Source organism: Chenopodium album, chromosome 22 (assembly GCF_948465745.1).
Source record: "Chenopodium album chromosome 22, dcCheAlbu1.1, whole genome shotgun sequence".
Lineage (NCBI taxonomy): Eukaryota > Viridiplantae > Streptophyta > Magnoliopsida > Caryophyllales > Amaranthaceae > Chenopodium > Chenopodium album.
Genome location: NC_137855.1, coordinates 32,435,321 through 32,557,018, shown reverse-complemented (window position 1 = coordinate 32,557,018; position 121,698 = coordinate 32,435,321). Strand labels below are relative to the sequence as shown.

At 33.3% G+C, this 121,698-nt stretch overlaps 6 protein-coding genes, 2 non-coding genes and 1 pseudogene across 8 annotated transcripts; 6 read left to right on the top strand and 3 right to left on the bottom strand.

Annotated features, from left to right (window-relative positions):
* The first annotated feature begins 5,094 nt into the window (after positions 1-5,094).
* On the top strand, positions 5,095-14,931 carry LOC145604665 (protection of telomeres protein 1b-like). Its single transcript, XM_081660575.1, has 10 exons — positions 5,095-5,228; positions 6,864-7,000; positions 7,822-8,011; positions 9,467-9,531; positions 10,335-10,423; positions 10,700-10,981; positions 11,142-11,218; positions 11,317-11,381; positions 13,318-13,470; positions 14,382-14,931. The coding sequence occupies exons 1-10, from the start codon at positions 5,105-5,107 to the stop codon at positions 14,595-14,597; spliced, it is 1,398 nt and encodes a 465-aa protein (XP_081516701.1). The 5' UTR covers positions 5,095-5,104; the 3' UTR covers positions 14,598-14,931.
* On the top strand, positions 5,343-5,441 carry LOC145606486 (small nucleolar RNA snoR113). The gene has a single exon (XR_014105351.1). It is a non-coding gene; the product is annotated as a small nucleolar RNA snoR113 (small nucleolar RNA).
* Positions 6,628-6,725, top strand: LOC145606487 (small nucleolar RNA snoR113). Its single transcript, XR_014105352.1, has one exon. It is a non-coding gene; the product is annotated as a small nucleolar RNA snoR113 (small nucleolar RNA).
* A 2,326-nt stretch (positions 14,932-17,257) lies between the features above and the next one.
* LOC145604209 (pathogen-related protein-like) lies at positions 17,258-30,120 on the bottom strand. The gene is made up of 4 exons (XM_081660147.1): positions 29,902-30,120; positions 29,109-29,241; positions 17,892-18,193; positions 17,258-17,416 (listed from the first exon to the last, which is right to left on the bottom strand). Exons 1-4 carry the CDS (start codon positions 30,058-30,060, stop codon positions 17,258-17,260), a joined length of 753 nt encoding a protein of 250 aa, XP_081516273.1. The 5' UTR covers positions 30,061-30,120.
* Positions 30,121-31,425: 1,305 nt separating this feature from the next.
* On the bottom strand, positions 31,426-54,457 carry LOC145605075 (anaphase-promoting complex subunit 6-like). The gene is made up of 16 exons (XM_081661092.1): positions 54,120-54,457; positions 52,406-52,540; positions 48,875-48,948; positions 48,080-48,119; positions 47,733-47,778; positions 45,519-45,598; positions 45,005-45,186; positions 44,794-44,919; positions 42,046-42,120; positions 40,906-41,031; positions 40,247-40,316; positions 37,945-38,027; positions 34,011-34,124; positions 32,784-32,883; positions 32,020-32,055; positions 31,426-31,753 (listed from the first exon to the last, which is right to left on the bottom strand). Exons 1-16 carry the CDS (start codon positions 54,363-54,365, stop codon positions 31,646-31,648), a joined length of 1,641 nt encoding a protein of 546 aa, XP_081517218.1. The 5' UTR covers positions 54,366-54,457; the 3' UTR covers positions 31,426-31,645.
* A 655-nt stretch (positions 54,458-55,112) lies between these two features.
* LOC145604208 (uncharacterized) lies at positions 55,113-56,544 on the top strand. Its single transcript, XM_081660146.1, has 2 exons — positions 55,113-55,637; positions 55,729-56,544. The coding sequence occupies exons 1-2, from the start codon at positions 55,113-55,115 to the stop codon at positions 56,542-56,544; spliced, it is 1,341 nt and encodes a 446-aa protein (XP_081516272.1).
* A 5,947-nt stretch (positions 56,545-62,491) lies between these two features.
* On the top strand, positions 62,492-64,048 carry LOC145604207 (putative mitochondrial protein AtMg00240 pseudogene; annotated as a pseudogene).
* A 23,684-nt stretch (positions 64,049-87,732) lies between these two features.
* Positions 87,733-88,731, bottom strand: LOC145604206 (uncharacterized). The gene is made up of 3 exons (XM_081660144.1): positions 88,339-88,731; positions 88,078-88,254; positions 87,733-87,948 (listed from the first exon to the last, which is right to left on the bottom strand). The coding sequence occupies exons 1-3, from the start codon at positions 88,729-88,731 to the stop codon at positions 87,733-87,735; spliced, it is 786 nt and encodes a 261-aa protein (XP_081516270.1).
* A 17,593-nt stretch (positions 88,732-106,324) lies between these two features.
* LOC145606037 (uncharacterized) lies at positions 106,325-107,898 on the top strand. Its single transcript, XM_081662100.1, has one exon. The coding sequence runs from the start codon at positions 106,357-106,359 to the stop codon at positions 107,743-107,745; it is 1,389 nt and encodes a 462-aa protein (XP_081518226.1). The 5' UTR covers positions 106,325-106,356; the 3' UTR covers positions 107,746-107,898.
* The last annotated feature ends 13,800 nt before the right edge of the window (positions 107,899-121,698 follow it).

The following is a 121,698-nucleotide window of genomic DNA, read 5'->3' as shown; positions in this document are numbered from 1 at the left end:
AATTTGTTGCAATTGCTTCCCATTGATACATCTTCAATCGAAAAAATTTTCAAAAAAAAAAAAAAAAACTGATCGAAATCGAAGAGTTTAATTCTTAATACGTATGAATTTAGCCTGGGATGGTGACCTGATTGTGAATGTATTTTTACTTTTAAATTTTATGTGGGTTGGGGAGCTGGGGCATGTAGCAGTTCGTTGGGTTACTTGGGGGTGAGATGCAGGAGAATATGGATGAGGGTTGTAGGTAGATTTCCCTAGTCTTGGGTGTAGGGTTCAACAATTACTCTAATGGAGTGTTGGTAGGAGTAGGATCTACCAACAAGTAAACAACAACCTCGGAATCAACACGCAATTGAACCTTCTTATGCCCACCATTCCAAGTCATAGCAAGCCTCAAAGTACAACTAGTAATTCAGCCGTGGTGCATGAGCAAGTGCCACAATTTGCATCGAACATCCCATAGATCTCACCATCAGGCTCTCGAATGACACCCCCTACACCAGCCGGTCCAGGATTACCATGAAGGGACTCAAGGAGTACATAACTATATTTAACTTTTGTTTTTTTTCACCATATTTTTGCTAAACTGAAATCTAATATATATATATATATATATATATATATATATATATAAAGGGGAGTTTTTTCCCGAGTTTTTAGAGCGCCACGTAGGATTTTTATTTTAAAAAAATTTCTAGAGCGCCACATATGATAAATATTTTTAAAACGCTACAATAGGATTATGCCATCTAAGATTAGTTAATATGCCACGTAGGATTATAAATTATAGTTATATCCAATAAATAATTCAAGTGCCACATAAGCATAATTGACCAATGAGATTTTAATGGTTACATTAATCAAATACGAAATATTATCTTATGAGATTAGAAATTTTATCTAATATCTTAAAACAAATACGAAAAAATGATATCTATATTATAATTGTAGAGTAAGTGAATTCAATCCTCAACTCTCATGCATTCAGGTTGTTTTTTTTATTTTTTTTTTATATATATTTTTAATTTTATTTTTTATTTAAATAATAACTACCCACCCCACTACTTCATTTATTTATTTTTAAACTTTAAAATACAAAAATCAATAACTACCCAGCCTACAATTTTTTTTTCTTTTTTATTTTTTCAAGGGACTACTACTAACATTTCACTTTGTGTTATTTTTTTTTTGTACATTATATAATAATGTCATGTATTAGCAGCGTTCAAAAAAAAAATGTCATGTATTAGCACAGGTATACCGTTCCTTTATCAAAAATTCACCATCGCACTCAAAATTCCCAACCCTTCAATTATATGCTTTTTTTAAGGACTACCCTTTAAACAACTTCAACTTCTCTAATCATCAAAATGAAAAATGTGCAGCACGCTTTTTGCCGTATTGACTTCACCGAATAATTACTTGCAAAAGATCAAAGTAACTCCTAATGCACTGATGGAATAACCCTTATGACACTCGAGTAATCCGTATGACACTATAACCTCTATAGCTTTGACAGAGTAAAGCTCATAATAGTTGGTCACATTGCGTGGCCACCGACAACGTGTATAAAGTTCCTTTATAAAAAAGTCACCATAACACTCAAAATCACCAACCCTTTAATTATATGCATTTTTTAAGGGACTACACTCTAAACAACTTCAACTTCTCAATCATCAAAACGAAAAAATGTGCAGCACGCTTCTTATAAGCTTCCGATCATCAGATTTCAGCTGAGCAGTCAGTAGGGAAAAACAAGTGTCAACAAATTATTTTTATTTAGTAGAGCAGAGCTAAGTAGAGTTCAACAGAGCAGACTAGAACACAAGTCCACAATAGAACACAATAGCTCAAAAGAACAACATGTAAATTACAACATTAAAATCAACTTCCCGTATTCTAAATGCATTTTTTTTCTTATATTACAATATCTTTTTTATGTAATATATATCCCGTGCATTTTGATTCCGTGCATTTTGCACGGGTACACTCTAGTTATTTTTATTTAGTAGAGCAGAGCTAAGTAGAGTTCAACAGAGCAGACTAGAACACAAGTCCACAATAGAACACAATAGCTCAAAAGAACAAGATGTAAATTACAACATTAAAATCAACTTCCCGTATTCTAAATGTATTTTTTTTTTTCTTATATTACAATATCTTTTTTATGTAATATATATCCTGTGCATTTTGATTCCGTGCATTTTGCACGGGTACACTCTAGTATTACACAAATATAGAGTAACAAATGTGATCACATAAATATGAAAAATATTTTTTAAAAAAAAATATAAATGATCCGTGCATCGCACGGAGTCATCTAGTTATTTTTATTTCTGAGGTTAATATTCGTCAAATTAAATTCAATAAATTCTCCAATCTAATATATATATATAAAGGGGAGTTTTTTCCCGAGTTTTTAGAGAGCCACGTAGGATTTAATTTTCTTAGAGCGCCACGTAGGATTATAAATTTTTGTTGTAGCCAATCAAATAATTTTCTTTAAGAATTAAATAATTCAAATGCCACATAAGAAAAATTGACAAATGAAATTTTAAAGTTTAAATTAATTATATATTATACATTATCAAAAATTAGAATTAAAAAATTATAATTAAATTACCTTATTTATGATAAACATAGTAAGTATGAACGTAAATTTGCTTGACTTAAAAAAAAAAAAAAACTACCTTATGTACGATAAACATAAGAAGTATATGATAATGATAATTTTTCTTCATTAAAATAAAATTACTTTATCATTACTACGTGGTTTTTTTATATAAAAACTAGGTTAGATCTCGTGCCATGCACGGTGATCTTTAGTTATATATATAGTCATATAGTATTGATTGAGAAGTATTAGTGTATTCCGTATAATCATAAATTAGTCGAGAAATAATAAAAGTATGAAATATGTTAATTTGGTATTTGCAATTTTAATTGTAGCTTCCAATACACAATTAAAACAAAAGTAGGCAAAAAATCTGAGCAATATTTTTTTTTATTGTAAGATTATTTTAAAATTTTGATTTTTTGGTATATAATTACCCTTTTTTTTTAGAAAGATTTGTGAATAAATCTTTTATTTTAAATATAATAATTACTACATGTTAATATGGAATATGTAAAAAAATAAAATAAATAATATGATTTTTGTAAATGATTTGTTTCCTTAATTGAAATATTATTTTTTTTGGAAAAAGAAAAAAAAAAAACTAAGGACACACCAGGAGATGACACGTGTCATTGCTGGTGTGTCTTTTAGTATATAGTACTAGGTTAGTGATTGATACATGTATATGAAAAAATATTTTAGGAAGTTAATTTTAAGTAAGGATAGCTATGATCATTGGTTGTTGATAAGATGCGTGGGATTATTTCCCAATTGAGGAGCAACGAAACTGTGAAGAAGAAAGGGGGTCTGACTTTGAGGATCTTTATATCTTTTTCTTTTTATTTTATTTTTATTTCTTTTGCCTTTTCTTTTCTTTTTTAATTTCTTTTTCCTTTTTCTGATTTTCTTTATATTTTCCTTTTTAGTAAGTTAGTTCTTTTATTCTTGTCAAAAAAAAAAGTTAGTTCTTTTATTTTCTTTTTCTTTAATTTTCTTTAATTTTTATTTTCCTAGCTTAGTCTTTTTAATACCCATTTTTTGGGTTCACCAAGTTGGATTATTATTGAAGTTTTCGTTTTTTTTAATCTAATAATTTTTCTTAATTATTATATCATCAAAATATAATAGTATAAAGGATAATAGATAATGACAATTTTTTTGTATAAACTTAAAAGATAGATTTTAATAATAAAAAATTAAAAATATTTCATAATCTTATGGTAATACCCTACTATTATAAATTGACGTATAATGCAAAATCAATCGACATCAAACAATTTCGTGTTAGTAATTTGTGTCAAATTTAAATCATACATGGTTGGGTAATTCATAATTTAACTTATATATATAATTGTTACTTACATTATATAATTGTTACTTACATCGTGTTTTTATTTGAAATACTTTATGATTATTCGCTTATGATTTTATGTGCTATTTTTTTCCTACAGATTTAATTTGATCAGAGAATTAAATTCGAGCAAAAATAATTGGAAAATCAAAGTACGAGTTTCTCGGCTGTTTCACGACAAACATTCACTGTGACGAAAATTATTGAACCAAGTGCACTTAAGGTAACTTTTGATGAAAATTATTGAAACAAGTGTTCTTAACATATGTTTTTCATTTAAAGTTTTATAAAAAAATTCTTAAAAATATAATTATTTTATTATTCTTTGGAAAGGACAACGAAGATGCAACAATGAAAGAAAATCATACAAGTCATATAGTTAAGGAAGATGGAAAACGTTCTCATGATAAAACTGATAATTATAAGGAAGATGACAATGATTTATATATATGCTAGATATTTAACTTTTAAAATAAAATACTATTGAATTTACTAACCATTTATATATGTATATATATTGCAGGCTTAATTTCCACGATCAAAACTTCTTATATAAAGATAAAATAAGTTTAATGGGGCGAAAGGATATTTAAACTTCATAAGTATCATCCATAGTTTAGTAATTAAATTCATTAGATAGTTATTAGAAATTTTAGAGCGCCACGTAGGATTTTTATTTTTTAAAACTTATTAGAGCGCCACATATATAGGATTAATATTTTAAAAAAACTACAATAGGATTATGCCACCTAAGATAAGTTAACGTGCCACATAAGATTATAAATTATAGCTATATCCAATAAATAATTCAAGTGCCACATAAGCATAATTGACCAATGAGATTTTAATAGTTACATTAATTAAATACGAAATGTTATCTTTTGAGATTAGGAATTTTATCTAATATTTTAAAACAAATACGGAGAAAATGATATATTACGTACAACTAATAAAATAACAAATGTAATCAAATAAATATGAAAAATTATTTTTTTAAAAATTAAAAAATCGACCCGTGCATCACACGGGCTTCATCTAGTAAACCCTAATCACTTCTCAGTCTTCGTACAGTTTCTTCCTTAAAAGTTAAAACCCCTACTAGTTGAGTAAAATTTCACACACCTTAAACCCTAAAAATGAGGAACAGAGATGACTACAGATTTCTCAGATTGGCTGATGCCATGACTGCTTTGAATCAGAAAGTTAACCTAATCGGCATTATTGCCGAGTATGGTACTCCTACTCGAAGCAGAGGAACAGGTATCTTCCATTCTTCAATTTCATCAAAACATGCATTTTTTTGGTAGAAAGATTAAATTTTATTGGTTGGTTTTTGCTTTAATTGCATTTTGAAATTACCCAAATGGCTATTTCTGGCTATGATGAATAAAAGGCCGGACTTACGGCTGCCCCCTGAAAAGGGTTTGGTAGTAGATTGATGATTAAGTCTGAGTATAGGTTTTCCTGAGCCAGATTTTCTGCAATTTTTGTTGTTGGGTTTTTTAAATTTTTGAATTTTTTGCTAACATTTTGATACGGTAGTTTGATATTTTATTTTGGGAGGATGATTTTATGTGAAGTTATTGTTACAAACTAATGTTGTACATTTGGACATGCACTTCATTTTGGACCTTTAAACATGCTAAAGCTTGATATAATGGTCAAATCCGACATTTGGACATGTACCCGTGTTTGATACAGGTAGCTGAATTTGAGTAACTTTGTACATTGTACAATGGGATTGTTATTGGTCATTGGCGGTGGACCGGTAGTGTTGCTAGAAGCCACATTATGCATCACTTTTGTTGTTGATGCTGCCTTGGTTAATTAATTTTTTTTTGGAGGGAGGAGGGGATGTTTATGTGAAATTATAGTATTATGATCAATCTTGTGCCTTGGGAAATGCACTTTCATGTTGGAGTCAAAAACATGTAAAGGTTTCATATAAGGCTGGGTCCAACATTTAGACGTCGTGTTTGACACTAGTAGCCAGATTTGAGTAACTTATCCCACTTTGCAATAAGATTGGGTTTAGATGTTGGTGGTGGTGTTGCTGCTATAGGGCTGTATTGTATATCATGTGCTGTTGATGCTAGGCTGATTTTGAAGGTAAAAGTTTCTTTTAGCTGTGGTTATAGTACAATATTAGTCTTCTTATGAGAATTAAATCTAGAATTAGGATGCACATCTTGGTCCTGGAAGAAGACGTTATTAAAGAACTTTGAACATATAGTTCATAGATTACAAACTATATGTTACTTGGTATCTGTTTTCCTTTGACTTAGGTTTTAGGCGAACAACGCTTTTGATGCTTGACATGCATTTAACAATGTTGGCATTACTAAATATATAAGGGTCAACTTATCGATGCTCTTATGAGATTCTTGTATAGTATTTTGAGAACTAGTGTTTTACTAAGCTATCAATGGTGTATTGGTTAAGGCTGCATACCTCTTAGCACTAGCAACAAGGGCATCCATGGTTGCACTTGATATCCTATTTCTATGTCTCTGGATGATAATGGTTAATATTTATACTCATATTAGTCATCTCCCCTGTTACCCTCTCAAGCTTATTTTTTATTTATTTATTTTTATTTACATGTGCTGTTTTCAGTGTGAATTTACTTTGCCGATTGACATGATTTGCTTGAAAAAGTTGGCAATGAGGAGTAAAAGGCCGGACTTATGGCTGCCCTCAACTATGAGCTGGTAGTAGGTTGATGATAAAATCCGAGTATAGGTTACTCTGAGCCTAGCTTTTATGAAAATATTTGCTCAATTTTTCTACATCACACTCGCATGTTTATAAGAATTTGCTACTTTCTGCGTTATTTTAGCATGTAATTATTATTTTCCAGAATGTGATTGCATATATACTCTTGTTTTTTAACAGATTGGTTTTGTTCATTGAGAATTGTGGATGAGTCACATAATGTCCGTGGACTTTTAGTTAATATCTTTGCTGAAACTCAAGAGAAGCTTCCTCAGGTTAAGGCATCGGGAGATATCATCCAACTTTCCCATGTTTTGGTACCTCAACTTGCAGACTCTTTCTCCATGGAGCTTCTATTTCTTACTCATTTCGTTTTCTGGTGACTATAGTCTCTGTTTATAAAACATCTACCCTTATTGTGATGAAGTAAATTTGGTCAGATTTACAATGTGTTCTTAGTAATTGACTTTCTCTTTTCTTTCTTTCTTTCTTTTTTTTTCCTTTCCCATTTTCATGTACATTTTTTTTTTTAACCTTGTAAAGGTGGAAAGATCTCCTCCTTGTTTACTTCAATTTGACTGGACATAAGAAATACTTTTGTCACTATCTTTATTAATCAAGGTGGTGACAAGAAGCTCAATTTATATTGTCAGCATTTTGTTTGAATATATTTTGGAACTGTAAAATTTTTAAAAAAATTGTTTCCTTTTCACATCTTCTTGACTGATGAAGAGCTTCATCCTTTATCTTCCTTGTCTTAGCTTTATTGTTAGATGAAGCTTATGCCTCAATAGCCACCCAGTCAATTAAGAATTACCAAGTGAGTTGTAAATTGATTTTCCCAGTTGAACTTGGTATTTTTCAAAATTTCTTTTCCTGTTTTTCATTATCTCTCGTTTTGTCTTTTCGTTTTCAGTTTCTTTTACTGTGTTTTGGCTGTTTTCTTTAGCTGTTGATGCCCTTAATGATGCTATGCATATTTCTGCAGATGAAAACTTATAATAAGGAAGACTGTTTTCTTTAGTTGTTGATGCCCTAAATGATTCTATGCATATTTCTGCAGATGAAAACTCATAATAACGAAGAGTGTTTTCTTTAGTTGTTGATGCCCTAAATGATGCTATGCATATTTTTGCAGATGAAAACTCATAATAAGGAAACCTATGCCCTTTTCAACAAAAAATTCTCTTCATTTGCGCTCTATGAAGGGAAACATGGTGAAAACTATAATCCTTATCAAGTCTCATCTATGTTTCGGCCAAGAAACCAAGACACAGCGTTTGTGGATGGATTAAGAAAATGGGTAGACAATTTCCAGCTTGATTCAGGTACCATTCTGGCAATCTAGCTACTGTTTACTTTTTGGTCGAATGTTGCACTTTAATTGTTGTTCTCTTAGATGTTTAGCTCCTCTATCTGCTCTCAAACTGATTTTTTGAAATGACATAAGAATAACTGACCCCCTTTATGTAAGAGTTGACCAGACTGTTTATTGCAGTGCCAAATAATTTCTTGTTAGAGATTTATTATTGTAAATGTATTTTTCTTGAGATAAATGGAAGAGTAATTGTTATTATGATTTCAATTTGTTTATGTGATCAAGTCAAGGCTTCCATGATCGATGTTTTTATTAGGATTTCTTCTCAAGGTAATTTGTCCTCGTATAAGCGAGTGTATAATCTGCTACCTTTTTTGTTCACTTCCTTTTTCTCTTTTGATATAAAGATTCCTTGGCCGTGTTTTCCTATGACTAAAACACAACTAATTGCCACTATTTTGCTCCTTTTTTAGATCTGCTATGTCAAATGAATATGTAATAAATATAATACTTCCTCCGTTTTTTAAATTGTACCATTTTCCTTTTTGGGAAGTTGCTTATTAATTGCACCATTCCCATTTATGGTATGCTTGCATTAACTATTAGCATGTCTTCACACACCAAATACCCATTATACCCTTTTAGACATTTGATAATAACTATTACCCCGCTTTTTCTCTCTTTTGTTTGTAGTCACATGGGCATTCTTGGGATTGCCCACCTTTTACTTCCTTTCTTAAATCTTGTGCCTAAAGCAATTGCTGCAGTTTGAGAAAAAAAAATGGAGGAAGTATGACACAAAATTATTCATATAAGATGTAATTTTCAACCAAAGAAATAAGGATTACTCTGGCTATTCACAAGAGAACTTGCTGGTTGTTTTTTCTTCTATATATAAAGATGTTGTAAATGGGAACCACTTACTGTGTTAACTAGGCTGATGCTATGCAGTGTTTGAAAAAGCGCGCTGAGGCGCAAGGCGATAGGGGGTAAGCGCCTTTTTGGGTCTAGGCGAGGCGATTTTAATAAGGCGCACTTGAGGCGCCCGAGGCGCACCTGACGCAAAATTCTGCCAACTGTTTATATAGTGTGCCTCACTTCAAGGAGGCGCACCTAGGCGCTGCATAGCCCTTATCGCCTCAGCGCGCCTTGAGCTTTTTTATACATTGATGCCATGTTCAGTTAGCTCTTCTCCTAGCCATCTCATCTCATTTGTGTCTTGGTGCTTAGGTGATTCATTTAATTTTTTATTTGATTCATGTCATCTTCTGTTTTTTAACATTTAGTTATGCAAACCTATGGAACCTACTACTTTTGTCATGGTTATGATTTTCCTCAGTCAGTTTCTTTCATTTGATCTACTGAATATGGAAGTTGAGTGATAATCTTTAGCTGGTGGTTACTTTCCATAAGTTAATACTACTGGTTTTACCACAATATTACTGAGGAATCTGTGTTGCTGCAGTATCAGAAGAATCTGTGTTGCTGAGGCAAATTAAGGACGGACAATGTTATGATCTGGTTTGCAAGGTAACTGTTAAGGTGTTGCTGCCTCCTAAATCATTGATATTTTGTTTCATTGACCTTGTTGATGAGGAAATTTGGGTAACACAAATGAATTTATAAAGATGCATGTAACACTAATGAACACCATGGGTAACACTAATGAACACTATTGAAATTTGGCCCTTCAAACTGATCTATGTATATAATTTAGTAGAGATTCAAGTCATGTAAGTAACACTAATAAACACCATGGGTCTCTGGTAACCATTGTTCTTTTACAGGTTCACTATATTTTGGTGTCATTGGTTATAGTGTGTCAAGGTTTAATGTTGACAGATAGAGATTGACGTACGATTGTTTCTTTAGACAATTCTACATATCAATATCTGATGAATCAAATCAGTCTATAAAATTTGAAAACTTTTCAATTTTCCAATTTTGTTCTTGCAAAGACAACCAAGAAAATTAACAATTTTCAATACATATACACAATGTTATGCTCATTTTTCCTAGGGTTTTATGTTAGTTTGAGTTGCACATATTACAGACAGTTGGTGATATTTTTCTTTAAAATGGATACTGACCCCAGGCTGAGGAGTGGTTGTTGTATTTAATCAAAGATTTTGGTATGTGTGCTGTGAAGTGTGAACATGTAATCAGTAACCAAGTTTAGCAAAAATTCATATCCTTTGCTCAATTACTGTATTGAATCTTAGTATGATTTTGATTTTATGTCTATGTGAATGTAAAAGAACCATTAATACCTGATAAATTCCTTTTTGTTTTATTTGTGTGCGGTGTTTTTTTTTTTGGGGAGGGGAGGATAGGTTCTGCATGTGTCTCAAGTTGATCAAGAGGAGTGGATGCTGTTTGTTTGGGATGGAAGTGATGCTCCCCCACCTCAACTTCTATCTGAGTAAGTGTGCATGAGTCACAAGCTCCTTAAAATTTAGCAGGGGATCAAATCATGGATCTGTAGGAGACCGACTCATATTTCAACAACTTTAAATGAGAACCTCTATTATTGACTGGAAGCGTTATACTTTTGCTTCTTCAGAAGCTCTTTTGAATGCATTAATCTTCTTTTTTCATTGGTTCTACAAATTAACTAAGCAGGGTAGGCTGTATAGTTTGTTTTAGGCATATGCTTTGTTTATTGAGATAACAAATCTACTTCTTGGAACATGTGCAGGCTACACACAGAAAAGGAAAATCCACTTCCACTGCAATTGGAACCTCAGCCTTTGGCCAGGGAAACCTTGTGTAAATTTCCGACTATTGGAACTATATTGAGAGTTTCTGCTGACCAAAAAAATGTCAAGATCAATATATCTTCAGTTAGTGCTGGTAGATGGGTAAAATTTATCAACCTAATGTTTAAAGTACATGAAGGTTTGTGGTGTGGTGTACTAACCTCATCAACAAAAGTCCGTTTCTTACCAAATGAACACCTTGTTATATTAGAGAGGCAAAGGTTGGTAATACACATGCTTTCTTTCTTTTGGTGCATGGTTCACTTTGATTTGGTAAATATAATGTATCTGAGAATTGTGGCAGTATCTCTTAGTAATCTGCATTATTGCATGGTCTGTGTGATTGTTATTAACAACAAAAGGCTGTACATGTTTCATTAGGGATTTTGAAAAGAGGTTATCCTCTAAGTTAGACCGGATGCCATTTACAAGCTTTCCTTGGCCGTGTCGTATTACAGGTGTCAAATTGTTCTCTCTTATCTTTATTGTGTTAGTATATGTATAAAGATCTTGATGTATAACTGTTATTTACATCTTCTGCGGGAATGATAATCAGAAGTTGATGATAAAGTTGAAGATGTACCTCTTGTCACCCTAATGGACATTATGACGTATCCACAGGTACTATTTTTCCTACCCCACTTCTTCTTTCCCTGTTTTAAGATCATAATATGTACGCTTTTACTGCAAACTTATCCGGTATAATAGCAGATGCTAATTTCTTTTCTTTTCTTTTCCATGTTAAGAGGGGAAGGAGAAGCGTAATCATTGAATTTTGATATGGCTGTTTTCTATTCTTTACCCTCTTTTCCTTCCCAGTTTTGATGTCTTGGATAAGGTTGAGGTGCTTTTACGTGAATTATTAATTCCAGCTCGCCTTTTCTTATATACTTCTAGAGATCTGGGGCTAGTATATTAGAATTTTATAGCTGTGAAATGCTATATATAGTATTAGTCCACTGTAAATTCTGATTCCTCTTTTAGTTTGTGTTCCTCTCTCACAACATATAACATCACTTGTGAAGTTGTGAATGTGCCGGTGGACTTGCATCACTTAGGCAACCAAAATCCTTATGCCTTTGACCTTTATATTCCTGTAAAAGTCTAGAATCTTTGTTCCAAACCATAGATATGACATGTTAGTTTCTTAAATAACAAACGTCAAATTTGATTAGTTTTTTTATGGATAAAAGGAAAGGAGTTTCAGGTCTGATGCACTTTCTTGTGGTTGCCTGCTAGTATTTTTTAGAGGGGGAAAAAGGTGAAGTGACCCTCATGATTAGTGGAGGGGGATAATAATAAAGTTGTCTAGCCATGCCCAAGATGTCTCCCCTGTACACTCGTTCTGTACCCAATTCTCCTAGCCTTCCACATTGTTTGTCAAGACATTTGAGTACATATTTTGGCTGTATTTGTACCCTCATTTCCGGTGTGGGAAACACTAGGAAATGGGATACCTGTGCTTCATAGTTGATGGTGTCTTTTGCTATTTACTAATTTATTTACAAGTAAAAGGTTTGTTGTTCTATGTAGCTCATTCTTAAAGACTGAAATTTGTGCCTACAAGTGTAACTAACTGGACAGAAATTAGATTGAAAGCTTGTTGATTGACTAATTGAACAAAAGGATTAGAAAGAATACATTGATAGCTTTAGGTTGTCACTCTCGTGGGTAACTTGAGGTTACCAATCTCAATACATATTACTCAATTCTTCTACAGCTCTACTGACAAAAGAATTAAGCTATCAGAATCTAGGTGGTGGTTGTTGCTACTTCACTTAGCGGAACATTAATGACCCTTGCCGTCATTCCCCTACAACTAGCTGCACTCCTTGGTTGCTTTTGCCTTGCTGCATTTTGTGCCTCCTAGTGTACATTCAGATCGGTGGTGCTGGTGGGCTTTGGCCATTTGAGTCTATCCTGTCATTTAATTAGTGTGTGGGTTCTTGACAGTTGGTAAATTAGCAGTTGTTTCCAATATCCGGAAATTAATTCAATGTAGAGCCACTGGGTATTATCTCTAAGTCTAAGACGATTATGACAATGGTTAAGGTTATAGTTTTTTACTTTTCAACCTTAAAATTTGGCAGATTAAATAAAAAAAAAAGTGGCATCTTGCCACAATAACAGATCTTGTCTTTGCTTCCACGTTATAACTAGCAATTATCTTTCATTTGCTCACTTGTACTTTCAAACTGATATTTTGTATGCCTTAAGTTAGAAAGTGTTATACTAAGTATATATTTATACCAGAATATGATTAAGAATTGAGGCTAATTAAAGCAGGCCTTGATATTATCCTATTTTGCATGCATGCCAAATACTTGTCAGATTGTTTGCCTGTTTCTAGCCCTGAAGGAACAATTCTCTACCCCTATTCTTTTCATTCCCTCCTAAAATGACAAAGTCTATATGGAATCACTGACTATGTACAAATTTGTTTATTGAATTTTCAAACCATGAAAGCGTTTTTACTTGTCAATTTGTCATACTAAAATGCTTTAGAAGATTCTGCATGTGTGATAGTATAACAATTTGTTGTGCTTCATTCATTTAGGTGACCGGAAAATATAAATGTATTGTTCGGGTTGTAGCAGCACTTCCGTGGACTATTCAGGACTTTCTCTCTCCAGATGGAACCTATCGGATCCGGCTTACTTTGGAGGACCCAACTGGAAGAATTCATGCCTATTTATATGCTGAAGATGGGGTATGAGCTCTTTCCCTCATCACTAAATTTAAATAGTGGCATTGTGCGAAATCTAAATAATAAACTATTGAATTCTGGACATCCTTTTGGAGGTGTTTGGTTCAATTGATTTTCGTATCAGGTATGGTTTTGAAATCATCCAAACCAATTTTTGATGTTTGGCTCTGTACTTAGGAGACCCGCCCTCCAAACCCCCCTCCCACCCCTCTCACCTGAAATCAGCCTTTAAAATAATATGTTACTCTGATTTCCACACCTGCCTTCGTCTACCATAGCCTCAGTCTACCCAGTACCCAAATTATTTCACATATCCAGCACAACTTTCCCTGCAACCTCCATCAACCCGCTAACAAAACTGCTAACATTACCACCAAATTGCCAAAATTGTTACAGTGAAAAAAGAAAAGAAAAAGAAAAATAGACTATACGTCCACTACTGTAACACCCACGATAACCTAAATCCCTGCTGAAATTACAGCACCACAATCATAGCTACCCAAAGTTTTTTAATAAAAACAATTTTGCGTTTAGATTATTAATGATCATTTTTGCCCTTAAAGTTCAGACTAAAAGTAATAAAGGGGTCATTTGTAACATAAAATAAGGTAATGCCCATGGATTTGATAACTGATACCGTACCTGATATCTTTGGCTGAACCAAACAACCTCTATACGTGACTTCATTTATGATAGAGGAAGTACAAGGCAGTCTTGTGATTTATCGTTAAGCTGAAGCAAGGAACTTTATTATTTGGTGGTTTACCAAATCTCACTATGTCTCTCATTTGAGAGAGACATGTGACTCATTCCTTTGTTGAGAGAGAGGCAGATATGGCAGCATTTAGATGCGTTCTTAAATGCTGACAGTCAAGAGTTTGAAGTATGCTTATTTTGTTGTTTTTGAATGGCAGGAAGTATTTTTTGAAGGTAAACTGCCAATGGATGCATTGATTCGGAAGTGGAATACATTGCTTGGAGTTGCTGAAGTTGATAGTGGTGGTGTAATAGAAAATGCTCCCAGAAATCCTCCATGGGTTCTTTGCTGTATAAAATCATACTATGCTGACAAAAATGATGTCTGGGGAAGTAGGAAGTACCGAATCTTCGATACAAAGCTCGTATGCTGAAAGGTGAATCTAGTAGTGTTGTATTGGTTTTGGGTTTTGACCTGTCCTAAATCCAGCTTATCTTTATGCTGACAAAAATTAAGTCTGGGGAAGTAGAAAGTACCGAATCGTCAATACAAAGCTCGTATGCTGAAGGTGAACCTCGTAGTGTTGTTTTTGTCTCGGGTTCTGACTTATCCTAAGTCTAGCTCATCTGATGATTGTAAATTTTGTACATAGTGTATGTAAAGTGGCGAAACCCGTACCTTAGGCATTGATATGCATGACAAAAGGCTGGTGTAAACTCGACTAATGTTCATATGATCATTTCAAAGATGAATGAAGGATTTCCTCACTTTGATCCACCTGAATGCTTTAGTTTACGTAAAAAAAAAAAAAAAAAAAAAAATTACATACTACTACTATATATTATTGGATGACAAAAAAAAATAATAAAAAATGTCATAAACCATTTTGTTAAATTATATTTGATCGCATAAATTACATACTATATAATTTATCAAGTTTAGAGCCTTTTTTTTTTTCAATCTATATTGTTTGTGGTGGTTTGGTGGAAGGATTATTGATTAGTATTTCACACACAAAAAAATACAAAATGTTAATAAAAAAAAAAAATTCTCATTAGTCAAATGACTCAAATCACTTTATAGATCATGCATTTAAAAATAAATAAGGACTTACCCATCCATTAAGTGTATAGAGGGCTAGTATTTGTAATTCAGAAATTTCATTACATCATTGTCAAAGTTTGTAATTAGAATTATTTTCCATATATCAAGCATAGTTTGGATTACTTTCTTTTAACTTTTTTTTCTTTTTTTTTTTTTATTTTTAGATTGGAGGAAAAACGTCGAGCTAGTGCATTATATGGGGAGAAATTTCCGTAGGACAATGATTGACACATACTTGTTCAACTCCAAAAGGCACTAATTTAGCAAGATGATGGGCGACAATATTACCCCCTCTACCAGTTTACTTACAAAAGGCAAATAGTATATTACAAAAAATAGAAGCTACTAGTATATTATGACACTAATATAGCAACTTTTTTGAGCATTTAGACGTGGTGAAATGACTTGAGAGTTGGGTTGAGACAATTTGCCTAGACCTAGGTTTATTAATTTTCCATTAAGAACCTATAAATTCCTTAAGTGGTAATCATTTTTACTAAAATTCATTTTGTTTTTTTCGAATTAAAAGTGGAGTAAATTGACTTTGATATTAAAATCACCGCAAATTTTAGCCCTAATCATTTAATTCGTTTCAAATCAAGAAGATTAATTGATAACCCACTTTATCTTGCCTCATTTGTGGTAACTCCATTAATATCTAATTACCTCATCAATCTTTAACAAGCTGTATTATCTATATAATGGTTAAACTCTTGGATTGTTTGATACTTATGATCAAGACTCATCTTCAATTTTGGATCTGTAAGTTTTTTGTTGCTTTGATTAATCAATTTTAGGAGAATCATCTTGTTCCATGTTATATGCTCTTTAATTTGCTTACTTAAGGGTTAAGGAGATATTTATTTTGATTGTTTTTATTTATTTATTTATTTTTCATTATTGCTTCAATTAAAGCTTAGTTAACTTATTTTGGAATTGAGGTAATAATTAAGATTGATGATATAGGCAAATTTGTTTTTATGCCTTTTATACTATTTCTCGTTACTTTAACCAACAAAGCTATCAAAAAATAAAGAACAATATTTTGTGGAGATTATAATAATGCATTGACATTTTTAAAAGGATAAAGGATAGGTCGTCGAGATATATTTATTAATTATGTTTAATTTTCTTCACAGAAAAGGTGTTACGAAATGAAGCTTCAAAGTGTTGCGATAATACTTATATTCGCAACCATATGTGTGATTGGCAATATGAAAGCTTTGGGAGTGAATATAGAGGAGAAGCATGGAACCTCCCAACCTAAAGAGAATGAATATGAAAGTGCTCCATTGTCTTCTACCAATTCTCACCATGAGATTCCATTGTATAAATATGTCCCTCCATGAGAAAATAGCTCTATAGGAGGAGAAATGGGCTAATATATGTACAAGTATGAAATAAATTATTCGTGACCTTTAGTCTTGCGAACGTTGTGATTATGTTATGTACGCATGTAGATTAGTAGTTCTCACCTTGTGGTGTAGGATTCGTTTCTCACTGGCTAGGGAGATTGTGCTACTTATACATGGCTAATATGGGTATGTTTTGTATGTCTTGTGTACGAGTCTTCCCTTAATTTAGTAATATGTACTTGTAAACAACACGTACGTATTAGTATTTGGTGGAATAACGTCCTTTTGTAAATTTCAAAGAGTGGCAAGGCTCTACTAAATAACAAGTCCCATGTTACAAAGTTTACCAATTTGATTGTAAACTTAATTTAGTTTACTGTTGGAAGATTGTAAACTCAATTTTGGAATTATTTTCCAATTTTGTAACATCATTACACAACTTATATCAATATATTATACCCATACAACTTTGAAATATTAAAGCAAAAAAATAAAAAAACTAAAACCATGCAACAAAAAAACTTCTTGTAATTTTATTTTGGGAAAGATGTTAGAGAGATATATTTTCTCGTATCTCTAAGATCTCATATCTCTGACAAAAGATCCACTCCGACTGTGTTCAGTCTATTTTCTCTTAGTGAGTGTTGTCGTTGCCTCTGCATATACCACCAGTATCGTGGTGGCTGATAGTGGTTGGTTGATCAGATAAAGGTTGACCCTTTAGTAGCCCCGCAAATAACTCTGCGGGATCAAAATAGATTTCTACGTCCACTGCTTTCATGGATTCATCCACCTACATTTAAGTTCAAAGTATTCATTGTTGTTGTACACCAATAAATTCAAAGTCAAGAGTCCATACCATCAAGGCGAGCACCTACTACTTGCCCTTCTAAATCTATACTACGTATTTCACATCGGAGTAATATTTTTTAAGGTTAAAGTTTGCTTATTTTTGCTGAACTTAAATTGAAAATTAAATAAAATTAAGGGCCTGTTCACATTTACTTAATTTCAGTTCAGTTCAGTTCAGTTCAGCTCCAATCGGTTCAGTTCAGTTCAGTTCAGTTCAGCTCTAATCAGTTCAGTTCAGTTCAGCTCTTAATTTCCTTCTCTCATAAAATATTCATTTCAGCTTAATTCAGTTCAGTTCAGTTCAGCTCCAATCAGTTAAGTTCAGCTTAGTTCAGTAAATGTGAACAGGCCCTAAGTATACCTCCTTAATATCATTTGTTGTAGTGTAATTAAAACAATATACAATAAAGTTGTACCTTCAAAATGCCAAGGCCATAAAACTGAAGCATTTCTCCGGTAGGAGCATGACCTTTATAAGGTCCTTCAAAGTAACCCCAATGCCTAAACTTGTAAGCAATAACAGGCGGTCCTGAATACACAGAGATCACCTCCCATGCGAACCCTCTAGGAAACGCAGCTTGAAACGAGTCGTGTGATGATTCAAATGTCTCTTCACTGGCTTTGTAATATGTCTGGAATTCTTCTGGCATTGAACTCTTTAATAAGGAATTGTAGCTCCCAAGCCTCAGCACTTCTTCCCCTGTTAACCCTTCTCTTCCTATTACAAATACAACATACATATATACTTCGATCTTTAGTGGCCTATCATTATAAGTTATTAATGTTGTTTACTTGTATTTTTGTTGGAGATGTTTACATTTGTTAAATGTACTTAAATTACTTCCAAATTTCCTATCTTTCATATACAGAGAGATTGTTGTATACACTCTGGTGCACCCACCGATGCACCCACCATATACAAGGTTGTTAAAATTGGGCGCAACAACACCAACTATGACAAAGGTGCGTGTAGCAGCACAACCTTTCGAGGATGCACTCAACATCACAAACTATGCACTTGGGTGCACATAACAACATAAATAACATTGGCAAAATTTACATTTGTTGTGAAAGTGAAATCTTAAATATTTTTAATGCTTTTTTGTTTAAATATATTTTTGATTAATTCCATTCTACTTTATTTTCCATCTCATGTAATTCAGTAACTATTAAATTGAATTATTTTAAAAAGTGTTCGCCATTATTTTCTATCGTTTGTTTCTTCAATTACTTTTTTTTACATCTCGTGTAATGATTGACTTAGTTTTCTTCCATTATAATTCACTTTTTCCCTTTAAATTATTCTCTCACAACCTCCACAGTTTAAGTGTTGTACATCAAAAAACAAGAAAATCAATTTGGCATATCCTAAAATATAATCCAATTCCAAAATTATTTGTTGATTTAATTAAGTACTTAAAATCATTTTTTGTCCCGGTGTTAGGTATTAGAAAGTTACCTATGTATCCTAAAATCTTATAGAATAAAAATATTCAGATGATTTTTTTTTTAATTTATCAATTTAGTATTTAACTAAGTGGAAAGGGAAAGGAAACTAAGTCAATCTGTGAGATTGATATTAGAAATAGTCAAAAAGTAATTGGAGAAGCGAACAAGAAAAATAATAGCACAATTTTTTTTTTTGAAGGAATCCGCTTAATAAAATGGTGGAGGTTAAGAAATGCTTAAATGAAAAAAAATAAATAATTTAGTCACACGTGATGGAAAATCATATAAGTTTAAATAATGTTTAAACAATTATATACAATAATAAAGATTCCAACTTTTTCCTTGGAATTTTAGTTCATTAGTGTCATTTATGCTAATATGTGCACCCAATTACATAGTTTGTGCTGTAAACTGCACCTTTAAAAGGTTGTGCTGCTGCACGCACCTTTATCATAGTTGGTGTTGTTACGGCCAATTTTTCCTTTTCTTTATGTACAGTAATGCTTTAATACTTCAACAATAAAGAAAATAAATTCACTCAACAATAATCTGTATCCAATTAAAATTATATATTGGAGATATACCTAATTAATGTTGATCTTGATTGCAAAACCTATAGGCTATAGCATGACATTTTGTAAATATTGATATGTACATAAAATACCACAAAATACATAAACAGTACCGTTATTAGATGTTACAGTGGTATATATATATATATATATATATATATATATATATATATATATATATATATATATATATATATATATATTCCTCCGTTTTCTTTTAGATGCAACACACCCTTTAGCACGGTAATTAAGAAAGGTAGGGTTTATATGGTATAATAAACTTTAAAATAGGATGAGTGGTTGTTACTTGCTTGTTAGGATTGTAATTTAGTGGGCCATGTGTTTTAAATAAGGGAAATAGTATAGTTTTTCCCTAAAGTAACTTTCCTTTTATGGTGTGTTGCAAGTATTGTGACATTTCCTTTTTAGGGAAGTGTTGCAAGTAAAAGTAAACGGAGGAAGTATATCATAGGAAAAATTGCCCGCAATAATCCGATCTTTTGCCCGTCCGCTGAAAATAATCCCACCTTTGGATTATTTTTTAATAATCCCACCTTTACCCCTAATCCGTTCCAATTGAAAAGGTAATTTTTTTTCTTTGGTTTGGAATACACATGTCACTACATAATTTGTCCAACAATTTAAAATAAAAAAATGAAAAAAAAACCCTCCACCCCAGCCACACCAGCCCCAGCCACACCCGTCCCAGCCACCCCTAAGCCACCACAATCCCCACTTGACTGTAACCCACCACCAAGCCCACCTGAACGCAACCCACCAAACCAAAAATCCACTCCCAACCGACGCCGACCGGAACCCTAGCCTAACCAACCCCAAAACTCCTTTGAAACCCACCAACCCCATGCCCATTCGAAACCCCACAAACCCAGGTCGGAATCAGGTCGGGGGACAGGTAAGGGGCCGGAATCGAGACAACAGAAAATGGTTTTTGAGGGTGGAGGAAGGTTGTTGGTGGTTCGGCAATTCGTGGATAAGGGTAGGGGAGGCACCGTGATGGGGGAGGGGGGTAGGGGCAAGGACGCTCGACGCGGCTGGAATTCGGGAAAGGGGAAGGTCGACGCGGCCAGAGGGGGCAGGGGATGTCGGAAAATCCGATATTAGGGGTGGTTGCGAGGCCGGAATAGGGTGATAGAGGGGGCAGGGGAAGTCGGAAAAGTCGGGATTGGTGGCTGGGAATGTCGGCGCGCCAAGAACAGTGGCTGGGAAGGTTGCCAAGCCGGGAATGGTGGCTGGGAAGGTCGCCGCGCCGAGAACGGTGGCTGGGAAGGTGGTTTGGCTGGTGGGTGGTTATAATATTATTTAATTTTTTTTAAAACTTTTTTTTTAATTATTTTTATTTTATTATTTGGACTAATCGGGTGTCGACACGTGTCAAGTAACTTGCTAAAGCAAGTTAAGTGACCGGTTGGGACCAATAAAAAAGATCAGGGGATAAAGGTGGGATTATTAAAAAATAATCCAAAGGTGGGATTATTTTCAGCAGACGGGCAAAAGGTCGGATTATTGCGAGCAATTTTTCCTATATCATATATCATACTTTTATGAGATCTAATATTACTTGTAGATGGAATAAGTGTAGAAGTGACAATGAATCCTAGACCGGTTCCGGATCTAGAGAATCCAAATATGTATTTATTTAAATAAGATGAAGTAAACATGACCATACAGTGACGTTTTGAACCTTTTAGCTCTATATTATTATATAATAAACAATCCTTAATGTAATCATAATACTTTTTTTTTATTGTAAAAAAGTGTCTTTCAAGGTATTTACGGTCTATTTTCGCAAAACAATTAATATACAGTAAAATCGAATGCTCGCATTTAAAAAAAACAAATTATAAAATAACATGCATTGAATCAAAAGAAATATTCAGAAAAACAATAACGAACATAACTTAGCTTGTTGGACCACTTTATTGTAAAAAGTGCGAGTATAAATACAAAAAACTTAATAAAAAAAATCGGGGTTAAAATCTCTTTCAAAAATTTTCTCTCACCTAATTTTCTCCTCTCTGGTTAATTGACATTGATAAACTAAAAAAAAATCTCTGTTTCTTCTTCAATTTCTTCCAAACACTCTAAAGAAACTTTATAGCTGCTTAATATCTTAAAGATTAATTCATTCTTCATTGAATTTGAAGAGAAAACAACAATGTCTGGTTTCATGCAAGATTTGATCTATAAAAACAACAACATAACAAAAATGGTGAAGAAGAGCAACATGCAAGTAGCGCATAGGAAAAGAAAGTCGTGAGTATAATATAATTACAATTTCGTTACAATTCAAAACCCTAATTTCAAATGATATGATGATATTAATATTTTAAACCCTAACATCAATTTTCTTTAGAAATCTTACAAATGATAAGATAGATAGATTAAAAATTTTAAATTTAATGTAACTGTGAATATTATTTATATGTTTGAAACAACATGAAATCGGACTAAAAGGACATCCGTTTTTCTGAAAAATACTGTATATGTTATTAACTAATTCGAATTAACCTTATATAGAAAGTAAAAATCACATGATAAAACAAAAATAACTATTGATTGAATAATAGTAACCACGCCGATTAAAAAACAACAATGCTCAAACATGTTATATATTTATGTTTTGCTTCATGTTAGTTTTTAGACCATGTAATTCTTATTATTTTTCTTGTACAGCGAGCACAAATATCACAGTGCTCCCAGGATATAATAAAAATTGCACATCATATCAGACTTATTTCTCTCCTCTTTCACACCCGATCAATTGACTACCATGCATCCTATTTTATATCTCGTTCCTTGACACCTCTCTCATCCGTATATACTATTGCACCGTACCACCGCCACTACCACTAAAAACATCGGTAAAGTAAATGAATGGAAATCGTACTTTGGAAAAAAGATAGGTAATGCCGGTAGTAAAATGGGATTAGTCGATCCGCTCTTTTAAAGTTTTGAAAAATGAGAGGAAATTTGCTTATGAATAACACCCACTTCAGTGACAGATCTAAAACTTTTAAGTAGGGGTTGCATAGAACAATAAGACAAAAAGCCAGCAGGTAAACAAGTTATTATATGTATTATCGTTTAATAATTAACTTTTAGATTGTAACCCTATATTTTGGTTAATAAATTTTCATTTTATAAATATGGAATAATCTATAGTCTATAACGTAGTTATCAATATAATACAATGATCCATTATAAAGTATTATGTTGTATTTTGTATTTGGATACCTGTTTTTAATTAAATGCATTCTGCTGTTGTAAAAAAAAGTATTATATGTGAGCGAAAACAAGAAATTCAATCAAGAATTTCAGCAATTTGCTAAAAAAATATCAATCGAAATCAAGCGGAAAACAATCAGAATCGAGCAATAGCTCTGATACCATGTGAAACTGATTCTAGTAAAGCTAGATTAAGAGGAAAATTGAAGTAAAATTAATTTGGGAAATTTTATTATGAGTAAATCTTAAGAAAAATACAACGAAAAAGATGTATATAGTTAGTTACAGATTCTAACTAACTTTTACAACTAGGACAAGGAGCCATAAATATCTAATGCTGAGTTGTACAATAGAACTTTCCAGAAACAGAGCATTAGGATCTTCTCTGATCATCACATATGTTTAATAATATACTATTGTATGTTTGGTTTCAAAAAAAAAAAATATACTATTGTATGTATGTACTCGATAGTTCTTATTCATAAGGATAAGAACTATACGGTAATCTAAACTAGTATACTATAAATAAAAAGAAATATAAAAATATGAAATTGTATATAAACTCCCTCTGTGTTTGAATAAGGGCCTGTTCTGATTGACTAAACTGAACTGAACTAAATTGAACTGAACTTATTGGAGCTGAATTGAACCGAATTGAACTAAACTGAATATTTTATGAGAGAATGAATTAAGATAAGAACTGAACTGAACTAAACTGAATATATCAGAGTTGAACTGAACTGAACTGAAAATAAGCTGAAGAGAACAGACCCTAAGTGTTAAAGTTTGACCGGCACATAGTTTTAGGCAATTTAATTGACTTAAATTAAATAAGAGATAAGTGGGGTAGTTGAAGTATTAAAAAATTGTAAAAGAAAGATAGTGGGGTTAATAGTTTATTGAAAAGTAATAAATGTGAGAGAAAAGATATAGTAAAAAAGCAGTAGTGGGTTTGGGTAGGGACCATGAGAGGTGAGAGATATAATATTTAAATATAGTGTTTTTTGCCAAAAAAGGGAAGTGTAACAATTATTGAAACACGGCCGGATTTGGTAAGTATAACACTTCTTAAAACACGGAGGAATCAAAATATTTTATTTAATAAAAAATTTCTTTATTGCTTTAGTCATATAAAACTAAATAGCGTAACTTAACCTGTGTTACATGAGCTGGTGCAATTTGATAATGATCTATACTATATATTAAAAGGCATTCCTTTTAAAGCAACGGTGCCACGTGACACTCTTCACAATATGTGTGTCATGTCACAATGCCACGTCACCATTCAAAGTATTTGCGCCACGTAAGCTAGCTACTTCATTTAGCAAAATAAAATATGCTTTGTATAAGATTCGAACCCCTAACCTTTGATACATACAAGTCATAAATTTACCATCTAAACCATTTTATATTAATGTTTCTAATTTCACATGATATTATATATTCCTTTCATTTATTAAGTAAATTAATTAGAGGTAATATAATTCATTTATTTTTCAATAGATTAGAATATATAATACATATGATGAAAAAAAAGTGACACCCGAGGCAACGCCCAAACCACTATACACACTAACTATACAAATAGTCGAACATAATTATTAAATTAAAGAAGTTACAAACTAGCAACCCGGGGCATCGCCCGGGGTACACACTAGTTAACAAATAAATATGTACATTGAAAACTGCAATAAAATAGAAAGAACTTCATCAAATAAAAGAGTCTTTAACAATAATAAACCACTTATGAAAAATATTTGGATGAATACAAAATTATTTATGCACAAATATAAGTAAAGCAATTTGTTTTTTTAAAAAAAAACCCCGATTGTTTTATATAATCGGTCTCCTTTCATTTTGAATTGGAAAGTAGCAAAAGTTGTCGATTTCCTTATTTCTTATAGCAGTATCTAAGATATGTCTTTTATCAGCCATTTTATTCTTTTTCAAGGTAGCATGCATATGCTGCCCTTAAACCTTCGTGGATTCACCCCTATCCACATTGATATAAATAACCCCATGACTCAAAACATAATTAAATTTAAAATTTCCATCTCTACAAAGCGTAAAATTTACTACCTCTCTAGGAAACAAACAAACCCACGGGCAATTTTTCATTCTTTATTTGAAAAATTACGAAATATATATATGAAAAATAAAGATTGAAAATCTTACGAGATTAGTCAATAACATCAGACCAAATCATAAAAATGAGACCATATCAGAATACCTTAAATATTAAGAAGAGAAAGCCTATAATTACATTTATACGACTAGGTTTTATATTCGCCTATGAAACTAACATTCCTAATCTCTAAATCATTCCAATATAAGTAAGGAAAAATTGCCCGGAATAATCCAACCTTTAAGCCATCCGCTGAAAATAATCCCACCTTTGGATTATTTTTAAATAATCCGACCTTCATGCTCAATTTGCTCCAAATGGTCCCAACCGGTCATGTAAGTTGTTATAATAAGTTAATGGACACGTGGTGACCTGTGATTGGTCAAAAAAGTAAAAAAATAAAATCAATTTTTTAAAAAAGTTAATTTTTTTTAAAAAAAATAAAAATAAATAATTAAACAAACCACCCACACAAGGCTGCCAAACTACTCCGGCTGCCTGAGTCAGCCGCTAAGGCCCCTGCCACATTACTCCGGCCGGCCAGCCCCCATCCCCGCGACCAACCGTGATCCCCTCCTATCCCTTGAACCACCAACCCCCTCCCCCACGAAAACCCAGCCGGAAAGCACCGACGAGTATAAATCCTTCTCCCCACCCTCGAAATCCCCTTTTCCGTCCTAACCCCAGCCTCCCTCATCCCTATTCCGGCCACTTTCCCTTCCCTACGCCCTGATTTCGACCCCAATCCCCTGCCCACGCCTCGATTTCAGCCGCTATCCCCATCCCACACCTTGATTTCGGTGATGGTTGTGGTGGTTTAGTGGCGACGGAAAGGGGTAGGGGAGGGTCGGAAAACGACGCGAAGGAGCTGGTGTCTGGTTGCGGTGGAGATGCCGATTTTGGGCCTCGTCTGAGTTGATGGTAGTGGCAGGGAGGTGGATGGGGTTGCGGTGGGGCTGAGAATGGTTTTAGTTTTTTATATATATATATTTTTTTTAAGAAAAAAAGGTACTAATTATCTTTTTAAAAACAAAATTAAAATTAAAACTTTTTTTTTCCATTCACATAGTGACAAGTGTAAATTAAACTTAATAAAAAAAAATTACCTATTCAAACGGTTACAGACTTACAGGTCACTACCATTCACATAGTGACAAGTGTAAATTAAACTTAATAAAAAAAATTACCTATTCAAACGGTTACAGGTCACTTGGGACCATTCTGAGCGAATTGAGCATAAAGGTCGGATTATTTAAAAATAATCCAAATGTGGGATTATTTTCAGCGGATGGCCTAAAGGTGGGATTATTCTGGGCAATTTTTTCAATAAATAATTCAATTCTTACAATATTTTATACGTATTCAAAATATCTCCAAAATGAATTTAATAGGTTTATTCTTCTGTCAGTGGGTTTCAATTCATCTTTTATCACTGAATGAATAATTTGAACATTATCCTTTATATTGACAAACAGGGTGTTGTTATGACTATTAGGATTAAATTTGTGTGCCAAAAAGAAAAGTTTTAGAATGAAGCTAGTAATTGGTATGATTTTTAGGTCATTTGCCAATGAAACGAATTTATGATTTGCAAAAAAAAAAAAAAAAAAAAAAGAAAAGGTTAATTCTATAAAATGTAACAAAATAAATTGTATAAATTAGTTTATTATACCATTTAAATTTTAAAATTTTAACTAGTTGGATTATGTTTCATTAAAGCAAAAAAAAAATTATATAATATGAATTCCATTTTATATTTTTCCATTACGAAATGTCTCATATGACTTTTTTAATTTTAAGAAATGTTTAGTTTCTCAACTCCTTGACTATTAGTTGGGTGTCAAATTCACCCACTCCTTTATTTTTCTTAATTAAACTATTGGTGTTTTTAGATAAAATACAAAAGGAAAATATATATAGTTTTGTGGTTGGAAGTTTGGATTAAAATATGGTTCTAGTTGTTGCCACTTGGATCAAATTAAAGCAATTAATAAAATAGAGAAGATATAACAGAGAATATAATAGAGAAGATATTTATTTAATTAAGTTGTTGCCACTCATATGACTATTTTTTTTTCTTTTTTTCTTTTTGGAGGAAAATAAGATTCAACTAATAGATTGTATACGGTATCCCTTGAGTTTCAAAGATTCTATATGGTGGCAGGGTAAAAAAATTTGTTCTATAAGTATAAAATGATACATAACTTTCTAATAATATTCATAGTAACCTATCCTTTAGTTAAATCAATAATTACAGAAATATTGCTTTCTTAGTAGTCCACTAAACAAAATATTTCAACTTAGGGTCTGTTCACATTAATTGAACTGAGCTGAACTGAACTAAACTGAAATGAACTGAACTGAGCTGAGCTGAAATTAATTTTTATGAGAGAGGAAAATTAGGAGCTGAACTGAACTGATTGGAGCTGAACTAAACTGAATTGAATTGAAATTAAGTAAATGTGAACAGGCCCTTAGGGTTTTTCAAAGAGAAGTTGCAAAAAAATAATAATAAAAAATAATATTAAAAAAAAACAAAAACAAAAACAAAATCAAAAACAAAAACAAAAAAACAAAAATAAATAAATTTAAATCTTAATTATTTTTCAAGACTCTCTTTTTCTGTATTCTTTAATATGTTTATTCAAAGTACTTATATTTTCTTCCTTTTTTAATAATGAGAAAATACGGAGTACAAGTTTATCTATGTAATAAACAAATTTGTATATCACAAAAATGGGTAAGTAACCCTTACTCAATTTTGCTATGTGGTATTTCCTTTTTTAAACTAGTATTTATACATGTATAGCCTAAGTAGTTAATTCTAACATAATTTTTGTTTAAAGATTTGCAAGGTACGAAAGGAAGGTCCGTTCACAAGCAAGGAATTTAATGAAGTTCGAGATATGTTGGCGTCTTTCATCACCTTCCATTTGTAAATGTCACTTCTATTTGTTAACTTTTTAACTACATTATATTATTAATTAATATTGTTTGTAAATGTGACACTTTATTATATTGCATTTGGGAAAATTAATATCTATCTATATATTGTTGTTATTATTTCAATTTAGAAATTATTATTATTATTATTATTATTATTATTATTAGTATTAATGCAAATATATATATATATAGGGGAGGGATCCGGTGAGAATAGGTCCATATGTGAGAATTTGTATTTATATGAGAACTGATCTTAAATTTTGAACATGTGAGTACAAATTTAGAACATAAGAGTAAAAATTTAGAATATGTGACTCAAATTAAAATTAAGAACATATGAGTAATAATTTTGAACATCAAGGTGAGTAATATGTTTAGAACATCTTATTTAAGAATTAGAACAAGTGACTAAATATTTAATAAATTTGCTTTATGAAATTTTAAACATGAGTAAAATTTAGATCATCTGATTTAAGATTTTGAACATGTGAATAAAAATTTAGAATAAATTGATATAGAATATAGAACATGTGAGTAAAAAATTTAGAATATACGAGTAAAAAATAGAACATACGCTTTAAAATCTGGAACATATAATTAAAAATCTTAGAACACACGTTTTAAAATTTAAAACATACAAGTTAAAATTTTGGAACAAGTTTTTTAAAATTTATAATATCAAACTTAACTAATTTATGGTTTAGAACATGTGAGTACTAAATTAGAACATTTGATTTAATTTAGAACACCTAAGGAAAAGTTTAGAACATCAGATTTAAAATTTAGAACATAAGAGTTAAAATTTAGAACATAAAGAGTGTTCTCACATAAGATAAATCTCACGAGAGCCTCCCCCTAGTTAACTGGTGCGAAAAGCAAGAAAAGCCACTGATTCTGAACATGTGCGAAAGTTTACTTTTTCGCATCCCTGAAATCTAGACCGGTTTAAAACTGGTGCGATAGGGGGGTTTTGAACCGGTGGGAATTTATGATTTTCTACTAGTGGTTGAGGCACCCTCTTTTATAAATATTATTACTGTAAGTGGACTATCTTAACTAAAAACTTAAGCTGATGGTTGAGGCCTAGAAATATGTTTTATATTCTATCAATTACACTGATGTAGTAATTTGTTTCTTTTATGACTTGTTTTGTTTCTTTAATTATATGTTAGACTAGCTTAACCTCTCGTAATTTTATTTTTTGTATTTTCAAAGTGGCTAAATAATGAGAAAAGGGATTTTTTAAAAAAAATCCTACAATTGGAAGATAAAATAATAAATAGACAACAAATTACCATTGACAAAGAGCCTGAACTTCTCAGGGCAAATAGATTTGAAGTCTTGCAAACGAGTTTTGTGGGAAAGCTCCATCTCCCATGTCTTGATTGCATTTTGAACTATTTCTTCAAGTGAACCTTTTGGCCAAACCTGAAATCATTTTTCTTAGTTAATTTCCTAAAAAAAATATTGTATGTAAATCAATGTAATTATATTTAATCACCACAATTCTCAAACTTTAAAATAATTAATTCCAAAGGGAAGGATTTAAGAGTTTGGAATTTTATGATGCTCTAATAAATAGCCGAACTTGAGATCTCAAAGTCACCAGGCCAAGTTCCACATGTACTACTAGACCAATTCAAGTTGGTAGACAAGAAGCATTAGAGTTGATTAAAACTAGCCCGACCTGTTGGCCCGGCCTGAATTTTATTTTTTTGGACGGGCTTGGAAATGCATTTTTTTGCCATTCTAGTTTTTTTTAGCCCGGTCCGAAAAGCCCACACAGATCGGCTTTGGGCATGAAACTTTTGGCCCGAAGCTAGGCTCGACCCGGCCCAGCCCGAGAAATGGGCAGAATTTTTATGTCTAGCCCCGGCCCGCCCATTGATCAGGTCTAAAGAAACATATGAAAATCAACATGTCAATCGAGTTCACAAGCTAATCGAGTTATGGTTTTGTACGTTCTAACACATTAACCCCTACCCAAATTTGAGTTGCTTTTGAAGTAACTTTACTCGTCATTACAAGCTAAGAGACACACTGGCTAGTACATACATGTAAGAGATCGAATGAGAGAGTACGTCGTACCTTTGTTCTTCCTTCTTCAAAGAGCTTGTTAACCTTGTCGAAAATTGGAGGACCACCATGTCTCCATTGGATGTCTTTGTTTTCTATTTCTTCATGCAAGATAGTTCTATACTTGTCTCCTGCAACCTTAATAGCAATTTCCTTTTGTTCATCTTCCATCTTAAATTTCAAAAATTAACAAAGTTTGGTGTAATTGATCCAAACATAAGACCATATATATATATATATATATATATATATATATATATATATATATATATATATATATATATATATATATATCTACGTACTAATTCTTATCACTGCCTATAAAGGCCAAATAAAAGCATGTGATCTGTTTAAATCTCATGAATTTGTTCCTTAAATTTATCATAAAATTCATGGCAATTGTCCCATCATCAATAGTAAGCTTACATGAAAACAAAGGCAACCGAAATAAATACTTCTTCTGTTAGATTATGTTTTCTTTTCGGGTGTCCTAGAATAATTTCTTATATTTATTATCCAAGTAAGGTTATGTTTAGTTCAACTTATATGTACTTATTTTAGAGTAAATAAGTTGAAATCAGATCATTGTATTATGTGCGATTTTAATATCGCTAAATACTTTTAATTTCGTGATAAAAAAAATTATGAAAATTACATATTAATAAATGTACATTATTACGAATCTAATAAGATCTCACTTTTCTTAATTCACTCGATATTTTTACAATGAGAAAAAATATAGTAAGACAAAGGAAGTAAAATATACTTGTACATCATATGTGAGAGTAGTGACATTACTTCCATCTGATATCTCGAGGATTTAGGGATCAAATTTCATTGAACTCATTTAAGGGATTTCTTTTTTTTTTGAAACCTTTTTAAGGGATTTCCACATTTCCCTTGTCTCACCCCCATTGGCCCATACGAGCTCCTTTTTCTTACCCAATAAGGGTAGCACAAATTTTAAATAAAAATGTTCAGTAAAATACTGAACACCCATTATAAAGTGACAATAAAATGCGCAAAAGTTACACTAAAACGCACAAAAGTTACTCTGACATATATATATGAGTTATTTATGCTTCATTGATAAATTTGACAAAAGTGACACTAAATTTGACAAAAGTGACACTAAATTTGACAAAAAGTGAACCCGATGTACAGTAATTTACTGAAAACCGGGTGTATACAAAAGTGATTTACCAGAATTTTATCAGTGATATTTTACAAAATAGCCGCTATATTTGCCTATTCGTACGTTGCTATGAACTCACGCCACTCAGTATTGATTTAATTTTTGGCCCTATTACACCTAATGTTCTAAACTTCTAACACATCCACTTTAAATTACAGGTGCTAACTCAAGACTTTTGGAAGTTCTAGTCTGACATTATACACGTCTCAAATTCTCAAAGCTTTAAGATTACCACCTCACAAAAAAAGTACAATGCAACATGTTATTGTGCTAGAACATCTTAGCCTCTAGTTGCGAGATTCTTCCCCCAAAAAAAAAAAAAAAAAAAAAAGAGGTACGATTTGTGTTAACTTGTTTTCTTTTCATAAAAAGAAAAAAAAAAAAAAAAAACACAACACTTTGAAACTCTAATCTCCAGTGTCAAATTTTGTCAATAGCTATGAGTGATTATTTTGGAATGATGTTAACATAGCTTTTAAACACAACATTGATACATTTTGTGTATATAAGAATGAATTGTTTCTAAAACTACACAATTTACAACCAAAAGGATACTCTGTACTAGGAGATCAATCCTGGAATTGAGTCAGGATCACAACGGCTCTCCTCTGCAAGTGCTAGAGTTAACATCTCTGTACAAAACTGATCGTCCGGTTTTAGCCACAATGCCTGTTGAGAAGATGTGAAATTATTTGCTAAAGAATTCACAAAACAAAAGACAATGGGGGAGAGGGACAACAAAAGAAAGACACACAAGATGTTCACATTGAAATGTTGCCGTTTGAATATTTTTTTTTTTCTTTTTTTTTTTCGACGAGGTTGCCGTTTGAAATTGAACAAGCCTGTGTTATCCAAATTCTCACGCAGAAGAGATTGATACATTAATCTGCTGCAATAATTCAGACAAAAGACAAACATGAAACACAAAAATTTACCTTGTGATAATTTGTAATAGCCGCACTATAATCTCCCTGCATGAAACAAAGGATTGTTAACATTGCCAAAGAGTATACTGTAATTTCTAGGATGCTATGTGTCCAAATAAAATGACTGAAGTTAATCGCTGAGAGACTAGAATCAGTCTTATAATCACTCTAGTAGCCTTATTTACAGCATAGAAAAATTATTTAATCTTTTTGTTTCTTGATGAAAGCTAGATACCCAAATAAACAAGTGCAGTGTCTAGTTCATTAGCATACTCACTTGCGCGCTCCTAAGACCAATGACTCTTGCATAAGCATAATCCTATACTACATGTGAGGAACAGGCATGCTAAACTATTGCTGATGAACAATTCAAGTAGACATCACAAGGGGAAAGCAGTCTTATTATCATTTTACAGCCTAGAAAAAAATTTATGTTCATTAGCATGCTCATTCCTAAGGCCAATGATCCCTGCTTTTCCCTGTACTACAAATTGAACAGGCATGCTCAATTATCGCTGATGAACAATTAAGTAGACATCTAGAGGCTGTACTTTCTATTTCTTGGTTGGAGGTAGCCGGTAAGGAGAAGGAGAAGCAACTCAGGCAAGGCAAGAGAGAGAGAGAGGGGGGGGGGGGGGTAGGGAAACTTCAGATATCAAACTAGAGTTGTTGGGAAGGATGTCTAATTACAGATTAAGACATGACATTGACTCATTCAGATCAAACCCATAAGAAGTTAAGAACATAGATTTGACCAATAGTCCAATACATACCTTCAAATGATAAGTGTAAGCAAGACCCGAATAAGTACTTAAACTCTTGGTAGATAAGTTTAGTGCTTTCTCATAATATTTGATAGCCTCAGGATATATCCTGAAAAATAATAACAAAAAAGTACCATGAAGCCATGGATCTCATTGCATGGTAAATTAGGCAGACTATTTGTGTGTTTGCAATATGAAACCACATAACATCAAACACAAATCAAATGCAGTCAATTTATCAAGGAAATTTTATCCAAAACTACCAATTAAAATGCATGTTTTGAAAACAACTACCTATTAAAATTTTTTTTTTTTTAAAGAACTACCACAAAGTTGTAAAAAGTTTAAGTAGCATTACCACTTTATTAATTCCAACTATATTCGGCATGTAGGTTCTACTTTGTACCTTTACCTCATAAAATCATCATCTAAATTACCCTTCATAAAGGTAAAAAGTGAGACCTAAATACCGGAGATTTTAGCCAAAATTGTTAAAGTGGTAGTGCCAATTAAACTTTTTACATCTTTGTGCTAGTTCTTTTAAAAAAAAAAATTTAATAGGTAGTTGTTTTCAAAACACGTGCTTTAATTGGTAGTTACTGACAAAATTTCCATTTATCAATATATTCAAGGAGTGTAAGTTAAAGGGAGGAGAGGACTAAAATAAGTAACTCCTCATTTTTTGAAGTTTCAAGGGGTACCCACTTCCTTCATTAGCCACTTAATGCTCATTACACGAGCATAAAGGTTATAGGGACTTATGGCCTATGTTACTCGGACTCTTCATTTCACCTCACGTACCCGTGTCGGACCCTCGACACTCGGACATGGGTATGACACCGAACACTTCACTTTTAGTTCAAAATCATGGAATTTTTTCAAAAAAAAGCCGAGTCGGACACTTAGACACATACCCGTGTCGGACATGGGTACCCGAGTCCAAGTAACATAGCTTATGGCAACAAACACTTTAAAATATGCAAGTAACAGGGGATTGAAAACCTAATAATATATTCTGAAGATACAGCCAGAAGATACCAGAATTACAGAGCACATACAGAACAAAAAAAATGGACATAAATTAAGATGAACTGAGTTCCGTAAAGACAAAGCAATAAGGAATCAGACATTCAGACCTAGTTCCTATAGAATATTCACAGACAGAATAAAAAAAGGGACTATGTAAAAACTCAACACCTGCATCGCAAATATAATGAACTTCAAGAATGAACATACTTTAATTTCCTATATGCATGCGCAAGATTGACAATAGTGGGTTCCCATGTTGCGTTCATGGATGCTGGGATATTCGCCAATGTTTTCTCAAACCACCGAACTGCTTTTTTGTACCTGAAATGGCATAGAAGCTCCAAGTAAAAAATGGGGATAGATACAACCCTAAGAAAACATATATACTGGAGTCTTTGCTAACTAGACTCATCGTGAAAAACAAAACTTGAAAGCATATTGAGGAAGTCTACTCTGTCCCTATTTATCATGCTAATACACCAAGTGCAATAAGTAAGCAAATTGGAGGTGAAAACACATAAACTAGTTCAACATAGAGAAAAATCACACACAAACACACATAGTTTTAAATCACACATGCAGCCACATTCACTCTAACTGTAACAGTCATGTAGCCACATTCGCATGCAATGCGGGTGGAATGTGGCTGTTGTGGCCTAACATGTTTGTCATGGTAACCTCAAAATTCTTTGTAGCTTCGTGATGGGGAGATGCGGCAATGATTTAATACCATGCTAACATAATCTGAACAGTAAATAAAAGAAGCTACTGCAAGTCAAAATCCAAAAAAAAAAAAAAAAACAAAAAAAAGAAAGAAAAGAAAAAGCCTAACCGTGCAGGGCATGTGTGAGAGCACGGGTGATAACTGTTAGCCAATATCGTGTTAACTATTATCATAAACATTCTAATCATAAACAAGGGTGTCTATGCCCTCTAAAAGAGACTTATAATACTAGGACCCAACCTGTGTTGCATGGACTCGGATATGAGGATACGACACTGGCATTGTCCGGTACGTCAATCCTGAAATTTCAGGACATGGGGAATTGGGGACTGTCCTTGGATACGGGTAAGGGGACACGGTGAAAATCTTTATTTTTAAGAATGTTTTTCCAAAGGAAAAACAAATTAAATACGCAGCCTATATTTAAATTTTTCTATTAAACAATAAAATTCAATAATTTTTAGTGCGTGAAAACTAAAGTTCTTCATTCCTTGTAAAAGATAAAATGAAGTGTTGCCGTGTATGAGAGAAGTTAGAAATATAATTTCATTTCCTAATAGTTACTAAGTTACAAGACTCATCAAGTGATTACTACCTTTCCAAATAAAGTAGAGAGAATGTGTGGGGTTTAATCAACATAAAAGCCAAAAAAAAAAAGGTTCCATGTTTACTAAGGCCATGATTTTTACCAAGGCCATGTATCTAATTAATTCTCTCTATGGAAAACGATCATGTTTCCTATTCTTTTTTTAAATACTTTTGACCCCACTCATTCTATTAAACCTTAGGATCATCTAGTATCACAATTGACCATTGTTTATGAAAGTAGAATAAAGTTGGAAAGTTAGATAATCCCTTCTTTCATGCACCCTATTTGAAGGACCATGTCTCCTACTAAAGTACCAAGTGAAATTGCAGTACAACCATTGTCAGCCAAGTTCAAGTAGTGAAGCCTTAAACTGAACCATAGTTTTCTTATAAAGGTTGGTTCCTCGATGACAATTGTTTAAAGAGGATGGGGGGTCTTGCTAGGCACCTTTGGTTTCAGAGATTCAGGCGTGTTTAAGAATTTCGTTGCTACCAGCTACAGCTAAAAGTCTGATTCTATAATTGCTAGGGTTTCCTTATGTCACTTCAAGTTCCAAATCTTGTTCTGGTTACCAAACTACTAAAGGAATCATGATTGGCTTTTATATACCAAAATCTAATTTCATAATAACATTAGCAATATATAAACGAGGTAGACGTAGACTGAAAATGACTTGGTTGGAAGGATATAAAGCATATGGATTTGCATGAGAATGAGGTATTTGATCATAAAGGATGAAGGAGGAAGATTTTTGTGAATGAGTATATGAAATAATCACTTTTGGTTCATGTAGCCGACACCACTTACGGGATTGAATCTTTGATTGATTGTTTATTAGCAATATATAAAATTCAATACTAACAAGACATTTCAATTGTCATGTTAATGAATCTCACCCCTTATAACCTCAATAGAGAATTAGCTCTTTGTGAATGCTTTGCCTTCAAAAAAATTGGTGTTTAGGTCTTGATGAGTATGCATTTGAAAAATTAAATGACGGACCACAGTATCCCTCCAGCCAAACCATTATTCATTGTCCATTGAATATTTCCAAATGTCCACCTTTCACTAACTTGGCCCTCAATGAATTCTTGACCTAATTATTGGCATTTTATATACATCATAATCACAAGCATAACTGTAGCTGATGTTGCCTTTTAGTCCATGATCAAGACCAACATCACAATAAGAAAATAAATATTTATGCTTTCACAATTCCTAAATCACACTAATAATTCTTAGATGGCAAACCAAAAGATGATTGGTAGCAGGCTAGCCTCTACAAGACAAAAGTGCAGGGTGGTTAACTAGAGTGTAAGACATTATATAGACCAACTGCAATAGATATGACTGCTTGATCAAGCAGATCAACTATAAATGAGTTTTACTGGGAAACATAGTTCCTGTACACCAATGCAGTAAAGGAACCTTACCAGTTCTATGTACTACCTTTGTTCCTGAATGTTCTTAACAGTTACTTTTTGCACACAATTAATGTAATTGGTGAGAGAGTTGATGTGGTGAGTGTAAAAAAAAAAGGTGGATAGAGTAGGAGAAAGTTTAAAAAGGTGGGTGAAGGTAAGAAAAAGGTGGTAAAGGTAAGAGTATAAAAAAGGTGGGTGGTGTAAGAAAATGTTAGAATAAGTATGAGAGTGAGTGGAAATATGTTGCCAAAATTGGAATAAAGTAAAAGTGTAAAGAACTTTTAGAAACGGACTATGGAAACTGGAAAGTGTAAAAAACTTTCAGGTAGACAAGTAGTACATTATTATGCATATATGCTGCAACTTCTACAGAGGAAAACATAAGATTGATCAAATAGATTCAGAGAAGAAAATTTGGAACCTAATAATCCCACCTTTGCCATTTCTGCTCATAACAATCCCACTTTTTCGAATTCCCAGAATAATCCCACCTTTGACCCCCATCTTCTTAAAACAGGCCTTTTAACCCACAACTTGTTTAACAGGTTAACTTTTTTTTTTTATTTTTTTCAATCTCTCATCTCCCACCTTAGCTACCCACCATAACCACCACCACTCTTCCATAAGCACCACCACATCACCGCCTAACCCCACCACCTTCTTTCTCTCACCTAACCCCGACCACCCCCATCCACCCATAAAACCCCCTAACACCAACCACCCCAAAATACCGCCGCCCACGAAATACCACCGCCCACGAACCCTAGCCACCACGAAATACCACCGCCCACGAACTCCAATCTCACCCTTAAACCCCGACCACCTCAAAATACCGCTGCCCACGAACTCCAGCCACCCCGAAATACCGCTGTCCACAAAATCCGACCACCTAAGAACCCCAATCTCACCCAAGAACCCCGACCAGCCACGAAACCCAAACCACCCCAAAATACCGCCGCCCACAAACCTTGACCACCCACGAACCCTGATCTCACCCACGAAACCGGGAAAGGGAGGTGTCTGATGCGGTGGTGGGGAGTTTTTTTAATTGAAAAAAATTAAAATTGTACCAATCAGAAGATGACACGTGGCAAGTCACAATCTAACATAAGTTGCCAATTTCACAAACCGGTAAAAGGCCTGTTTGAAGAAGATAGGGGTCAGGATTATTCTGGAAATTTGAAAAGGTGGGACTGTTACGTCTTATGAGCAGAAATGGCAAAGGTGGGATTATTAGTTTCTAATTTTCCAGCACAATCACCATTCACTATACAAGTCTCAGTATTAACAGATGAGTAAGTAGACAGCTTTTATATTTATTGCTAGATTTAACAAAAACCATAAGAGAAAGAACCAAAACATTCCACTTACAAACAAAGAGGGGGGGGGGGGGGTAAAACTTACTCCTTCATGTGATATGCAACAACACCCAATTCATTATACACCAAAGGATCAGAAGAGCAAATTGTTTGGGCCTGCAAAAAGAACTGTAGGAAACTCAAGTCAGTTTAAATCTACAGAGTACAGGACAAAAACTATCAACAAAATTTTTGATCAATCAAAGAGGGTCGATAAAACAACAGAATAAGAGTGCATTATCAAACAATGAGATGAATAAGGAACAAGACATCTAACATACTATACACATTCAATGCGAAGGCATGGACCTTTTGGGAAAAAATCTAATAAACTTCCTTAAAAGAGGCTGAACACAAAGGACAATCTTCCCAGAGCCAATAACTTGAGAAGTTCAAAATTCAAGCTAATTATTCAAGAGCAATACATGATCCATATAACTCTTTAAACCAAATAAGGCGTAGAACAATTAGCTTACAAGGATCACTTAGTCAGCAGACTGATCTTTTAATTTTGTCACAATTAAGTGGTAAATTCATTCACGCCTTACAGAACAAGTTGTTGTTAAAGCTTCCATTTTAGTGTTTCTTCAAATGGGTACATATCACACATTTCCACAAGGACATAAAACAAACAGTTGGCACCCTTCAAAAGAATTTTGTAATTTTTTTTTAATTTTTTTTTTTCAGCAAAAGAATTTTGTAATTAATGTAGAAAATTATAGACAGAACAAATTGAACTTTGTTATACATCCACAAAATTATTAATTACAAAATTTATATCAAACAAACATAGATTATTTATCTCATCTTGTTATGCAAACTGGTTAACTATAAATTTGTATTTGTATTCTAGTCTATGATTCATCCATGGGCTCACTCCTAATGGTGTATGATCATTGTTGGATTCCTTTCTGGCATGAGGAGAATTGAAGATTTGAAGATGATACCTAATCGCGAAAATTGCTAATCAGAACCTCTTGTAAGGATTCCTAATTACATACTAAGGCTTCAAAATTATTTGTATTTTCATACTGTTGCAGTGATGCTTACACTCCAAGGACAACCTGATTTCTTTGTAAAAGTAGCACTCCCTTTGCACCCCTTTAAGTTTCAAATTTGGGTTGAACACACCTGTTTAGGAGAGGAAAAATAGTGGAATTTTGTTGATTATTGGTGAATAAAAGTAGTAGGTATAGTTTAGTATTTTTTAGAGAAAGTGAGAGAAATTGAGGGCCAAAGGTGGGGAGGTAAAAGGACTAAGAACAAATTTTAAATTAGTAAATCCAACCCAAAATGAGAAATCAGAAAGCAAAATAATAAATATTAATATCTTGCATATACACATTAAGACGGATCTAAGATCTGGTAAGATCCTACATGAGAAATATGGTAAAAGATTTTTAATTTTTACCTAAGAAGTAAATGTACTGCAACTAGAATGGAACGGAAGAAGTATATGGGAGTAAATACAGACCTAGGAGAATGTTCGGTCTTCCACATATGAGTCGTGTGCCTTAATAAGAGGAATAGGAAACAGTGTACCCGAGATTTTTCTATAAAATATGGTTTGGGGTTGGAGGAGATGGTTACAAACTGAAACCTTTAGGATAAGCAATCAAAAGTTAACCTCTAATAGTGGAATTTTTTTTCAGATTTTCTTAAAATCTTAGTTGGTTTAATATGCTAAAAACAGTTTTATCAACAGTTCTAGGATCCAGTTGTTTGGCATCTATCATGTTTACGCTTGTAAATTGTAATCTAAATTTATAATTATGCTTTTGCAGAATGTCCATATGGCACCCTCCACTTGACTAGCATCTTTGGTGCCACGTTATACACTAAAATAACACCACTCAAGGTATGAGTCATGACTTAGGAGTTGGTAAATATTGCTTCGAATGTATTCCCTTCTTTTTTTATTGTAACAAACAATAAAATCAAAACCTCTTGATAGAAAGGTTAGATACCATCAATCAATCTGATAACAGAATCGTGACTGCCGAATCATATAAATTAAAAGTAGCTAGAACCACAAAGCAAAGACCAAATGAAAAACAAGGGGAAGTATTAACCAACCCAGATAATGTTTAAGTACTTATTTTAATATCATTGGTTATAAGTCTCCTAAATCTTTCTGTTACTCTCACCTATAATGCTGCTTTACTTTAAGCCCAAACTTATGTAGCTAAAACTTATTCTCCCAAACTCATGAGACCTTTCTCTTCAAGATTGCCACAGAAATAACTGGCTGTTGTACTTTGCAACAAAAGACATAGAATCAGAATACTAGCCTCTCATGCATCAAATGAAATTAAAAACTACTTTACAGCCAATATATGGTGGCTCACCTGCTCCGCAAGTTTGAAGCTGTGTGTTCGCATGTATTCCATGCCAATATACAAGGTTGGTAAATGACACCTGGAAGAAGAGAAATTCAGGACTTAATTATTAAAGGGACAATACATGGTGATAAGAAGACTTCAAAGTCATATAAGGCTTGCAAAGATAAAAATGTAACTATTATAGTTCCAATTAAAATTCATTGACAAGATGGAAAGAAAACACAAAACAATTATATTACAGCGCCAAAGGCAAGGGGGCAGCTATTGACAAAATCTAACAGAAAAAATAAGTCCCAATACCCTTAAAGAATCTGCAGTAATAACACCTAATAAATAGCCGTGCAACTAATAGCAAGAAATTACAGCCACAGTTATACTTGGCATTTTTGGCAATACAAATGCCCACCTACACAATGAGTGAGAAACATACTTTGGTGATAAAACTAAATAACATTGTCAATATCCAAATCAAATTAGATTCAACAGGGGTACAAACAATTGAAAAGTTGAAGTCAAAATAAAAAGCTCAGTCCACAGCGAGTACAATAAAATTATGGAGTCATATCACATTCCACGAATATAAGCCCTACAATAGCAGTACGCAGAGGACAAAGAATACACGAGGGGGTAAAAAATCCTTGAATAGATAAGACTGTAAAATTTACCCAGGAAACAAACGAGCAGCAGTGCGGTAAGCCAGCATTGCTTGATCACCTTCTTCTAAAGCAGCATATGCATTTCCTTGACCAATCCAAGAAGATAAAAATGTTCCTTCTAGACTTGTTGCCTTGCTATAGAAAATTGAAACATAGAAGGTATGAAATTATATTTCAGTAGCTAATGTCATACAATACAAGTTTGTGGCAGCAAGGTAAACATTCCCTATTTCCATTTACATGACATGGATCCAGTTCGTGATGTGAATATTCAGAAGTTCTACAAAAACATATGTCCTGTGAAGTTAATTGTTTTGCAAACTTATCAAATAACTGCTGGAATGAAAGTCAAATAACGGCTGGAATGAAAGTCAAATTTCCAATAATATTCAACTATATAATATTATGCTGAGGATGTTTTGATTATAGTAGTATAACTCGGCATCTTTTACATAATTGCATCAAAAAGTACCTTGAAGTCAGGGATAAACAAAGATACTAGCATACTACTGTCTATTTACTTATTCAATAACATTTTATAAATGCGTTTACGAATGTTGGTGTGCAGTGTATGAATGTTTTGTATATCTATCTACAAATACAATAACAAAAAATTTGGCATATTTTGAAATTAGAGAATTGCAAGGAAAAATTTACTCTTCACTTTGATGATTGAACAAGGTATTGGAAATGAAACATATGCATCAGGAAGTATCTTCATATGTAAGAAATGTAAATAAACTTTCACCATATATCTCTTCTAGCTCATAGAAGACAATGTCTTTGGCACATAATCTGAAAGTGCAGACCGTCTTAAAACAAAGAGAGGGGAAACTTAGGTGACGTAGCGGGAACCAGACAAAATATTTGTACATCTGAGGAAAAGCTTAGAGAAAAACAAAAGGCACAAAACAAAGCTTTGAGAAACAGAATCGGTCATTCAAGCAAGAAATACAAAGTAGACATAAAAGCATAAGTCCTGAATAATATGTCGCAAGCACAACAAATTAAAAATTTATACCAACTCCCACCAGTATTCAAATATAATCCACATTGTTTATGGATCTTTGCCTCCTTATGTTCTTATTCTATTGCATGGGTTACACATTCACGATTTGATATTAAAAATGTTGCCAAAGAAAGTAATACCTGAAATACCGGCGTGATTGGTCATACTTTCTGATGCAGTAATAGTAACATCCTACAGCAAACCATGACAGAGGCCTGGAGAAAAGAGAAAAGAGAAAAGGAATAAAAAAAAATTAAAAAAAAAAGGGCCTTGCCTGACAGAATGGAGCACAGAGCCCCAGTAGAACTAAAATTAAAAGTGATGCCAAAGAATTAATACATGATCCAGGGCAGAGGGAAAGGGGGAAATGATGCAGGGCGGAGTTTTTATTTTTTTTTATTTATAAGTTTTATTGTTTAAAATCTTAAATCCCAATGTGTAATTGTTTGATTGTTAATATTTTCCATGTACATATGAAGTAGTTTGGAACTTTGGATTCCTTGAGTTGTTTTGAAAAAAAATTAAATCACACACACTTGGTTTTATATAGAATTATAGAAATTATTATTGTATTAAAAAGTTAGGGTTGTCAACTTTTAATTGTGTTAAATTGTTTAATAATTTTGAATGTATGATATGGTAATTGAATTTTTGGTTTATATTTTTCATTTAATTACAACATGTCAAATGTTCACTTAATTCAAACAAATCCAAAACAACAGGAAAATATCCAATCTTCACCAATTCATGTTTAAGAGAATGAAATCCCAAAGAAATGATTATCTTCATTTAGTTTTCCCCAAACTCAAGAAAATGATATTGAAATAAGTGGTCCAACTACTAGTAATGTACCACCGGAGGAAGAATTGATATATGATGTACTACCTCTGTTTTGCTAAGTCTAACTCTGTTACTATAGCTACGTAAACCAAAGAAAAGTAATAATAGGGACTATACATGTGGATATTTTTGTATTAAAGAGGAGAGAGATATAGAGTAAGAGATTTATCAAATATAATCAGCCCCATGAAGTGAAGATGTGGATGATAAAAAATGAATAAAAAGTTGTCATAAAAAGAATAAAGTAAAAATGAGTAGAACTTAGAAAAACGAATGAAAACAGCAAGTGAGTAAGACTTAGGACAACGAAGGTACCATAACTTCTTCCTCGTGATCCGAGGAAAAAAATGAACATAATAGATTATCATGTAGTGAGAATAGTTTATATTCTCAAAAAACATTGCCAACCAAAAATCCATGTATGACTTCCCTTATAGACAAGTGTCTGATTTATATATTTTTTTTTTTCTATCTTTTTTAGATTGTATGAACAAATATTTTGGTTAAATTAAACTATCTATGTGTCAAGAATTTTTTTCTAAATTTTTGTAAAATTATACAATGTCCATTTGTCCTCTCGGTGTGAAAAATCTGGCCGCCAATGACATGATCACTCCATAGTCTGATTAACTAGAAAAGGTCAGATATTTTCAAAACAAAATAAATGTATAAGAAGAGATGTTTAGGGGAAAAAAAAGGAATAAAATCAAAGACCCTAGAGACCACTGAGTTGCAGCATTTCTGCAACTTCCTAACAAGTGCTATTATTATACAAAAGGAACATTTCAGCTTAAAACAAATTAGAGGAAAGGAATGCATTATGGATTCCCCTCACAGGTCACAATATTGTGTTTAGTAGGAGGAGCCTTTCAACTTTTAGACTTTGAGCAACTCAGAGGACAAATAATGTTGGGATCCTCTCACTATTCTATTATTATGATGGAGAAAGTGAGAAACCATATCGTTTGGAAAAATCACCAGGTGGGAGAGTTTGATGTACAATTTTTCCAACACAGAATTGAATCAGACAACCAAGATGCAGGATATGCAGTTTCTAATCAAGAGAGCAAGTGTAGCACAGCACCAATAGTGCTTTCCTTCCAAAGAGACAAAATTGCAGATGATATTAAATCAGTAAAAAGACATCATGGAAAGAGCTAAGATAATCAGAAACACCATATAATCACTGGTCAGCTCTAAAAGAAATTGATTTTCAGAGAAGACTATTGTATTATATAAGGAATACAAGCATCAATGTAAATTTAGTGAAGCAACTTCATCCATAAACTTTTGGCATTGCAGTTTAGGTAACTTCAAACCTTATGTAAATAGTTAGAAACAATTCCCATAGAAAATAGCAAGAACAGAAAATCTATATACCCGTTTCATAATTTTCTCAACATAATTTGTTTGCCCATTTCATAATGTTCTTAGCATATCTACTTTATTCTATTTTTGGCAAACCCCTTTACTATCTTACCCTTCAGCCTTACAATTTTACACCTGTCCACTGACTCTCTTACTTTATCCACCTTTTTCTTACACCTACCCACCTTTTTACGCTCTCTCTTACCTTGTCCACACGTTTCTTACATCAACACACATTTTTACACTCTCTCTTGCCTTAATTCTTGTGCAAACATTATATGGTAAGAACACTATGAAACAAAAGTATATTAAGATAGCTTAGACAATAAAGTTGCATGCAAAACATGCATAAGAAAGGCTAAAAATATGGTCAAAGCGAACAGAAAGTAGTACCAGAAGTTTGAACCCCCCCACCCCCCAAAGATTCAAGAGTATATATGGATTAATGGATACAATATAGGATTTCACTTTTTCAGGACAAAAATCCTAACAAATCCATAGTTACTGGATTGATCCACTGGGTCATGTACTCATATTAGTTGCATGAAGTAACATAAACATCATTACAAGCATAAAAAGGAGCACGTAATGTAAAGTAGAAAACATTCAGAAATGCATTATTAACAAAGCAGATATATTATAGCCTATAAAACCACTACGGACTAGAGAAAATGTCTCACTTTTGAGGATGATCTTTGACCAAATTGCAAGCCATAATATACAGCTCATTTGACTGGCCGAGTTCCATGGCAGCAGCTAGATGTACCAAAGTACACTTCAGATGGAAAGGATCTTTTTCAAGCAATCTGAATGGATAAAATATAAGATGAGAAAATCAGCCTGGTCTGAATAGAGTTAGCTATAAAGAAGCACGTCATATTTCAAACTCACAATGAAGTTAGTTCGAAACATTTCTGATATTCACCGCACTGATGGTAATATTCAGCTTTACAGGCCAACAAGTCAGTGTTATTCTTCAAAGTTCCATCAAAGGATGAATCTGATGAAGGACTGCAGGCATTTTCCTTCCCAACATCATCAAACATGGCTTCTACAACATTCTCTTTATCTTGCTAAACACAAACATATGAAAGACTAATCAAGGACATGAAAAAAAATATATTGTTTTAGCAATATATTTATCAATATGACAAAATCAAACTATATTCTTCTTTCACAAGTGTTGTTCATGCATTAAATGCTGCCTATTTTCAACATGAATTGCTATTAGAAAAACAATATGGATAGAGTTTATTTTATTTTCTATTCATCTATATATATGATTGTTTTTTTCAAAGAAAAGGATTTTCAATACTTAAAATAAGAAATAAGGAGGCACCAAACCAGATATTTCCATCAACAAGATGTCCTCATACTTAGCAGTACACCAAAAACAGGTGCTTACCTTCTTTATTAGACAAGTATAAAATGAAGAAAGCCACCCGTCTTCATGGCTAAATTGCAATGATGAAAGTAGAGAGGATTCTGAAGAAAAAGAAAAAGGAGACAGTTGGACATAAGACATTGGAAAAATGCAAAAATGTCTTCACCAAAATATTACATAAGCTAATCCAAAGGTTTCAATGGCAAGGCAAGATGTTATTTGGGAATTGCTAGCCATCAGTAAAGATTTCAAAATCTACTCCTAATTGAATTTTACTTTAAAGATCATCAATGATGTACATCAGCCCTAAGCTTGCTAAAAGAAACTAGCTTAGCTGATTGTATCTCTCAAAAAAAAAAAAAACAAAAAAAAAAAAAGATCTTTAAGAACAGGATTCAAATCTTTCTACTGCAAAATTTCCAACAGAAAAACATTGTTTAGTTTAATTATAGATAACAAAATATGCCCAGCTAGAGAAATTCGGAGTACACAGACATATAACATTTATGTAGAATCTCCGGCAGTTAAATCAAGCCACGCATACTAGAAGGTAGAGTTGATATATAACAGATTTTTTTTCCCTTTCGTTGATAAGATTTTAATGTCTAGCCTAATTTTGTTGTTATTTCCACATCCGATGTCAAAAAATAAATATTTGTTCACATATATTATAGTTGGGTACGTTGTTGTATATTTGCTTACTTGGGTATGTAAGCGTGATTCCCATAACTGGATATTGATACAAATCAAGCACCTTACTATCTTTAATTATGACTTTACCTCACCCTTCTAGAGGAAGTTTTACATGTCGATTAATAATATTAGTTGTTTAAGGGGTCTTTTGGCCTTCCAAGTTATTTGGTTTAGTCATTTGGGCTTAGCTTAAATATAGGGCTAATTTTCAGCTTCCTTAGGCCCCAAGAAGAAACCTTGTGGGAGGGCAACTTGGGTTGCAAGTAGGAGTGGTGAATTAGAGGGTGGAAGTGATGCACATGCTTGCTCCCCAAGGCACCCTTCACATATTTCCATCTTTTGGTAGTGTACTTACTTTCCAAAAATACTACTACCTCCGTTTCATAATGTTCTTAATATATTCTAATTTTGCCGGTTTCATAATGTTCTTAACATATCAATTTCATTTTTAGCTACCCCTTTTACTAACTTATCCCTCTTGCCCCACAATATTTACGTCTCTCTACTCACTATCTCTTACTTTACCTACCTTATTCATATAACCACCCACGACCCACCTTTTACACTCTCTTACTTTATCCAGCTTTTTCATACACACACACACCCACCCCCTCCCCTCCCCCTCCCCCTCCCCTTGCCTTAATTCATGTGCAAAAAGTAAATATTAAGAACATTATGAAATGGAGGTAGCATTTACTTTTCTAGGTAAGTATGGAATGCTAGGTAGCACCAAGTTAAAACAATTAAGCGGTTGTTTTATATGTTCATTTGGTGGCAACATAGAAAATGAAATTGCTTATGTATGTTCTAACTCTTACCAAATGGATGAAGTTGCTTACCTAGTCCAACCTAGGTAAGTAGAACTTTACCTGGGAAGTAAACTTCCAACATCCAACTACCAAACTTTGGCAATTTTTAGGCAATATAACATCATAGGCATTTTAACTTTCTAAAAAGTAATACTTCCTACGGCTGACAAACGAGACATTAGATTGTGATTTGAGTAAATTTAAGCCTTGGCTTGTTATATCTACATGTGTGCTAAATCAAACAATTGAAAGCTTTTTGCCATTTTTTATTCACCTAGGTTGACAATAGTTTTTAGACCTTTGAGGTTAAGTTACTATCCTTCATTTTGTCAAAGCAGAGGTTTAACACACTACAATTACAAGAAACCATCCAAGAATCTATCTTTCTTCAAGAACTTGCAAGTTCTAAATACTTTTTTCCAAAAAAAGATTAAAAATAATACTTCTTCCGTTTTTTTAATTGCATCACTTTGCAGATTGCGAATTCCTAGACAATTTTTGGAGATGAGAGAAATAGAGAGAATAAAAAGTGAACCCATGTGATAAGAGAGAGATATAGAGAGTTAATTAACTAAAAAGAAAATGATGCAACTAATTTGAAACTTCCGTTTTAGGAAAGTGATGCAACTAAAAAGAAACCGCATATTTTGTTAACGTCCCTCTCCATTATGACTCCTTAAAGAAAGAGGGAAGTAAAAGATCCTTAAGCTATAAACAACAAAAATTGTCCAACCTTCACTGCATGTAAGCATATGGTTTTCAATGAGGCGATCCAAAGCCTGGACAAAACAAGGGGAAAAAATTGTAAGATCAGTACATTTAGTGATTTTGTCCATAAAATTCATGCAATATATCCAACCATAAGTCCACAATAAAAATTTAAATACAACCATTAATAATCAAATGCCAAAATAGATAGGCTAAAAACAGAGGGAATAAGTAACTCATCCACTTTGCATGTATATCACTAAAAGGCCCAATTTTGGACAAGTAATATGATGTCTTTCTCAAATACCAAGATTTTCACAAAGGAAAATTTAGGAAAGTTTGTGAGGACAAGTTTCAGTCTCAAAAGCGTACCTCATAACACAAAGGATCGGCTTTGACTGCAGCTATATACCTGAAAACACAGGATTATATACACAGTTTGGTCAGTAAAACTAAAATTTTATACATAATAAGCCCTATGAGGCTGTGACTAATACTTTATATTTACTAACATCCAAGCAGCTATTTGCAACAAATGGTTAGAGCAGCGACTTTTGCTGCCTTTCTGATTTGCTTTATTACAGTATGATCCAAACAACAAAAGGAGAATTGTTAAGTCTCATTGGTTATAACTTTATATTACTACAACTATGTAATAAAGGTAACACTAATAAATGTAGCAGAAAATCATTCATTATAGATAATATTGTCTTTGATTAATGATCATCAAGATTGACACCATAGTCATTTATACAAAAACAAATTGACGTAACAAGAATAAAGCAACTCAACATTGAGCTTGTTGAAATTATATTGTATGGAGTTATATTAATTTGTCAGAATTATATTATTGTCCTAAACTTATCAGAACTTAAATAATTTTCTGAAAATACTTCACTTGTTTGAACATGTTTCCGAACTAAACTTATATCAGCTTATATATGGGATTAAGGCTTTGATTTTTGTTTGTTGTTATTTAAATTATATAAACATATGTTTTGAGTAAAATAAAATAAGTTAATATATGATGAAACAAAGAAGCCCTTACTTTAAACCCACACAAATCATCCCAAATAGTGAAAGAAACAAAACTGAGTTTTAGACAAAGGGTGCAAATCAAAGCATTAGATGACAAATTAAAACCACCACAAAGAGGCTGAGACTCACCACTGGCGTGCTTGAGCACGATTTTCCAGAGCCTCATATGCTCTACCTCGGAGAAAACATATAGCTGCGGATATCTGCATGAACAAATTTTATAGTCAATTTTAATCGGACTCGGTTCTCCTTTTAGCTTCTCCTTGGCTTATTTGAATAACTTTCAGCAAAATAAGTTTAAAAATATACATATACACAACCTCCGTCACAAATACCTTACACCGTTACACGTCACTTTTGGGCATGTTTATTTAATACTCTATCCCTTCCTATTTGGTTTATATGCTTTCCTTATAAGGTCATTCATATTTAGTTGACACAATTCTATTTTCTAAACTTTCTCTATTATGTTTTAATCCCCACGTTTTTGGTGAATATCTATGAAAACAGTTTAAATCACATTCCCCACTTGCCAACAAAAGTAATAGTCCTTACAACCCACTAACTACCATAAATAAATTACTCCACCTACCAACTTTCACATGATAAAATACTCAAGTCAAGTAATATGCCTAAAACTTTATATCGGTCAAACCGTGTTAATTAAATAGGGACAAAGGATGTATATATCAAAACTATTACTGTCAATTTCTATTCATAAATTAAGACAAAAATTTGGTTATATTATATGAATAGTGCAAAAAACAAGTAAAGTATGATGGGAAAGAGGAAGTATATACAAGCTACGTTAAACAAAAACAAGTTAAGTTTAGCTAATATAAGTTCATTGAAAATAACTTCTTTAAATTTAGCATATATATATTCAACAAAAATTACACAATTCTATATATATTGGTAAATATTGAAATTAATAAAAAAAATAATAATAATAAAAATAATAATAAAAAAACAGGTAAATAAACCCAACATGTTACATAATAACATTTGTTTTCGCATATTAGCCCAAGAAGAAAGTCAAAAGTGGAGTGTGAGACTATGAGTTGTGAAAATAGTCAAAGTGTTTATTAAAAAAAATGCTTAAGGAACAAAGCCTCTGCTTTTGAGTGGTAATTCGTTGTGGGATAGGATTTCTTAATTGGCTTCATTGTGAGCTATGGCAACAGAGGAATTTACAAGTCACTTAATGGGGAAAATTCAACGGCGTTAGGATAATATTTAATCTGTTGTTGGCAATTACAAGGACAACTTGTTCTTTGTTTTGGCTCTTACTGCTATTAGCTCGTTTAAAATAAATAAATAAATTGAGAGTTGGTCTTTACCACTCTGTAATAAAAGGGTGTGCTATCCTAAACATTTTGGAATGTTGATGGTTGTTAGTTACTTTTCATCAGATACTTGTTGCGCTCTATCTTTTGCCGAGTTTGACTTTGTTAATCAAGTTTTTTTTTTTAAAAAAAAAAAAAAACCCATAGATGAGTTTGAGCTTGTTCAGAAATATAGCACATCACAAATTTTTAGCAGCGTGCTAAGATATACATAAAAAAAATTCCAAAAATCCGTTCCAAACAACCCCTATCCCCCAAGATACCGAAATCAACCAACTAGTAAATCGCATTCCTGTACTCGTTCTGCATACTGAAGCTTTCCAAAAATTATGTAACAACAATGTTTTCGACCAGCCAATTTTAAATTTAGATGGTGTAAGAAAAGTTCTTTGCAAGACTTTAAACTCAAAGGGGATTCACAAATACCCAATACAAGCCCAATAGGTGGTGGTGCTCATGTTGCTTGTTTTATCCAACAACCAGTTCTAAACTCAGGGCTTCACAGCACAAAGACTTTACAGAACTTTCTTTGCTTCTTTGTAAAGGTTGATCTCCTATTCTCCTCACTAGATTTTACTCCTCAACACAACAACACTTCAATATTCAGTAACTATTTTACCATTAGTCAGAAGCTCTCTTAATTCATGTAATCATGCCACCTAGATTGAATTTTTTTTGTTTTCAAACTGCAAGTTTCTCCTATTTATCATAATGTATGTCATTACAGGCTTGTTGCACCGACATAGTAGTGAGTTTAATATGAATATATGATGCAACACCAATAACTCCCTTCCATTGAAGATTTTCTCATATACTTTACAATTTCAAAGGATATGATATTCTGACATTACATATGTCTGGGCAAGTATCCAAAGCATGTGAGCATTTATGTTTAAACAGCTACCTTGGCAAATTCAGTACTAGTTACATGCTTAGAACTGAAGTTTTGGAGACTAAACAAGGCAATTTCTGCTCAGCTGTACATCTTGCGCTTTGCAATTTGCCGATAAATCATAAAAAGACCAGTAGAAATCAGTAATTGCATTGTTTGCTAGCTGCTACTATTGCAGAAGCTGTTCAGAATTGTAGAAATATCCAAAAACTCTCTTGGATAATCTGTAGAATTATTATACGTGTTTCTGAAGGTGAATCATAGTTTGCTAGCCGTTCAATTGTAGCCTTGTAGGCAAGTCCAGAACTCTCTTTAATCATCTGTAGATTCACTATACATGTGTTCAAAAGGTGAATGGAAAATAGAAATTTTGTGGCTACATATTTCTGTGTGCTTGGAGAGAAATGATAGAAATTTTTAAAATTGAGTCTCTAGTGAAGAATCTTTTCAGAGAGGGTTGTTTTTTTTATATTAGTATCAACTCTCATGTCCCAAACAAGGAATATTAGACATAACACTTTCTCCGTTCTTTAATAGTTGCAATTATTGGACTCTTGCACTATCTAGGGCCTCTAATCCTAATTTTATGTTTTCCCCACAAGTATATTCCTCAATTTCTATATAATGCAGTATTAATTCCAATCTAACCTCACTTGACCCAACACAACTTACACACTTGCATTGTCAGGCAAAACAAGTTTATTTTAGACAATTTCAACAAAATAATTACTTTTTCAAGGTTTATTCAGATAAATTTTCAGACAAAGATAGTTTTTGTTTCAAATAATATAACCTTATACTTCCTACGTTTTTTCATAGTTGCAACACACACTTTTTCACGGTATTTAAGAAATATGGGATTCACATGATATAATACACTTTAAAATGAGGTGAGTGGTTATAAGGAGTGTAATTTAGTGGGCCATGTGATTTAAATAAGGGAATAGTACATCATTTCCCTAAAATAACTTTTCATTTATAGTGTGTTGCAAGTATTGTGACATTTCCATTTTAGGGAAGTGTTGCAAGTAATAAAAAACGGAGGAAGTATATAAACATGTTCAATGATCTTTTAGATAAGCTCCAAAAGCCTAAAACACAAATTAATTAAATTAAATAAATAAAATAATAAAATATGCTATTATGTGAAATAATATGATAAGTTTTGAAGTACAGTTTCAAAACAACAATTTATCATTTTTTAGTGGTCAAAGTTGTGTGTGTTGGCAAACATGAAATTTCAATAGTTGCAATGCATCCTTGATTTCATTTAATTCATTATTCGTAAACATTCAATTTTTGAGATTGCTACATTAGTAGCGTTGTTCATATCTAAAATTTCCGATTTTCAATTCTAAAAAAATATTCAACAATTATATGCAAAACTGAAATAAATCCAGCCACTGCAAAGGAAAAACATACATTGATTTCATGGTCTTGAGCATCCTTGTCAAGGTACATAACACTTCTGTCTTTTGTGTCGCTTACATTACCATGTTCATCAAGTTTAGCATCTCCTAGCATTTGTAAACATTGATCCCACTCCTTTAGCTCCTCCTGGATTATGCACCAAAAGTGTATTAATTACCAAGCAATTCTTTTGAGTTTGGCCTTGCTTAGCAGCTAAAGGTTAGCTATACAGAACATTGCCATGCTCACAGGAACAAAAAGATGTCCCACCAGACTATCCAAATAGACAGATGCTTCGTTCAAAGATTCTTTTTTTCTTACAATACTACTGCCATGCATTAATCGGAGAGATAGAACTAAGCTTATACTTAATGTGCTATACAGAATAGATAGAGCCCTCATCATCTTCTTTACATATGTGAATCAAAAACTAACAAACTTGTGTGCCAAATGCTTGAACTAAAGGAAGGTCATACATGTACCCCAACAAACATCAGTTCTGCCCTTTATAAATCATGCTCATCAATCCGGACAGCCCTAAAAAGCATCTTGAGTCATGATCAGACACTAACCATTGAAATATTTCATATAATTTGCATTGCATCTAACATATAAATACATCCTACACACCTAACTCCAAGTCCTCTGCACAACATGGGATCGATTTTTAAATTAGGTCTCACAATTCATCATTGAAAGCAAATTATTTTTGGGAGAATGCCATGCTTCAAGTCATATTCTTTTCGAGAAAGATTTATGTAATCCAACATTATATTGTCTCACTAAGAAAATCACTTCTTCAAAATATCAATTAATGTAGTTATTTTAGTTCTGAATCTATAATCATTGTTTTCTAAAATTTTCATCCCTGCCCTTGGCCTATAGACCCTATTGTATCAATCAGCTTATCCACGTGCTATAGGTCAGCCACTTCTCCAATATAACAAAGCTCCTAGTTTAGCTGATATTCCAAACTAAAACCACCAATCATTAGCAACAAACATATTGGTTGATAAAATACCATTATTTCCATAACATACAATACTTGAATTATCCTCTTTATCCCCTTTTGTCATCAAAAAAGTGAGCTTTCTACCGGGAACTAGGGAAGACCATCGGTGACTAGTTCACATTTGAGATACTTATAACACAATGATTCCAAACTAATGTATGCAAACAAGCACGATTTGCTCCAACAAGAATGTTTCTCCCATTTCACCAAAGAATCTTCTGAGAACTCCCATTTGTTCAATTTCAACAAACCAAACAGTCAATACTGCGCTAATGAATATCAGTTCTGATTACACGACAAACCGACAGCAATGAAAAAGCCTTAATCCCAAATTTTCCAGTCTTTACAAACAACTAAAATTTCCTATTCGAATCATAAAACCTGCCTCACCTGTTCATTCTATTCACCCACTTTCAACAATATTCAAAACAAACACTAATACACCAAATTTGCAGATGCCAACTAACTTAATTGGTCAAAAGTCTTACATATCAGGCATCAAATCCCGTCTACATCAATTTGCCCTTTGCGACTCTCTCTACACCGCCAATTCGAGACCACAACGTACTAAACTTACTAATACAATAAATTAACAACCAATTACAAAAACCCTAAAAAATCAACACAATTAAAAAAAAAAAAAAAAAAAAAAAAAAAAAAAAAAAAAAAAACATACTCAATTTTTTTGAAAAAGGGGGAGAGAAGAGTACTGACGAGGCATTTGGCGGCGAGGTAGCGAAAGCGAAGGTCACGGAGGACAACATGAGAGGCATTAAGGAGGTGAAAAGCGCGGCGAAAATGGCGACCGAGAAAAAGAGCTTGAGCTTGCATGTAAATATCGGCGGGGTCGGAGGTGAAGGCGGCGACTTTATCGGCGAAGAAAATGGCGGAGGAGTAGAGGTGTTTGCTAACACAGTCTCTCACTACTCCTCTTAGCTTCTCTATTTCTTCTTCCCTCATCTTTGATTCTGCACTTTCACAGAGGAGAGAGAAACTGGGAGGATGAAGATGAAATGGGGGTTTTGGATGATTCAAGGGGGAAAGAGCGGGAGTGGAAGGGTTTTGGCTATGCGGATTTTAATTTGATTTTACTTCTTCGATTTTAAACATTTGTTCCACTTTTCATTGAAATTATTTTTTTAATTATACGAAGTAACATATTTGGAATGTGTAGAAATATGTATAGTTTTTTGTATAATATGTGTATAGCTATACTTAGTGCAGGAGTAGTTTTTTATTTTTTGTCTGTTTCTTTCCTTGACAACAGCCATGAGCTGTAGTTTTGTCTTGTAGTGATCAAGGTGTGTATATATTAATGAGAAGCAGATCTTTCTAGGGTTGAGAGCCCCTGAAATTATTCTTCCGCCTCCATTCACTAACAAAACATTCTTGCTGAACACACAAAACCAAATACACTCTGATTTTATTCATGGTATCAGAGCTCACCAGGTTGTGAGATTGAACAAAATCGAAGCTTTCTGAAATAGAAAGTTTGAATCTTTAGCCAAACACTGAACCGAATATCAAAGTTTTAATCTTTGATATTAAAAGTTTAAATTCCTGAAATAGAAACACATAATGGAGGGTAAGCAAGTTGTTCCTTATGCTGATCCTTATTATTTGGGAAGCTCGGATAACTCGAACACACCATTGGGAACGATTGTCTTCAATGGAAAGAACTATGTCAACTGGAGCTGAAGTGTGAGGATGGATCTAGGGGCAAAGAACAAACTTGGATTCATCAAGGATAAGATATCTAAACCAAATGTTTCTTTTGATGATTATAATCAGTGGATAAGGAATGATTGCATGATTAGATGTTGGCTATGTGCTAGTGTAACACCACAAATTGCTGAACAAATGTTGATAGTGAACTCAGCTAGAGAGTTTTGGATTGAATTAGCTGAGAGATTTGGGCAATCAAATGCTCCTCAGATCTATATGCTTAGGAAAGAATTGAATGGGTTGAAACAAAACAACATGAGTGTTTCAGAATATTTTGGGAAGCTTAAGGCTGGATGGGATCAGCTTAGTAGTCTGGAAGGAATGCCTGAATGCACATGTGGTATTTTTAATAAATGCACATGTAATGTAATGAAGAAGCTGTTGGAAAGAGAAGAGAAGAAGAAAGTGATGGATTTTTTGATGGGATTGAATGTTGGTTATGATAACCAGAAAGAAAACATCATAGGCATGGATCCATTGCCTAGTGTTAATAGAGCACATCAGATGGTTTTACAAGTTGAAAAGCAGAAGGAAATATCAGGATTGGACAGAAGCAAGTGCTTTACTAGCTGCTAAGCCATTCCATGGAAATAGGCAGAACAATAATCAGAATCACAGGAATAATTATCAGAATGGTAATTATCAGAGAAGAGAGACCAAGGAAGAAAAGGAAAAGAAGTGGTGTGAAAACTGCAAAATGAAGGGACATACAATAGATGGATGCTTAAAGATTTATGGGTATCCAGATTGGTTTAAGAACAATCCAAAGGGAAAGACAGGAACGAAATATGCTGCAAATGTGTCTGGAACAGGACAGTGCATTGAGGATGATCCTCTTGAATCATCTGAACAAGGACAGTTGAGCAATGGTGAGAAACCAGATTCTGAGTTGCTGAATGCAGTGGTGCAGCAGGTAATGAAGGTGATGAATCAGAAGCAGCAAGGTCAGGCAAGCAGTTCAAGTAATGTAGTGAGTATGAGCAATTTTGCAGGTATTGTCTCAACCTCAAATGCTTGTGCACTTTATGAGAATGTGGATAAAAGTTGTTGGTTGATAGACTCAGGAGCATCTGATCACATGGCTAGTGATAGGAAATTATTTTGTGACATAAGAAATTTAAGAAAGCATGTTAGTGTTGGAATGCCTAATGGAACAATTAGAAATGTGAAAGAAATGGGAATTGTGAAATTAAATGAACATATAATTCTTAGAAATGTGCTGCAAATACTTGAGTTCAAGCATAATTTATTGTCAGTGAGTAAGTTGATGGAGCAAACAAAATTGAAGGTGATGTTCACTGATTATGGGTGTCTATTTCAGGCCCCTTCTAGTAGAGAGGTAGTTGGATATGGAGAGAAGAGTGGAGGACTTTACAAGCTAAAGCTAGAGAAGAGTTCTGAGAGAACTAAATAAAGAAGAAATAGAGCAGAGAAGGAGCAGGATAAGGCTAATGTAATGGCTTGTAAGAAGAATGTTTTGAGTACTAAATCTAGAGGAAATTTAGATTTATTACATGCAAGATTAGGACATACTTCTTTATCCAAAATGAAACATTTGAGTATTTGTGATTGTAATAGGGTTTCCGAATATTTTTGTGATACATGTTGTTTGGCAAAACACCACAAATTACCTTTTTATTCAAGTTCTTCAATTGCAAATGCTATCTTTGATTTGGTTCATATGGATTTGTGGGGACCATATAGAACTAAGAATGTCACAGGGGCAAGTTATTTCCTCATAATCTTGGATGATTATTCAAGAGTGACTTGGACTTATTTGGTGTCAAATAAGGAACATGTTAGACAGGTGCTGAAAATGTTCATTGCATATGTGCAGAATCATTTTAATACTTCTATTAAAGTGATAAGAAGTGACAATGGGACTGAAATATTTCATTCAGAGTGTTCCACAATAATGAAAGAAAAGGGAATTTTGCATCAAAGGAGTGTTGCAGGAAACCCTCAGTAGAATGGGAGAGTTGAAAGAAAACATAGGCATTTGATAGAGACAGCCAGGGCAATTAGAATACATGCTGGGTTACCCAAGAATATGTGGGGAGAGTGTGTACTAGCAACAACTCATATCATCAACTTGTTGCCTAGTGCAGTATTAAAATGAGAGATACCTTTTGAGAGACTGATGAAGAGAAAGGCAAGATATGAGGGTCTGAAAGTGATAGGGTGCCTATGCTATGCTAGTAACAAGCATAGAAAAGGGGATAAATTTGTTGCTAAGGCAACTAGATGTGTTCTGATTGGATAACCTAGTGATCAAAAGGGATACAAAGTCTTTGATCTAGAGTCAAAATAGATATTTGTACCTAGAGATGTAAGTTTCAAAGAAAATATTTTTCCTTGTAAGCAAAGTGACAAAGAAAATGCTGAAATTCCTAGAAGCATTGATCTGAATTTTGAGACATCAGATGAGATGTCTACCGACAATATTTTGCAGGAAATTCCTTTAAGAGAAGAGGAAGAGCAAGCTGAAGTTGCGCCTGAAGTGCAACATGAGGTGTTAGAACAAGGGATTCAGATCCTTGAAGAAGACATAAATGAAGAGATGGGAGATCAAGAGTAGGATGATCATAGAGATCATGAACAGAACATGGAACAAGAAGCTTTAAGGAGATCTGTGAGGGATAGAAGACCACCTTCAAAATTTAAGGGTTTTGAATGTGATAAAAGGCTGCAACAATTCAAAGATATAAATCAAGAAGCTAAGCCAAGAAATGCCAATCTAGTGCATATTACTCTTGATAACAATGAGTACTATACACCATATTACATTGTGTCCCTTTAGGGAATATTTCAAGCATTATGATAACCCCAAACTTGAACCCCACTGTGATCATACACTAAAGTACGGTGGCGTTCCAAAGGGAAAGACAAAGAGCAAAAAGAGTCGCCAACAAGTTTTAGGAACTTGTAAACCCAAAAGACAATCCAAAAGGACCATCAACTACTCCATAAGGTCTTGAACCAAACAGGGTCCGGGGATGAGTGTAACACCCCCGATTTACTAGCAATAATAAACAATAAATAAAGGAAAATAAACAACCTTTAAATAAAATTGCGGAAGCATACACCTAAATCGGAGGTATTACCGCCACACTCGACAATCTGTCAAGTGCTAAGGCTTACAAAATCCCAATAATTACAACCCAATAATCTAGGTGAGCTATTTGTACAACTTTACAAACTCGTTATACGAACTAATCGAAACACTTGAGCTCCTTTAGCTACGATCACTTGATCAACCTGCTAAAACAATCTTGTCTGCTCACCATTAAGGACAAATTCCAAAATAGATCGTCGCAGGGCCACCATAAGAAAAAGACATGACCGCAGACACAAGTAGCACAACAAAATAACACACACGTCAGCAAAAAGCTGAGTAATCACCATATATCAGAATACAGAGTATAATAGAATAATTAACATTACTAGCTCAATTAAATAATGTAGTTCAAAACTACATAACACATTGTACTCTGAAAATAACCTTGAATAATAATACAAACCCTTTTACTCAATTAACTGATCATACCCAATAAGTGTGCCATGCTCTTTGTTCTATACCTAGCCTTGGACATGGGTAATTCGAATAAAACCAACAAGCATAAAAACTTGAATACTCCCAATAATTAGAAAACACCTTGAACCAGACCACATACGGGCCAATTCCCACTGTAGGGGACCATAGAAAAATAAATAATAAAGATTGTACCTCATTCTTAACTCATGATCATTATCTCCTTACCAAACATGCCAAGGACTAAGGTATATAACGCCGAGCCTCAAACCAAGAACAAAATAATAATTTCTCAACCTTTTGATCTCATACTTGATCAAATAATCTTTCACAAACTAACTGATGATATCTCAATAATGGCACAAGTACCCAAATAATATAACAATTCGAACTCTGTTCAATCATAGTATATCTCGACTTTTATAGGACAATTAAACTAACACCTCAAATATAATTAACTCACAACCCAAAATTATACTCTGAACTAATAACCCTAAAACCTCAATAAAACAATACTCCCTATAGCAACAACATTAAAACCTAGAACTAACACAATAATCAATTCGACAATTAAATCATATAATACAAAAAAAGTAATACAATATTCAATACCAATCAAATCATATAACACCATATAATAATCAATTATATATATGTACAAGATTACAAATAATAAATCAAACAATTCATATATAATAATAAGAAATATAATACAAACGACTCCAAAATAAATTTCGTGTGATTACCTTTTCGACGAATACTAAAACAATGAGACACAATTAAGAACGAAATATGAATCAAATACTCCAACACTTCAAGTAGAATGACACGGAAATTCCACAGTGAGTGATGAGCAAAATAATTGAATCAAATAGTTGCACGCCACTCGAAACTCACGTTCAACAATTGATGAGTAAATAAAAGGCTTGATGATAAAAGTTTGGGTGGAATCATAAATCATGATGATAATCACTATAGCTTGAGGTGTTGCTTGATAGTAAAATCAAGACTCTGAATGTTCAAAAGTGACGAGATGAGCAAGCACCAAAAAAGAACAAAAGTGACGAGCAACGGCAAAAGATTAAAAACAATTAAAATAATTAGGGTATATTAATATTTATAGGTGTTAATAAAAGAGTCTATTTAAACAATATAGGGTTTTAAAACTTTCCGAACTCTAAAATAAAATAATGAGATTAGGAAAGTTATTTAATAGATAAAATAAAGTATTTTTTTTTATAGAATATATTATATAAACTCATAAAATATTCGGGTATTACAATGAGGGTACGAATCCAATCTACAAAAGAAAAGACCCGCCCTATAAAATAGGCCTCTACTTTGTTCTGCTCGTATTCATGTGCGCTTTTCGAATAACATACAAACATCATATTAAACCTAACCTGTTTATCTATGTTGGTTGAATATTAATGCACAAATAATACTATTATTGGCGATCACTTGAATTAAAATCACATTAGCCCAACCCAAATTAATAATTATCTTATTAAGCGTGATTTCAAGTACAAATTCCCTTTAACAATCATAAAAGGTGTGATCAAGCAATAACAATAATATAAATCAAGCAACATAAATAATAAACAATAACAATAATGATGATAATAACATGATAAGGCATAATAAAGCTTAATAATAATAGCAAGATCCTAGGCATGATACTAACAAGATTAATAACAAATCCTAGCATGTCACTAAGCATAAAGATCAAAGCTTTAACCTAACATGGTACTAACATGATATCATGATATTAAAAAAGAGTAAAGGCACCCTAAACATGATACTAGAAAGCATAAAATAACATCCTAACATGATACTAGAAAGCATTAAAAGCATCCTAACATGACATTAGGAATATTAAACAATAACAAACATGCAATCTACATTATGAAAGAAATAGAGAGTAAGCTAATCTACTTACTTTGAAGCCTCGTACCTCTTTCTAATAACAAAATACATAAGTTAGTAAACTTCAATGAAAATAAATAAAGAATAATTAAATAATTAAATTGAAATCAAATTAAATAAAGTTTTGACTAGTTTTGGACCAAACCCTCAGAAATTATTAAACCTTGCACGTCTAGGGCGAAGACAACTTCGAATTTGGCTAAGAGACTCTAAGTCTTGTGAATGCGGAATATTGTATTTAAAAAGCTAGTTTAGAAAGAGAGAGAGAGAGAGAGAAAGCAAATATTGCTCAAGAGAGAAAAGAGAAAATTCAGGAAGAGTTAATGAGAATTGATGATTCTGAAAACAAGGATCCGGACCCTATTTATAATGAAAATAGTCCGGAAAAACATAGAATTTGATAAGGAATAAAACTACACGCTGTCGCCAGACAATGTCTGTCGCGCGGCGACAGGGTCTGTCGCGCGACGACAGACTTGTCGTTTGGCGACAACCTGTATTAGCGCGTTTTCTTCACGCGGAATCCGATCTTTAATCAACTTGATCTACGGAATCCGTACAGAAGATGAAATATGTATTTTTAAGATAATAAAACGATATTTTACTCCAAATAAAAGTCTATTTTAAAATAATTAATTATTAAATCTAATAATATTAGAATTAAAAAGAACCTTCTAGAAACTTCTAGAAAATTATAATTAATCCTAATAATTTTAGGAATAATAATTAACATTGGGCCCTCCTCTAGATCATTGGGCCGTATTTAAATAATTAACCGGGCCCAGTTTAGTATATTGGCCATAACTTCCTCAATATTCATCGGAATTGGGCTTATAATATATCGTTGGAAAGGTCTTTTCGAACCCCATACAACTACACTATTATTGGACCTTAATTATGGACCAAACTAAACGGGTTTGGCTATTTTCAAATAAATAGAGTTATTTTCAAAAACAGAGAGAGAAGAATTTTAATTAAAACTAAACCGCAACACTTAACTTTCAACCACTTTCGCCTAATTCGATAATGGTTCAACGTGAAAGGCATTCATCACTGGGTTTGGTTTTGGGGAGACACAAATGGGTGTCTACAGTCCCTTAACAATGTGATGAAGATAAATCAACCAAACACATACAGAGAAGCTTCAAAGGATCCAAGATGGGTCAAAGCAATGCAAGAAGAGTTACAGGCAATAGACAACAATGGAACATGGGAGATAGTTGACTTGCCAAAGGGAAAGAAAGCCATTGATAGTAAATGGGTTTATGCCGTGAAATTGGATCCAAATGGGAAGATTATGAGACTGAAGGCAAGGTTAGTTGCCAGAGGAGATAGACAAGTGGCAGGGAAGGATTACAAGGCCACATTCTCACCAGTGTCTAAATTTGCAAGTGTAAGACTTATAATTGCAATAGCAACTGCAAGAAACTGGAATTTACATCAATTGGATGTAAATAATGCATTTTTGCATGGATACTTAGAAGAAGAAGTATATTTGAAGATACCAGAAGGATATATGAATGGAACAAAGGATAAAGTAAGCAAATTAAGGAAGAGTTTGTATGGGTTGAAGCAAGCTTCAAGGCAATGGAATATTGAACTCAAATCATTTTTGATAGAAAATGGTTTCAAGCAGTGCCGAAGAGATTACTCCTTGTTTTTGAGGACAGAAAATGGTAAAACTTGTATCATCTTGGTGTATGTTGATTATCACTGGTGATGATGAAGAAACAATTGCTTCCATGTAAAGCAAACTGGATAGTGCCTTTACTATAAAGGATTTGGGATTCTTGAGGTATTTTTTGGGAATTGAGATAGCTAGAGGTGAAGGAGGTACAATGATCAACCAAAGAAAATATGCTCTGGACATTGTCAGAGATAGTGGAATGGAAGGATGTACACCATGTACTTTCCTTTTCCAAAGGGAGTTAAGTTATCAACAAAAACAGGAGAATTGCTTGAGGATCCTGAGAGTTATAGAAGATTGATGGGAAGGCTGCTATATTTGAACTTGTCAAGACCTGATTTATCCTTCTCAGTTCAACAACTAAGTCAGTATTTGAGTTGTCCTAGAAAGCCACATATGCAGGCTGCTCTGCATGTTGTGAAATACATTAAAGGAACGGTTGACCTAGGATTATTTTATCCTAGTAACACTGATCATACATTGTCAGCTTATAGTGATGCAGACTGGGGAAGTTGTGTTTTTAGTGGAAGATCTTTGACTGGATTTTGTGTATTCTTGGGAGGTGCTTTGGTTTCATGGAAAACGAAGAAGCAAAAGGTAGTTTCAAAATCATCTTGTGAAGCAGAGTTTCGAGGTATGTCACAAACCACAAGTGAGATAGCATGGATAGTTGGTTTATTTGAAGATTTGGGACAAAATTTGCCTCTTCCTGTCACCTTATTTTGTGATAATAAATCAGCAGAGTATATTGCACATAAACCAACACTCCATGACAGAACAAAGCATCTCAAATTAGACTGCTGTAGACACCAAATTTTGATCCTACCTTTTTTAATTATCACTATTAATTATTTTTTATTACTATAATTATTGTTTTTGCAAGTAATAATTATTTATTTTGCTAATTATTTTTATAAACTTAATGATGTTTGTTTTATTACATAAAACGAAGGAAACGAGTCATAATAATGATTTTTATTCATAATTTCCAAAATACATGTTACAATTTGTACTTCTTAATTACTAAATTACAAAATATTGAAGTACAGCTCACACCACATGCGTTATTACCCTGCTCCACCGAAGTAATTTTCGGTTTTTACTTGTGGATTAACAAGTAAATTAATATGGTCATTAGGAGGACCACTAGCCCCACAATGTACATGAAATACACCCTTATCATCTTCATGTCTTCCTCAAAAGTAAAGACAGGCTGATCTTCTTGGTTTTCTTGAAACATGGTGGTTGAGTTTAATGGTGGTTTTTGTTTGATTTTTTCGGGTAAGGAGGAAGATGGAAGAAGATAAGAATTAAGTGGTGAGTGGAGATTTTGGATAAGGGTAAATTCTTTTTATAGTAAAAAGTAAGTATTTTAGACCGTTTTTTTGTACGTATATGTATAATAATTGTATAGTATAAAATACAATATTTTTGTCTTGCTAGGGGAATATGTCATTTTCCTTATAAACAAGTATCGTTTAACCCTTTAGAGTATAGTAAGTATATTAATTTGTTCACTTAGACTATTAGAGTGTTTTTTCATTTTATCTAGTGATTTTTTTTTGGTGATTTGTGTACTACCCTATTATATGACCAATTTACCTAAGCTATAAAGTCCATTACTCTAAAGACTCATATCCAACCAATATAGGGAAATGACAAACATTCCCACACCTAAATGAGTACTATATGTTGTAGTGCTAAAGGGACCTCCTTTTATGTACGCTTGTTCTAATATCTTTGTTATCTTTTTGTTCCGCAGTTAATACTTGATCCGATAAATACAAGTTCGGACCTAACCTGTCCATATTTATCTAGGTGTTGTATGGACGAGAGTAAACGAGGGATACGTATGTATAATTGTGCATAATTGTGTATGTTTGTTACGTTGAGCTTCAGATGAATAGTATTTTTCAGCGATAATATCGGATCATGTTTTTTTTTTGGTTTGTACCTTTATGAAATTTCATCCACCAAGGAGTCTAACATTAATGAAGATTCTTTCCGTTTTTTTTTTTTCTTTTACTGTTTTTTTTTTGGTTTTTTGTTTTTTTCTTTTTGTTTTGTTCTTTATTATTTATTTTGTTTTATTTTATTTTATTTTTTTCTTTTTCTTTTTCTTTTTCTTTTTCCTTCTCTGTTTTGTTTACTCAATCTAGCTTGTGTATTCCTTCTTCAGTTTTGATAAGCAATTGTTAATAGTGAATTAACGTTACCTTTTTTATCCCCCGCGGTTAATGTGGTATCCAATAAATTTCAATTTGGATCAATTGTATCAATATTTATCCGACGCTAATTGGGACAGCAGGATTTCATACGCGTCATGTATTGTATTTTACTATTCGAAACACTATTTGACACTATGCAAACACTATTTGGCCCTATTCCAAATAGTAATTTCTGTTATGAAAATTCACTTTGCCGACATATATTTGGCTTCTGTTTTATTTGTTTTCCTGTTGTTTTGATCTAGTTTTGTATCTTTTGTCTTTGTTTTTTTACGACTATGATAAATATAAATTTGTGTTTTAGTAGAGTAAAGTAAGATAAGAGTTCACTTTTTTTTAAAGGTCATTCGGTTAAGGGAATATATTTTACTCTTGACCACCTTAAATTTACGTTGTGTGATTTAATATTGTATGATGTATTTTCATGTTGACCATGTCAATCTTATGGTTTTATATAATCCACTTTTTTTTAGTAAGGGTTATTATTTAAAATGCTCGTATGTATAAGGTTTTGTCGTATGTTAAGATGTTCTTGGGTAAATTTATATGTACTATCTAATAAGGGTAGGGGTTAATTCTCTTTTACTTTTTTTTACTAACTCTGAGATATTTTGTCCAACCCTTTTAGTATTGTAACCTAATGTCTTTGCGTATCTTTTAGAGCTGACATCTCATAGCTAAATTTTTTTTTTATTATTATATAAGTGTTGTTTTAACACCTTGGTGAGAATAATAGTGACTAGTTAAATTTAGGCACTCTTTTATTGTATACCATGTGAGTACTATTTTTTTTTTTTGAGTTATGACACGACTTGGTCATACATATATATATATATATATATATATATATAATACCATGGCATTTTAGAACCTTTTAATTATGTGAATATTAGAGTTGATTTTATTACGGTTTTCTTTATTTTATCAGTTTAAGCGTTGCAAAACAGATTAGCAAGTTTGTTACATGTAGAACAAGAGAATTTAATATCAAGATTCTCATTATTACCAAGATCTTGATATTTACCAAAGTAATCCTTGAATTTTAACTTATTTACTTTTTTTTTATTTACAAATTAACCCCTTTATTTTCCTATAAATACCCCCCTAATTCTCAAGTTTTAGACACACCAAAAAATTCTTACAACTCTTCTCTCTAAAAATTCTCTCTAAAAATTCTCCTCTAATCTTAGTTTTAGTTAAAATCTCTCTAATTTAGCTTTATTATTAAGTTATTAGCTTATTAAAAAGCATCTTATAATTAAGTTGCTATTTTTATTTAAGTATTATTATCTTTGTTAAAAATATTAGTTTAATTGCTTAAATATTCCTATTCTATCTTAAAACCCAAAAAAAAAAGTTTATTTCTTAAGTTTAGCTTTATTTTTCAAGTTTATTTTCTCTAATCAAAAAAAAAAAAGAGTTCATTAGCTTCATTTTGCTTTAGTTTCTTTAATATATCAAAACTCCAAAAAAATTACTTAGACTCTTTAATTTAATTTTAACTAAGGAGTGATCATATTTTCATCCTTGTTAAACCAAAGAGGTTATCCAAAAATTGCTACATCTAGCTCAAGGTATTATCTTCAATCTTTTCTTAATTTTCTTTATTATTATTATTATTATTATTATTATTATTATTATGCTAACTAATATGTTTGTTTCCATGTGATGTTACCAATAGGGGTAATGATGATATTAGGTGCTAAATTAGCCCTAAATCTTTCATTACTCCACATTAGAAAGCCAAGCCTATTGGTGAGGTGATAGGTTATAAAAAGGGGGTAATTGCATCTTGCATTGCATCTCTTTCTAATGCATTTTTAAATATGGAAGGTTAATACATTCATGTGTCTGCCTAAAGCATATTTTTTAGAGTGATTTATTTCTTAAAGTGAGCTTAAAGATCTAATGAATTAAGAGTTTATGTAGAGGATGTTCAAGAGTAAGGAATTACTTACCACGTCCCAAAGATGGCCTATGAAAGAACCTTTAAGACCAGAATCAGTTCCAGTTCTTTAGCTCAAGTGATAGAACTTTTCAAGAGCTTTCCAACCATATCTCACAATAATTTTTTCGATTTTTCTATGATTTTTAATGATTTTTTTAGTTTAAACTATCAAAAAGATGAAATATGCACGTTTTTCTCTTAATTGTTTTTTTTTAAAATTTTTATTAATGGTGGTATGAAACCTATATTACACTATATTATATATATTCTTCTTAACTTATGAAGTTTTAATGAAAATGTCTTTGATCTTATTTTAAAAATGATTCTAGAAATAAGAGTTTATCAAGCCTTAATTCTAAGTGTTATTTTAAGAAACTTTAATCTTATTTTAAAGATGACTTCAGAAATAAGAGTCTTTAATTCTAAATGTTGTTGTTTTAAAATCTTTAATCTTATTATAAGATGACTTTTGAAATAAATGATGTCTTAAGGATTTTTATTTTCTTTTAAGACTTTAGAAATAAAAGTTTTAACAAATTTTATTTTTCCTTTATAATTTTGTGAACCTTCTTATTTCAAACCCTTTTGTGAACAAGAATGGATCATAGCTTTGATTGTTTGTTTTTAATAAGTAATAATAGTTAATATGAGGTTATGGCCTCATTTCCAAACATGAGGTTAAGATTAATTATTTAGTCATATAAGGTTGTAACAATTATCCATCTCCACAAAAATAAACTTATATCCCATCATAATTACCCGATGGATTAATTGACAATCAGATATGATTAAATAGTTTATTGTTCCCTTTTATTTGGAAGTAAGGCCTTGACAGGTGTCGTGTTTTACTTGGCCAATTCCATTAAGCCTAAACACATAACCCTTAAAACCTTATAAAAATTAACCTTGAGTGAATTTAAACCCAAAGTGAGATTATATAGTGAACCCTTACAGTTTCGCTCCAAAAAATACCTTGACCCACTAAAAAGTCGTCAATTGGGACGCATTTGTTGAATTGTCTTATTCAAAAGACATTTTTGGTGATCACAAATCGGGGTGATTTTCCTCAACCAAGGTGGTTCATTTTACTTTTATGAGTGAATCCGTCAAAGATCACTAAAATCCCATTTACAAAAAATGACATTTATGTCAACAACCCAAATTAAAAACCCAATGGAATTGTTTATTTAAAACATGGCATCTGTCCGAACTACGAAGGTTTTGATCCGTGAGTGAATTCAAAATCTCACTATGATCGGTACGTAGTGCAACTTTGGTGCTCAAACCTACCTTGTATTAATTATTTTTTTTGTGGTTGATATGTCTTAAAACTTTTTTTTTAACAACGCAATAGTAAGAGCCCGTTCCTTAGAACGGAAGAGAAGACGAGTTCCAGACATTCGATTCTCTTAACCTGAACCCCGAACCCTGTGCCTTTTTTTTTATGGAGTTAGCAGTTGATTTTATTTATTTATTTAATTTTATTTCTTAAAATTGACTATTTTAAAATTCGTCCTTATTCGGATAAAAATAAGGTGGCGACTCTAATTTTTGTTTATAAGTCTTATCAGACACCTAAATGGAACCTTTATAGACTACTCTTTGTCCACTAAAAAACCAGGTACCACTAGGGTTGAGCGTAGCAGGGTACCCTGTAAAAATATCGATACCCGGAACCGGAACCTGTTGCAACGGGTTCCTAAAAATAGGAACCGGAACCGAAACCTGTTGCAACAGGTTCTTAAGAATTGGGAACCGGAACCTGCAGGTTTCGGTTCCTAAACAGGGTACCCTGTTTTTCAAAGTAAGCTTAATAGTTACTTGATAATTGTGATAATTCTATATTTTTAAAAATGGATGTTCACAATAAAAGCTTACAACTTTAGTAAACTGCTTGTCTAGAAAATTCAATACCATATAGGTTTCGGTTTCCTGTATCCTATAGGGAACATGTACTAACAGGGTACCCTACAGGTTCTAGGTCCAAAATTTGTTCCTAATTTTATCACCCGGAACCGGAACCTGTTGAACAGGTTCCGGGTTTGGAACCTGCGGTTCCGAACAGGTTCCGGTCCAGATCAGGGTACCCTGAATTTTTGCTCACCCCTAGGTACCACAACTGCTATTATATTCGAGATAATATTGAAGATGGTACCATTACTACCTGTCATGTTAAATCTTCTCTTTAATTGGCTGACATTCTCACTAAATCCCTTCCTGCACATCAACATTGGTTTATATCGTCCAAGTTAGGACTTGCTACTTTGTCCCAAGTCCAACTTGAAGCGGGGGTGTAGAAATATGTATAGTTTTTTGTATAATATGTGTATAGCTATACTTAGTGCAGGAATAGTTTTTTATTTTTTGTCTGTTTCTTTCCTTGACAGCAGCCATGAGCTGTAGTTTTGTCTTGTAGTGATCAAGGTGTGTATATATTAATGAGAAGCAGATCTTTCTAGGGTTGAGAGCCCCTGAAATTATTCTTCCGCCTCCATTCACTAACAAAACATTCTTGCTGAACACACAAAACCAAATACACTCTGATTTTCTTCAGAATGATATATAACTTGAATTTCTATTATTAAAATAAAAAAAATAAATAAAAACTTGAATGTAATGGTAAAGTAGGAAGGAAGAGGCGAGGGAAGCTTTGTTCCAAATGCATCCGACGAAAGCCTCGGGACCCGATGGTATGCCTGCAATTTTTTTCCAAAAATTTTGGCATATTACTGGTAATGATGTAATTGATAAAGTTCTTGGCATTCTGAATAATGTGGGGGATGTTGAGTCGTTACTTTAATTTCAAAAAAGAAAATTTGTGAGTCTCCTGTTGATTATAGACCAATTAGTCTTTGTAATGTTCTATATAAAATAGTCTCTAAAGTCTTGGCTAATAGGCTAAAAAGAGTACTCCCCACCATTATTTCTGATAATCAGAGTAGTTTTGTTCCGGGTAGACTGATTACGGATAATGTCTTGGTTGCTTATGAATGCTTTCATTATCTGAGAAAAAAGAAAAAAGGAAGAAAAAAAAAGGTTTCCTTGACCTCAAATTAGACATGAGTAAGGCGTATGACAAAGTCGAGTGGGAATTTCTTGAAAAAATGATGGTAAAATTTGTTTTTTCGGAAATATTTGTGAAATATACTATGAGGTGTGTGAAGTCTGCAACCTTCGATGTGTTGGTTAATGGGCAACCCTCTAGAGAGTTTAAACCGAGTAGAGGGCTCCGACAAGGTGACCCCTTGTCCCTTTTCCTTTTCATAATGTGTGCGGAAGGGTTGTCTGCTGATGTACACGTTCTATACCATATTTTACCCTCATTTTACCATAACCAATAATTCACAATTCCATACATAAACCTTAGCATGATACTACTTGTAATTTGATTGAAACCAAACCTAGCATGATTCTACATCATCAAAATATGCTAATTACGCGAACGTACCTTGAGTACGATCTTAAAATCGCCACGACTAATAGAAATTGCTTACTTCGAAGTCTCCTACACATTAGAATCATAATAGAGTATTAAAATCCACTCTAAATAAATTTCCAGCAATAAATACTATTTTAAAGCCCCTCATAATTTAATTAAAGTAAGCTGAAATTATATTTAAAACATCATAATTAAGTCCCAATTAATGGGTAATTAAAATTCCTTCAAGAAACATAATATTAAGTGTTCTACATAAAATTCCAGCACTTTATTTTAATTAAAACTTGCTGTAATTAAGCCTTAAAACACTTGAAACAAGGATCTAAACCAATATACATCATAATCCTTCAATACTTCATAAATCAAGAACCTAGGGTTTCAAAATTTAGGGTTTTTTTTTTAATTAAAATCAAATCTGAAAATTAATTGACATAATAATTATAATCAAACATCAAAAATCAAATCTCAAAACTCATAATTTACACTTAGATTTAAGCATAGATTAAATTAAAATAATAAAGCTAAGTTTTTTTTTTTTATACACTCGAAAAGGGGGAAAGAGAAGGCAGCCACCGGCTGCTGGTTGCTGGGAGCGGCGGCCACCTACTGCCGATGGCTTACAGCGGTGGAGGGGGGCGGAAAAACAGGGCAGCCGAAAAAAAAGAAAGGGAAAGGGGAAAAGAAAATGAAAGAAAAATAAGGAGGAGAGAGAGAAGTTTACCTTGGGTTTTTCTCCACTCTGGGCAAAGTTGATTTGCCTCATAAGTGGGATATTTATACCCCTTCTCAACCAATCCCTCTTTCCCTAAACTTTCCTCTTTAGTTTTTCCTAATCCTTTCCCTAATAAAACTTGTTAAAATTAAACTTTCTTAAAATAAAACCCTAACTTTTATAAATAAAGAAATTAAATAAACTTTCCTTTTATAAAAATATTAGTTAAAATGCCATAATTAAAATATTAAAATTATTTAAATACTTTATAAAATACATATTTTAAATAATTTACGTATAAAAATACGGGGTATTACACTAATGGCCCATATTGCATGTTTCATTAATGGCATATCTGTAATTAACATAAATCTTCTTTTCTCCAATTCCCTTTTCTTTTCCTTGTTCCTTTCCCTCTCCAACTTCTTCCATATTCATCAATCTTCCCTTTTTATTTCTCTGCAAAGAAGATCTAAAAAAACAAATTCCCCCAATTTTTCTCTTAATCTCTCATACCTGATCCTCTCTTTTCCCCATCATTTCTCTCACTCTCCTCCATGATCATCTCATTTCAACACCTTTGTTCTCATATTTCAAAAAAAAAAAAAAAAAAAAAAATTAAATTCATCCATAGCTTCAATTTGTGAGTCGTGGATAGTAAGTTAGAATATAAGACATTGAAGCAAAGAGTAATAAAATTTAATTGTGCAAAATTTTTAAGCCATATGTGCATTATTCTTGTAAAAAATGTGCATATTTTAAATGAAATGTGCATAATTATTGTTAACATAGATGTGCAGATCGAGCTTTTTACATAAGATGCATATTTTAATTACGTACTAGGTTTGTAGCTCGAAACTACAAGTGCTTCATCATCTCTCAAAATTAGAAATTAGAACACGTATTGTACTCCCTATTTTATTATAGATGAAACACGTTATTACATAGTATCTCTATTTTTGTTGTTCGCTGACAGATTACGAAGGACTTGTTCTCTTCAATTTATTTCAGATACTTATTACTTATTCCTTAATAAATTCATATTAGACCAGATCAGAACTTTTGATTATCATTTATTTATCGTTAAATATCGTTAATTGTATATTTAAAAATTTATAAAAATTACATATTTAAAAAGTTCATGATGAGACAAATCTAACAAGATCCATTTTGAAAACGTTTTTCTTTATAAATTAATATTAAAATGCGGTCAAAGTTTAGTCAAATTGTTAAATCAGATCAAACCGGATCAGGTCAGAAAAATTCAGATCAGACCTTAAAAAATCCAGACCAGATCTACTAGTTTCAGGTGAAGAGAACAAATCCGAATTTAAAATTGAGTTAGAATCCTTTTTTTAAGTAGGAAATGAATAATTTATTTAGATTAATGCACGAAGATTTAAGGACTTTCTAATCTTAGTACACGTATAAAACTAAAGCATTTTTAGTTTATTTGGTGATTTTATATTTGCAACCATAAATTTTAGTTGAATTGATTTTAGAAATATGAATGATAAAAAGTCACTAATTTACTATTTATTTATAAAGCAAAGAAAAAAAATTATTTATTTAAAAGTTGTAGTTATTGTTCTATTTTTAGGGTTGTTTAGGTTGTATATTTTTTTAAAAAAATTAATTTATTCTTTTTTAAGGAACAAAAAAGCAAAAAAAAAAAAGGTTTTTGGCGGGAAAATTTTCAATGAGGATGCGACATGTGTACTTTAAGAACAATTACAGTGATTACTTTAGTATATAGTATAGATGATTTTTTTAATAGACTTCTTGTTACCCTTCGTACTTCCACTGTATTTTTTTAAGTTGTAATACTTCTCTTTTCACGCTTATCGATGTATGATTTCAATCGTTAATATCTTTAATTACCCATGTGTAAAAAATATAAACACTTGATATTAAAATAGTATAAGTCGAGACGTATCTAACAAGATTCCACATAACTATATTTTTACTTACGTATAAATCATCAAAGTTAGTCAAAGTGAACCACATAAATAGTATAAAAGTCAAACTGTTGCAACTATAAAAAAATAAAAAAAAACGGAAGAAATAATATTTAATTATTATAGATTAGTGCAAATAATTATTTAAGAACGAAGAACCTTTTTATTTTAGTTGACCAAAGACTTGGATAGAGTCATAGAGATTAGTTATTGAAGAACTAACATTATACGCAGTATGTTCGATGTAACATTAGTTGAATTAGAAAAAAAAGAAAAAAAAAAAATTGTGTTTCTCTTGTTTGTCAAAAAAAACTTGTATGAGCGTTGCTACAATAATAAGGAAGACCTCAAATAGTCAAAATCAAAACTCAGACTTCCAAAATCTTATACTCTGGTAATTAAAACCAACCATGACATCGTTAGAAAACCAAAGGCTGAAGGAAGCAGCTATCAATGGAGATGTAGAGTTCCTTAAAAGAACTATTGTTGACTCCAATCATCAACAACTCATCCAGTACTACTCCACCATCTTCCCCGAGGAAGACGATGCCGAAAATTTCGGCAACATCTACCACTTGGCAGCGTACAGCAACAAGGAAGAATTCATTAGAGAAGCTATTCAAACGTTACCTCTCGAACTCACGCTAAAACTCCTCCTCCAACAACAAGGACAAGAGTACAATTGGAACCCTCTACATTACGCCGCATACGTCGGCAATGTAGAGATAGTAAAGATGTTACTAGATGTGTATCGACAACGTTTACCATCTGATCATTCGAAACGACCTTGGTTGCAGAAGGACGGGTACGGTGATACCCCGTACCACGTGACGTATCACGAGGAATGTGCATTGGAGATATTGAAGATGGATAAGGAATTGATTAGCAATATGCTTGATTATCGTGGCTCTTATATAATTTATGAAGCTGTACATGCTAAGTTTACCAAAGTACTTTTGGAGATCTTGAAGACTTCCTATTCTATTGGTTTTACTGGGTATGATGGTACCACTCCATTTCACTCGATTCATTATTTAGAATTCTCAGGTACGCTTCATTTATCGTTATTCCTTTTTTTGGATCGTTGTTTGTTTTCAGTTTTTGATTTTTTTTTTTTAAAAAAAAATAAAATAAAATAAAAAAATAAAAAAAAAGTATATATAATGGACAGTTTTGCAATGGCTACAATAAAATTGTAGCCAATGTATCAAAAGAAATCTGCACCGTTGATTATCATTATGTAAATAAAGGCCATTGATTTAAAAAAAAAAAAAAAAAAAAAACTGGAGTACTACGAAAGCTTCCATTGGCTTCCATTAATGTTTGCTGCAAAGTATGAAGAACCAAACGATCCACTTAACGTGAAATCCATTAAGTGCAAGAATAAAGTTGATCCTATCCAATTTTCCATATACTGTACTTCGTATTAAACTATCCAATGCATAAAATTGTATTCCTTTTTTCAAGGTTATTAGTTGGCAGTTTTGATTAATTGTTTAGTTATACATTAATCATTAATCCAATAATCCTTATTCCTTACTCATGTTTATTGTTCTTCCATTGTAATTTAATGGAGATTTAGGTTGATTTTTTTTTTTTTTTTTTTTTTTTGAAACCAGGAGATTTAGGTTGATGGTTGAATATGAAAATCATCAATGGCAGAGACAATCAAGAGTTTTGTTTTCCCCCAAAATAAAGCAGTTTTAAAAATTATAATTTAAAAGTCAAATGTATGAATGGTTTAAAAAAATAAAAAAAAAAATAAAAAAAAGTCAAATGTATGAATGGACAAGATTTATCATTAATATTTAAACGGTCAAGATTAAAAGTAATTACAGTGGCTACATTTTTTATGTAGCCATTGAAAAGTCATCCCCACTTTTCTTATGTTAGTTTTTAAAATTATTACTCCGTATGATTTTATAAGTTTGATCAATTTTTAACTTTTAGCCAACTCTACTTATAAGATCAAAACTTTGGTTAATTAATCAATTTTTAATTTATTATATGACATAAAGAGGAGTTTAAAACAAAAATCAGAAAACCACAGTGATACTAACGGACCCTAAACTAAAAAATAGTTTCCAAGTTAATGTTAAGAGTTGAATATACATTGTATACTCGTACGGAGTTTTTTTTAATTTTGAAACAATATACAATGTATAAGTCAATGACTCAATGAGTGTTATGTAGCAATAGCCCAAAAAATCATATGAGCTGTCAAAAACATTGTAAGATCGTGGCTCGAAGCAATCCCCAAAAGAATCATATGAGCTGTCAAAGCCATATAATAGAAAATACTCCTAATTTACAGCTAATCATATATTCATATCACCCTAATTCCTAATTAATTTACAGCTAATAATATCGTAACACCCCAGGGCCGTTTTTGACTATAGGGGCCTAAGGCCGAACTAACAATTAGGCACCAGTAAATTTGGGTATTTACAGGCCCAGTACTATATTCTAATCAATTAACTACAGTATTACTAAAACAGAATGTGATGATGTCATCAATCCCTTAAAGTGCCTTACGTGTCAAGTTTTCATTAAAAATTTTCCCTCCAAATTTACTTATGATGTCATCAATTTACTTAATTTAATTATTTTTTAAATTATTTTTTCTCCTTCCTTTTACTTACTAAATTTTAGGATTAAGTAGGTTTAAAACTAATATTAAAATACGAAACTTGACTTTGGCATCAATGTTGTTGTACACTCTGTACTACTTTTGAATCTTTCTAATATACAACAATATTAGATATTGATAGCTATTTTTATATATTTTTTTAGCTTCTACTCTAAACATATAAGGTTATAAGCTCAATAGATTACGAACTATTAAAGATATTTTGTCTAACCATCATTTTAAAAAAAATTTACATAACATCGTAGTAATTATAATAGTGCAACATTAAATTATAACCATTTTTTTAAAAAAATAGGACTATGTATGTACATGTTTTTTTTTTTTTTAAAATACTTTTATATAACAATTTTTTTTCTTTTTAAAAAAAGCAAGCCAAGTTATTATAAAATGATATCAACAACAAATGTATAAAAGAAATATGGAAAAATTATTTATCACCATCATGCAACGCGCGGATACTATACTAGTTAGACTTTTAATTTACAAAAGTTGTACTTCAAAATAGTACTATTAATTTTAAGGTTAAGGCAAATTTTTTTTATATGGTTGGACACACCGCAAGAACGGGGTTAATTATAGGAAGTTGCTCGTTTGGTCACGAGTTACTTATTCAAATGTTACTCGTTTGGTCAGGGGTTACTTATTCTGGGATTATTTATTCAGAGGTTACTCGTTTGGTCAGACATAAAGTATAGGGGTTACTTATTCAAGGGTTAATTGGTCGGTCAGAGGTTACTTGCACACAGATTACGCGCTAACTGATGACTAACTAAGTAACCCCTATAATTAACCCCTAAATAAAGTAAACCCACAAGTAACCTTACAAATAACCCTTGAATAAGTAACACATACATGTAAGTTTGTAACCCTTGAATAAGTAACACATACAAATAACCCATGTCACACGGTGTGGCCATCCACCCAGAAAAGTTGATGTAATGTCAATATTCGATAGTCCATAAAAAAAATATAAAAAATTAAAAAAAAAAAATCTACAAAATTTATTAACAAAAAAAGAAAAAAAACATCACTTTGAACTGACTTAATGATATACACACTAATTTTATTAATCTCATTTCTTGTATTTGCACATATACAGAACCTATAGCTATTTAATATATGTACGTAATCCAAATATGTATGGACTATGGAGCTATTATAGTTAATTTTTTTAGAATTTTTTTGTCAAAAACTACCTGATAAAACATAAATTTTGTAAGAAAGTATGAAATAAAAAAAATGTTGTAAGAAACCACCGAATAAAAAGTAAAATGTTGTAAGATACCACCTTTGGCGGAAATTTCCACCCTATACCTAATTTTACGTTGTTGGCCCACCTCAAAACACTACCGAAACCACCGCAAGGATTGGTTTTCAAAATGCTAAAGTTATATTTGGGGTGGTTGGAGGGTATTTGAGTTGGTGAGGTAGTTTCATTCTTCTCGAGATGGTGGTTTTTGAGGTTAGAGGTGGTGGTTTTGGAGTTGTAGGGTGGTTTCGGCGTGGTGGAGGCAATTTTAAGTAGGTTGTGTTGGTTTTGGGTATGAAAACAGTGGTTTTGAGGGTGTTTTGAGGTGGGTTTGTGGTGAAAATTTGACATAGGTAGTATTTTACAATATTTTACCTTAGGCAGTCTCTTAAAATTCGACAGAGGTAGTATTTTACAATATTTTACCTTACGGCCGTGTAGATGGGCGCACTACTTGACTGTGCAATATACACGGCCGTGTGGGTTAAGGTACACGGCCATGGGGTTTTGGTTTGTGTGGTTATTAATTGGGCTTTGGCCCAAATCAGTTTATGTTTTGGAGAGTTCTATATACACCCTTAGGGTTATTTCCTAGCCGTGACAATCATAAGTTGAGTGATTATTCAGAAATCTGAGAGTTTTTTGTAAATTTCTCATCAGTGATATCTGAGAGAGATAACATAAGAAATCTGATAGACAATCAATCTAATTCTATGATTGATCTCAAATCTGTTCTGAATCTGTAATCTGTATTCCCCAAGATCAATAAAACTATTACTCTCGCCTGCCCGTGAACGTAACCAACATATTGTTAAATCGCATGAGATATAGACAAATAGATAAGGGTAGATATTACATCACATGAGTTAAATGAGTCAAGTGAGGTTAAATTTTACATTTAAGGCAGCAAAACAATTATTTGGAAACTATGGGCTTGTTTGGCATCATTTTTTGTTTTCAATTTCCTGTTTTTTTGGAAACTAAAAACCAAAAACAGGAAACAAGAAAAAGATGTTTCCACTTTTCTGTTGTCAGTTTTCAAATTATCATGATTTTAATAAGTCTAAATAATTTTTGATTTCATTCTGTGACATATATAATATACTTTAAAAAAACAAAAAACCAAAAAACAGAAAACCACAGTAATACCAAACGAACCCTAAGATAATATGTATGAAATTTTATTTTTTATAATTTTCAATGTATGAGATTTTTTAGTTTTCTACTTTATAATTTAATATTTACCTCACCTGTTTATTTATTTTTTTTCATAGAGTTTTACATGTAACCCATGGAATTTATTTTATTTTATTTTATTTATGCAGAAGAAGCCCAAGAAATCTTTCGGTTATTACTTAAAAAAGAGCCTGATCTCATTAAACATAAAGACAATAATGAAAATTCAGCATTCCATTTATGGGCAGAAGATGGTAAAGTGTGGCCATTTAAACTTCTTCTGGAAAGCAATGATATCATCTCAAATGTTAAGAGAGTTTGTGTGGACTTGATCACCCATACAAACAACAATGGTCACAACCCTTTTCATAGTTTGGCGCAATCTACCCCTACTGATGAAATCGCCGTTGATATATCAAAATTTCTCATAGATATATACAAACAAGAATCATCGAGTACCTCGAACGATCAACGTCCGTGGTTAGTGCAAGATAATAATTCGGATACACCATTGTCCATGGCCATAGAGCGCAAGTTTGAAAAATTAGCAATGCATATATTGTTAGTAGATGAAACTGCGATTATTACATGCCCGAAAAATGCTCTATTCTTGGCTGTTCAAAAGGGATGTCATGAAGTTTCTCAGAAGATTTTGGAGATAATTGATAATCAAGGTTGGACGCAACTTCTAACGCATGATCACCATAATATACTACATTTGGCGCCATTATGCAAAAGTAAGTCTTCTTTGTTTTAATTTTCTCATTTACATACAAAACCATTTGCAATTGTTGATTATTAATGTTAATAAAATGAGTAATTTAACCCATCTTAAGTAAGAGCTTGTTCTCTTCATTTTATGAAAATAGGTTTTAGTTCAAATCAATTCAGATAAAACTGCGTTCACTTCACCTTATTTTTGCTGAATTGAAATTATTTTTACAGAATTGAAATTATTTTTGCTGAACTTAAATTATTTTTAATGAACTGAAACTATTTTTGCTGAACTAAAATTAATTTTGCTGAAATGAAATTATTTTACTGATTTTCTATTATCGTTCTTCTTTAGAGTTACCGATTTTTACTGAACTAAAATTATTTTTATTGAACTGAAATTAATTAAACTAAACTGAAATTATTTTAACTAAACTGAACTTATTTTTAATGAACTGAAATTATTAATACTGGATTTTTTTTTTAAAGGTAAACTGACAATCTTTCTTTGAAAGCAGAAGAGTTTAGTACACAATTGCTTGAACGACATCCCGAGTTTCTTCAAGGATTAAACAAAGAAGGAGCTAATATATTACACAGTTGGATTAAATATTGTGAATTTTGGTTGTTTGAGTTCATGCTGAAAAGCAAGTGGAGAATTCCTTTCATCAAGCTCATTGACACAATGGATTACAAAGACCGAAACACACCTTTTCATTTGGCTTCAACTTCAACTTCAACAAACGAAGGAACAACAAACCAAGTTGTAAAGCTCCTCGTACAAGCTTACAAAGAAGATTATCCTTATTGGAAGGTGAAGGCCATTCGATGGTTACCATGGTTTGTAAAGAATAGAGAAGAGCACGGACCTCTACACTTTGCCATACGCAATAAGCGCGAAACGCTTGCGTTATACATCTTGTCACTACATCAACCTGATCATATTGATGAATTACTGGAATATTACAAGCCGGAGCACTACACTTTATTTCTTGCTGTACAAAATAATTGCTTTGAAGTGACCAAAATGATATTTTCAAGATTGAAAAAGGAAAATCGGTCCAGGTTTCTTAAGGACTCTAATGGCCAAAATATCTTGCATCTGGCTCCAAATTTGACAGGTAAAACCCATATTTTATTATTTTGTAGTCTATTATTTCTTCAATCCGTATTGATTTTGTTTTAAAAAAGAAGAAACATGGATTTCAATATAAACAAAAGAAACATGGATAAACAGAATCAAGAAACATTTTTGTACACTAATAATTTCCAAATTTGCTTTCTTCTTTAATATATTTAATTTATGTTTCTTCTTTTCACCCCCTTTTGCCCACTTATTGCATAAATCCTTTTTATTTCACTATATATCTCACAAAGTCACAATCACACTCTTTATGTTATAAGAGCGAGGGATAGCTCAAGTAGTTAGAGTTTCCCTCCTGATTTCAGGAAATCGGGGATCGATTCTCATCATTCCCGCCCCCTGTGGCTCTCCAAGCACCAAAAAACACTGAATATCCTATATAAGTAAATTGTTTTAAATGAAGAAAAAAAAAAATTAAATAACAAAAATGACTTATTTTCGTCATTTTCCTTTAACTTCCTAGGTAAATGTTGATTAAGCAAAGACAAATTTAAATGATTATTAAGTTAATATTGTAAACATTTTTATTAAATGTATCAACTCTAATTGAAATGAAGACTTTATATTAGAACAAACATTATATGATGAATCTTGAAACATAGGATGTTCTTTTTTTTTTTCAAAAGAAAAATATCTCTAATAAATGCTACAACAACACCCCCTTAATTACTTTACTAATTTTTTTAAACATATGAATGCAGATGAAGAATTCGGGACATGGTTAGTGAATGAAGCACCAGAATTCATCACTGAAAAAGACAATGACAATCAATCACCTTGGGATAAAGCGTATGATATTGGTCCTGCATGGTTTATAGAAGCAGTACTGAAAAAAGATCCATCTGTATTTAATAGACAACCCTTGGCTTGGATTAAAGCATGTAAGAATGGTCATGTCTTAGCTCTTCGTGCCTTTATTGACCATAATCCGGGAGCGTTTCGTGATCTTTGTATTGAACATAAGGATTCACCGTTGCATCATATAAGACTTCCAAGTTTAACAGAGTGTGAAGAGTTTCTCAAGATTCCACGCATGAAAGATCTAATTAATCTTCAAGATTCTCGAGGAATGACACCTTTACACAATGCAATACAAAATGGAGACTTGTTCTTGGCAGAAACATTACTCAACATGGATAAGATACTATATGACATTAAGGATGATGATAATGTATCTGCCATAGATCTTCTAGCTCAAGAATGCGACAACCAACAAGCATGGGTATGATTTATTTCTAAATTTTTCTAATTTAAGTTTTGTTTTATTAAAAAAATCCACAATTAGGCCCCGTTGACTTCAACTTATTTTTGCTGAACTGAAATTATTTTAACTAAACTAAAATTATTTTAACTAAACTTAAATTGTTGGTAATGAACTGAAATTATTGTTGCTAAAATGAAACTATTTTTTAATGATTTTATATTATATTTTTTTCAAGGTTACTGATTTTTACTGAACTGAACTTATTTTTACTAAACTGGAATTATTTTTGCTGAACTGAAATTATTTTTGCTGATCTGAAATTATTTTTACTGAACTAAAATTATTTTTAATTTACTGAATTTTTTTTTGAAGGTGGAGTGAACAGAGCATAAGACTCTATTCTCTTCACCTTAAAATAAAAATATTCAATAGATTTAGTAAAAATAATGTAAATTCAGTTAATGTAAGTTTAGTGTAACAGCTACAATTTTATGGAATCCACTACATAATGTTTTTCCTGTTTTCAATCATCGTAATGGGCTAATGGCTACAATTTTATGGAATCCACTACATAATGATTTTCCTAATTTTCTAGTAATGTTTTGTTTTTTTGGTGAAGAGTAATGTTGTCGTAATTGCTGTCAATTATTGTTAGATGATAAAATGATCTTAATCACTACGTAAACAGGGTCGAATGTGCAAAAGAATAGGGCTTGATCCAGGGATAAAAACAACATATTTTCAACGTAAGACAAATTTATTAGATGTACGAAATTCACTATTTGTGGTGGCGGCTTTATTAGCGACCATCACATTCACTGCTGGATTCACACTTCCTGGTGGATTTAATCAAGAAACTGGAAAAGCTCTTTTGGCAGAGAAGAAAGCCTTTTTAGCGTTTTTGTTATCCGATACATTGGCCTTGTTTTTTTCAATGCTGGTGCTGATTTGTCTCATATGGTCCATGGTCTATGGTTCTAGTAAATCATTGGTATTGATTGATCGAAGTATGGTATTACTCCGTTTAGCACTTAATTGCACACTGGTGGCGTTTATGACCGGAGTCTACATTGTCATAGCCCCGGATCCATTGTGGGCAGCTATCCTTATAATTGTCATCATGAGCTCTCTCATTGTGATATCAGTCAATAAGAATTTGTTGTACAACATTCTACTAATGGTAATTCCTTTCGCAACTAAGAAGCCTAGAGATCGAATTCGTATGTTGGAAAATGGTAATCTCTTTACTGGATAACTTATTCCTTCCTATGTCAATTTTATTATCTCATTTAAATGTTAGTATATGGTTTGAGATCAGCTAAGAAACATCTATATTAACTTGCAGGGCATCACAAATAAGCAAAATTACATGCTTTGTTATCGTGGGGAGAAATCAAACGCGGCCCTCAAAATTACAAGCTTGAAAAATTAGAACTTGGATGCAAAAGATGTTTTTTAGTTCACAAGAAGTTCGTTGTACTTAAATTATAGCTCCATTTTTAGAAATGAAAATGGGGACGTTATTACAATAATATGCTCACTACTACAAAATGCGTAATTTGGTGCGCTCGTCGCTTTGATAGGATTTGATTAGTTTTAAAATATTAGATAAAATTTCTAATCTCAAAAGATAATATTTTGTATTTAATTAATTTAAAATTTTACAATCTTATTCGTCAATTTTGCTTACGTGACATTTAAATTATTTAATTGTAAAATAAATTAATAATCTCTTTTTTTTTTTTTTTTTTTTTTGACGGGAATAATCTCTTATTTAATTGGCTACAACTTAAATTTATAATCTCAGATGGCGCTAAGAAAATTAGATCTTACGTGGCTCTCTAGGGAAAAACTCCCCTTTAAATATATATATTAGATTAGATTTCGATAGGTAGCAAAAGTCAAAGTAGTATTTATTAGTGGTAGTAAAAGTCAAATTAACCTACTTTTATTTTTAATAGTAGCCTGCTTTTTATTTTTTTTCATACAATATTCTCTACTTTTTATTATCGTCATACAACATTCTCTACTTTTTATTATCGTCATACAACATTCTCTGTCTTCTATCTTTCCCATGTAATATCAAATTATCAATCATCATCTATCAATCAATTAATAATATATGTACTAAAAGACACACCAGCAATGACACGTGTCATCTCTTGGTGTGTCCTCAGATTTTTATTTTTTATTTTTTGTATAAAAATTTTATTTAAGAAACAAATATTTTACATATAATATAATGATAATAATTACTTAATTATAGAAAGAGTATAAGAGAAGATTTGATAATGTTTCTTTCCCGAATATATATTCTTAACATAATTTGTGACATACTGAGTTTTTTAAGAAAGATACAAGATTATATATATTTTTTCTTGATTTTTTTTTAATATGTAAACAATAAAATGCGAATCATTTTTTTTTTTTTTAAAAAAAAAAAGAAAAGTTAGGGATTTTATAAAATCAAAGCAAATCGACTTCTGCCAAAGCAATGATGCGAATATCAAATCAACAAATGATACTTTTGTTATTTCCTTGAATAATTATGATTAGAATTTCAATCAGTCAATAATCTATAATTAACTATGGATACTTCAACAATACTGCCAAGAACTACACAGTACACATGTTGATGAATCTTAGTATGATTTTTTTTCCTGCGATTTTTGTTGTTCTTTAGTGTTATGTTTGGGTCGGGTCATCTTAGTTCGGGTCATGTTGGAGTTCGAGTCACGATTCCTAAGGTTAACTTGGGTCTCGGGTTGGATTCAGGTCGGTTTAGTTAGGGTTCGGGCCACCTCGGGTTCAAACAGGTCAGGTCATGATCGGATTCGGATAAAATTTTCGATTTGGTTTAGCTTTTGACAACTCTTTGTTGACAGGAAGCAGAGAGATTTTATTTAAGCTTCAACTTGGCAATCAGCCATTACAAGATCAGAAACTTTAATTGGGATATCCTCCATCCAAACTCTAAACTCAACTAAAGTACTACACAATTTAGCTAGTCTATGAGCTACTTGATTACCACTCCTCTTTACAAAAGAAAAGGAACACGAATGGCATGAGCTAGAGAGAGTCAGAATATCCTTGACGAACATCCCAAACGCATTTAATCAAGTGATTTTGCAGCTTCAAAGAGTCGGTTTCGAGGCATACCTTTCTAAAACCCGATTCAATCGTGACATTCAGGGCATGTCTCATGGCAAGAGCTTCTGCAACATCAGGCGCAAAAGACCCCTCAATCATTAAGCACATAGAGGCTACCACATCCCCAACAGATTCCCTCATAACTCCACTAGGCCAAGTCCAACAGCAGCAGACTGAAAAAGAGTAGCATCAGAGTTAACTTTTATCACCCCAAGAGGAGGGGGCTTCCAAACAGTCTCAAAGACCTAAGAATGAGAGGTAGAACTGCTTCTGTCCTTTGCTTGCTCAAACTCTCCAATGATACTCACAACCTTGTGGATGGTGAGACTCACATCCAATTTTTTTCTGTCAAAAGTCCACCTATTTCTTCGCAACCAAACGCCCCACAACACACTCCAAAATAAATTCCACCAATCTTCCTCTTTAAACTTTGCACGCAAAGAGCAGCACCACTCCCTAAAAGAATCACCACCATACTTCTCCACCTTCAATCTCAAAAGGGACAAGTACCAGAGCATATTTGCTTCCCCACAATTCACGAGCATATGCAAAATGGTTTCATTTGCCTCACCACACATGGGACATACATCATCAGTCACAACACCTCTTCCAACAAGATTATCTCTAGCAGCCACAACTCCTCTAATCGCTTTCCAAGCAAAAAAATTTCATTTTTTGAGGAATTTCTGCCTTCCAAATAATTTCCCAATCAAAAGCACACCCATTATTCGAGGCAGCAACAGCATTATTTTTCTGCTCCATTGTAAGTAGATTATAGGCACTTCTCACCGAGAAACACCCATCCTTCGAATAGTGCCACATTCACCCATCAATTCGATCAAAGAGAGGTATTGGCAGATTACGAATTGCAGCAACTTCAGTATCAGAGAATAGGCCCTTCAGGACATCAACATCCCAGTTTCTAACACACATAAACTGGAACATTATCCTCATTGCCACAGCTCAAAGAAATTGAAAAACCAGGGAGATTATGAACCCATGGGTCCTTCCAAACGTTGATTGATCTACCATCTCCAATATTCTTCCTTGCACCCTTCTGTAGGGAATATTTCAAGCATTATGATAACCCCAAACTTGAACCCCACTGTGATCATACACTAAAGTATGGTGGCGTTCCAAAGGGAAAGAAAAAGAGCAAAAAGAGTCGCCAACAAGTTTTAGGAACTTGTAAACCTAAAAGACAATCCAAAAGGACCATCAACTACTCCATAAGGTCTTGAACCAAACAGGGTCCGGGGATGAAGGTACGAATCCAATCTACAAAAGAAAGGACCCGCCCTATAAAATAGGCCTCTACTTTGTTCTGCTCGTATTCATGTGCGCTTTTCGAATAACATACAAACATTATATTAAACCTACCCTGTTTATCTATGTTGGTTGAAATTAATGCACAAATAATACTATTATTGGCGATCACTTGACTTAAAATCACATTAGCCTAAACCAAATTATTAATTATCTTATTAAGCGTGATTTCAAGTACAAATTCCCTTTAACATGCATAAAAGGTGTAATCAAGCAATAACAATAAAACATAAATAATATCAAGCAACATAATAAATAAAGCAATAATAATAATAACAATGATAATAACATGATAAGGCATAATAAAGCTTAAATATAATAGCAAGATCCTAGGCATGATACTAACAAGATTAATAACAAATCCTAGCATGTCACTAAACAATAAAGATCAAAGCTTTAAACCTAACATGGTACTAACATGATATTAGAAAGAGATTAAAGGCACCCTAAACATGATTCTAGAAAGCATAAATAACATCCTAACATGATACTAGAAAGCATTAAAAGCATCCTAACATGATACTAGGAATTAACAATAATAAGCATGCAATCTACATTGTGAAAGAAATAGAGAGTAAGCTAATCTACTTACTTTGAAGCCTCGTACCTCTTTCTAATAACAAAATACACAAGTTAGTAAACTTCAATGAAAATAAATAAAGAACAACTAAAGAATCAAATTAAAATCAAATTAAATAAAGTTTAGACTAGTTTTGGACCAAACCCTCAGAAATTATCAACCTTGCACGTCTAGGGCGAAGGCAACTTCGAACTTGGCTAAGAGATTCTAAGTCTTGTGAATGCGGAATATTGTATTTGAAAAAAAGTTGTTTAGAAAGAGAGAGAAAGAAAAGAATATATTGCTCAAGAGAGAAAAGAGAGAATTAAGAAAGAGTTGATGATTGTGAAAATTGATGATTGAAAACAGGGATTCGGACGCTATTTATAATGAAAATAATCCGGAAAAACATAGAATTTGATAAGGAATAAAACTCCACGCTGTCGCCAGGAATTAACTCTGTCGTGACGCGACAATGTCTGTCGCGAGGCGACAGGGTCTGTCGCGCGGCGACAGACTTGTCGTTTGGCGACAGCCTGTATTAGCGCGTTTTTTCTTCACGCGGAATCCGATCTTTAATCAACTTGATCTACAGAATCCGTACAGAAGATAAAATACGTATTTTTAAGATAACAAAACAATATTTTATTCCAAATAAAAATCTTTTAAAAATAATTAATTATTAAATCTAACAAAATTAGAATTAAAAGGAACTTTCTAGAAACTTCTAGAAAACTATAATTAATCCTAATAATTTTAGGAATAATAATTAATATTGGGCCCTCCTCTAGATCATTGGGCCGTATTAAAATAAATAACTGGGCCCAGTTTAGTATTTTGGCCATAACTTCCTCAATATTCATCGGAATCGGGCTTATAATATATCGTTGGAAAGGTCTCTTCGAGCCCCATCCATCTACACCATTATTGGACCCTTATTATGGAACAAAATAAACTGAAATGGATATTTTCAAATACATAAGGTCATTTTCAAAAACAGAGAGAAAAGAATTTAATTAAAACTAAACCGCAACACTTGGCTTTCGAATCACTTTCACCTAATTCGACAATAACACAACGTGCAAGGCATTCATCACTGGGTTTGGTTTTGGGGAGACACAAATGGGTGTCTACACCTTCAATAACACATCTCTAGCCCCAAGAATCGACCTCCAAGTGTAACTGGAATTCGGCCTAACTTTTGCATCCATTAAGGTCGAATGAGGAAAATATTTTCCTTTAAGGACCTTGTTCATCAGGGACTCCTCATTTGTAAGAATCCTCCACGCTTGCTTCACCAAGAGAGCTCTATTAAAGTTCATATTACGGAATCCAAGTCCTCCCTCACTCTTTGGAGCATACAACTTATCCCAAGCAACCCAACAAATCTTCTTCTCTTCACCTTTTTGCCCCCAAAAAAATTGACTACAAAGCCTTTCAATTACATTTAAAATGCTTTCTGGTATCGACAAACATTGCATTGCATAGGTTGGGATTGCTTGTGCAATGGATTTGATCAAAATTTCCTTCCCGACTTGTGAGAGAAATTTCCCTATTCCACCCCTTGAGTTTTTTCCAAATTCGATCCTGAATATCCTGGAAAATTTGCTTCTTAGACCCACTAATGTAAGTTGGTTAGCCAAGATATTATTTGTCGTGCCACTCAACGACCTTAAATGATAACTTCATCTGAAGCATGTTTTTCCGTTCTTGCTCAATGTTTCAGCTAAAAGACACCTCTTATTTATCCATATTTAGTTTTTGACCCGAAGCCATCTCATAGGTAGAAAGAATCCCAATTCAAGCACATTCTCAACTTCCTCCTCCGTCGCTTTCACAAAAAGGAGGCTATCATCAGCAAAAAATAAATGAGTGATAGGATTCACATGTCGCCCAATTTTAACACCAAGAATAAATTTCCTTCTCTCTGCATCCCGAACCAACGATGAAAGACCCTCCGCACACAAAATAAATAGAAAAGGGGAGATGGGGTCCCCTTGTCAAAGCCCTCTACTTGGCTTAAAAATCCTTGAAGGTTGCCCATTGACTAGAACATCAAAAGAAGCCGTACTCACACATTTCATAACCAAATTCACAAAATTATCCAGCATTCCCAATTTAATCATCATTTTTTCCAGAAAACCCCATTCTACTCTGTCGTAAGCCTTACTCATATCAAGCTTGAGGCCTAGATATTCTTTTTTGCCTGTTTTCTTCTATCGGAGGTAATGGAAACATTCCTAGGCAACTAACACATAATTCGTAATTAATCTTCCCGGAACAAATCCACTCTGCGACTCATGAATAATAGATGGAAGCACAAGTTTCAATCTATTTGCAAGCACCTTAGTGACAATTTTATACAGTACATTACATAAACTAATAGGTCCAAAATCAACAGGAGACTTACTTTCCTTCTTTTTCGGGATTAAAACAATATGAGTCTGATTTATAGAACCTATATCCCCATTATTATTCAAAATATCTAACACTTTTTCAACTACATCATTCTCCACAACGTCCTAAAATTTCTGGAAAAAAATTGCAGACATACCATCGGGCCCTGGGGCCTTTGTAGTGTGCATTTGAAAGAGTGTCATACACACCTCCTCTACAATATACGGGGCGTTTAAATCAGCATACTGTCTGTCACTAATGTTCGGCTCCACCATTGTAATCACGGGCTCAGTATCAATATTGCAGCTTCTATCAAATAAATCCTCAAAATAATTCACAAAAGTCTCAGAAATTTGCAACTCCTCAACATATGAATTTCCTGCCGCATATTTAATACATGAGATATGGTTTCTTAAAGCTCTCTGTTCCGCTTTTTGATGGAAGAAGGAAGTGTTTTCATCACCATTCTTTAACCAATCTTGCCTACTCCGTTGTTTCCAGTACAATTCCTCCCTTCTTTCAAGCTCATCCATTCGATCGTCTAAGGCTTTTGTTCGAGAGATAACCTCATCCGATTCAGTTTCACCCATCAATTGCTTCATCTGATTTCAACACGCAGCAAGCTCCATAATGAAATCGCCAAAACGCTCCCTACTCCATGCACTTAACCTCATTGACGTGAAATCAATTTTTGAGCATAAATCACCTTCACGATCCCAAGCATCCGAAACAATATCTGCACAGTTTTGATCTCGAAGCCACATTTCTTCAAAGCGGTACAATTTCCTCTTCTTTTTTTTCTTCTATTTCGGGACAGCCTCTTTGATACATAATAATATAGGAAGATGATCCGATCTGCACTTAGTGAGGTGAGTCACAAAGGACCCTTGGAAAAGATCCTTCCAGGCTCGGTTGGCAAGAATTCTGTCGAGCCGCTCTTGAATGTTCTCCACTCCCCCTCTATTATTAGTCCACGAGAAGTCATGGCCAATAAAACCCAAGTCTTCCAATTGACAGTGCGAGTCAACATTCCTTAAAATCTCAGCTTCCTCAAAATTGAAATCTCTCCCTCCTTTTTTCTCACGAGAGTGTAGCATGAGGTTAAGGTCACCTCCACAAAGCCTCGGCTTATTATTCCCATCCATAAGACTATCAAAGAGCAAACCAGTCTTGAACTTGTTCTCTTCCTCGGGGTACCCATAAAGGCCAGAAAAACGCCACTCACCATGCTTTAAAGAACGGAACCAAGTATCAATATGGTGAAGAGAGTAAGATTGCAGGATCACATCAATATTATTGTTCCACAAAAGAGCAAGACCTCCCTTCCTTCCTTTCCCCTCTCATTTGCACTCCACAGTAAAGCCACAAGAAAAATTCAATTTTTGTTTAATTTTTTCCAATTCAAAAGCCTTCAATCTCGTCTCAGAAAGAAACACTAACTGGAGATTTTCAAGAAGAAGAATGTCCTTTAACGCATTAATCGCAGCGACACTCCCCAAGTCCCTGCAATTCCAAGCTAGGATGTAGCTCATTGATCACCAAGAGCCCTATTATTGGTAGGGCTTGCCACTCTCTCAGTTGACATAGAAATCACTCTCTTTTTATTACCTTGAATGAGATCACCTTTCTCCAATTCAATACCTCCTATTACACTTTCACACTCCTTTCTTTTTTCTCCAAGAAGCACAGCCCCCGCACTCATACTATGATCACCATCTCTAAGGACCCTCTTCTAGCTCTTCGAAACCCCTTTATTCCCTTTTCCATCCTTACACTCCTTAGAACCTAACTCCATATTCCCTCCTACCTCTTTTCCACTATTGGAAATAAAAACCTCACTCCCTCCAGACTTCCCCACACCATCATTCGAAATACTCAAGCCCTTAGCAGACCCACTTTGTAGCTCCACTTCTCCCAATTTATCCATCATCTCATTAACATGAGCTTCGTTTACAGAGTTAACTAATTTTTCTTTTGGCTTTGTGACAAAAAGAGGTCTCGCACAAGTATTATGTCCACGCCCTCCTCCTTCATCCCGCACACCTATATTTGACTTCCAAGGGGAAGCCTTCATCCACGCCCCCAAAAGAAGTTACAAGATTATTAGTCTCCTTATGCTCCTCACAATCTTTAACTCCATGCCCCATAAGCCCACAAAAGAAGTAAAACAAAGGAGGCTTCTCATACTTTACTTCGAACAATTCCTCAATACCACCCCTTAGCTTTAATGTAACATTTTTAGCGAAGGGTTTACGAACATCAACCAAGGTCCTGCGAATAGACTTATCAATGCCTACTCTAGCATCACTATCCATCTTGACAAAAATACCCAATTTGTTACCAATTTTTTCCACACTACTGATATTTAATCTCCCCTTAAGAGGAAGATTATACACTCTAACCCACATCGGCAAGGAAAAGAGTTGAATGTCAGAAGGTTTTACCGAGTCCGTAGTTTCTCCCAATATCAAAGCATGCCTATCAAAATGCCACGGTTGTTCCTCAAGCGCTCGATTCTTGTCTCGCCAATGGTAAAATTGAAAAGTGAACATGTTTTTCCCAATGCTTGTGATATCAACGCCATGCTTTGGTTGCCATACGCTCTTGATTGTTGCTATAAAAGCATTCACATTAATGTTACGTTCAGTCCAAATCTTCCCAACTAAGGTCATTTCCACACGAGCATCCTCATCAGCCTCTCCTGTATCATCCCACTCGATTGCACTGTTTGGGTCTTTATTTATTGTATCTCTGAATTATTTTTCTCAATCCCCTCCTTCTCCATAATCGCAAGAGTTTGATTTTTATCTTCCATTGAAAGGAAGATGATAATTGAAAAGAAAATTTCACCACAAATATGAAAACTCGATCAAAAATCGAGAAGAAAACCTTGAAAAAACAACCCTAGCCAAAAGGAGACTAGAACGAAAACCCTCCCTAGGAAGACCTAAAGAGAAAAACGACTATTAGTGGCCCTATATTTCCTCATAACAATATAGCTTTGACTACTCTAGATATGAATACAATATAAGTTACTAGATGAAGCCCGTGCGATGCACGATTTGTTTGATTTTTTTTTTTTATTATTTATGAGCTAAAATTTATTATATATTTAGATAAAATTCATAATATTAAAAGATAATATTTAATATTTAATTAATTTAAACTTAAAAATCTTATTCGCCAATTTTGCTTATGTGACATTTGAATTATTTAATTCTAAAATAAATTAATAATCTCTTATTTAATTGATTACTACCAAGATTTATAATCCTACATGACGCGCTGAGAAAATTAGATCCTACGTGACTCTCTAAAAACTCAAAAAAAACTCCCCTTTAAATATATAATATTAAATTTAAAATATTTAATATACTAATTATTAAAAAAAAAATGAAAATTACCGTGCATATTTTCATCCACCTTAATTCCCGTATTTTTTTGAGATATTTGCCAGTAACTAAGGACTGAAGGAGTAATTTGCAGGATATGGAAGTACGAAGTACGGAGTAGTTATCATTGTGATATCCACTTATAGCCGCTTACCATTTTTTATTTTTATTTTTTAGACACACTTACCATTTTAACCCAAGTAAGACTTCTTCATCGTCATTATTACAACTTTATGTCATTTATGGAAATTCGAAGCCTTTTTACTGCTTTTAGACAAAATTACTGTGCACATATATCATTAGTTTCCCATTATAGATTACAGTAATTTAGAGCGTCATTGTCTGACATTGGAAGCATTTTTGGCAATATTCAAAGGTTGTCAAATTGGGTAAATTAGCTATAGATTGGTTATACAAATTGAACTATGACTATCATTCATACAATGTGCATTTGTCAATCATGGTCCATCTGGAGCTCATTCATCATTGTGGTCTTGCGAGCCTACCTTTCTCCTTTTGGAGCCTTGTCTACTGTACATTTGCCTTACATTTAGTGACCCAACTATAGCTCTTATTGTAAACCGGTTGATTCGAGTAAAACTCAATTCAAATTTTAACTTATACAAACATAAAAAAAAAATTCACAAACATTTGAAAAATGATAAAAATTACGCTGTAATTAGTTAAAGTTATTTAGTATATCAAAGTTACCCACTACTAAAATTCGTCAAATTACGACCGTTTTTTACGACCGTCATTAAAACGGTCGCAAAATATAATATTTGCGACCGTTTTTAAGGCGGTCGCAGATTTGCGACCGTTTTTAGGCTATTTAACGGTCGCAAAAGTATTTAAAAATTTCTTTAAAATAATATGCACGTTAAAAATAATTCTAAATTTAAACAATTTTATTGCGACTGTCAAAAACAGTCGCAAATTGCGACATTTACGACCGTTACATAAACGGTCGCAATTTGCGACCATTTGCGACCGCCAAAACCAGTCGCAAATTGCAACCATTACGACCGTTATAGAAACGGTCGCAATTTGCGACCAATTGCGACCGCTAAGAGCAGTCGTAATAAAATAATGATTTTTTTGTAATAAAATGGAGTATAAAAGTGCTGCCAACCCACCCTAACCCTAATTTTTGTTGAAGCAGCCGTTTCTTCTCATCATTTTCTCTCTCCTCATTTTCTCCATCTTCTCCTTCCTTCTCCCTTCTCACGCCCTCCTTTCTCTTCATCTCCTCTTTCTTTCTTTCTCATCTCCTCTTTCTTTCTTTCTCTTCATCTCCTTTCTTCATTAAATCACATCAAATCAAGCCCCACAGTCACAAGCAAGCAACAAATGAGCGAGACGCGCCGTCACCATCCTTTTCAAGAATTTCGGTTTTCATGGTCAAATTCGACCATGAAAACTCCAGATCTGGAGTTTTCATGGTCGAATTTGACCATATAAACCCCATGAGGAAGAAATATTAGGAAAGGTATGTTGATTTTCTGATTTTTTTTTAAAATAATTTTGTTTTATTTTCGATTTTTGTTGTTTTATTTCAGTTTTTGTTCGAATTTTTGTTTGAATGTTGGTTCGAAGTTTTTTTCAAATTTTATTGATTTGTTTTTCGAGTTTTGTTCGTAATTTTTTGTGATTTTTGTTCGTTGTGGGTTTCAATTTTGCTGGGTTTAATTTTTTTTTATTTTTGTTCAAATTTTAATTAGTTTTTGTGGGTTATATTTTGTTCGAATTTTGATTTAATTTTTGTTACATTTTCGGTTTGATTTGTGTAATTTTGTTCGAAATTTTGTGGGTTTTTTTTTTGGGTTGAATTTTTTTGATAAATTTATACAATTTTTGGGTTGAATATGGGTGGTGGTTAAAGGTGGTTGAGGTTGCGCGGTGGTGTTTTAGGGTGGCCAGTGGTGGTGGGTAAAGAGGGTTTGGGAGGGAAGTGGTGGTGGGGTAGGCTGCGAAGTTCAGGAGGTGGCTGCGTTTTTTTTTTGTTTTTTGTTTTTTTAATTGTTTTTGCGACCGCCTAGGACCGTCGCTAAATCCATATTTGCGACTGCTTTTGTAAACGGTCGCAATTTGTAAAATTTGCGACCGTTGTCAAACCGGTCGTTGAAATTAATAAAAACGGTCGCAAAAAATCTGCGACCGCCAAACGGTCGCAATAATGGTTTTTTGCGACCACGTGAATAACGACCACCACCTTACGACCGTTGACGGTCGCAATTACTAATTGCGACCGTTTTTACTATAATCTGCGACCGTTAGAGACAGTCGCAATTTGGCCGAATTTTAGTAGTGACCCTTATATAAATAAAAGTTATTTATACTTTATTCATAAAATTTATCCAAAAATGTTTAGAGAAGGTATTGGATGCGGACGGCCGCACGCAAATTTGGTGGGGCATACTTGGTTGATATATTTTACTTGTTGGCTGATATGTTTCCTGTGTTGGCTGATATGTTTCATTTGTTACCTGATATGATCTTTGTGTTGGCTAATATATTCTTTTTGTTGGTTGATATATTTTTTAAAAAAATTTATGATAAGTTCCTTTTGTTGGCTAATATCATACATTATCTGGCTTATATGTTTTTTTAATAGGCTAATATGTTTATTTTGTTGGCTGATATGTATATATTTTAATTGTTGGCTGGTAAGTTTATTTTATTGGCTTACCTGTTGCTTTTTTTTGGTTGATATGCTCATTTGTTGGCTGATATGTTTCTTCTGTTGGCTGATAAGTACCTTTTGTTGGCTGAAATACTCCTCTATCTTGCTGGCTGATATGTATCTGTCGTTGGCTGATACGTTTTTATTAATGTCTTTAATGTTGACTGATATGATATTACAATTGGCTGATATATTACTTGTATTAGCCGATGTACAAAGTATATACAAGTACAAACTAAATTTATTTCATTCTCTCTCCTCTTTCTCCCTCTTCCTCTCTTTCTTTCTCTTTCCTATAAGCAGATTCACAATCACACCACCCCTTACTATCTCTCCTTCTCCTTCGTTCCTCACTTCCCTTTCCTCCTTAAATAAGTCCAGCCACCAATCCTCGCCATGCTGTTTAGCCACCGCTGTTCATCGAACCCAAGCCACTGCACCCACAAACCACCAAACCCATGCCACCGCACCCACGACCAGCGAACTCCACCAGTGAATCGCACCACCACTGGTGAACTCCACCAGAGAATCGCACCTCCACAGCCACCTGCACCAACGACTCCCACCTCCCCTACGATCTTGAATCAAAGGACGCTCACCGTTACCAGAGAATTTATTCTTCATCTCCTCTGTCATCGTCCTCGTCTCTAACAAGTATTAATTCTCACTAATTTTTTTCAAAAAAAAAAAAAAACAAAGTTTGATTTTGAGTAATGTGAAATTTGAATTGGATTGAGTTGAATTTAAGTGGATTGAGTTGAATTTGATTGAATAGGGTTGAATTTGATTGAATTAGATTTTGCATTTGGTGGAACTTGGAAGGATGTGAGTTGCATGCCGCGTGAGCTATTGGGTGCGTACGTACGTCTGCACCCAATAATTTGTGAAAAGTTTAAAAGTTATCCTAAATTCAATAAAAGTTAACTCGATGTACAGTAATTTTGTTGTACAACGGATGTATACAAAGGCTTTTGTAAAAAATTTGCATGACTCAAATAATTTGAAATAAACCAGATATAATCTGATTTCTTTATGTTTGACTCTGCCACCCAATTGACACCTCTAGTGATTTTCTTTGAAATAAACCCAATCTAATACTTCCTCCGTTTTCTTTTACTTGCAACACACCTTTTTGGCACGCAGTTTTAGGAGATGATTAGTGAGGGTAAACGAGCGATTTTATCAATATAATTTATACACGAAGATTAGAATAGGGTTAAGTATCATTTGTAAAAATTATAATGAATAATTTATCCGTTTACATTACATAAATCCGACCTTAAAACACGTGCCACAAGGTTGTGTTGCAAGTAAAAAGAAACGGAGGAAGTACAACTTAACCGAATTTGACCCTGTGACCCAATTGACACCCTCTAGTGCTTTTCTTTGAAATTATATTATTAGAAGATATGACTTTTACTACCTTAAAAAGCACACTTTTGATTTTAATTTTTAACTATGGTGTTTAATTTTTTTATTTATTTTATAACTTTTAAAAGACAATAATTTTAAAGTTATTTTATTTGTTACTCGTATAACTTATTACATTTCACAAATTTTCATGTGGCTGGCCACACGCCCACATAGTGTAGTTAGGGTTACCCGACCTTGGGTTATTTGGTTGGTAAGGGGTTAGGAGTTGTGTGATCGTGGTTAATTGCTCGCTATGAGGTTATTCGATCAATCATGAATTATCTGATCAGTGCGTATTTTAGTGTATGTGTCAGCTTGCCACACTGTGATCACACCCAAAAAACGTTAATTTTTATATCATGCATGGTACTTCATAATTAGTAATAAAATATAAAGGACTTTTTGACATTTACTACCACTAAAAACACCTCTCTTCAGATTCGGTACCAATTTTTTTTAAAATTTTACTTTGCTACCACCAAAATAAGAGTATGTTAAAAATCACTACCACTTGTCTTCAACCGTTAGTATTTCCGTTACCACCACCCAACCACCGTCCAGCCACCACTCCTTCCCACCCACTGCCTAATCCACCACCACTATTCAACATCAAACCCACCACCCAACCACCGGCCCTTCCTCACCCACGGACCCGGCCACCAGCTACCCAAGCCACCTCCACCGTCACCTGGGAACCCCCTGCCCGCGAATCCGGCCACCTAGCCCTCGTGTCGGCGTCGGCGTCGTGACCCTCCCCTAAATACGCCTTTCCAACCCCGATCCCAACCTCGTTCCCAACCCCCCTCCCCTTGATACCCGATTCCACGGTTTGGGTTTAGTGGTTTCGGTGGTCTGGGTTCGTAGGTATAAGGTTCGTTGGTATTGGGTTGTCGGTGGTGGTGGGGCTGGGTTCGTGGGTATAGGGTTGTCAGTGGTGGTGGTCTGGGTTTGGGGTTAGGGTGGTGTCGTGGTGGTGGTGAGATCTGGGTTCGTGGGTTTTGGGTATAGGGTTGTCGGTGGTGGTGGTCTGGGTTTGGGGGTTAGGGTGGTGTCGTGGTGGGTCGTGGGTGAGGTCGCCGGCGCCGGCCAACTCTTTTGGCGCCGGCCGCCGGCAGGTGGGAGGGGGAGGGGTGGGGGGTGGCTGGGTTTTTCCTTTTTTAAAAAAAATATATTTTTTTTATTTTATTTTTTTTTATAATTAACTTAACGGAAATCCTAACGGATTCCGTTAAGTGGTAGTTGTTTTTAACAAAATCTGATTTTGATGGTAGCAAAGTAAAATTTTAAAAAAAATTGGTACTGAATCTGAAGAGAGGCGTTTTTAGTGGTAGCAAATGTCAAAAAATCCAAATATAAAATATATCATATTATTAATATTCAAGGGTCCCTCGGCAGATAAAGAAATTTGCAATTATGACCACACAACATATACTTTTAAGCACACACAACTTGCTTTACCATGCTCCTAGTATAATTACAACCTGCATCAATTATAGTAGCAACACTTCAACCCCATTTATATAACACTCTCAAAACCTCCTCTTCTCATCATCAAAACCTCAACCATAAAACTCTCAAAACACCACATAATAATAACAATGTCATCGTCCGACCTGTCGTCGACCTCATCATCATCAACCAACGTTTCTTCAACATCATTACCATCATTATCAACAGACAATACTAGCACCAAAAGCAGCAGCAGCACATGTTCTTCCAAAACCATCGATGAAGAAAACCGCCACATCCTCTCGGTATCGAAGTCGAAATCAGATAGACTCTTAGGCAAGTTCTTTGATGCCTTAGAGTTTGATTTCGACTACGGTACAAGCAGCCTTTGGTCACCCCCCATTCGTCGAAGCGTGTTCTTGACCTCTCCCGGGATTATCATTTGCTCTGATGATTATGATATGTTTGTTAAGCTTCATAAGTCTCCAAAGAAGAACAAGAAGAAAATCAAGAAGAGTATTAATTATACTCTTATCTCTTGTAGAAGGTTCTTAAGCTCCTGCTTTAATGTAAGACACCTTATTTAATTTGCTAATTTACATGTTTATTATTTATCAAATAAAAATTAAATAATTTGCATAATAAAATTTAAGATATTAACTTAATTTCTTTTAAAGGGTAATTAGTTATTATTCTAAGTCTTTTATTTATATATTTTAAAGTTAAAATGGTTCATAAATTTCAAATTAGTGACAAAAAGAATCATAACATAATTAACTTTGATGTTTATGTTATTTATTTGATTCTTAATGTTTTATTCCCTCTAAAAGTTCATTGATTCCCAAAATGATATTGTCTCAATTGACTGGGAAAAAAAAAATTAAAGATTGTATATTGCTTAACAAGTTTGTCTGTAAAAATGTTTCCCTTTTTAATTTTCACCTCCACATATATATGCAAGTACAATTATTTTATTTTCTTAGAAAAAATACAAGTATAATTTTTGGTTAAAGCCTATACATTTTTATGTATATACATTTTTTTTTTTTACAACCATACATTTTTTATTTTTATTTATGGATAAGTGTATAAATTAAACTGATTTTCCCTCCATCTTATTTGTTAAAATGTGTAAGAATAAAAGCGATTATATAACAAATAAATAAATCAAAGTGATTTTCCCTCCATCTTATATTATCTGCCATATAACTGACTTATTAAATTGGTTTATTATATATGAAGTTAAGCTTAAAATTATCTCTGCATAATATCCTAGTACTTATAATAATTTACCAACTTGATATTATCACTCACTTTTACAAGTCAATATCTATATATTTAAATGGTGTAAGGGTCTGTTCACATTTACTTAATTTCAGTTCAGTTCAGTTCAGTTCAGCTTCAATCAATTCAGTTCAGTTCAGTTCAGTTCAGCTCTTAATTTCCCTCTGACATAAAATATTCATTTCAGCTTAATTCAGTTCAGTCCAGTTCAGTTCAGTTCCAATCAGTTCAGTTCAGTTCCAATCAGTTCAGTTCAGTTCAGCTCAATTCAGTAAATATGAACAGGCCCTTATTTATAATATATTCCATACGTATTGGCGGTATGGGCAATTTATTTAAGGTATTTAGATATAGATATAAAAAAAAAACAAGTTATTATATACGATAATTTTTTATTTTATATTTCTAGACACTGAATAGTGAATACGCCTTACCTTATACGGAGTATGTATGGAGTAATATTCAGATTTAATTTTGTCATTATATTCAATGCATTTTGCAAATACGTAGTATAAAAGGTTTAATTCTTTACTTCAAGTCATAAATTAGAATTCTACACTTTAAATGAAGTTGGAAACAAAATCAATTTTCTAATTTCAAATATATATAATGTTGACTTAAGTTCAGTATGATCTACCCCTTTATTTGTTTTCCAAGGAATCATTTGGTAAATACATAATATTCCCTAAACATATTCTTTACTTTTCATAATTCCTATTTTATTTATTTATTTATTTATTTATTTAGCTTTGTGATAATTAATAAAAAGTGTTTTAATCTTTGTCTGTTTGGAGCAGGTCTTTTGGTGCTGTTGAGGAATATTATGGTTTGGTCCAAAGTAATATCTCACTCTTTTTCCATCTGGGGTCTAAAGTACTTGTTTTTGTAGTGTAAATTGTTGTACTCACTTTGTATTTTTGAATTTATTACTTTTTTTGTTTCTTCTTTTTTCCTCTTTTTTATGGCCAATGTATACCAATTAAAATTTTAAATTTAATTATCTTAATTCAGAGTGAAAGTGATACCTCATTGTAGCAAGTTTTATGAGGGTGCTAACTTTATTTCGATACTTGGGCAGTGAGATTTCATAAAATATGTCTCGTTGTTTTATTTTATGAGTAACAAATATTGACCTTCTTTGGAGATTCGACAAATTGTTCATTTCCAAGGAATGTCAACTAGCTTGGATTGTTAAATATTAGAAGTTGATAGATTGGTGCCGAAGGTACGGATCAAATTTTATTTTAGTTTAGGAAAAATAAAGTAAAAAGATCAGGGCCTTAATCCAATTCGTTATCCAACGTGGTTCTCAATCGATCCTATGTGGATAGTATGTATCAATGTATGTGAGGAATGAATTAATTCGAAAATTAATTACAATCTAAAACTAGAAATTGTATTGTAAAACTGTTCTCTTTTTCAACATATCATAGTAATATATACAACGAACCGTTAACCATTGACAAATAGAGTATGTATTTGAAGTATTCACTATTCAATGTATTTCTAGACACTGGATAGTGAATACGCCTTAATCAAGTTTGCCCCAGTTGTTGGGTCTTGTACTATATGACTCGAGGACCTAGTTAAAGATACACGACTTAACGAATAATATCGATACACAAAAACTGACTCAAACTACTGGAACCAAATTATTTTAAACCAAAATCGATCCAAACAGCTCGTGTCACACGCTACCTAGCCTCTTGTAAACTTGAATAGTGACAATCAAGGGTTAGTACAAATAGCATCAGCCCCATGTTTAAGATCAAAAACTTTTGTGTAAACCCAGTTTACAATTAATGTTATATCCATCATATCAAGCAATTTTAAGGTAACTTTTAACTAATTTGAGATAATTTTTAACCTTGTTTCGTTTTTAAATCTGATATGATTTTAATGTAAATAGACAATGTGTTAAGTTTTACAAGGGTAATATAATTCACTCATTGAGATTTGATATATTATCATTTAGAGAATTGAGCTTTAGCAATAAATAAATTATAGATAACTTTTATAATATTGGATAACTCTTTTTCATATTGGGTAACTTTTACCTATATAGAGGTAATTTTTTACAATAGGAGTTCCCCTCGTTAGGAGGTTCTCCTAATGTCTAATATTTAATAGTACAAACCTTTTTTTTATTTTTTATTTATTTTTGTATTTAAAGTTTAGGAATGACTAACATGTCGAATTAAGTATATACTGTCTAAATTTCCATGATCACAAAGGATTACGAGGACTTGATTGTTTTTTATCCAAATCAGGACTTGATTGTCAGTTGTCATATGCCATAATACAATGCAATGAAGTTGCAAATTATAATTTTAAGCGCCTAATTAAAGCTCCAATTGTTTTGTTACTTTTGAATGAATAATATTTTCCAAGTAATTTTTTTTAAATTTTTTTTAAAATTATTCATTTTTAGTTTGACAAGGGTGGAAAACAATATGAAGTAATAGTTTTTCCCACTAGTGGAAATTATTTTCCTTTTGAAAGAAAAAATGTTACATTTATCTCCTTGCTCCTAACTTCCTCAAGCTGTACTCTCATCATTCCACTCCCATAGTCCCATTGTCTTCAATTCACTCGCAGACGTTGATATTTCTTGTGAGAAAAGAAACCACGAAAATCTATTTATGCTCAAATTTTTACATCTGGCCAGCTATACTGTGTGGTCAATTATCATAGGAGTTAATTCGTGAGTGTAATAGGGATTACTTAACCAGTGTTGAAAGGGTTACTCGGTCAATGTAGTTTGAGTTACTTGAACATTATTATCACAGTTATATGGTCAATTTTATAGGAGTTATTTTATTCTTTCAAAGGTGGGCACATTGTGCGGGCAGCGACACTCAAGACTAGCCGGAGAAAAGAAAAGATTAGAAAAGATTGAGACTAGATAATTGAGATAAGTCGACCAATGCATGCTCGGGAGGAGGACCACGTAAAAGTACAAAGAGAATTTTCATTACAATTCATGCAAAATCATGTATTAAAGCTCTTTATTACTTAGGTTTTTTGTCCACTTGTAAAATGGAACCTCTTGGAATATTCAAAATCCTGAAATTCCCAACCATTTCCCAAAAAAGAAGTTGAAATATTAGCATCACCATATGCTTGCCACCATTATTATTGGAATTTAGAAACTGCAAAGGATGAATCCTTGAAAAGGTATTTGATCTCAAAGGTTCATTGATGCAGCAAATTTCAAAAATCGAGAAACTAAATTTATCAGGATTCTTTGATTCTTTTTCTTTTGAGCAAAAGCAAAATTCATTCTTTAGATACTCTTGGTACCACCTAAATCATAAGATATTTGAGTACTTGATTTAGAATTTTGAGAAGAAGGTGTGTTAATTTACTTATATATCATATTAAAAGTTACAAACATTATGAAAAATGCTAGGAAATTTAAAATTTGCAATTGAGAAATGGATATTAGACTGATTTTGAATGGTTCAAAATTGAATTGGGCTAATAAAACTGGTGGTCAAAAACCCATACTAGACCGGTTTAAGAAATTTTTCTATGTTTTTTTTTCTTATTATTATTTAGTACATTATGAAAAAATAAAAAATATATATATATAAAGCTAAGAAACTGATGGTTTTCTAATGCCTAAGTTGAACGTGTACAATAGAATAACTTACACTATAGATATACTTATAGCATATTGAAGGGAAAAAATTGACAAAGCAAAGTTTGGTGGAGTTGGTGGGGAACTTACTTTGTGATTTTGTGGGGAAATTACACTAACTACAAAATGCTTATTCTTACCTTATAAAAAGTTTAAGAAAACTCTGTTGAATAGTGCATTAATTTTTATATCCTAAAAATATTCTTTTACATATTTGCCCCCATTAAATTCAAAAGCCTTGAAATTATCTCTAGAATTACCAAAATTGATTAATTATTTGTGTTTATTTCAATATCTAAAACATTTTGACTCTCCATTTTTTAACTCTCTATTTCTTACAAAGTATGTAATTGTATGATAACTTGTTTAATTTATTCCATTCGTCTCATCAAAATTATTCAAAAATTACTATGCAAATAGATATAATAAAATACCATACAAATATGCATAAGGCATTAAAACCACTAGTAATAATTTACCTTAAAGGGCTAGTCATCTGCGCGCAACGCGCGTGTAAGAATCCCTAGTAATAAAGAAAGTAGTGTAGGTGGGGTTGGTAGGAAAGAGAAATAATAAAATATTTGTGAAAGTAAGGTTAGTGAGAGAGAGAAATTATGAAATAATGGTGGGTCATCAATAACTTAATATTAAAACTAAAACATATTCAGGGAGTGACACGTGTCACATCCTGGTGCTGTTTTTTCCCTCCAAAACTCATCTCTCTTTTTAATTTTTGTTTTAAACAATTGATTCTAGAATAATATAATTCAAATATTTTATAATATCTTTATGACAACTTTTTTTTGTTAATATTTGATTTTGATTCTATAATAATACCATTCCAAATATTTTGTATCATCTATATGACATATATATTCTTTTATTTACTTGGTGTTCATAATTTTTCTATACACATTTACCTAAATAATTATTCCAAAAATCCTTTTTAATTGTCTTTCAAATAGAGTATTATTAAATTTTGTCAAAAAAAAAGTAATAATAATTTGTTTCATATAATAGATGTAAAAGAAAGTACTTTAAAAAAACACTTATTTTTTTCAATTTCAATTTGACTATATATTAAAATTAATTATAATTTTGTTTCTATAATTTTACTAAGGAGTACTACGTATATATTATTACAAATTAAGGACTTAAAGGGTATAGTATAACTATAAAATATAAATGTTGTGTTTGACAATTATATCATATATCTTATTCTAGGAAAAGGTATAATATCAATTAATTTTAGTCTATTGTTTGATTAATTTTTGATGTTTATTAAAAATTCATTTATAAATAAGTATTTACTAATATAGTATTTGGCCACTAGACTTGGTTAAACCAAGTCTCGTCCGAAAAAATTCTCGGGTTTAGGTAGCCCAAAAAATCCATTTTTGTTTATTTATTTGCTTGCCTATTAATATAGATTATGACATTATAATTTCTATATTTGATGTGTATATTTTATCAATTTTTATTTGCTTACAAAAATTAGACTTACCGTGCATGGCACGAGACTTAAGCTAGTTTTCAAATATAGTAGTGTTGCAATAAATTTGAAACGGCCGAAAGTGGAAAGTGTTGCAACTAATGCGAAACGAAAGGAGTAATATAAACCATTAAACCTTGCTTCGCAGAAGAAAAAAATGGTAAGGTTATACGTGCTTAATTGTTTATTGTACTATCCTCTTGCTACATTATGACTACGAACTAGTTCTCTTAACCTGAAATAAGTAAATCAAGTCTGATTTTTTTAAGGTATGATCTGATCTGAATTTTTATTATCTAGTCTGGTGTGATCTGATTCAATAAATTGACTATACTTTGACCGCATTTTAATACTAATCTATAAAGAAAAACATTATCAAAATGGATCTTGTTATATTTGTCTAATTATAAAATTTTCAAATATGTAATTTTTATAATTTTTTAATACGCAATTAACGATATTTAACAATAACTAAATGATAATTAAAAGTTCTGATCTGAATCTTTCTGATCAGATTTGAATTTATTAAGAAATAAGTAATAAATATCTGAAATAAATTGAAGAGAACAACTTCTACTTTTTATTTCTTAGCTTTATTTCAGAAGCACTATATGCACTTCTACTGTGATAAAAAAATGTTTTGTCATTATATAGTGAACTACTAAGGACTTATTCACTTCAGTTTAATTTTAGTTCAGTTCAATTTAATTCAGTTTCGTTCAGCTCCAATCAGTTCAATTCAATTCAGTTCTTGATTTCCTTCTCTCATAAAATATTCATTTTAGTTCTATTCACTTCAGTTCTATTCACTTCATTTCAGTTCAATTCAGCTCCAATCAATCTAGTTCGGTTCAATTCATTAACTCATTTCAGTAAATATGAACAGGCCCTAAGTTACATTTCTCTATATACTTCTATATTTCAATTACTATTCAATTTCAAAAACTAAAGCATGACTTGGGAATTATCTTGGTTTTTTAAAACCAAGAGTTCACGATAGTGATTTAGGGAGTCAAGGCGTCTCACCATGTACGATTATAAATCTCGCAGACGGCACCAAATGTTTTGGGTGTTTTTGTCCCTCGGGAGAGTTACAGCTCAAAAACTGATCTGATGCGGCTTGTACCTGCAAAACAACGGAGACTCCGGGTGGTTAGAGCTCCACCTCCGATGGTCAAGTTAGTACACACACGAGAATGTGAAAAGGTGCGGAAAATAAGGTGGGATCTTCTCGGATTCCGAGATCAGGTGCTCTCTGATGTGAGAGAATATGGGGTTGTAATAAATGATTGAACGTGCCCCCAAAATGGGGGATATCTCCCTTTTTATAGGGTCATTGGGAAAAGTGCCCTCACTTAGGTCACTCTGACCTAGATTTGGTGGGTTGCGCCGTTTTGTGGCTTTCTCGGGAATTGGGCCTTGAAGGGCGCAATTCCACCTGATATCTAAGGATGACATATGTTAACTGGTGAGTGGTCCATGTGGACCTATCTAGGCTTGACACGTGGCCCTCTCTAATTGGTCCACGTGTCTAGGGTATTTTTACCCTAAACACTAACAACTACTAAATTAAAGCCACATATTTTGGTACCAGATTATTTTGTTACAATATTTGATTTGGGTACAAAAATGCTCTTGTTGGGTACTGTATAAATCTCATACTGTGAGGCCTATGACTTCCCCATACGCTATATTTAGCAGACTAAGGCATTGTTTGGTAAAGAGCTTTTGGGAAAGCTTTTAGGTTATTGATCACCATTAAAGGTTTGGCCATTTTAAAAAGCTAATTTGATTGTTTGTTAAATATCTTATTATAGAGCTTTTTTGGTCCAAAAAACTCTTTTTGAAAAAACTCATTTTAAGAGCTTTTTGCAAATAGCTTATTGAAAAATTAGCTTTTTCCGTATTTAATACACTGAAACAGCTAGTAATAAACAACTAGTTATCAAACGCTTTTACATAATCAGGTATTTACAACTAGTTAGTCAAATAAGCTAATATAACCAGCTAGTCAAACTAATCAATATAATCAACTAATCAATATAATCAACTAATCATTTAAAAACTAATAACCAAACAATGCTCAAGGCAAAATTAGATTATTGAACAACTATTAGAGGTTTGACCAACCAATAAGCTATTTTTAGTGTTTGGTGGGGGAGCGATAACGGTAGCGGTAGGGGTGTCCATTCAGTTTTCGGTTTGGATATTTATTCCAAATCCGATCCAATCTGAAATATAATTTGGTTTTCAATTTTCCAATGCGATCCGAATTTCTCTCCCAATCCAATCTAATTCAATCCAAATTGAAATTCGGTTATTTGGATCTGATTCGAAAATCTGAATTATAATACATTATTTTTTAGCGCTAATACGATTATAAAAATAAAGCTTTAATACAAAAACAAGTCTTCAAAATCATGATTAAAACAAATAGTTCAACATCAAGTCATTAATTAATATAAAGTCTCCCTAATTTATTTTATGTAATATTAAGTATTTAAGCTAAACTTCCAAAAACCAAAAAAAAAAAAAAATCATATTTATACAAGCTTAATTTTACAATTTGATTTTCAGTTTAGATTGAATCCAATTAGGGTCAATTCTTTCCAATCCAAAAATCCGAATTTTCAAATAATCTCAATCCGATTCGATCTGATTTAAAATTCAAATTCAATCCAAATTGATAATTCGGTTTGAATTGAATTGAATTTCGGTTTTAATCCAAATTATGGACATCCCTATGGAGCGGATAGGATTAGTGGATTTGCCTCAATCCGCTGATTTCCCAAACGTTACTTCAACGAGCTTAAATTGGGGGAAAAAGCAATACATTTCGATTTTCCCGCCTTCATCGATCACCAACAAACAATGGAGAAATTGAAATCTCTTTCTCCATTTCGACTTTCTGCTCTTCTTCGACAACAAAAAGACCCAAAACTTGCCCTCAATCTCTTCCTAAACCCTAATTCTAACAATAAACCCTACCCATATTCCCTCCTTTCCTATGATCTCATCATCACAAAACTTGGCCGAGCAAAAATGTTCGTCGAATTGGAACTAATCTTGTCAAAATTGAAGCTTGAAACTCGATTTACACCCTCAGAAATCATTTTCTGCAATGTGATTACTTACTATGCTCGAGCTCGATTGCCCGAAAGAGCACTCCATGTGTTCGACGAAATTCCGTCGTTTCGATGTCCAAGAACGGTGAAATCCTTGAATACTCTGTTAAATGGGTTATTAATTTGTCGAGAATTTGATAAATTGGATAGGGTTTTTGTGGGTATTGATTGGTTTGCTTCCCCAGATGTTTGTAGTTATAATATCATGATTAATTCTTATAGGGTGCGAAACGATATGGAGAGTGCGTGGAAGGTGTTTGATGAAATGCGTGAGAGAAGGGTTCGGCCTAATGAGGTGACTTTTTCTACGTTGATTACGGGGCTTTGTGCGAGTTTGAAGGTGAAGGAAGCGCTTAGGTTGAAGAAAGATATGACCCGGGTTTACAATGTTGAACCTACATTTTATGTTTATGCTTCATTGATCAAGGGGTTTTGTGAGATTAAAGAGTTGAAATTGGCTTTTAAACTTAAGGATGAGATGCTAGAAAAGAATATTGAGGTGGATTCGGCTATATATACTACTTTGATTAGTGGGCTTTTTAAGGTTGGGCGAAAAGATGAGGTTGGTGTTGTTTTGGAGGAGATGAAAAGAGTTGAGTGTTTGCCTAACACCGCGACTTATAATGCTCTCATTAGTGGATATTGTGCCGAGAAGCGTTTTGACTTAGCATTGGAGGTTTTAAATGAGATGGAAGGGAAAACATGTAGACCTGATGTCATTAGTTATAATGTGTTGATCAAAGCCTATTTCAACGAGGGAAAAATAAGAGAAGCCACTGATTTATTTGAAGATATGCCTAGGCGAGGATGTAAACCTGATGTTGTGTCTTATCGGATAGTTGTTCAGGGGCTTCTTTCTGGGATGAAACTGAAGGAAGTGGCGTTTATTTTGGATGAAATGGTGTTCAAGGGTTATGCCCCTCATCTTTTGACTGTTAACAAATTTATGAACCTTCTGTGTGAAGAAGGGAATTTGGAATTGTTGTTTGAAGTAGTAAATATTCTAGCCAAAGGAAATTATATTGACACCAATTCTTGGATATTAGCAGTTTCAGCCATTTCCTTGAATTATGAGCTATTGGATTTCGATGATGTTTTTAATGCTTTCGCTAAACCATATACTGCGACTCCTTGAACTTCCTTTGGTAATTCTTGTGTCACTGTATAACTTTATATAACATTTGGGCTGAATTGCTTGATGGCTAATCACATGTATTTAGGTCTGAATAATGTAACTTATTTTGGCATGTCACGTGTTTCGCCATCTTTTTCCATTCATGATTTTCAACCCCCTTCCTCCATTTTTACCTTTTAGAATTTCCCCTCTGCTATTTTTAAGTGCTCAGGAATAACTGTTTCAAGAAGGATTGATGATTAATGATAGAATGTGAAGAAGTTTGAATAATGATAGACATACTGACATTCATTTTGTACTATACTGTTGATGTTTTTAAACTTTATTAGAAGTTTGTATAATGCACTGTTTACAATCAAGTAACATCACTTTAGTTTGCTGATTATCTTTGTGATATTGTGCTTTGCGACTCTTTGCTGTTAATTCTGTGTCAGTGCCTGAGGGCTGTCTTCTGACTTTGTTTAACTGTTCAATTGTTTTCCCTATTGTTTCAGCGGTGGCTTATGCTATTAATTTTAAACTTTAACATCCAAGGTAATCATGCTAGTATATAAAAATTAGCAAGGAATTCTGGATATGATAGTTCTACTTTAGGAAGGGGCTGTCCCTTAATCGTGGATTATCGGAAGCAAATAATACTTTGATCTGTCTTTAACTCTGCCTACTCTAATATTGTTATTTGCAGGTGCTTCTTGCAGTTTATTCATTTGTTTGCATTATTCTTTTGTACCAATGATCAAGGGCAATGCACTGTATATGCTGGCAGAGTTGAGGAAGCAGCTCAGTACTGTGTAAGTGTTTATTTAGTGTCCTTTTATACGCATTAAAAACTTCTTAATTTAGAGTTTCTCTGAAGCCTGATCATTGTCAAGTATAACGAATCTTGCAAAACATGTATGTGTAATGTTATGTGGCTACATTGTAAACCTCTTTCAGACTCTTCTATAGGTGGCAACATTGCTTTAATTTACTTCAATTTGATTAAGAATTCCAACATATGGTTTCTGAAATAAAACCTGGGAATGCACCACACATAATGCTACTATAAAACTCTTTGTGCCATATCACTTTAATAAATATGCAACAAATACAAGTAGCTGACAGTGTCATTGTGCTGCTTGTCAAGGAGCTTCTATTGTGATGTATGTAGTGATGTTATTTCCATTGTAGTATTGCCTTAAAATTTGTCTCTTGTTTGTATTTATTTGTAAAACAGTGTTTCTTTCCTTTGGTGCTTAGAACCATTTATTTTTTGTTGCTTTCCATGAAACTTCATCTGAAGTGGGGACCTTGGGTGTAACTTGTCCTTATGAGGTGATCTCGCTAGCATATGAGTAATTAGACATTTATTGTCTAGTAATAACAAGATATAAAAGAGAACAAAGCAATTGAAGTAACATTAAAGCATCAACTCAAGAACAATATACATAACATGAAAGATACGTTAAAATAATTAAGCTATACAATTGAATTTGGGAACATATTTACCTCCATCTCTAAGCCCAATTAGAGATAGTAGCGAGTTGTAAAGATGAAAGTGCTACTGATAGATGATTCAACTAGCATAAGAGCTTATGTAAACTAGAACTAAAATTAAGAACAAAAGAAACTAAGTATAGAAAAAAAATTAGAAGCAGCTGTTTTTTTTTTTTTTAATTTTTTTTTTTTTAAAATGTCTTTGCTTTTATAAGTCTTCCTCATTTACTCATTTAGGGTTAACTATAGCCCTCAATTGTGCTAAATGTTTTCATATTCATTCGTTAAACTGATTTTGGTCCCAAACTCTGCCCTTTAATTGCCAGACTCTTCCTTTGCTGCTTTTTGGTGCCAAGAAGGATACTGGGCTTTGATAAGAAATCCAGAATCATCAAATTGGCTGGACATGTTCCTATGTGGCTATTTGTGCCTTGGGCCGACATTAAATGTTGGGCCTGAGCTTGTATGACACTCTTTAGGGTCATTTTAAAGATGTATATATTTGGAGATCTTTTTCATTTCCTTTCTTGCATTCCTCTTCTACCTCCTATTTCCTGGTCACTAGGTTCACTTGTTCTTCCTTTTCAATAGTATGAGTGAAGTCAAGATACTATTCGATTGCCTCCATCTGTGTATTCTCTTTATACAACTTATCTTTACTTGCCAAAACATACTCAAGTGGATCGTTAGCGTTATGAATTGCATATGCATAGTCTCATGAATAACACACTCAATAACATCAATACACATGCAGTCATCCATGTTGGATGGACATTTCATAGCTTGATCAGTTTAAACTCCACCTTTTCTTTTAGAATAAGCAAAGACATTTTTCCATTTTTTTACATTAATAATAGGCCCCGTTGTGGCTAAGAAAGGCCTAACTAGAATTCTAGGGACATTTAGGTCCTCATCCATGTCAAGCACAATAAAATCCATTTGAATGTAAAGTTTCACCACCCTAACCTAAGCGGACATCTTAACCAAATGATCATCTAATTGAAGGGAAATGTTGGTGGGCTTTAATTCTCCTAAGCCAAGTGTCTTGCACGTAGAAAGGGGTGTAAAGCTAATGCTAGCGCAAGATCACACAATGCACGATCAATAACCATATCACCAATAGCACATGTAATATAATAACGACTTGGATCCTTAAGGAACTTTTGAAAAATTGCACTACAATTATCTGGCATGCTTATTGTTTCCACAAAATCAATACCTCTTCGTTACTAAAGATATCCTTAGCATATGTTAGCATACAACTTTCTCAAGACTCTAATGTTTTTGAAAATTGGTCATCAAGTCTAAACCAGCCGACGAGGTAACCATCCTGGAAAAGGAAGTTTTGCCACATGAAGTGGGGTTTCACTCTATTTTTTTTTTGGCAACCTTCTCAATGTTCATCTCACAAGGGGACTCTCATCTCAACAATCTCATCTATTGACTTCTCACTATCTAAGACATGTCTACACCCTTCCCTTGTACTTTCCCCGAACTCTTTCCACTCCTATACTCGGTAAGAAGTGCTAGACATACCCTTAAGAACATTAACAATTTGGGTCAATTGATTTCCTAGCATCTAATTATGCGTTTGCCTTTGTTTTAGACATTCCTCTAAGTCATTTTTCTTTTTAGTTTGGGCATTAACAAATTGCTCCATGGTTGTCTCTAGACTCGACTTAGGTTACTGTTCGTGCTTTCTTGGCCGTTGCTGCTGGGAAAAATTGGGAGTTGCATCAAATGGATGTGTATAATCCCTTTCTTCATGGTGACCTTGATGAGGAATTTTATATGCGGCCACCTCCTGGATTTCATGGCTCTCAATCTGGCTTGGTGTGTCGTCTACGAAAGTCATTATATGGTCTTCGGCAAGCAACCCGTTGTTGGTTTGCTAAATTGGCTGGCTCTCTGAAAAGGTACGGTTTTTTGCAATCATACTCTTATTACTCTGAATCATGGGGCTATTCATCTTAATGTTCTGGTCTATGTTGATGATTTGATAATTTTGGGGAATAATTCTTGTGCAATTTCCACATTCAAGTCATATTTGGGTAAGATTTGGGTGTGTTGAAGTATTTTCTTAGTATTGAGGTTGCTTTTAGTTTGGAGGGCATATTTTTATGTCAACGGAAATATGCTCTAGATATATTAGTCAACGACATATCTTTATGTCCTGGGGACATATTGTAGAGTCTAGTTTGCTAGGGGCACGTCCGGTAGGTACTCCTATTGAGCAAAATCATACTCTGGCTAAATCAGAGACTCCTTTTATTATAGACCCCGATATGTATCGACGTCTTGTGGGTCGTCTGATTTATTTGTTTTTCACTAGGCCCGACTTGGCTTATACGGTTCATATCTTGTCTCAATTTATGCAACAACCTCGACAAGACCATTGAGAGGCGGCACTTCGTACATTTCGCTACTTGAAAGGATGTCCGGGTCAAGGAATCAAGATTGCAACTTACATTTGACAGGTTGGTGTTACTCGGATTGGGCTAGTTGCCCTTTGATGACGAGGCGATCGATTTCTAGTTGGGTGGTGTTTTTGGTGGTTCCCCTATTTCTTGGAAGACTAAGAAGCAACATACTGTCTCTAAGTCTTCTGCAGAGGCAGAGTATCGTTCGATGTCTAGGATAATTAATGAGCTAAAATGGTTGAAGGCTCTACTCCACAAGGAGTTCCGCATCCATGTGCGATGTGTTTGTTTTGTGATAGTCAATCAGCGTTATGAAATGCGCAAAATTCGGTCTTCCATGAACGCACTAAGCATATTGAGGTTGACTGTCATTATGTTAGAGACGCGATTCAGAAAGGGGTTATTAGTCCGTCGTATGTGAAGACAACAGATCAACTAGCGGGCATATTCACTAAGGCATTAAGCAAGCAACAATTGTTGTATTTACTTGACAAGTTGGGCATTTGTGATTTGCATGCTCCAACTTAAGGGGGGTGTTAAGCCTTCATATTACATTTAGCTTTTTAGGCCTATGTTTAATCCCTAATATGTTTTAGGTTGTATATAAACCTTGTCATACAAATACAAACTAAGAAAAATCAATTCCTGACAGTTTTAAATTGTGTTATGCACCGGTTTGAAATCAGTACTATTGGGTTGAATTTTTACATTTGCTTCTGTTGAATTGTGTAGGTCAAATCTAACAATTACCATAACAATTTGATTAGTATACTGCATCAAAACTGCACTTTTCAGTTGAACGCTATTGTTCATTTGACTGTTAACATCTATTGTGTGGATTAAATACATCCTTTTGCCCCCTTCCTTGTTCCTGGACAAGAGGAGTGATATAATACTTTGTGTTTTTGTCTCCTTGTAATTATCTGACAGTGAATCCCCAAATATGAAAATATAGGCCAAATTCATTCTGTTTTCGTCTCAGTTTTAACTGCTTATGTTCAATAGTGTGTAGTTGTATATGTCACTGAATTGAGGCCAGGCACATCAAGACGGAAAATACAGGCTAGTCAGTCTTCTACGCATTTCTCTACATCATTCGAGTGCCTGAAGCTCCATTTTTCTTCTAACTACATTTTTACTATATATTCAGGCCTTGATTTGCTCTACATTATTCTCTTGATTTGCTCTACATTATTCTCTGTTAGATGGAGCTCTGTAATTTTCCTGTATAATTCTGCTGTATAAGTATGCAGCCCTTCCATGCCTTTAGTCTGTCCTTAAGTCCTGCAGCTGATGCTCTTGTCGATATGAGGATCAAGTAGAAGGTGTTTTCTGTTGCTGTAAAACTAATAGCAAGAAAATACAGGCTGAGTAGGATTAAGCATGTATGTCCAATAGATTATGCCTATCACAAACAGATAGAATACGTTTCTATTATTATGATCCTGAATAAGTAGGTTTTCAGAAAAAATAGACATGTCTTCTTTACCACAAAGTTTATATCATTAGGATGACAAGCAATCAACTGATCAAGTATTGTTTAAATCTAAGTTTCTGTTGTTGTTTTAAATAGAAACCTTTTGATCCATTGGCATACGAAACATTTACCTTCACCCGAGAAATGCTGAAGACCAACCTTTCTTCTAGAATTATATACTTCATATATGATTAACTGATCTAATTATACCTATATCAATAGTTAACAGGCATGCAAAACAAAATTGGACGTTTTAATCATGTGAAAGAGCCAGGATGCATTTGCCTAAATTAGGCAGAGGAAATTGATTTACTTAAACGTTTGCACTGGCCATTTAGACCAAGTACAGAGGTTTCTGCAACCAAGATTCATGCATCTTTTTGGCTTCTACAAGTTATTGATGTGTTGATTTCAGCCAAAATTTTGAACTTTTGTTTGAACTAAATTACATTCATAATCTTTGCCAAAATTAGACAAAGGTATCGTGTTATTGAGGATTTTCTATTGATTAAGAGTGATCATGTATGATTTAGAGATCGTTGAATGTGGAATTCTGACTGTAGTTTTTCCATAACAGTATTTTTCCTGTTGTTGTCTTTTTGTTGTTTGTACAGTATTTGAAGGCAAAAAGTACTGCCTTTAGTCTCATTCCATAGGTTCCTTGCAGTACTTATTAAAGATTATTGTTTAGGTACAACCCAATTCTTAAACTGTTAGTTGATTAACAATTTTGTTGAAAATTGCAGTTAGTAAAGCATTGTCTTAAAGGAACCATTCAAAATTTTGGAGTGTTTTAGAAGTCAGTGATGTGAGTCACACTGTTCTTCACTTTTACTAAATTGCACATTCTGTTCATTAGGGGTTCATGTTCTTTTGTTTTAGCCATTATGTTCATTAGGGGTTCATGTTATTTTGTTTTAGCTAAAGGTGGGCACGGGCTGTGCCGGCACGCGGGCGGCACGGGCCCGGCACGACACCGGCACGGCCCGGCACGGCACGGCGGCCCACCTGTGGGCCGTGGGCCGTGAACAAAATTTCTGGGACGGGCACGGGCACGGCCCGTGGCACGGTGGGCGGCACGACAGCCGGCACGCTGGCACGACCCGCCGGCACGGCACGTGGCACGGCCCGGCACGGCCCGTGCCTTGTACTAGCCGTTGGAAAATAGCCGTTTATGGCCGTTTTCCAACAGCTATAAACGGCCATATTTTCCTCCAATTTCCACCCAATTTCCCACCCAAATCCCCTATAAATACCTCATATTTTCCTCCAAAATTTTCACAATTCATCAACTCATCTCTTCTCTCTTATTCTCTAATTTTCTTACTCCCAAATTCTCAATTCTCAAATTCCTACAAATCATACAATCTTCCTCTCTTTTGTGAAAAGAAAAAAAAAATTCCTACTCTCTTATAAATTTTACATTTTTACTATTATTAGTCTACTACCAAAAAAAAAAAAAAAAAATTGTTATATTTACATTCGAGAAATTAAAATTTCGGGAAATTATAAGTTCGAGAAATTATAAATTTGGGAAAGCATTGAAGCGTCATTGTAAGATCTAACTCAACTTTATTTTAATTTGTTATTGTTATTGTTATTATTATTGTTGTTGTTATTATTATTATTATTATTATTATTATTATTATTATTATTATTATTATTATTATTATTATTATTATTATTATTATTATTATTATTGTATACGTGGAACTACTTAATTATATAAAAACTACTTTCTATTTTAATTGTGGGTTATTTGGATTGTTGAAATCTGTCTAAGGCGGGATTTGGGCTCTGGACAACGTCGCTCCTAACCTCTCCTACCTGGGATCTCATTGATCCAAGTAATTTACTATTATTATAATTATTTTTGAAAATTTAATTTATATAAAAACTACTTACTAATTAATTCTCATTGATCTCATTGTTGTTAATTGTTACTTTGTTATTGTTAGTTGTGTTATTATTATTAATTAATCATGGCATCAAACCAGAACGTTTCCTCCTCCTCTAGAAAAGCCAAGTCAAAACGTAGGGAATCACCAAACCCAAACACTTCAATGTCTATGCCCCCCCTAACATGCCCTTTCCCTCTTCTAACATGCCCTTTCCAAACACTTCCACCCCTTTCTTTCATCCCCAAAACACGGGAGGGCAAGAACAAATGGATGATATGGCTCCTTGGACCCAATTTCAACAAACCCAATTTCAACAATATGAATTTCCTTTTCCTCCTCCTCCTCCTCCTTCCCAAGGTACCAAACACAAGCCTCCGGGTCGAGTGAACCATCCACCCAAAATCCTAACATATTAGAGTGGTGTACCGAAGAGGATTTTGCTCAAACCAAAAGAAAGAGTGAATGTTGGGCACATTATCAATTAAGTAAAGATGGAAAAAAATGCAAATGTCGGACTTGTGGTAAAATTTTCTCGGCCGATACCAAGGGAGGGACGGGACACCTTACTAGACATACAAAAAAATGTGGTGGACCATCTAGTGATCCAACCCAACCTAAAATTTCTCAATTCCATCCACAAGGTTTCATTTACAATTACGAGAGAGATAGGGATGAACTTGGGAGAATGATTGTACATGCAGAACAACCTTTTCTTTTCGCCGAAAATGATGCCTTCAACAATTATATTAACCGAGCACTACGACCAAAACACAAAAAAATCTCCCGAAAAACCGTTCGATCTGCTGCCATGAAGACTTATCTAGAGTACAAATTGAAATTAGTAAATGAATTAGCTAATCTTCCTAGTAGAGTTTCTTTAACCGCCGATGCATGGGATGGTGGGTACGGACTTCACTATTTATGTGTTACTTGTCATTGGTTAGTTAATGAGTGAATGTTACAAAAACGCATCATTCATTTCAAAATGCTTGAATACCCTCATACCGGTCTTAACATTTCACATCATTTAATGGAAGCTATTGATGCATATAGTCTTAGGGATAAAATCATGTCTATGACTTTCGATAATGCAACTTATATGACATATAGTGCGAATTTGGTCAAATCCCAATTGAACGATGATATATTAGATGGAGATGCACTTCATGTTAGATGCATTTGTCATGTTCTTAACTTGTGTGTGAAGGATGGAACACAAGCAATTGGTCCATTTTATCACAAAATAAGGAATGCTATTTGCACTATTAATAGCTCTAACATGAGATATCAAGAATGGAAAGGTTTTTGCATGAAACAACGAATAAAAACCATAAAAATAGCACCGGATTGTCCAACTAGGTGGAACTCCACCTATGAAATGTTGAGTCGGGCAATCGAGTACAAGGTTCATTTAACACTTTTTTATAATATGAAATTTCCACAAAATGCTTTACTTGAAGATGATTGGGCTAATTGTGAAAAATATATGCAGTTTTTACAATTACTATATGGTATGACACATTGTTTTTCTTCTGTATATAATCCTTGTGCTCATTCTTTTCTTAGCAATGCATGTTTACTTGCACAACTTTTTGCGGAACACCGATCACAACATGTTTATCGTGGATATCTTCCATCCATGGAGGATAAATGGCGTAAATATTACACCGATATTCCTATGATTTATATTTTTGCTTCTATTTTAGATCCTAGACAAAAATATGATGGCACCTTTTTATTAATTGATATTTATTATAGTAACATGAATTTTGAAGATGATGTTGAAACTTTTAAGAATAAGGTGACGGATGAGTTTTTTAATTTATATAATGTTTATGAAAGTAAATATGGAACCGTGTCTCGATTTGCCCCTTCTCAAACATCCAAAAATGTAAGTAAACGGGCCAAAGGTTTATTTGCACAAGCTGCTAACTTGATGTCTAAGTATTCATGTACAGAATCATCATCATCTAGGAGAACACAAAGCGATGTTTCGGAGTTGCAAATGTACTTAAGTTACGACTTCATGAAAGGCATGGATGATGCAGAGAAGTTTGGCCTCGACATCCTCGATTGGTGGAAATCACAAGCCGTGAAACATCCAATTTTGTCGGCAATGGCTCGTGATATTTTTGCTATCCAAGTCTCCTCCGTTGCTTCCGAAAGAGCTTTTAGTGCGTCGGGAAGAGTTCTAGACGATAGAAGAACAAGACTAAAACCCGAAACACTTGAAATGTGTGTTTGCTTCAAGGATTGGTTGGATGCCGAAACTCGTTCTCAAGATCGTACTTATGCACAAAACGACGACGATGAAGGAACGTCGACTTCTTTTAGTTCTCATACTTCTCAATCCACTCAATTGGCGGATGACCTTGAACCTCTAGGAGACGAAAACGAAGATGAAGACGAAGGCGACCAATAATAATTACATGATTACATATTTACATTATACACTATTGTATTCTTTTTGTATTATCGAACTTCGTATTCCGTATAATAAATGAAGTTATTCAATATTCATACACTATTGTACGATTTTTAATTATCATTACTTATTTTGTAATTTTGTATTATTAAATTATCGTACATTCGTACCGGCTACCGTCATATAATAAAATAAGTTATTCTTCAATTTTTTGTGTTTTCGGATTATCGCACTAGTATTTTTTTTTATTATATGCATTTTTGTTTTTAATTCGTTTTTTTTTAACATTTATTTTTTTTAAAAAAAAAAAAAAAAAAATTAAGGTAGGCACGGTTTGGCCCGCGGCCCGGCACGGCACGGCCCGATAGGCACGTGGGCCGTGCCGTGCCGTGGGCTGGGGTGTGCCAATTTCAGGCACGGCACGGCCCGTGCCCATGTTTAGTTTTAGCCATTATCCTCATTAGAATTTAATTTATCCCTTATCTTCTTTTAGGTGCACAATAAATATGGTGTACTCGAGTGTACAATACAATTGTGGTAATCAAACAATTTTACATGTACATAACAAATTTTAAGAATACTATGGTCAATTTAATAGTTTTGCACTTGTAGGTGACTAATAGGTTACTAGGTTAGCCATTATAAGGCTATGTGCCTTATATTTTTTGGCCAAATGACATTTAATGCGATTTCATGTGAAATTGTATTTTTTTTAAGACTCGGTTTTATACGTTCCTTTCAATGACCCATTATTTACAGTTTCATTTGTCCATTGTCCTAATTAATCATTTGTGTGAAACAAATGTAGTATGTAATAACAGGACACAAAGTCGCCAACTTTCAACTAAAATAAATGAGTTAATAACGGTTAATTTTAACAAGTAACGACTCTAAATTGTTCAATTAACATTTTACTCCAAACAAAATGGGCCAGCAGCTTGAAACCCACCCAACTTCCACAAGGCCCTCCTTTGAAAACAACTACTCTTACTACCTTGTGGTTAACTAAATTCTTACGCTTTCTTTTACTACAAATTCATCCTAGAACTACACCTATATAAACACCTTCAATACCACTTCTTAATCTTCCAAGTTTAATTAAATAGCATCACAATACACTCTTACACAAACCATAAACATATTTGTTATTCTTTTATTAGCTCATATTACTCATAATGGCTCGTGCAACCGTGATTATCCTTGCATTCGTACTCATGGGATTAACCATGTTTACGCCTCACATTGAGGCAACAAGGATGATATTTAAGGAGACTCAAAAGATACCTTATTTTGAGGGTAGCTTGTTGAAAAATGCCCTTCCTAAGGGAGCCATTCTGCATTCTGCCCCAAGTGATAAAGGCGATGATGAAGTCATGCTTAGTAACATGAAGAAGCTATTAATGACTATGTATCATCCTAGCAACCGTGATCGGGTTTTGCAGTCTGTCCCTAGTCCTGGTGTTGGGCATCATTAATCTCTACCATCTCTAGAGATATCAACGTTACATTATTACTCAAAATTTTATTATATAGTTTGAATTGAAGTTTGCCTTATTGTCTTTAAGTATCCGGTCTACGTGTGCTTATATAAGTTGATATATGTATTTAGTAATAGTAATAAGAGTGTTGTTGGTTATGCATAAAATATACTTGTAGCTGGAAAAAACAACTCACTCAAACAAGCTACACTATACTAATTTTTTTATTATATAATAAAAGCGTCATTTATTGAGTATTGTATGCAAACTACAAGGTGTTTTAGTGAAATTGTTATGGATTCTATGGGTTGAAGGCATTTGAAAATTGAAAATTGAAAATTGAAAATTGTAAATAGTACTTCGTAGTTGGTATATGACAAGCCAAGAACATCCCAATTTTACATGACGGGTCATAAAGTACTGCACTATTAGTGTACTAGCCTTAAACAATTTAGCATTCACGTATTTTCTGTTAAACATAAGCGTCCAATCTGGCAATGTTGACAGTTAACTGTTATATTTTCAATGATTTTTTGAGGGATGTTATATTTTCAATGATTACATAAGAATTGGCAAAATTATTTTGGCAATATACCTTCCATACAAATATACAATAGAAATTGCCTTTTGTCAAGGGCTACCAGCCTACCACGTTATGGTTTTGGGCCTTTTGGGCCAATTCTAGCCTTTTATGTATTAATAAAAGAATACACTTTAATAATCCCAATTATGGACGATTTACCTACAACAATTCCAACTAAAGTTTATTTTTTAACAATCCTAACTATGACATAAGTTTGCCTCCAACAGACCCAACCGGTCAACACCAAGTTAACGACTTGTTGTAGCAAGTAACCAATACACGTGTCAGCACGTGATTGGTCTAAAATAAAAAAAGAAAAAAAAAACCAAAAACCCTTAACAGCCACCACCGTGAAACCCAAGGGCCAAACCATAGCACATCGGAAACAGCAGGCCGCCTCCCCTAACCCCTGAAAACGGCCGGCCGGCCTGCTCTAACCCCAGAAACTGGTGCTGGAGTTGGTTGTGGCGTTCGTGTTGATTATTGGGTGGTGGAGTTGCGGCGTTCCTGTTAATTATCGCGTGGTGGAGGTTGCGCCGCGGAGGGAGGGGTTGGTTTCATGTTACTGTTGCGATTGGTGGGTCGATATTGATGTAAAATGTGGTTAGTGGAGGTCGAATTGATTTTTCGAGGATCGTGGTTTTGGGTTTGATGCGACTACTGTTGTTGTTGTTGCTACGATTGCCACTGCTGTTGTTGCGGCGACCAAGCGGCGATGCGAGTAGTTTGGGGTTGGTGTGGGGTGGACCGTGGCTGGTGGTGTTGGGGGTTAGGAGGGCCTGCGGGTGGTTTTGTTTAAATCGATTTTCCGGCGAAGGAGTTGGAAGGGAGGAGAGTGGTTTAGGGGGTTGGGGTCGATCGGGGGTGTGTGTTTCTAGGGTAGGCCTGCGGGTGGTTTTGTTTAAATCGATTTTCCGGCGAAGGAGTTGGAAGGGAGGAGAGTGGTTTAGGGGGTTGGGGTCGATCGGGGGTGTGTGTTTCTAGGGTAGGGAGGGTCGACCGGCCATTTTCGGGAGGCTAGGGAGGTGGTCGGCCGGTTCTGAACGGCGACGGTTGGCAGGGTTGGTAGAATTCAATTTCTGTTTTTTTTTTTAAAATAAAAAAATTTAAGCCAATCATGTGTTGACACTTGACAGTGGCATTTAAAAAAAAATTAAAAAAAAAATAAAAAAAAAAAAACCCTTTCAGCAGGTAACCGGTTTTTAGGACTGCTGGAGGAAAACTGATCTAATAGTTAGGATTGTTAAAAAATAAAATTTAGTTGGGATTGTTGTAGGTAAATCGCCCATAATTAGGATTATTAAAGTGTATTTTTCCTTAATAAAAAGTTGACACTGAATTTTATTTATTTAAAGTTTTTATTTGTTATATATTTTCTTTTTTTTTTTTTTACTATTTATAGATGCAATGAAATGACCAAAATAACCTCATTTTGGTCTTTATCAGTTGAAGTATTCAAATTACCCTCATTTTTCTCTTAAACATTGTGCCTCCATCCATGTGCATGCACTTTATTCTTTTCCATTGACAAATTGACTTATTACTGGTGATCCACTCAAATGTCTAGCACTTTTCTCTAAGTCCCTCCGTCCCAAAATAACCGAGATATTGGACTTTTTTCACTACTCAATATTGACTTTGACTATAGTTTATTATTATTAACATACGAGTAATAACAGGTATTGATATAAGGTTTAATAATATAACTTTTTAGTATATATATATATATATATATTTTTTTTTTCTTTTTAATAGCAAAAATATTTCATTAATTAAAAGTCATGCGACATCTACAATAGAGATTCGACGTTAACAAATACATAAAGATGTAGAATCATATAAAATTTTCCATCATAAAAACTACGATTGTCAAATAGATCTTGCACTGTACAACATCTCCCGCTTATATCGCTGGAAAATACAGCATTGTTGGTAGGACCATCTAACGATCCTTTGTAGCCGTGAGGATGTTTTCCTTCTGATTCATCTATCTATATTCGAAAACTTGATAACTTTTTCACCAACAAAATAATTTCACGACAATCCATTAGATTTAATATCATGGATTCAAAACTAAGAAATTTCTCCCATGAAAAGAGGAGATAAACCTTGTCTTTCGAAGGAGGTCGAAAAACCCTTATCTTTCGAATAAGCATTACTGTAAACCTAAAAAAACTTTAAAGAAACAAGAAT

What these genes read in the sequence shown, in the direction of transcription:
- LOC145604208 (XM_081660146.1), top strand. Translation starts at nt 55,113, where the DNA reads ATGGATCTAGGGGCAAAGAACAAACTTGGATTCATCAAGGATAAGATA. An exon ending in TTAATAGAGCACATCAGATG is followed by an intron (nt 55,638 to 55,728) that starts GTTTTACAAGTT and finishes GGAAATAGGCAG; the next exon opens with AACAATAATCAGAATCACAG.
- LOC145604665 (XM_081660575.1), top strand. Translation starts at nt 5,105, where the DNA reads ATGAGGAACAGAGATGACTACAGATTTCTCAGATTGGCTGATGCCATG. An exon ending in GTTATATTAGAGAGGCAAAG is followed by an intron (nt 10,982 to 11,141) that starts GTTGGTAATACA and finishes ATGTTTCATTAG; the next exon opens with GGATTTTGAAAAGAGGTTAT. An exon ending in ACATTATGACGTATCCACAG is followed by an intron (nt 11,382 to 13,317) that starts GTACTATTTTTC and finishes TCATTCATTTAG; the next exon opens with GTGACCGGAAAATATAAATG.
- LOC145604206 (XM_081660144.1), bottom strand. Translation starts at nt 88,731, where the DNA reads ATGAAGCAATTGATGGGTGAAACTGAATCGGATGAGGTTATCTCTCGA. An exon ending in CCCCGTATATTGTAGAGGAG is followed by an intron (nt 88,255 to 88,338) that starts GTGTGTATGACA and finishes CAGAAATTTTAG; the next exon opens with GACGTTGTGGAGAATGATGT. An exon ending in TGTATAAAATTGTCACTAAG is followed by an intron (nt 87,949 to 88,077) that starts GTGCTTGCAAAT and finishes TACCTCCGATAG; the next exon opens with AAGAAAACAGGCAAAAAAGA.
- LOC145604209 (XM_081660147.1), bottom strand. Translation starts at nt 30,060, where the DNA reads ATGGAAGATGAACAAAAGGAAATTGCTATTAAGGTTGCAGGAGACAAG. An exon ending in GTTCAGGCTCTTTGTCAATG is followed by an intron (nt 18,194 to 29,108) that starts GTAATTTGTTGT and finishes TATTTGTAATAG; the next exon opens with GAAGAGAAGGGTTAACAGGG. An exon ending in ATGGCCTTGGCATTTTGAAG is followed by an intron (nt 17,417 to 17,891) that starts GTACAACTTTAT and finishes ACTTAAATGTAG; the next exon opens with GTGGATGAATCCATGAAAGC.
- LOC145605075 (XM_081661092.1), bottom strand. Translation starts at nt 54,365, where the DNA reads ATGAGGGAAGAAGAAATAGAGAAGCTAAGAGGAGTAGTGAGAGACTGT. An exon ending in CTCAAGACCATGAAATCAAT is followed by an intron (nt 48,949 to 52,405) that starts GTATGTTTTTCC and finishes TTGTTCATGCAG; the next exon opens with ATATCCGCAGCTATATGTTT. An exon ending in GTCAAAGATCATCCTCAAAA is followed by an intron (nt 42,121 to 44,793) that starts GTGAGACATTTT and finishes TCTTTTCTCCAG; the next exon opens with GCCTCTGTCATGGTTTGCTG.
- LOC145606037 (XM_081662100.1), top strand. Translation starts at nt 106,357, where the DNA reads ATGGAGAAATTGAAATCTCTTTCTCCATTTCGACTTTCTGCTCTTCTT.